Consider the following 144,179-nt stretch of genomic DNA (forward strand, 5'->3'; position numbering starts at 1 on the left):
TAGATGCCATGGTGTAGATGAGTACAATATGTGTGTAAATTGACAAATGTGACCCATCACATCGAAACAGACCACTTCGCGGCTAGCTTCATTGGCAGATAACAATGAAAGAAGATGAAAAATATGAAAAAAATAAAAAGAATTTTGAGCTTGTTTTGCCTCATAAAACATTTTTACTGTATCTGATTTCAACAAGTAAGGTGTCATTTTCAAGCCAAAAAGCAGCAGTTTATCCGAGTGTTTAAATCTCCATTTTCATTTCTGCCGCAAGGTGGTCCGTTTCGATGTGATGGGTCACAAATGTTCACAGGACAGCTATTACACTTACCCACTACTGGCACTAAGCAGTTGTTATGCTTAATTACCCATACATGTATAATAATTAATATTGAATAAATAAGTAAAGATGAAGGATGGGTGCAACATGAAACCACTAAATTGTTCTACAAAACATGTTCATTTATTGCAGGTGTTTTTTTTGTTTGAATGGTTTTGTTACATGATCAAACCAAAATATCAATGAAGCCATATACAACTAGCTTTGATATAAAATTGGATCGGTTGAGCCCATATTTATTGGTCGAGCTATGAGTTTTAAAACATTGGATGAGACGTAGTCGAGTCCAATATTTTACAACTCATAGCGAGACCAATAAATATTGGGCGTAAAGCATCAATTTTATCATTATTATGTTTTGGATCCAATATTATCACAACTTGGATCCATCAAAACATAATAATGGTACAAACGGGGAGGAGGGATCAGTTTTGTAACAAAACCGGAAGTGTTTTAAAATTACATCAATGTTTAAAAGGTGGTAGACATTTTTTGAAGCAAAAAAAGTAAAGGAATCTAAATATAAACACAGATTTGGTGTAAAACCAGGGACCTTGTTTTTGTTTTTGGGAACTCAAGCCTTATTTTTTGAATCAGTAACCAACTGGAAATATTACTCTGTGGCTAAAAATGCCACTTTAGTCACAATGTGCCTTTTTAATCAATAAGTTTTTAAAAAAAGGCTGTTGTTAGGGTATTCAAAAACATACTCAACACTGTTTTACTCCCTCCTCCCCTCCCTTCCCACACTAGTTTTCTTCATAGGGCTTCATCAATCTTTATGTTGGTTCCCTTACACAGACACCCAATTTTTGAATAAGTGAAATGGGTGAAAAGGGTGAAAGACAATGAACATGAATGAAGCAAGCAACAGTCTTTGGAAGCAGCAAATGTAAGCTTTTATTAAATGTGGTTTATTAATGATTGAAATTGTTATTTTACAAATAAATTATTGAAATTGCATAATTTTTTGATATACAAGTGAGAATGAAATATAATATGATGTGCAGCCCCATGGCAGGTAAGACCAGTATACTTCAATCCATTCCAAATAGGTAGGCCTCATATCAATATCCCTAATATTTAGTTTTGTATAGAGACATTTCCCAATTTCTCCAGTAAAATCGACAAAAATAAACATATCGAGGGTTGAGAGCCAGAAAGCCTCAACTCACAATCACCTGCTCCCACAAAATGAGCATAAAGTCGCCAGGGCACTATAGAAGATACAGTCCATTAATCATGACAAAATTCAATAGAAAAAATGACATTGTAGAGAAAATATTGATTTTTGAAGACCAAAGCAAGAAGCCAACTTTATGCTCATTTTGTGAGAGCCAGTCAAATTGAGTTACGGCTTTCTGGTTCTGAACCCTCAATATGGCCTATTATATGTGACCCAACACAACTAAATGAGACTCTGATAAATATCTTCTAATACACCTGTACATTTTCAAGAAACTAAGCTATGTGCTGGATAAAAAAAAGGCATTAAGTTCACCTTTCAATGATATCATTACTACATTTATCAATTATGAATTTAAAAAGTTGTTGGGCAGTTGTCTTCATTGATCAAAATATAAGCAATACAAATCTCATTGTGTTTGGTCACATACATGTACCCAAAATGTTGAGCACATAAGACAATCAATGTGTACAAAAGCAGTTAAAGGCCCATTCAGTGATTTGCTCATCCGGACGATCATCAAAATCATCAAAATTCAGATTTTGGTACCTTTGTCATTGTCATAGATGTGCTAACATAACCTGCGAGTGGTTCAGCTGAAAGCCGTGTATTTAAGACAAAATAAGACATTTTACACGAATCTGTAATTTAGATACTGACAGTGTCTAAATTAGCTACATGTATTTGAATGGGGCTTCAACTTTGTCAGTACTGCTGTTTTCTTCATTTTTTGCCAAATTTTTCATTTCAAACATACCATATGACAATTTGAATGATTTATCCTTTACTTTTAAGCAATTTATAAACAATTTCAATTTTTTTACACTTGCGCTGGGATCACTGAATGGGTCTTTAACTGTAATCCTGCAAACTGGTAACTAAAATATTTCACTGTTGCCCCCTATTTGGTGCTCATCAAAGTATAAAATGGGCTATTCCATTTAAATCCGCACTACCCCTGTGGAATATCTAGCTAAAGTCTTCTACAGAGGGTGTAACAGCTTTTGATAGACAATTGGGGACATGTGTAACCATTTGAAATACTCACTCCCATTGTGAAAGATATAGGCAAAGACATAATACAGGGGGAGTATGGGTTTCAAAATGATTAACTCTGACCAATTACATTTGAAAAACATAATCCCCCTGTGGAAGATATTTCCAAAATCTTCCACAACCCCTGTGGAAGATATTTCCAAAATCTTCCACAAGGGTATATGTAGTGTGGATTTTAAATGGAATAACCCAATAGTCTTTGAAAACCAAATGCAGCATATAACTCCCAATTCCAGAAAATTGGGGAATAAATATACCTAATAATTTGCATTCACTTTTTTAATAGAGGGTGGAACATTTTGAGAATTTTGAGATTTCTATACATGCAGACTGTGCAAAAGTCTGATTTTAATGTCAATCAAATTTATACCTGAAAAGACTACTTAAAAATTTAAATTGTAAAAACCAATAATACATTAAAATCAAGGCAACATACATAAAGGTATTGTCATTTTCTTAGGTTAAAGCCTTAGCCTACTTTGCAGTCTATATTATTTTGTAGGAAAACATTGAATATCTTTCAATGCTGGACGTGACTACCATTTTTGAAAATCTCCAGTTAGGATTTCATAGTAGCCAACATGCCAAATTTGTCTTTATAAACGTTTCAATTGGTCAAATGATATAGTTCCACAATTTTCTGGTAGCGGGAGTAGATGACTCTCTATTGTAGAGTTCATGAGTGAATTTGTGAAATGCAATGTTTAATAACACAAATAAAGCAATTAAAAGGGCATTTCGTGATCCACAGCATCATCCTCCCACATTTCTCAAGTTGAGATTTTTATACCACTGGAAACCTCTGGCTACATAATGTTTATGTACCAAAATTTTCTTGCAGATTAATTCATTTAGCAAACATATTGTGATATTTGAATTATGTTCTGGTATACCAGAACAAAATTACAACACACATAATGGTGCATAATGGTGCTTATCATCACCATCCTCCATCCTTCCTACCTCCTCTTCATCTCCAACATCCCCCTCCAGGGCGACTGAAATTAAAAACCTGCTATCCAATCCCCGTAATCTATCCATCATGATCAATTCATTGAACTATCAGAAATTGATTGATTCAAACTGTTTTATCAGATGACAGGGTTATCAGTGCTTGTCTATTGTCGTCGCAAGACGTGGTGGCAAAAAAAATGATAACGAAAAAGGAAAACTTGTGTTGTTGTATGCGTATAGCGATCCGTCATACATCGTGTAAACACACACTTATTTTGGTGAGCCATTGCACCCTTCAATATTTTGGCGTAGCTTGCTCACTCTCTCTCTCTCCTTTCTCCACTTCTTCTCATCATTCATATTAAAAAAAGAAAAGATCTTTTACTCAACACCTGAGGGCAGTAATCCATAGAGAGCAATACATACGTACACTTCTTGATACGCTTCTGATAACAGCAGCCTCGTCTGTCAAGTGTATGATACACAGTTAGTAGTGAGACCTCATCTTCAGGTAGAATGGTGCATTGTTTTTACAGCCGTCGTTACATGAAGTAAGATATTTCAATGTTACATCTAAAACAGCATTGTTTCAACATGAGTTAAGCATTTGATTCAAAAATATCATATTTTTTACAATGTGTGTTTCCAAACAATATATTTTTAAAGACAAAGAATTCCATCTTATCTAAGACAGTTTATTGTTTATTTATTCATTGATTTATTTATTTATGTAATAAAACTTTTTTTTTTAAAGCGCTGTGATTTATAGTGCGCTACGCACAGGCACAATGCCTAAACTTTGATCCACAAGCCTCAGCATACTTTAACTCATTGAAAAAATAACTAAATGTAAACTTTCCAATGTGTAAGTTGCGTAAAGAGCAAACTGTTTCCATGGCGATCAACTAAAATATCTCCAACTCCTCAGGCGGAACAATTTCTTTCTTTCCACAGCCATCACCGCAAAGTGAAAAATGTCACATCCACAAATGCATATCATTTTCAGGATTGAAAAGGTTTTCTTGTTTCTAAAAAGCCACTTGATTATGTTAAAAACATAAACATTTTAAATCAATCTCTTTTCATAAGCAAATATGCTTATTCACAGCTTTCAAAGATTCTTCTTGATGTGGCACAAATTATGCCAATGTGCACTAAAATGGTCTTTCCACATTTCAAAATCATTATAAACAAAACATTTTTTCACAAAAACTACACATTTTAACAATGCACTTGGATCACCTATTTTCTGCTGTTGCTTTCTGTTGTAAGTGTTCTTTCACATGCTTTGCTATCTTCACTTTCTTCCTCGTCCTTCTCGTCTTCCCTTCCTCCGTCTTTTTCCTCATCTGACTAGGATCCACCTTCTTCTTCTTCTTCTTTTTCACCGAGAGAGGATTAGGTCCTTTTTGTTTTCTTCTCCGTCTCTTCTTCTGTTCCTCTTCGCCAAACACAGATTTCTTGATCTGTTTGAGAGTGTCTGTCTGGTGACCGCCGGTGACAGCGTGTGTTGCTACTTCTTCGCCTTCATGTTGACTGAACGCTGATGGTTTCTCCAGGACGATGGCGTTGAAGTTGATGTACACAAGTGGTGTGCCTGGTATTTTGTGCACCTCCCTGCTTAAATCTGGATCCTGTACACATCAATGAGAAAATATGGAAGCCAAAAAAAATGTAAAACATTATTTGTACTGTTTGGGTAAACTTGGCTGATTTGTAGGAAATGGGCAATTCAAGTTGAAATCCATACACCCCCTGTGGAAGAAATGGCCTTAATCTTCCACACAGGGAGTGTGAATTGTAAATGGAGTCACCCATTCAGTGTCATCTGCTCCAAAATGGGATATTTCAGTTGAAATCCATACACTCCTAATGGGAGACATGACCTTAATCTTCCACACATTGAGTGTGAATTTCAAATGGAGTTACCTAAATGGGTGAGAATTTCAAATTGGGTTACCTAAATGGGTGATTCCATTTGAAGTCTACACCCCTTGTGTAGAAGATTAAGAACATGACTTCCATAGGGTGTGTGGATTTCAACTGGACTACCCAATGTGCTGGATTTGGGGTAAATAATGAGCTGTGAGGAATCCTTCAACATTCATCCAACATTATGTATCGTTGAAATAAATATTGCATACACTTGTACTTGTAGAAATTAGCGATTTTGATTTAACATCACCAAAACATACACGTGTGCACACAAAAGAAGAGATTTTATTGTTATTCTGCCTAAAGGGAAAATTTCATTCGTGGCTCTCAGGGCATTGTATTGTAAATCAATTCATCTAAGTGAATAATAGTACACTGAAATATATTTTTGTTCCATTTTTGTCAGAAATATGTGATTTTTATGTTACATCAAAATGTAAGGTCTTACATATCATTAAGATCTATTGAAATCATAGATGTAGAAAATAGTATCACATTAAAATGGTATGATTTTAAAGCAAATCTTTGCAACAAATACTGACAAACTGAAAATAACAAATAAAATTGATTGCTTAACACCAAGTGCACTAGAAAATCAGGAATCATTAAAATTGAAGTTTTGGGAGAACAACAATCTTGCAGCAAATCTTCTTTTTTACTCTCATGCTCTCTGCTTCAAGATTAATATTATCCAGAAATTACAGTAGAGAATCATTCACTTTGCTTTTAGTGTTGAAGTTAATTTTCATCCACTATTCATGTCAAACTAAAAGGGTTGAGTCGTGAAAAGAGAAGTCATAATACGTAGATAGTAAGCATTGTGAGTATTAAGAATATATTGCAACAAAGGCTGAGCCCTTAGCTCTAGGCCATGTAGTCCTATTCTGCGAGCAAGCTTTAATCGTCCATCTTAATAGACACATATATGCAGTGGGGATATTATATTGCGTATCAGTTGGCAAATGTCACTAGCAATGTGACTGAGCTACTTCAGCGCAGCAAAGAACCGATCCCCTCGTGTTTGATTTTCACACTACCTTAGCGCCGACAGCAATGTTTGCTAAATTGTTAAAACTTTACCGGGGATTCGCCTGGCATCACACAGTGCCGCCACGGGCTCCAAGTCATGAGAAATTTAGTTGCGCGGGGACGCTGAATGGAGGAGGCATTCTTCTGAGGTAGGCCTACGCTCGCTACCCCTAGGCCGTGAATTAGCCGACCGAGGGATGCGCGTCAAGGCAGATAGTCTATAGGGGACGCTTTATTCCTTATGGCAATCAAAAAGTTAACCCATAAACTCACTTGTTAAAATAGATCTTGCATATGATATATTGGATAACAACTCCAGCATGAGAGCAAAGTCTTGAATTAGATACTATTTGATAATACTTTCATCACCGGTAGGCATATTGCATTTTAATGGTCAATGTTTTAAATTATCAATGTCCAAAAGTGTGTGATATTTAAGCTTAGTGTGATACTGTTTACTTAAGTCACACTTCTGGAGGCAAGTTTTTCAGTTGGTTAAGTCTCCGTATATTACTTGGAGGGCTTTCTTTTATCTCCTTGACTGCTGCGAGCTGTTTAATGTTAGCATTGTGCACGCTACAGTGAGAGTATATAGACAGTAAGGGCATAGCTATTAGCTTCAAAGTATGATTTCATAAGTGTGTATAGATATATACATTTAATAAAATTTCCTATAGGCAGTTTGTACAGTTGCTATTTTGCCATGCCTCTCTCCTTCACCAGACATGTCCTGGAGTTATCTAACATGTCTTTTGAAGAAACCCACAATGTTAATTGGACATTTGACCATGCCTTCTAGACGGCATGACATATATATCGCCCAACTACACAGCAATTAAGAAAGCCAAAGGGAATATTGACACAAAAATTACAACTGTCCACTGTAAATGGGTTGTAATGTCAGCAAATGTGACTTCTGGAAATGGGTAGCAACTTTTGAAATATCACATTTCTGTTGATTAAATCAATTTGGAATTATATTGTCTACCAGAAATTGTTCCTGTTTGTATTTAGTACTTTTGTTGTTGTTATTGTTATAGTGTTTGTTGTTAATATTTCTGCTGTTGCTATTGTTGTTGTTTATCATTCTGTTGCTATTATTGGGTTCAACCTAATTCAGCGCTCCAGGCATGTAAGTAAATCACTTTTGGGGGGCTCTTATTAAAACGATGAAATGAGAGTCAACATTTCAAAAAATACGCAAAAAATACAATGTATATGATGTAAAAGGTATCACAATTCTGAGCCATAAGCAGAAGGTTTAGTAATCCTATTTAGACATTTCACAGAAATTTAGTAGTACATGTGCATCGAAAACGGGATACTTGGACAGTTGTCCCTTGACACAATCAGAGAGCGCTTATAGGGGAGGGGCACTAATAACTAGTGGCTTGTTTTTTCATCTTCTTCAAATTGGCAAATTGAACATAATCATTCACATTGTACTTAACTTCCAGAGAGAGAGGGGCCAGGGAGAGATGGCTAAAAGTCCACATCACTATGATATCATGGATATCAAACTCGATAATCAAAATTTCAAAATTCTTCTGAAACTCAAAATACTTAATTCTTAATTTTTTCTAAACAATGATTGAAATTGCTAGAAAGACAGGAGTGAAAGAGAAATGCAGATGATATGAGAGCGAGAAAGGTAGAGTGTGTACACTCACAAGAAATAGAGAGCATGGGGGATACAGAACAAACTGACAGCGATATATTTATCAGTCCGCATTACTCCAAGATGTATCAAACTAGACGGGAATGTAGCTGTAAAGTGTTAAGGGGCTTACCCCATTTAACCAACACCGATACACTACACACTGCGGGTTAAGTCACACCGCAGACAGGTTCAATCCTTTGAAGCATTTTGACTCCTTTGGACATGATGAAGGATCACTGGGTGCAATTCATATGCTGAATTTGGATCTGGACTGTTCTGGATTGATCTGGATTTGTTCCTAAGAATTGCTTTCACATGGTTAAAATGTTGTGGCTTGTTTTGAAATCAATCTAGTATCATACATTTGCAACATAGAATCAAAATGATTATTGATAATAATCGTATGGTATTGCATATCGTATGAATTCCAATATCTCTCTTTCCCTCCTCTCCCACTCTCTTCTCTCTTTTTTCCTCTCTCCCTCCTTTTTCCTTTTTTTTTTTTTTTTTTCCTTGCACTAGGGGGTGGGGGCCCAAATAGGGGGTGTAAGGATTCCAACTGGAATAGCCCATTGTTATTGAAGTCCTTCATGCAGTATCTACAGAGGCAGCGCCACAGGGGGGCACGGGGGAAAATGCCCCCAGTCACCCCTCTTCCCCCCCCAGTAAAAACCCAAAATTACAAAAACCTCCACTTTTTTCGGCAATTTTGCGCAAAATTTTGCAACCCCCTGAAATTAATTTTGCTCCCCCATCCCCCTCCTGGAAAAAATTGCTGGTGCCGCCACTGAGTGACCTACAGTGATATCCATTATAAAGTGGACCTTGGTTGATCTATCAGAATCTGGATCAAAATCTGTTATGTGAACAGACCTATCATTGATCATCATGATCGCTGTAGTTGTGTTCACACAGGCTTGAGGACTGAGCTATTGTAATCCCAGGTACCCCTTCAAGCACAGCTCTGTAACATGTGTCATATCGTTGGAAAAATAGTCAATGTTTCCAAATATGAAAACAGTCTTATTTGTTTTCTCTATTGTTGACAATTTATTTTTCATTTAGTGAAATAGCAAAAAACCAGTTTTTGAACTGGTCAGCTGGTGAATCAAAATATAACAGAAAATGAGTGAAATCTATAAAAACAACTATTTTAACCTTATCCCACCATTTTGCCTTTAAAAAATAAAACAAAAATGAAGCTCTTTATTGTCACATCAATAGAGCATTTTCAAAACCTATTCACTGTTTTTCATGATTTGAAATTGCAATGAAAACCCACCAAAAATTAAAGCATCAATTAAAAAAATAGCCATAAGTACAAAGGTCAATACACAATACTTTTTATGAAATTCTGGAAGGAAAAAATGAGTCCTTTCAATTGATGAATCCCTCTTACTTACGGTTGGTAAGTAACTCTGGTTGGTACGAACTCTGGAAATATGGTAACTTTTGGGCCTCTTCACTACTCAATTATTGATCTAAAGTACCTAAAAGCATACATATTAAGAATAGAAAAACTTTGGTGAATCCAACTGTGATGTCAGATTTATATACAAATGCTCAGTTTTTGAAAAATTCATAAAAAAGCATGATTTGACCAAATTGTTTGGACCAACATAATAAAAAACCAATCTCCTAATTAATAACTCATTATCTAGCCCTAACCCTAACCCTTAAATCTAACCCTATTCTCAAACTCTTCATATGACATTTTTTTCCAGTTGTGCCAATCTTTGAAATCATATTTGACACGAATTAGTCAATGACATACATGGCAAATATTATTGCAAAATCTCAAATTTATGCAAAATTGTGCTATTCCAGTTGAAATCCATACACCCCAAATGAAAGACACAACCTCAATCTCACACACAGCATACACAGGGAGTGTAGATTTCAAATGGAATCATCCATTCAATTAACCCCTATTTGAAATTCACACTCCCCGTGTGAAAGGGCAAGGTGTGTATTCCATAGGGTGTATGGATTTCAACTGGAATAGCAGACTCATCCTGCTAAACTGCTCTACTCAAAAAACAAAATGTACACCAAGTGTGCACACATTTCTAATTTTTACACAAATTTGTCCAAGGTGAAGTTTGGTCTAAGATGGCCTAAAATAATTAGACACACGACAAATTTTTGGATGAATTTTGTCCTGATATTTTCATTCAGAGGAAAACTTTACTCTCTGCCCCATTCTGGTACTTGCTTTTATAAAGTTTCATCCAATGAGGAATCAAACAAATGAACGTCACATCAAAAAACAAACAAAATTGTGGCTAGAACCCTGTAAGGTTATTGCCTTTTCTTCTGATACATTTGTGGGAATTGTGAGGAATCCCACTCCTCAACAATACTCACTCAACAAACATAGGGTGAAAAAAAAAGCAAGAAAGAAAAGAAAAAACACCACGCACTATTGATCAAAAAACTGCTTTCTCCAACATAAGCGATGGAGGAGAGTGCCAATGATTATGAATAATCAATTAGTATGGACAAGCCTATCAATCAGTTATAAATTAATCATATTGCAATTTGTCTTGGAGAGAGTGAGCTAGTCCAGGGACTTGCTCTGTAATATCCCATCATGCATTGCAGCAGGTAACATAAACCTGAATGGGCTATTCCAGATGAAATCCATAACCCCTCTATGGAAGACATGACCTTAATCTTCCATACAAGGAGTGTGAATTTCAAATAGGGTAGGCCTAGGGTTACCTGAATGGGTCAGTCCCTGGGGTCAATCCATTTGAAATCTACACCCACTGTGTGAGAGATTAAAGTTAGTCATATTTTCCATAGAGGGAGTATAGTTTTCAACTGCAATAGCCAAATGTGCAAGAAATAGATCCATATGCATCTATCTTCAGTAGATAGCACTGACATGAATTAATTATATTTTCATCAAAGTTTAGCCTCAATAAGGCTAATGATGACACTCTCTTAGTTTGGCCTTTAGCCTGTATAGGTTTCAGATTTAGTTTTTTGCTGACTTTGTCCTCAAATTTTTAGCCAAGAAGAAACAATATCAACCTATATTTTCATTAGTACAGGTGAAAATTGGTCTCAAAAGTTATATAAAATTCAAACATTCCCAAATCTACACTGATAAATCAGCAAAAGAAAAAAAAAGGTTCTTGTTTGTTTATAATTTGTATCTTCCAAATATATTGTTCTTTCAAATTACATCTCAAACTTGTGTGAATATTGTATAAAATAATACACAAACATATAACAGCTTTCACACTTTTCTTCCCTATAAATACTTAATTCAATTAACCAACAAAAATATTGTTTGAATACCAAATTGTCAGAATATGATATAGGGGCCCTAGCATTGTGGGATAGCATCAAACCTTCCTCTGGACCTAGTCCCTCATCGTCATCATCGTTCTCCACGGTAGCCGGGGTACTTCGTACCAAGCAACACATCATTGGAAGCAGGGCATGCAAAGCCTCCAGGCTTTGAGCACTACTGGATTCCTCATGTTGTTACAGGCTTACTCCAGTGTGGGCTTCACCATCAATCAATATATCCAAAATTTACACCATCAGTTTCTTCATTCACTATATATTTTTGCCATTATTTTTTGAAAGGAAAAGATGCATTTTTTTCGTACTCCATATTTGATGATTATTGATAGCAACAATTTGTTTAGATGAAACTGAGATTTTTCACAAGAAACAGTTCTAGCGGTTATAGTCCCCATTTCTAGCCACTATATCAAATGTTTTTTGTCACATTTTAAAAGTTCTACTAACTGGCATGTGTTTTCCTGCAAGTTACTTGATAATAATTTACATGATATTTATATGATGGTAAGAGCAAGAAATTTGATTTTGAACATTTTTTATAAATGTTGCAGTCTTCTTTTGTAGCCAATATAAAGCTATTGCATCATTTAATTTTTTTAAAGAGCTGTGCAATTTGAGATATTTCGCTACTCTATTCTTCATTACAACAGATTGTAACCACATAATATACCAGTTAAAATCCACGCATCCAACTATCGTCAATAGATAGCAATAAGTACATGGTTATCTTCAGTACATATCAACACATGTAGCTATCTTCAGTAGATAGTATTAACATGCATGCACTTATCTTCGGTATCTTATATAGTGCATGTATATGCTGCTATCTTCAGTAAATAGTAATAAACATGCAGTTATCTTCAGTACACAGGAACAAGCACATGTAGCTATCTTTCATAGATATCAATATATTAAAATGCATACACTTATTTTCAGTAGATAGCAATAAACATTTGACCATCTTCAGTAGATAGCAATAGACAAGCCATGTATTTCTGTTATATTATCTTCAGTATATTGTAATAATCATGTAGCTTTTTTCAGTAGATATCAATAAGCATGCATGCAGCTATCTTCAATAGATTAAACTTGTATGCAACTAGTATATAGAAAGCAATACAAATTCATGAAACAATCATCTTTAGAAAAATAAAACATCATCATTTGCAGCAATCTTAATCAAACAGCAATACACAATCCTCTGTAGATAGCAATATACATATTTGCACCATTTTTATACAAATATAGTGATAATAATTCTGAAAGTTATACGCTTTAGGCGTCTTTGGATAGCAGCATTAGCATCTTCATTAGATAGCTTTAATACATTAGACCAGCCTAGATTTACATGTCAATGACATTTATCTTCAGTAGATAGCACAAGACTCAATTCTGCAACCTGTTATAGCATCTCCTCTACCACACAAAATTTTTACAAGTCTCTAATAAATATCAATATATTTATGAATTTAATAACCAAAAGGTCGTTAACAATGCCCGCCAAATTCTGAATAGCCAACCCATCTTTACCAAACAATATCAATTTCCATCATTGCTGGTGAAATTTTCCAGGTCATAAGTTTTGCATCCTTTACTCATTACAATTATGAAACATAATTATCATTTGAAATAAAACAGGTTAATTTACCACCGTAGATAGTGTCTGGTTTATGAAAGAACCCTGCTTCCTACTCCTTTCCTTTTCCATAATGCTTTCTAAAATTATCTACAAAATTAAGAATACCTTTCTAGACTTGCAAATAGTATCATTAACACTGTCAATTATAATTAAAAACAATTTAAACATGGTGGTGTTGTGTGCTTGAGATATTACAATTTCTGTTGGGATGACGTACAATGCAAAAACAGTGTTTAGAAATCAGGGACAGACTGGTGTTAAATGTTTAGCATTTGAACATTCATATGAATATGTGTTTAGATACTTAGGATCTAAACATTAAAGGTGTTTAAATGTTAAACATTGAACTTTCTACACACCAATCGGTCCCCGATTTCTAAACACTGATTTTGCACTGTACACATTTTCAATATATTGATACCATGGATACAGGCACCAACAAAGTTTATTCCTATATAAGGTATTCCTAACATGCATTTTCTGTTTCATTTTAAAATTGTATGTCAGGTTTAACCCTTCACACAGACTACTGGAGGACAAAAAGGAGGATAACTTGCATAACTTATGTAACAAAAGGAGGAAAAAAAGGAGGATAACTTGCATAACTCATACCAAAAAGGCGGAGAAAATGGAGGATAACTTGCACAACTCATAACAAAAGGAGGATAAGTTGAATAACTCATATAACAAAAGGAGGACAACTGGCATAACTCATATAACAAAAGGAGGACAAAAAGGAGGATAACTTGCATAACTCATATAACAAAAGGAGGATAACTTGAATAACTCATATAACAAAAGGAGGATAACTTTCATAACTCAAAACAAAAGGAGGACAAAGGAGGATAACTTGCATAACTCATATAACAAAAGGAGGACAACTTCATAACTCATATAACAAAAGGCCAAAAAGAGGCAAAACTTTGACATTGACACTCTGGGAGGTGCGAGAGAGCTTTGTAACAGATGCCACCTAACCGCCCTGATGTGTCAAAAATTAACTTATTCCTTATTCACACACAAAAATTTTCTCTCACTCTCTAAAAAAAGAGAATGAACAAAAAACCTGCCTCACTTAAAATCCAAATCAGCTGCACACCATCTACATACAAACTATATCCAACCCACAAAGCCTTAAAAACACCTACAAACATGACAATGTCAAACTCCCCATAAAATATGGAGGGTGTTTTTATCCTCCGTGATGCCTCCATATGCATGGAGCGGTAGTACAACATGCCAGACCATGCAGGACATGACCAACCTCCCATAACTTGCAGTGTGCCAGCTCCCACCAGTAACATGTCCATGCTTGCTAGCTCCAGGCACTGGTCTAAGTAAAAGAAACTTTCTTGAAAATTTCATGCCTTGAATCATAAATGATGCAACCAACCAAAAAAATGAGTCTCAAGTTGTACCAAGTTTTACCCAATTTCATTACATTATAACAATTCATTAACCACACTTTGTTGTCAATTCTATTCAAATTCGGCACATGATGGGTTGGGGGAATTCTCAAGATATTTTTCTGTTCCACCGAACAAAAGAATAATTTGTGCACGATCACATTGTCACATTTGTAACTAACTTAAATTAACGCACATGTTCTTTTCATTCATTTATTCAGCGAATAGTTCCAACTGTGTTCCACTATGATTAATATGCATTGCACGCCATTAGATAAGTAATTGTTAATGATCCACAAAAACACTAGTAATTTACTAAACATCCTCACATACATCATCATTAGCGCTACCGCTACCACACAAGATGCTCACATGATGACATCACAGGTACGACGTGATGAAACTAGCGACAAATGTCCACACTGGTCATCATCATGGCCATCAACGATATTGATGGCTTAAGGGTTCAGTGACTGCCTGGCCGTAAATGGCCCGCGGCAAGCCGCTGTGATGACCAACCGTACTAACGATTGTATGATGACCATGTCCTTCTAAGGCTCCTTCATCATTCATTCATCGTCTTTTCGTGCTTTCCTGTATCAATGAAGAGCCGTGTCAGTAATCTGTTGATGTATTCCATTATATTGTCATCCTCTACACAGACACGGTGGCTTTAAGGAAATTGGGGCATGAATGCACAAGGTTTTGCCAAGTGAGACATTGCTATCTGGTACAGAAAATAAATTGCAATTAAAGGGCCAGATGATATACATATGTGACACACACAGAAACAGAAAGTACTGGTCTTTGCTTCAGCTGATACTTTTGTTATGCAAATTTGGACAAAAGTCTTATGTCAATTTTACTGTAAAGAACCTAAATTCTATATAAAAAATAACTTTCTGACAGGTTCTGATTAAAATGTTAGAATCAATTTGCCACAAAGTTTATTTCAAAGAAAATATATGGACACATTGTGGGATAGGCTTTTATGACAGGAGTTCATAATAATTAGCTCTGACTTCAGGACAAAGTACCTAAGAATCAGTGGCATACATGTCTCATTCTTAGGTACTTTGTCCTGAAGAAGTCATACATATAGCTACTCCTGACGAAAGCTTAACAGCTAAACTTGTCCGATGGCAAACCCGCTAAAACTGACTAATAGGTATATGGACACTGCGACACAAAGACAAACATATACAAATTCTAGTTATAATTCATTTTTAAGTTCTCCAATAAGAAAGTGGTTTACAGCATTGGGTGCCTTGAGCCAAGTTGCACATATAGACATCACATTCATGTCCTGAATCACACCCACCTTTCACTCACATTGTATGCCTATTAATAGAGTTGCTATACCTTTGGTCAAGTACCCATTTTGACAACTTTGACATATTTATAAAGACATAACCTCTAAATTCTTATCTTTCTGATAATACCAAACCTAATCCAAACCCTAAAATCAACCCTAATCCTAAAATAATCCTCAAAGCAGTAACCATGTCAGCTGTACACAGCCACTCAATGCTATGCTATGAACTACTCTACTATAGCATTAACAAAACAAACTGCCCCATAAAATGACAAGCCCAAAGCCATATCATGTTTTATTCACAGTATACCTGACCATAACTGACTCCTTATATTTTGCAAGCCCCAGTTCTCTAGGCATGTTACGTTGTATTTTGTTGAACTAACATGTAAAAAGGCATTACAGGTGCCTTAAGCCAAAGTAGCACATGGACATCACATTCATATCCTGCATCGCACCCTTTATTCGCACTATACAACTAGTAATAGAGTTAGCGTACTCAAGTGAACAGCCCTTTTGACAACTTTTTTTCTTCTTCATATTCCAGGAAAATAAAGATATTTTAATAAAATGGTTATGTTCATCTTGGAGAAAAACTGTCATGGGATTCAAATGTCTCGGTCTTAGTTGTTATGTTATGTAGGTCTTGAGCTTTTTATGATTAAATTGTGGTTAAAAAAACACCAAATTGAGTTTTTCATTTTTAACTGTTAAAGGTACGTGACCAGAACTCAAAACTTAAAAGAGGAAGCTCCGCCAGAGCAGTTCTTCTGGGGTGAACTAAAGCTTCAGGGAGTGAAATGTCCTTGATAATGTTATGTAAACATTGCCTAACAAATGACCCTAGTGTGGTATAAACATAGGCATTAGCTAAGTCACTTGTCAATTGTCACTGATTAATTTGATAACCAGGCAGGTTTGGTTCACCCCTTAAGAACTGCTCTAGATATGAATGTTTGTGTGATAGGCTTCAATGTGAGGTAGAAAACACAATCTGTTACAATCAGGTCACAATCTGGTCATGTACCTTTCTTCAATATCTTAAGAACTGCCAGATCTGTTGATTTGAATGTTTGAATTTTCATGGTTTTGATCGATGTAAAATGACATTATCTAGCATCCATAATATAGTTACAGCATCGAAATATCGTTATATGTGACGTGGGCATTACAAGATTTATTACCGTACCCATTCCTTCATCCAGGAAAGAGATTTATTTGAAAAAATGTGTTTAAAATAAAATAAAGCTACGTTATCCTCATGATCATCATGTTTACCATGTCCCTACATAGTATTTTGGTCTACTATATTTACATAAATTTATCACATCATGCATTTAAACAAACATTATCCAAACTGAAAATGTGTTTTTTCTAATGAAAAACAAAATGTTGTGATACAGCGAAGCTTTTTGGATATTGGCGCAAATTACACTACTGTAAAATAATAATAATGATCGGGGATTGATGTTTGACCATTTGGTATGCATATCTGTATCTTAACACATAATTTGCTATTGATAGGAGTAATTTGTATTTATGTGTGTTTTGCTGGGATGAAAAACATCATCACATACGTATTGCATCATTCCTTAGATTCCTGAAACTGTTGACTGATATATTATGTCCAAAACTCTTTATCTTTACAAAGGCAATCCATCAAAAAACAGTAGTAAAAAACATCAGCACTCTTTAACGTAACATACATTAAATAAAATTTGCAATTTCAATATTGTTATTGTTTCAATATCTCACATTAATATATTCACAAACCTAAACTATATCAGTTTTAATTTCTGCCGTTGAATCTCAGTCCCTAAAAGTAAAATAAATAATGTGTGCTTCGCTTAACAATGTTACCTGACTGATGTGATTGCTCAGTTAATGTCTCCAAACTTTAATAGATTTAAAAGGTTACACCCCTCATACCATCAAGTGCCTTCATTCGCTTCAAAGATACACACATCCTATTCCACACACAAAAAAAGTCAGATTTCTCTTAACTCAATTTAAAGTCACTTCCACATCCACAGGGGTAAATCCAATTTTGTGACTCTTTCTATCTCTTTCATCCCCCCTTCTCCCTTTCCTTGCCCGCAAACCACACCGTATAGACTGCCGACAGGCATCTACGGGACGTAAGGAAAACAGCCTCGCGACAAAACTCCGCATGGATAATTAATGCGTGTTGTCAGCGTGTGTGATGGAGCGGTTGTGCACTAGGTGTGAGGTTTGACAGCACGCACTGATCCTACAGTGTACTTGTCTCACTCTCGACTCGCCAAACAAAATGTGACGATTAAAATTGCAAAACAACGCAGTAAAAAAAACTCCAGTCAAGCTGTCTTCGCTGGTGTAATACAAGAAAATAAACATCCTCCGCATACTTTGACGGGAAAAAAAAGTTAAATGAAAGTCAATCCAGCAGGTGAGACACAGCGTTTATGGATTAACTATCTTCTTAGCAAATAAATGACATAAATATGTCAATATATTTTGCTACGCCACCGGCAACTGTCTTGAAGAATAAAGTCTGTATATATTTTACTTAAAATATCACTTTTCCCCTGCACAAACACAACCTCAAGTTAAGTATAACCACAAAATATTTTTGTAAATTCATTTTCTATTCAATTCTATTACCCTGTTGGTAAATTTACAAGCTGGCAAAATGGTTGCTGCTCAAAAACATGGATTGTCAGATATTGGACTATTCCAGTTGAAATCCACACTACCCCTGTGGAAGATTTTGGAAATATCTTCCACAGGAGGAGTATGTTTTTCAAATGTAATTGGTCAGGGCTAATCATTTTAAAACCCATACTCCCCCTGTATTATTGTTTTACCTATATCTTCTACAAATGGAGTGAGTATTTCAAATGGAAGTTACCGAAATGTCTATTCTTTTTGAAACTAATACTGTGGAAGACTTTAGCTAAATCTTCCACAGGGGTAGAGTGGATTTTAAATGGAACAACCCATATTTGGGTATGAAATTGGCAAAACGGTCCACATTTCATGACAATATTTGCTCAAAACATGGTATTTGGTGCAGATGGAAGTCCATATTTAGTTATGTTATGTTATGTAAATAGAAGTCCTTGTCCTTATTTGGTGTATTATGTAAATGAAAGTTCATATTTAGTGTATTATGTAAATTGTGGATTATTGAAAACAAGATTTCATTTCCAATGAATAATTATTATACACCACAAAATATGCAAAACATACTCAAAGAAATAACATCATTAATCTGTTACTGGTAAATTATTTGAATGAAAATGAGGAGATACGCACAAGGTTTACTTTATGAGCTCTTTTATGTGGTTTTAAGATTTGCTACTGGCAAGAGTTCCAATTTCTTAACTCAAATATAATGAAACAAAGAAGGCAGTGAACACAGATTTATAATACATGTACAGAAAGCAAACAGAAACAAAAACAACCAGAAACCATGGAAATAGAAAGACAGAGAAAGAATCACTCAGACAGACAAATAGAAAAAGAGGTTCATTCACATCGGGTTACATCACATCGGGTTACATCTTTTTCTTGAAAAGATTCTTGTAAAAGATCACTGTATCCAAATCAAAGCTGATTCTCTTAAATTTTTAAAGCTTTAACAGCAGATACTTTACAAGAATCACATGATTCTGATATACACATTTCCTGATATTTTAGATTCAAGATTAAGGTTTGTGCGGTCAAATTTATCACTAAATAGATCCAAAGTAAGGCAAATATGTAGAAAGACAGCAGCTTAACTTGAGATTGAGACACAGAACACTCAATAACAAACCAAAATTCTTGTCTTGTCTTCTCACAGTGTTATTGAACTTGTGAAAGTGACACATTCCTGACATCAAGACCGTCCAGTGGCATCCACCTATTGTTTTATCATCTCTTTGTCCTGCACAAACTGACGCCAAAATAAATGAATAGGAAATAAAATGCATAAAATTCATGAATTGTTGATTTCACCAACCGAAATTGACAAGTTGAAATCGGATACTGGATACAACAACCAGTTTATATCGAGCAAGGCTTCTCGAGCTCCACAAAACATTTTTTAGCGTTCCATTATTTACTTTGCTATCTTCAGTAGATAATAAACCATGATCATGATGATGGGTAATTACGAAAGGGGAAGAGGTGCAGGTGATGTTCTATAATGATCATGTCCCATGCAATTGTCCTGGTCACACAAAAATCTGACTTTGCAACTGCTCCCTAACTACTCATGTATAAAAAAACAGCAAATTGGGTTTCTTTTTTTCCCTACTACTAGTTATACCGTTTTACTGAATTTCTATTGCAAGTTGGGGGAGAAAAACGTGAAACGATTCACACTCTGAATGCGTACGTACCTGTATATGTGTGTGTATATGTGTAAGCATGAGCGAGCACTTTGCCTCGAGTCTGTCCCCTGGAGCCTTCGAGTCCTGACAGGCAAACTCACAGTTGCCCTGGGCCTATTTTCACACCTCCCCTTATAGTACGCTCCTTCCGAGCTCCTCCGTAGGCTGCCTGGCGTGGACAGTACCCTCAGGGCTGCTACAAACCGATGAGACGGATGTAACAGCTAACATAGAAAGCATACAGGGTGGATCTGAAACTGGTAAAGCAGCTCGTTCTATACTTGTAGATATGAGGAATAAACTTGTCCCTAGCCCCAGAGTGTGTTAAGATGGTTTCAGGGCATCATTTCAGATTCACACATTATGTAAAATGGTTTAGTCATATCAATTGGATGCATGAAACTCTTTCAGAAAATTACACTTTTTTATTTTCCATAGATTGCAAATGTATGCATCCACGGAACTGGTTAATGAAACAAATACTGATCTTCAGACATCAAAATTAAAATAACATACATGAATGCATACAAATATAACAAAATATCTTCAAATGGTGCTTATGAATTTTTCAATTGTAACAATTTTCCTTACCTAACATTGTGTGTCTTGTTTTTGTTGCTATTTGAATACAATTATTACAACATTATATACTTCGGCTATTTATTTACTACAGGGTTGTGCGTTTTTGCTTGTTGATTTGTCAACAACAAACAAACTGCTTTTTTTGCTGAGTAAATAGTAAAGAGAGCAAACAGAGGGACACATGTGTTTAATTTGTTAAGATATTTACTTGTTCTGTGTCTTATTTGTTCTTTCCAGTGCTCTTTCACAGTATTTAATCAGATTTGATTACATCTTTATGGTCGTGGGTGCAACATAATTATAGTCATATAGTCTTTGGATAGGGACTCTTGACATTGTTTTGTAGTGTCATGGGGAACAAGCTTAAGAGTCAATGATGAACAAGTTAAACAATCAAAAGGCGGTTGTAGTTTTCCTGTATCATAATAAAATCCAACATCAGGGAGTCATAGTCTGTATATAAAACTCTCTCACCATGCTTACACTCGCATAACAAATAGTAAATCATATTTTGACACTGAGGAGCAACTTTAGAACCGTGGTAGCCACCCAAGCCATAATCCTAACCTAACCTTAATCTTGTGATTCTACTCCTAACCCTAAATTTTAACCTTACTACACCCCTGCCCAATTTTGTGCCTATTTTTGCATTTTGCTCAAAAATTATAGCGCATTGGTGACAAGTAAGATATGTATATTATAGGGGCAAGGACTACAACTACTGCACTGAAAATTCAGCAACTCAAGGCAGTAGTTATTGATTTATTGATCAAATATTGGTTTTCCCTCACTCCACAACTGTTGTCTGTGCTGAAATAAAATTTCCAGTGCAGAAGTTGTAGTCCTTGCCCTTATAATATACATATCTTACTTGTCACCAATGCGCTATAATTTTTGAGAAAAATGCAAAAATATGCACAAAATTGGGCAGGGGTGTAGTACCCCTTAATGCTAACCTTAAAACCTAACCATGATTCTTACCCTGATACCTAAACCTAGGTTAGGTTTCTATAGGTATCCTCATCCTAACCCTAATCTTTTGCTAACATGTCAGCATCTAGTCTTACAATGCTTCCGATAGCAAATCATATTTTATTTTTAGCCACCCTGAATAACTACCCACATTTTTGCGCTAGCAACATGTACATACAGTGACCATAATACCTCTAGCATACAAACAGTTTCATCGTATCACTGCATGATATTTTTCGTATCAGCCAATTGAACCACGCACACATTTTTCAAATCACCACTTTGTAAACACCACATCCACCTCATTGGTCCACAGAAGATTAATATTTGTTCAATTTTCTCCCTCTAGTAGTTTCAACTACCAGTTCTTCCTCCACCACTTCCAACCGTTATATAATTCCATCATGTTGAAATTGTACTGTAATAGCATAAATAGCATGCCTCTAAGCGAGTATATGCTTGCTTAGCAAAATTGTTTAACAAGTTATGACTTGTTACTCCCAAGCTCCCTTGATACGTACTTGTGAGCCTGTAAAGTTACGTTCCCGTATCGTACGCACCCTATATGTCATGATTTGTTACAAAATTTTACTGGGATTTAAAATTTACTTCATGGCACTTTTTTATTTCTATAATGTTGACTTTACACTGTGCATCTAATTCTTCTAGCTACAGTGATGACAAGGTATTGTTGTAATGTAGAGTTGTTTAAAGCCTGTATGATTGAAATTCAAAATGCCAAAAGCGGTGCGATCGCGTTGTGTTTTCACCTGCACACCTCAGGTAATTGTCAAAACAAGGCAAGTTGAAAACTACGATGAGCCCGACAGTAATATGTATATTGCATTTGTATGAAAAACAGCCCAGCAGTCACTGAGAAAATACCATATCGCCAGCCAACCCGACAAAATCAAATTGCTCTCTCCGCTGATTCTGTTACTTTCTTGCGCAATTAGCCAATCAATAGCAATTTCGAAGCCTCGATGCGAGGGACTTCTCCGCGCTCCCAGAAGGACAATTCAGGACAAGCAACACACCTGACTTCCTTGCTAATTCTCCCCCTAAGGCGGGCAGGCGCCCTCTCTTGGGGAAACAACACAGCGTATAATACATATATCCGAGCTACTGATTGTACGTATCTGGAATGATTGCCATATGGGGAGCATTTATAACCCTGTCACTACCTATGGTTTCCAGCTGCTGAATTTGGAATGAAAGAAGTGGATTTTGCATAAAACAGATACGCGACTAAACCAATATTGTCGCCATGGCAACTTACACATCGCATTTTACATGCTCCAGTCATCTTGAATAGATGAGGTTCAAACTTTGACAAGATTTTTGGAGAAACAAGAATTATGCGGTGCTTAGAGAGATTTCTTCCCCCTCCTAGCTCTTCCCCTCGGGTTAAATGATGGTTAGTGTCAATTGCGCGAGGTGAGAGGATCATGTGTGTTACATGCCAAGTAGTGAAGCTATGCAGATGACGTGAAATAAAGAAAAGGCCAATCCACATAAAGTGACATCCAAATAACTTGAGGGAATTTAAGCTTGAAATCTGTTGAAAGTTATTTTATGGTTATGAATAATCATAACATGGGTAAAAATAAACAACTTACTGATGTAAATTTACTGAAATTTTACGGAAACCTAATTTTGTAGTATCACCCTTCTTAGTATTTGTTCATCTGTTTCCTGTTTTTTCTATTGAAATATTTCCTTTATTTGGTTTGGTATTGGGTTAGTTGCAAGTATGTTTGTCTGTATGTTTGATTTATTCTCTCGCAGGGACGGTCCTCAAACTTGGTTGGATTCCCTCGTTCATACAGGGGTGCAGAAAGTGACCCTATACGGGACTAAAAATAGTGAAAATGGCCTGTATGGTCTATGGAACTCGAAGATGAATAACACCATGGTCACTACAGGTCAAATTATCAGCCTCTAAGACCTATTTTGATTGGTCACAAAGAGGGCTATATCAAGTATTGAGCCAATCAGAGATTTGGTAAGAATAGTCTGTAGGGCTGGGATTAAAAGTTTCTAAGATATCTACAAGCTCTCTTTTGATTGGTTATTCACATGATCATATCATGTAATTAACCAATCAGGGGCTCTGTAAGAAAGGCAGTAGTGTCAATTTAAAATCCACACTACCCCTGTGAAAGATTTAGTTATAAGTCTTCCACAGAGGGAGTATTAATTTTGAATAGAATAGACAAATGGGCAACTTCCATTTGAAATAACCACAACAGTTGTGGACGATATGGGTAAAGGCATGATACAGGTGGAGTATAGGTTTCAAAATGATTAACTCAGACCAATTACATTTGAAAAAACATACTCCCCTTGTGGAAGATATTTCCAAAATCTTCCACAGGGGTAGTGTGGATTTCAACTGAAATAGCCCAATTACATAGCCTTTTCAGGTAAATAAATGAATTAAGGACAAACACAGAGTTTGCATGATGCGCCATACTCTTCACCGAGCTGCAAAAATGGACTTTTTCAAGTTAACCTGACAGCTTTGGTTCATAATAATTGAAGCAAGGAAACTTTTACTTCAATGCTATGTTCGCCTTACTGCAAATCTTTTAATCAAACCTGTTGTTTATTTCCTGTAACCACATGCCAGCCAATTAAATGAACATGCAATATATTATTGAATGTCTTCAAAGTATTCTGTGACCCTTAAATTGATTATACCTTATAAAAAAAAGCACTTCAATTGTTCCTTTATCCTTCTCCATTTCACTCTTATTGGAATTAAAATTAACTTCCTTTGTTTCAATGCACATAAGAACAAAACTCCAAAGTGGCAAAAATTTAATTACAAACTTGTTAGTGCCTCTAAGAGTCAATGAACAATTAACATACATGTGGCTGCACTTCTAAAGCGAGCAGTACCGTATAAAGTTTACCAGCCACCGCAACTTTGCACGGTATATTACACACGTTGAGTAGCCTTGTGTGGAGCTAAACCGATTATTGTCAATTTGCAACTCCGTGATCGGCCATTTCTTGTCGTTTCTGCCGGACTTAATTTGCAAACCAGGATTTGCCAGATGCACAGAAGGTAAAGCTGATTCTGGGGTTGAATACTTGCAAAGAATAGAATCTTAATTCATAATAACTTACTTGTGGAATATAAGGATGAGAATGTGCTTATAAAATTGGGCAGGTCAAGACAAGTTTTTATTTTTTAAGTTTAAGGTTCTTTGAACCCAGCAAAATGTGGGAAAGATGATATTTTATTTATCCCTTCAGATAAGTTTTCATCCCCAAAGAGATCTTGTTAGGTATCGCTTTTGACACTGGTATCTGAACGGGTGACATTACATTTAAGGTATGGTTTAAAAAGAAGGGGGAAAGGGATATTGGCAGCAGTTTGAGGGAAGGGTCTTTGAATACCATTATCACGTATCTCAAGTGTTATCTTAGCCTCATTTTTAATACCTTTGTGACCTCATATTCAGTTTGATCATCATCATCTTCATCATTTCAGTTTTTTAATTAGTATTTTGAATATAAATATTTTGTACCATGAGATGAAGAAACAAAGACAGCGGAATTAGACGAATGGAACATTCAGCGGTTTTGGGTTCCAGTGTGAGATGATTATTTCCCCAATCCTGTAATTGTGATAGCAAAATGTATGTTTAAGACACACCCAGTTGGAAAAACCTATGCAGAGGACCATGGCATCTTAAGATATACTATAGGTTCCCTAGAGGCTAGCCATAAACTTGGATCTTTGGTTGATAATCAGACTGAAGCAGAAAAGGCATAATAACATTATTTGAACAGGAAAGACCTTTCAACCAGGGACACCAAACATGGAAAGAAATATTGTCTTCTCTGTAGACTTTAGCAGGAGCTTAAGTTGGTACCTCCTTTAAATTAAAACCTGGCTTGCTGCTACTTCATGGCGCGAGCACGAATGACTCCTAAAACATGAACAGGTCTTTTAAAGGACTTCATACCCCAAAGGACAGACCATCTCAAAGGTTAGATGAGGTGAGGTGGGTTTTAGTGAGGTTCTTTCTTAGACTTTTGGCAAATTTCTTCATGCTTTGCAAGAATCTTTCGATTCTATCAAAAAATCTTTCAATATATTTTTAGCATCCAAGTTAGCGCAGTTGATAGAGCATCATACTCCAGTGCATGAGATCCTGAGTTCCAGCCCCATGAGCACATGGAAAATGTTGTTGTGAAAATAAATGTGCTAGTTTGAACAAGGAACTAGCTGCTGGATTGTCTTGATTTACCCATGTTTTGGGCCACAATGGTCAGCAAAGATCTGTAAAGTGTGGGGACACAGTGACACAGCAGTACTGGCTCTACCTGGGAATCGGTGAGTTTCGAGTTTGAGCCCCAGCTGTGCCATCGTGTTGTGCACTTGGACAATGTGCTTTCCCTCACTTGCCTCTCTCTACCCAGGGGTGAAATGGGGAGCTGTTATGAATATTGTCCATTGAGCGCTGCCCAAAGGTATGAGCACGCCTTTGGGCATTGTAGGGTAGCTGACATATTCTAACGACAGCAGAATAAAATGTGAGTGCTTTGATACATGTACACATGAAAGGTACTGTATAAATGCCAACATTTATTTAAAGTGTACAGAAGCCTAAACTAAAAAGAAATCCATAACATTTCAAATGAAAGGGCTATTGCATCTGATTCCATGAAAGAACCGATTCACCAATTCTACCAAACTATCATCCTCTTCATAGCTCTTACATGACACCAGGTCACACCCATCCTGAGCACCACTGTACCAATACTTCACCCACCATACTGTTACAAACGTGCAGTCACTCATCAAGAAAGTGTTCAATGGATGGTTACGTTGTTTCAAATCGAATCACAGGTTGAATTAGCCAGCCAGCGTGCAGGCTACAGAACCAGGTTGCCTGGCTGGCCAAATTAAATGACCGAGTCACTGAACTAGATGAACACATAAAAAGTAAAAAAAAAAGTACAGAGGAACTGTCAATTACGTATTCACGATGCGTTAGAAAGAATATGTAGCAATTTAGAGTGTGGAAATCAGGGTAAATGGGTCTTTTGTCTTGTGTTTTGATTGCTATTCTAGCAGAAAGAGTTATTTCTTGAGCGCAGTGAGAAAGTGTCTTTATTGCTGCTGCTGCAAGGATACAGATTATTCTAATCAAAACTGTAGTTCCGAAGATATGCTTCACATAATATATTGGTTTTGAGAAAAGTACAATTTTCCAAAATACAAAATTAGAGGACATATGTATTGATTTGCATACAACTTTAGAGGTCCTAGAGTAGTCTCACAATTTAATTTAATTTCTAGACCTATTTACATTATATATTGGAATAAAGAAGTTTTTTTCTTCTTGAAACCCATTTTAAACCAAACAGTTGATGACATCAGTTCTTGTACAGGGTGAGTCAAAAAAACTGCAATAGAGCAAAGAATCGATATTTATGTAAGAACCAAGTCGAACTTTCCCAATATTGAAAGATTCTATAAATGCCACACTCAATGGCCACCTTCGGTGAAAATATGAAGTTAATCGCGACCACCGTTTAATTTTTATGAGTCCTTTTGCTGCGATACTCAATTTCGTTATTTGTCCACGAGACACCATGTATTTTGAATGAGAGCACACAGTTCACGTTAAAGGCACCAGGTATGAAACTGACTTTAACTTAAATAGGGTTGATTTTTGCGTTATTTTAATTTGTTTTTTCTGTTCAAACAAACTTTCTAACATTACTTTAAGTCCTTCAAACCTCACTCCAGCTTTTTTAATCCCAATATGTCCAACTTAGTGGATATTTTGTAATTCACTCCACTTCAATTTATGCGCATTTCATTTTGACATTTGAAAACCCGCCTACAAATTTGTTTTTGATAGAGAGTAAACATCTTTAAAGTAAAGGTAAAATGAAAATAACAACAAATAATGTTTCTTTTCCTTATACAAGACCAAGGGCAATAACACTTTGGGTGTTCCATTTTATTTCAATGCCAATAAGGTTAAGAAAATGACAGTTGTTCCAAGACTACCTACCTTACACAGAGTGGGCTGACATTCAAATTTTAGATGTCTCTTGGACAAACATTAAAATTGGGTAGCGCAATAGAATGTGTCATAAAAACAAAACGGTAAATGCAAATTCCTTAATTTTTTCACACAAGGTCACTGATGAATATATCATATATAAAATGTTTTAAAACCTAAAAGTTTCAACTCGGTTCTTAAATAAAAATGGATTCTTTTCTCTATTGCACTTTTTTTTACTCACCCTGTATCATAGTGGTTTGGTTTATATTATCAGCAGTAAACAGGAAAATAAATAACCCAACATATAAAACCGATTGCAAAATCTATGAATGATACCACCTGAATACCACAGAAATGGATATCCTTCCAAATTCGGAAGCCAAATCAGCACTCGCTGATTGGATGTGGCACATATATACAGTATGGTGATAAAAAACCATGTCTATTATTACCCAATTTCTTGCACTATATCACCTTTTTTTGGGAGAGATATATTGAAAATGTATCAATACATTCCTGAACAAAAAGAATCAAATCCTTTTAATTTGTATTCTAGTGACGAAAATCTTGACTCACAAATCCACACAAATGTAGTAGGTATTGAAGAAACTGACATATAAATCTACATTGTAGTCGATCGAAGATACAACTGATACTTTCTTCTCAATACGATGTTTGGTGTACGTACAATAAATTGATTGATCACACCCAAGTCGGCGGTGAATGAGAACTAAGATGAAGTCGTCATGGCGTTGACCTTTAGCTTCTAAACAGGAAATGAAGGAGTTACATCTTGCCGCGACCTAATAGTACATGACAGTCTGACCCAGAATAAAGATATACTGTGCGAAACTAATAATTTAGAATGCAGTTCAAGAAAACGCACACTTTTTACTTTTCAGTTACAGAAAAGAATTCACATAAGTGCATAAAATTGTAGTTTCAATCGCTGAAATTATACTGGCAAAGTTGCTTCACAATTATTTCTTGAAATTATATCTACCAGCAATAACAATTACACCATTTTTGCCCGCCCAATTCTGTAATGTTCAATTTGGTTAAAGTATTTTTATTCTGACATGTGACCAAGTTTTTCCATGTAATTTCATTTATTTGTGCTCTTTGTAGTGCCAATTACAACAATAATTCTCTTGAATATATGCAAGCACAAATAAAGGCTGGCCCTGTAATTATATTGCATACTTGAATATGACATAATTGTTCACTCTCAGATGAAAACAACAATTGAATGTCTGCCATCATAAAATAATAAATGATTTTTGTGTGGAAGTCCCAGGATGAAAGCTCCATATTTTCAACTGCAAGACATCTGATTTAATTCCAGGATGCTACTTCTGCTCAACAGGAGTCCACACCATGAAATACAGTTGGCATGGTATGGTAGCAGACGACATCATGACACAAGAGAACTAAATACAGTAAGCTACATGTAGCAATACGAAGTGATGGAGATGTGCGGACAGCAGTTCGAAAATAGGGGTCTTTTGGTGAGAGCCTAGACACCGAAAAAGGGGTTCTTTCAAGGCCCCAAAAAGGGGTCTTTAAGTGAGACTGGGGAAAATCTTACCAGAAAAGGGGGTCATTCAGTGAGACAGGGAACAATTTTGGGTCAAAATATAAAAGTTGATACAAAATTTTTTGAAAACTTTTTGAAAATTTTTGCAAAATTCAAATATTTTTGAAAAATTTCAAAATAATGAAAAACGGGGGTCAATGTGCAGAGATGCCAGTCAGTTTCACTCAAAAAACCTGAAAAGCGTGTGTATGCAGGCCAAAAAGCCCCCAAACAGGCTGAAAATAAATAAAAATGCAGGAATTTGAACTCACAAAAAACCTGGATTCAGGTTAAAACCTGAAAACTGGCATCTCTGAATGTGGCTGCACATCCCTGTCACCCATTTTTAGTGAGTGTCCCCCCCGGACCCTACTGTCCAAACTTTTCATTCCACTTTGTTTTCAACAATAATAATCATTCACTCAATTCTACCACCACTTTACTTTCTTCATTTTATTACAAAAACACCGATTTATATGGATTAAGTGCGAAACAATTGGAGCGTTCGATTGAAACAATAACTGGCTTAACAAAACCACTAAATTCATGACTGAGCTCTAAAGTGGACGGTGTGAAGGATTATTAGCTTCACTTTAATTATTTTTTACTGGTGGTGGTCACTCTGACCTTGTTGTCATGCTTGTTTGAAAAAGTTAATGATTTTCTTGGCTTATCTGTGTAGCTGGAAAGGCAATAATTTGTCTTACTGGCCGGAATAAAGTGAATATTATTGCTTGTGGTCAGTGATATTAAAACTGGCCGAGCAGGGGATCCCTCCGTTTGGTCAGTTGTTTTTATTAACTTACTGGTCAAGGTGTCCTGTCTTTGTCAATTAAGAGTGTTTTACTGGTCAGGAATCCTAGTTTACTGGTTGGTTTGTCCTAATCTCGGTTAAAATCAGGTCTTTAAAGCACACCAATAGTGGTCACTTCTGGGTTCTGACAATTTTCCATGTGCCAGGTCTTCAAGACTTGCAAAAATGTATTTTTTAATCCTCTATATAATATCAATTTAGTGGAATATTTGATTGTTGGTTCAAAAAAGAAAAGGAATTTGCCAGAATTTTGGTTCCAAATAACACTTAACCCCCCCCTTATCAGTTCTTTTTACGTCTTTTTACTTTCATACACCGTTATCTCCAAATTAGTTCACCAACATCCTGTTTTATTCCAAATAAGTTAATAAAGACCCCACCTGGCTCAAAATTATTTATTTAAGACCCCCCATTAGATCCATATAAGTTCCAAATCTTCTACTTCAGCAAATAATTCTGAAAGTGATCCGTCACACTTTTACTTTCACTTCTGATGCTAAAGATGCTTTCAAAATTAGCAACGTTCTAGTTCCCTAAAAGAATAATAATTAATATTCATAAATTTTTATTTCTGCATCATAACAGAGTGTAGACAAAATGTAACAAACTGTCTGTTTTTTTCTATAACAATATTCATTTAGCAATTATGCAAATTTGGAGCATCTAACCTAGATATTTCAAACAAAAAAACAAATGGAAGATAGCATCTGATTTCTCTCATTCATATCATTTCCATCGTACAACAAAGGAAAAGGGTCAAAGGTTCAACAGCTTATTTATTATTTAATTGTACCAAAAAACAATATACAATAGCATGTTAACAAGAGGATGCTTTCATTAGTTAATCAAAGTTTACGTCCACAGTTGCTTTTTTTGATATGCACAAAGACCAATTTTTATTTAGTATTTCTCTTCACATGCGTGCATCACCATTTGATAATAGCTATTAGAACTTATATAGCATATTTCCAACATGACAGATCACCGCACAGAGAACATATGACAGCTAATTATTGTATTATTTACAGTTTCTTTTTTTCCCCTTCTTCATGGTCATCAAATGACCTCTATTTGCTACAGCACAATTGTCAAATGGTGCCATTACTCCGCTACATATGCAAACATGTTCCGGCAGCTAGCAAAAAAACAAAATTCAATTACGCACAATACATTGGGCATGTTACCACACAGCATCGCAGCATCTATTTAGAAATGCACTCAAAATTATCTCCTCACAATTCCAGCGACAATTGCTCCCAATAGATTCAATACAACGGAAATGGAAAAAAGCCTCGGCAAACCGCCTAATTTTCCACGACCAACCGTCATTGCCCTTTCCTTCTTTGCCTCCGCTATTATTCTTACAAATATCTGTGTCAAATGGAAGGGAAAATGCTACCGCAGCTCGATCGTTGGCTGTGAAACGAGTCGTGTATTTACAATTCCTGCATGCGTGCAACCAACGCCAAATTATCAAAGTAATACTGTTTGGGGTGTGCGTGTTTTGATTGACATTTCTGTACGACAGTGCAACTGACCCTAAATTGGATTTTAAACAAATTGCTGATTTAACTTGGCTTCTTCTAATTGCTAAATACAAAGCACACCGTCAAACCATCTCTACTACCCACACAAGTGTGCGGCCAATTTTAGCATCATGCCAAAAACAAACAAATATTCTTTTTTTTTCTATTCATCATAAGGCCATCAAAATAAATTTTATGGTTCTCGTTCTTACCCAAAATCGTTTTCTGGAGTTAATTCATAGTTTTTTCTTTTTCAATTTTCAACTAAAACTTTTGATTTAAAGCTCCAGTCAGTAATTAATTACGATGATAAAAATTAATTAATCAACATGGATCACTAAAAAGTCTTAGTAGTAGGTAGTATTCTAGCTCTCAAAACTTTCAAATAAATAAAAAGAACCTCATCGCTTTCAAAGAATTCATCAAAAATGCATTACAACTGCTAGCAATGCCAATTTTGCATTAAACAAACTCATGAAAATCCTGTTGACATGAACCAAAATATTAATTTTATGCGGCCTTAACTCAATGCACTGAATGAACTTCTGATTGACATCGCAACCAATTTATCTCATCCTCAAAAGTGCAATGAACCCTAACTAATTAATTGCCGGCCGCATCCAACAAGAACTGCCTGCCATGCTTCTCCTCGTCAAATCATCTTACTCCATCAAGCAAAGATGTACACAAAAAACCTCAAGAAAATAGTCAACATCAAATCTTTTTTTTTTTGAAAGTGAAAGGACTTCTTGACCCACTTGACCTCGTGAAAAAGTACAATGGAAAATAATTAATCACCGATTAATATGTCATTAACCCTAGACTGAGATCACCAGACATGGACTAAAATATGAGGATTTGTCTGCCCTCAAAAAGGATCATTTAATCACTAACTACCAGTAATATTTCTATTATTTATTATTATTATTATTATTTATTCTATTATATATTCTAATATATATATATATATATATACCAGCTGATATACCATTAATAATTCCCTAATTTCTACATAAATGCTATAATTGATTATGACCTGAGTAAACTACCCATAGCCACAACCTCTCCTGCAAAATGCCCATGCATCACCTGTTTCGGCTCCCAAATTCTCGTTTGTGGTCCATTTTGACCAATTCCACCTCTAATTCCTCTATTTCCACCTCTGGACATTCGCCGTAAATTAAAGTCAGACCAAATTCTATTTGTTCCATATCTTCTGCCCATATTGTATTATAAATCCTTGTCAATTTGTAATGACCTTAACGAGTTGCTGATTTATAAATTCTATAACTTCTATAACTTTAAAGCGCAAAAAGAATATATTTTTGATCCTGTCCGAGTAACTGCAGACAAATACTGATGATTTAAACATGGCAAACCAAACGTCACAATTACCCACTTGAACAGAGAAAGCCCATTGGCTGAACGGGGAAAAACGATTGGCATTGTAAACAACACCATAGCAACGCAAGGACCAACCATTCTCTACTGGGGTAAAATTGGATCTATTTAGACAGGTTAAATGAAACCTTATTTAAAATATCATAAAACGACTGGAGATTGCTCTTTTCCTCCTTGAAAGAAAGCTCTGGATTTATGCAAAGTTAATAGTTATTGATTTTATGATTACCCAAATTGTTTCTAAATTTACTCCATTTTGATTTGTATATTGCCAATCAAAATAATCCATTTTTGAGTTTCCCTTTGGTCTTTTGAATATTCCCTTTATTACTACATTATAGAATCCAATTGCTTCATGAAATACTGCTAATCATGAGTACCGTATTTCATCAAATAGTCGCCCCCCCCTCAAATAAACGCCCCCGCACCACTTTTTTCAACCAAGGTGTTTCAAAAACGCCGATATTTCCATGCTATCTTGTGTAGTAAGCTTACCAAGTTGCACACATGGTCGATAATAGCGTCACTTTTTGGTGAAAATCTGGATTGGAAACCCAGAAGTGAACCAGAAGTCAGTGTTTCTAGTTCATAGTTCGTCATTTTAGCGTGAGTTTTAAGTTTACCTAATGATTTTAATTGGAATTATCGTTCTAAAATTGACCTTGTATAAACGCCCCCGTTTGGAAAATGTAACGCCCCCAGAGGCGTTTATTTGACGAAATACGGTACGCACAACTTTGCAGCATAGACACCACACAAACTTTGTCTGTCCATGACTAATCACGTCCAGCTCCTTATAGAATAAGCAATACAATCAACAGTACATCCATGTGTCCACACATATGTCATACCCGTATATATATTTTCACACCAGGACTTAATTAAAAAAAATATCACCCGTAATAATATAAAATAAATACCATACATTGTATATCCAAATTATATCAAATGCACCAGTTACACTTCACATGGAATCATCATTGTCCAGGTCCATCCCTTTTTAAAGGGATTTTTATTAACTTTGTAATGATATGACATTCCTTACAAAAGAACTTTTGCTCAAAACAAACAAAGGCAAATATATATATATATATTAAATTTTGAATCAAAAGTTTCCAACATTAAGATCACATACAACACCAACAAAACCCGCTTTGAAGTAAAAATAAACTCTAAGCCGCTCTTTTCAATTGAATGATCGGTGTGCAGTCACCCAGTTAACCATATCAAATGAGCCACAAATATCTTTTGCTTTTTCTTTTTCATGGTAAACTGCTTTTATAAATTAGAGTTAAACTAGAAGCTAATGAGTCCATGTCAAATGCAAATGACAGGGCCTGGTATATTATTATAATCCTATTAAAATTCATATTTGAAAATCATCATCCACATGCTTCACCCCAGCATGATGAGACAATGCAATTCAATAAGGCCAAATAAAGTTGGTTGTGTCACTCTTTTGGTAGACAAAAAGATGACAAAATTGAAAGTTTACACTTATGAATGATCTCAACACAAAATTAAGACCTACCTCAAATTTTTGGTTACAACTTTGACCCCCGCCCAGAGACCGGCAACCCAAGCCCAGGACCATAGTCTGTATAATCATATGGTCTATGATGTGCAGCATGACACTCTAGGACTAGAGTACAACAAGAATACTACTATTTTAATATGTCCAGTAAACATTGAAGTTATATATTTAAATGTAACACTTAAAATTAATGAAAAAAGCGTTAGAATAAAAAAATAATTCAAAATTCATAATTAACCAATTTTCCCACCTGTTAAATATGATGCAGTTAATTAACCGGTTAATTTACTGGTAGGATTGAGGTTAATTAACCAACTAAGAACGCTGAAGGAATCTCATTGCCGGGGACATCTAGCATGTTCAATGTAAGGCCACTAAATTTATTTTGAGAAGCTCTCTTCTGTGAAGATCGTCTGAAGGAGCTTAATCTTTTGAGCCTTGAGCAGCGTCATATGTTTAAAGCTAACTTTTAGTTTTTCAAAGGCATTTATAACTTGACTGCCCTCATGTCTCTGGCAGGATTATCTTCCATTCATCTGATTCTTACAATTTAAGATCCTCCGACAGTCTATCGATTATTCCAAATAAGTGCCGAACAAAGCTTTTAGAAAAGTTTTTCAATGGTATATGCAATTCTGGAATGATATGCCAATTGTTTTTAGAAACTTCACAAATCCTCTGCATGTTAAAAACCAGAGCTTTTAAACCACTATTACGATCAAACATATTTCATCATTGATTCATTTTGGCATCTTTCCAACTGTGCAATACCGTATTTCGTCAAATAGTCGCCCCCCCCTCAAATAAATGCCCCCACCACTTTTTTCAGTCAAGATGTTTAAAAAATGCCGATATTTCCATGCTATCTTGTGTAGTAAGTAAGCTTACCAAGTTGCCCACATGGTCGATAATAGTGTCAATAATTGGCGAAAATCTGGATTGGAAACCCGGAAGTGAACCAGAAGTAAGTGTTTCTATTTCATAGTTCGTCATTTTAGTGTGAGTTTTAAGTTTACCTAATGATTTTAACAGGAATTATCGTTCTAAAATTGACCTTGAATAAATGCCCCCCCCATTGGGAAAATGTCACGCCCCTGGGGCGTTTATTTGACTAAATACGGTACATTGTTTTGACTCCCTAGCTTGAGATTTTTATCTTTTTAAAAATCTTTTATCTATGTTCATATATGTATAAATATATAATTTATAATGCCTGTAAATAATTATCTTATCTTGTTTACTGTAAATCTGTAACTTAATTGTGTATTTATTTTCATAATTTTATACTTTTTGTTTAGACGTGTGTTTGAGGGACCCAGGCTTGTTGGTTTTTTTTACCTGTTCAGGGGTTTCCCTTTTGCACTACATGTCGGTTTTTGATGTGATTTGCGCAATAAAGGAAATAAACTAAACTATATTTCCAGTAAATAACCATTTGCCAGCCCTGCTTAACCAGCCCTGCTGAACACATGTGATGTGATCACGCTAAATGAGTCCGATGTCGATCAAAATCAAAAATCAGTTTTTAATTTCATTGCATGAGACATTCTCTTTATTGCTTTATATTGCTGAAAACCCCATCATAATTAAACGTATGGTTCTGAAAAATTTTCTTGGAGGGTTTAACACCCCCAAGACCACACTGGCTTTCTCAGCCTACATAAAGTAACCTTTTATTCATCTTTACCTGTGTAGCCACAAAGTAATGGTTCTCGTTCTTCTCTCCAACCAGACTCATGAAACACTTTGATGCACTGACGGGGTTTGGTCGATGACCACATTTGCGCACCAAGAATCTCTTCAGGATTAGAGAGGCACCGTACAATTCACTTCCAAGAGATTCCGTCTCAGCTATGGCACATTTGGTAGTCAGAAGCTGCATGTTTAAAACATAGAGAGAAAAGAAAAGAGAGGCAAAAAACACTTTTTACTAAGTTGTGACTTTCTTATTTGCTATCTACTGATCAGAGTTGTAACGAGTCACATCATTTCATGGTCGAGTCGAGTCATTTCTTGCAATATCTCGAGTCGAGTCGAGTCAAATGACTCGAGTCACTGTACAATCTCTATGGGGAAAATTTGAAAATCCGAGTCGAGTCATTTCATTTTTGAAAAGTCGAGTCTCGAGTCATGACTCGTTACAAGTCTGCTACTGATGTAGTTGTAATGCATGCATTTGCTATCTACTGAAGATTGTGAGATTGTATGTATGTACATTTCCTACCTACTGAAGGGACACATTGCATATACTTGCTATCTGCTGAAGATAATCCATACACTCAGGGCTCGATTTAGAGGGGTTTTACATGCACAGATGCATGTAACATTGCTTCTGTGCACATGTAAAATTTTGCCTGTGCATGCTTGCATACACTTGCTTCAGTCTGAAGATAGTAAATACTGAATACATATTAAGGGATCTGGAATGAGCGAAGAATACGAAGAATGTCTTTCTTATATCAAATAATTTTCATTTTTTGAAATTCACGATATAATACAAAATTATTAAAATTTGATATTTTTCACATTTTTGATATATAACAGTCCTCAAAGTAAATTTTATAAATCTAATGATATATTCTTAAAGTGTATGTAGCTGGGAGGAAAAGCCGACGATCAATTGAAAATTTTGACCTTTCATATTGAAGGTATGGATTTTTTCCCAAAAAGACATAATTTTTTGTGTGTTTTGGGGAAAAATCCATATCTTCAATACTGAAAGGTCAAAATTTTCAATTGATCGTCGGCTTTTCATCCCACCTACATACACTTTAAGTATAAATCATCAGATTTATAAAGTTTTACTTTAGTACTGTTAAATATCAAAAATATAAATTTTAATGATTTGCCATAAAATGTGTATTACATTGGGAATTTCAAAAATCAAAATTATTTGATATCAGAAGGACATTCTTCGTATTCAGAATGCAATTCGATATGTCTGATGTGCTCTAATGTCCCACAATAAATACTGTCCAAACATTCATACCCCATTAAGAACGACGTAAGCGGCATTTTGGGTGAAATTGAGTTATTAATGTATTATGAGAATATAGGGATATGTAAATATTTTACAAGTCTTGGATTCAATAAGTTAATTATAATTACAAAGTAAAACATCAAAAACAATCAACAAATTGAAACACAAATATGCATATCCTGTAAAATCACTGGAAGGTCACTTATGTTATTGCACTGACACAATAATTTGCTACTTACACAAGAGTGACATTGCATATAAGCATACAGTAAGCCAAATAATTAAGGTACCAGTTCTGTTCACCCCTGTATATCCTAAATAAAGACACATATGTCAAAATTAAAACAAGCAGTCAATACTTGTACTCATTAGCTCTGATTTAAGACCTTATTTGTTGATATTGGTTGAGAATTAAAGAAACGGTGATCTAAAAACCTAATGAAGAAACGAAATCAAAAGTTGCACTTCTGTGTTCTAATCAATGAAAGCATGACGCTAGTTTAAACGTGCTAATCAATGGAAGCGCGTCGCTAGTTCTCTTGTTCACGAACGCTTTGTGTACAAATCAATAGGGCATTTAATGCAGCAAACTGCAACTTTTACATTGGTATCTTCCTTGGGATCGCTGTATCTTTATTTCTAAAAGATGCGGCTATTGGCTGCAGGTTTCAATTATGACACACCTGCCTTTGTTTAGGATATACAGGAGGTGAACATAACTGGTACCTTAATTTTTTGGCTTACTGTATAATATTGGTTAGTAACTGATGATAGTCATAGTAGATACACTTGTTATTTGTTGTTACTAATATTACATGTATTACTGTCTACTGAAGATAGCAACATTGTTTATGACTATCTTTTCTACTGAAGATAGTCATAATGCAGACAATTGGCATAGTCATAATGATAACACATAAACACTTGCTATCTACTGAAGATAGGACTGTTAAGCAATGCAGCAATGCCTTCTAATTTACTGAATATACCAATATCATCAAGGTATAACAATATTGTAACATCACAAGGTTTTGAATTAAATCAAATACTGGAACGTACATTGTTTGCAACTTGCTATGTTGCGTCTGAAACCATCAGACTTCATCAGGCAACTGACCCGCTGGGCTGGTCGTGTGACACTTTGAGACGGCTAGGGATCGTCTTGATGGCCCGGTCCCATGCGTGAGAGAGGTTGTGTCTCAGTCCCCCTTTCTTATTAAGTGACGGCTGCTCTACTCTTTCCCAGATGGCTTCCTTGATGCCTCTCCTATGCCACTGTTCCTCCTTATCGAGAATCACTGCGTCCTCGGTGTCAATATTATGACCAGTGTCTTTAAGGTGAAGGTACAAAGTGTCACATGACCAGCCCAGCGGGTCAGTTGCCTGATGAAGTCTGATGGTTTCAGTCGCAACGTAGCAAGTTGCAAAAAATGTAAGTTCCCGTATTTGATTTAATTCAAAACCTTGTGATTCTAACGACTGGATGACTGAGAATATTCACAATATTGTAACATCTGCTATCTTGTCTACTGAAGATAGTCATACTGCATACACTTACCATCTACCAAAGATAATAATATTGCATACATTTGCTGTCTATTGAAGATAATAAGATTGCATATTATTTACTTTCTACTAAAGATAGTAATAATATTATTGCATATATTTGCTGTCTATTGAAGATAATAACATTGCATATTATTTACTTTCTACTAAAGATAGCACTAAAATCAATACAACATTGCATATTATATTTACTATCTACTGAAGATAGCACTATAATCAACATAACATTGCATATTATGTTTACTATCTACTGAAGATAGCACTATAATCAATCGGTATAACATTGCATATTATATTTACTATCTACTGAAGATAGCATTATAATCAATAACAGGAATGGATTTTTTCACCTTTCCTCTGTGAATAAGCTAAAATGGAAGGATGAAAAGCAAACAAAAGCGTACACACTGCTTTCTGGTACAGCTATTCCTCCTCAAATTGCATGGAAAGGCTTTTCATCTACCTAATTTCCCAATATTAATAAAATTATGATTTTGTAAATTAATTGGACAATATTAAAAACAAACTCTGACAGCATAACACTAGGGAACCTCCATACAATATTTACACACAATCATTCAAATAGACAGAGTTCATTGATAGCAGAGGGGGGAAATGTTACAGCTAGTGTACAGATGTGCTAGCATATTACCACATACACTGACACCGTAAAAACACTTAAAGTCAATCTTGGCTGGCCGGTCTGAGGGAACATAGGAAGCACTCATGGTATCCCATAATGCATTTGTCCATTGAAATATAAGGGAGAATGCATGTGTACTGCCATGTTGTACGTTGCATGCCATGAGAGGGTAAATCCTCACTTTTTTCACAAATTTAAGTTTATGGAACTACAAGATTTTGGGAGTACTTTTAAAGCCTAATATATAAAAATGTGCATTTTGTTTGGGTAACACAGGAAATCAAATAATGTTGAACCTAATTATCATGGTTGAAAAAAGTGGTAAATTTGAATGCTCCTTCCCAGGAAATGTTGGTGTTTGGATGGAAATTCTGTTTTCCAAAATTCTGCTTTCCAACATGAAGAAATATGTAAAAAATTATGGAGAATATCGGCATCTTTATAGGAAATGGTCTTTTCTTCCCAAGAAGTCTATCTTTTCTAGGTTTATGTTATTAGCATCAAACTGGAATTTCTTATAAAAATCATCTTGAAGAACGCATGCCAAAACAATGGCAACTCTACATCAAGATTTTACATTTTTTACCAAAATTTAGCGCTCAAAGTACACAGAAAATGGGCATTTAAAGTCAATTAATCTCTGATTTTGGTATCAAGATTTCCTTGACTTGTGTACAAATTGATGCGCAATCTAATAAATTGAAAAACACATGCAACATCAATATTTCAATTGATCAGATTACACATTTTATTTTTATTACACATATTAATAAAATTATGATTTTGTAAATTAATTGGACAATATTAAAAACAAACTCTGACAGCATAACACTAGGGAACCTCCATACAATATTTACACACAATCATTCAAATAGACAGAGTTCATTGATAGCAGAGGGGGAAATGTTACAGCTAGTGTACAGATGTGCTAGCATATTACCACATACACTGACACCGTAAAAACACTTAAAGTCAATCTTGGCTGGCCGGTCTGAGGGAACATAGGAAGCACTCATGGTATCCCATAATGCATTTGTCCATTGAAATATAAGGGAGAATGCATGTGTACTGCCATGTTGTACGTTGCATGCCATGAGAGGGTAAATCCTCACTTTTTTCACAAATTTAAGTTTATGGAACTACAAGATTTTGGGAGTACTTTTAAAGCCTAATATATAAAAATGTGCATTTTGTTTGGGTAACACAGGAAATCAAATAATGTTGAACCTAATTATCATGGTTGAAAAAAGTGGTAAATTTGAATGCTCCTTCCCAGGAAATGTTGGTGTTTGGATGGAAATTCTGTTTTCCAAAATTCTGCTTTCCAACATGAAGAAATATGTAAAAAATTATGGAGAATATCGGCATCTTTATAGGAAATGGTCTTTTCTTCCCAAGAAGTCTATCTTTTCTAGGTTTATGTTATTAGCATCAAACTGGAATTTCTTATAAAAAATCATCTTGAAGAACGCATGCCAAAACAATGGCAACTCTACATCAAGATTTTACATTTTTTACCAAAATTTAGCGCTCAAAGTACACAGAAAATGGGCATTTAAAGTCAATTAATCTCTGATTTTGGTATCAAGATTTCCTTGACTTGTGTACAAATTGATGCGCAATCTAATAAATTGAAAAACACATGCAACATCAATATTTTAATTGATCAGATTACACATTTTTCAGCATTGCATTATGGGAAGACACAACTGCATCCCTCTTGAAGATGGCCAAAAGAATGAAGCAATTTGTGATAATTCCATTATGGGACCTATCCATTACACCATGACCAATACAGGCCAAGTATGCCTAGTGTAGCGAACAAACCAATCAATGCCCACCATTGGGGAAATAAGTTGATACACATACTGTACATACCCAAAATGTTGACTTTGCAATTCGACGCCGATAAAGCAAGCACAAGCTTTAAAACCAAGATTACACTTGAAATAATCCGTGATATTGACGCAAAATCTATACCGCAAGTAGCTTTACTAATAAAAAAAAAGACATTTCATGACTGCTTGCTTGCTTAAATCATATAAATCCAAAGCAAATTAAAGAGTTTGCAAAGAACATTTATAGATATGTATACACACACAAAAATCATTGTTGATAAAACTTTATTTTCTCTCAATGAAATCCACACCAGTTTTGCTCGATGACAACTCATTTATTTCTGTGTACAGGAGCTCACACGCCGGGGCCGTGGACGAAACATTAACACGCAGCATCGGGTTACCCACAGGAGGGAGCAGAAAGAAAACAAGAGCGAAAACTAAAACCCATTTTGCAAATTAAGAGCGTCGACAATGACCACTGTCAACAAGAGAGGTATGGATTACAATTCAGCTCATTGCGGTGATTAGGCATACCACATGTTGCAATTTGGGAGCTGTGCATACACACATGACAATGTGCAATGTTATACAGCCGGCCGGCCCCACGACACCTTTCACTCGGCAAATTTGAATAGTAGTATTTTGAAAATTTATTTTTTGTGGGCTAAGCATATAAAAATTGAAGAATGTTTTATAGCAACACAAAAACCCTCAAAGACAATTTGATTTTGAAACCATTTTTCGATGTCTTAAAAAAAAGTACTTTTCAGTACTGATATTCAAGATTAAAGGTTGTCATCTAGTTCTCTTGTCAAGATTAAAGGTTATTGTCTAGTTCTGTTGCCTTTTCTCTTGCTTTCCCTTCAATTTTATATTGCTTTTTCTTGTGCTGTTCTTTTTTGTTTTTGCTTTGTTTTTTTATTTTTTTTGTTTCTTTCACTTTGTTCAATTTTTCTCTATTTCTTTTCATTTTCTCACACCTCCCCAGTGGCGTAACTACGGGGCAAGGGGCGCTACCACTAGGAGGGCGCCAAATCGGCCTCACTTATAAAAAATATGCCGATGCCATTCCCACACCCCCGCCTCTAAGATATTCTCGGGTGGGGAGTAGGGGCGCAAATTTAGTTTCTTGCCAGGCGCTACCAACCCTAGTTATGCCAAAGCACCTCCCCCCTTTTTTTCTTTTTTTTTCTGTCTTCCTGTCTCTGTATTTCTTGATCTATGCTCCTTTTTTTTTTCTTCCCTTCTTTTGTTTCTTCTTTTGTTTTCAGTATAGCTCTTCCTGACTTCCTTTTGTTTAATAAATGGGTATTAGCTGAATTTTAGATTTTAGAGTTAAGCAAGTAAATATATAGCAGATGAAATAAAAAAAATAAACAAAACAAAACAAAACAAACGAAAACAAAAGAAAACATTAAACCACATTTCTCAAAATAATTTAAGGAAGCAGTAATAAAATATCATTTTGTTTTCTTCTTGTAAGTACAGATTCAAGGAAATTTACTGACTTTCTGCATTTTTTCTGGGTTCTGTGACCCTTTTTTGCATCATAAACACAGAATTTTTGATCCAGTTAACAGAAAATGCTAAATCTTATAAGCATTTCTTCAATACAAATAACACGTAACTGATAGTCTTATCTCCAAAGTGTATACATCACAAGAAGGTCATACATGTACTACCTGTACAAGAAACATGTTAGACTGGTCTCAAAAACATGATTTCACATGTCTTGTTGATGTATGCTACATTTGACTCACAACAAAACTCTGGGGGGATCTCTAGTAACCAACACCTAGTTACGACATTGGTATCTCCATGTATTAACTCGCACCAAATTACTACCACAAATTACCACTAACAACTCCATTGTTTAGATGACAAAACTGTAACACCGATGCTGCATCCTCGTCATTGTCCTCTGCGTAATTCAGAAGCCGGTGTTATATAAAAGCCGGCGTAATACAGGTGATAAACGAGTGGATCTCCCAAGACAAACGTAACCTAATCCCTCCTTGTTACGAAGAGAGGTAGGTTCACACGGGAGCCAAAATCTCAAGAATTAAAGATTTTACTCCTGAATCCAAAAATAAAATTGCACTATTAATATCCAAATAAAATAAGTTCAAACACAAGCAAATTTGAAAATAATAAAATAATAAAATGTCTTCTAACACAAATTGTGTAAGTTCAATTTTCTGGGCATCCAATTAAGATTTTCTACAAATTCTTTCAAAATTTATGGAAAATCACAAAAAATGTATATTTTATCCAAACATGCAATTTATAACATAACACTTGCTGGTGAAACAAAAGCCTGTTAAGAAGTTTTTATAGCTTCATATTAAACACACTATAAATAGCTAGATATATGTTGTGTGTCTGATACATCTGTACATTAATAGAACATTGCCGGGAACATTGCATTATTTATTATTAGCCTTCTGCCCTGTCTGTAAGCTGTGTCAAATTCAGCCAAAACTAATTTCATTCATTTCATTCACAAGTTTCATGTGCACCAATATTTAGCACTTAGAATTTGGATTTTATAGTATTGTAATAAAAAATCCTCCCCTTGCAATTTCAGGGAAAAAAACCAGAATTTTTCTGAAATGAGTAAATTGTACTTGGTGTCAGAATAAAGTTACATTCAGATTACACCTGATATGTAAAAGCCAACACACCTAGCTCACCTCATCAACTATTTTTACATAAGACTAATACACTTCTGAGGCTGTAGGTTATAGCCAAAATATAAAGGTAACATATTTATTCAAAATTGTGGTGAAAGCTTGTTTAAACTGTTTAATAAGTAATCACTGGACATAAAATCTAACAATATTGTTACTTTCTCAGGGTTCTTTCTTGCTGAATAGAACTGAGTTCGATCATGGGTGCAAACTCGGTGTTAATCTGCAATCTGAACTTGGGTTATTGCTATAACTCCTAAATGGTAAAATCTTGAGTTGTTGTGCTTATGTGGATGCCATCTACTCTTATCATTATATAAGTGGATGGAAGAAAGCAGCACATCCCCATCTTCCGAAACAATGCTTCACAGAGCCTGTAATTTATTTTAAAAGCAAAATGTTGTTCCATTTCTTTTTTCTGTTTTTCCACACACATTCATTTAATTTAATGAAATTTCACACAAAAATACCAGTAGCATAAAATTAAAAACATGTTCAATTTTTGGAATTCACATGCTTATATTTAAATATTTCTACGATTAAGTGAAAATAAAGATGCGTTAAAATTAAGTTTGTTTCTGCAGATCAGCTCCATATCTGGACTAAGCCCATATCAAAAGTGATGGGCTGACAAAAATCATTTTCTAAATGTGTGTTATCAATACTTTAAATTAAAGACGTAAACCGATCTGTAAAAAAATATTGTTACCATGGCGAAATGCAAATGTAAGATGATAGTGCAAACACCAACATTGGACTATTCCAGTCGAAATCCACACACCCCCTGTGGAAGACATGACTTTAATCTCCTACACAGGGAGTGTGACTTTCAAATGGGAACACCTGAATGGGTGACTCCATTTGAAATCTACACTCCCTGTTTGGATGATTTAAGTCATGGCTTCCACATGGGGTGTATGTATTTTAACAGTAATGGCCCAATTACTAAGCAGGTTGAAACCAAAGGTTGGTCTTACCACTTAACAAATTGAAAGATACGACTTTGATTCTTAAATTGTTTCCAGCCGAGAATTTACAGGCTGGTATGAAAGTTGATCTCACTTAAGTCCCAAATGATGATAAGTAAATTTGGTGCTCGGCAACAATTTGTAGGAGAGAAACTATATATATTCAACTTATAAGAATGATGGCAGTGTGCAAATTAAGAAACAACATTTAGGTAGTCCTACAGACTGCAATGTACTTAGTCCCTGGAATTAGGTAGTTTACCAGGATTTTTTAGAAGTCAGCTGATGTGTAGATATGGTGCCAAATTCAACACCTAAAATTGCTCCTTATAGTGTGTCATATTTCCTATGATACTTTGAGTAATCATGACAAATGTATAATTATAAGGACACTAAGTTAATTAAATTAATTACAATATACCTCTTTAAGGGATCAGATAGCAATGTTTGCAGAGTATTTTTTGTGTGACATTAGAGCACATCAGACACTTCAAATTGCATTCTGAATAAAAGGAATGTCTTTCTCATATCTGAGTGCCATCTGTGTGACGGTGCCATCTATGAGCATACACAGAAATTAAAGATATCACATATATGTATACCAACCTGGACTTCTCCTCCCAGATATTTGGGCATCTGATCTTTGATGTCAGTCTTGTATCTGAGTGCCATCTGTGTGAAGGTGCCATCTATGAGTATCTGATGAGGATCGCGGAAATGGAAGATGTTCCTGTAGAAGTTGAGATACCTTCTGGCATGCTTGTAACGTTTAATCTTCATGATGTATCCTTTTTAATGCAACGTATCTGAAAATTGATGGAATAAAGATCAAGAATTAAAATTTGAAAAGAATTATGGACATGATGGTTCTGTTTCATTAATCTATCTGACATCTACGATTAGCAGGGTTGTAGCTAGAAAATTTGTAGTGCCGGGTGGTATTAGGGGTAATTTTTTTGACATTTTTATTGAAAATTGCCTAAATTTGGCCAAATTCTATGTGATTTTGCAATTTTTGACACTTGAGTGCTGAGTGCTAGAGCTTGAAATGTTTATCAGTGGTGGGCTCTAAATCTGAGTGCTGGGCTCTGTCGCCCGCCACCGCCCACCGTAGTTACATCCCTGATGATTAGGATTTGGATTAGGGTTAGGACATGAATCCACAAATAGATTCTCTAACAGAAGATTTTTCTGAATCAAACTTGATCGTCGTGAATTTACAGACTACACAGCAGATAATTCCATTAGAAATCCCCCTATAGAAGACATAATTTTAATCTTCCACACAGGGAGTGTGAATTTCAAATGCAGTTACCTGAATCATGGGCGACTCCATTTGAAATCTAAACCCTGTGTGGCAGATTTGCACATAATTTTGAATAACTGAACATTGAAGGCCTCCCCTGAAAAACGTTACCGGTACTTATTTTCAACAGAATAAGTCACACGTTTGGAATGATGCATTATTTTATGCATCTGTTGACTGCAAAATACACAATTCCAAGGTTGGATCAGTAAAACAAATAAAGAGACGCAGTGAAGCCGAAACAAAAGACACTATCACCAACAGTTAGTGTCTCTCAATTTCCCAAAGTTTCCTCTTCAACTCACATCCATACCAACACACACCTTAATATAAATTAACAAATGCAACACTATCATTGAAAAACTAATAATGCAAGCTCTTAAATTACAAATTGATAATAAGTTGAAAAGAAAATAGGCAGGGAAAATAATTGTAAATTGCAAAGTAGCTCGAAAAGACGCACAAAACTATAGCAAAGTAGAGAACCCCAATTTGATTAGTATTGATAACAACTAGCTGACAATAAGTTCCTCATCTACAAATATGCCCAAGGCCTAATGGCAACGACTAAATCACCACGGCAAAATCCAGTTTGCCGTGCATTTTTCTGAATCACTCAGACCCCGGCGTTTATTGCAGAGTAATTGTTTTCTACCGTATAAAAGGGCCAAAACAATGTGATTTAGTGTATCTATTCATTGATTTTATACATGGATTCCACGCAGCTGACAAGTTATATCTCTAGGCTATGCTCCTCCCTGCTTAGCTAATAAGCAAGTGGCTCCGTAACTACTAATTCATCGGTCCAACTGTATCGTTTATATGTGGTACAATTATTCCCTTCTTCATTTTCTTTCTCCCAGTTTTAAATACAGGGTTTTTTTTTGTATTTCTTTTATCACCATACAATCTTGTTATGTAGAATGCACATTTATGAGGGAACAGAAACGGTGGCTTATTGGTCCACATAATCCAGTTTTTCCTTTTGTCGTATATTGTACGATCAGCAGAATCTAATAAACGATTTATCCCAAGATATTATCATTGCCGTTCACCATGATGTATCATAATAGATTTGGGTTTATTTATAAATTGGATACAGTATGCGATCATTTGCAGCTATTAACACATTCAGGGTTTGCTTGAATCTTCTTTTTTATTTACAGTTTATATAATTTATAGTGCTAAACTGAGCTTTATATAACTTATAATAGTACTAAACTTAGCTGTATGTAACATATAGTGCTAAACTAAGCTTTATATCACTTACAGTGTTAAATATTGCTTTGTTGAAAAGAGAAGTTGAAGTTTTCTTTCGTATAACAGGCGTAATGATTTGTACACGCACACAATACTGGTTTATATTTATTTTTTCAAATATGCTGCAATTTATTTGGGCTACCTAAAGACTTAGCAGCATTTTTGTTTCAAGTGAGAAGCTTGAACCTTTTTTTTTCCTTATTAAAAGTCAGACTACTGTAGGCCCAAAGCTGAGGGCCCTCAAGAGCTGACCTTGCTGACATTATATCATGAAACAAATTTGTAAAAGAGCGGTAATGAATGATAATAGTAACTTTGCACCATCTGTTTTACGGTCATTGCAAGTGAAATCATCACGGTTTGTATTTGGGCCTCTGTATTTTTCCTCAGGAGCTCATGTACCCTCAGAAAATTACCTCAGCCCAAAACAAACCCATCCAATATCATGTAATGACCTCAAAATAGATAGCACATAGGATATTGTCTAAATAGTTGAAACGCTTTTCTGTTAAGGGAGTACTACACCCCTGGCCAATTTTGTTCCTATTTTTGCATTTTTCTCAAAAATTATAGTGCATTGGTGCATGGTGACAAGTAAGATATGTATTTTATAGGGGCAAGGACTACAACTACTGAACTGAAAATTCAGCAATTCAAGGCAAATAGTGGCTTTCCCTCATTTTTGACTGTAACTCCAGTACTCCACAACTGTTGTCTGTGTTGAAATAAAATTTCCAGTGCAGTAGTTGTAGTCCTTGCCCCTATAATATGCATGTCTTACTTGTCACCAATGCACTATAATTTTTGAGAAAAATGCACAAAATTGGGCACAAAATTGGGCAGGGGTGTAGTACCCCCTTAAAGGCCTAATGATGTTATATGGGATTTAAAAAAATTGAATACCTTTTGCTCATTAAAAAGTCCACTGCACAGTTAGAATTTCGATGCAAATCTGTGACTCTATTTCTCACAAAGTGTAAACAGATTCACTCTAACCAAAATATATAAATTTGTAAACAATTTCTGGAAATTGGTACAAACTGTGCACATTCGTTTTTTAATTTATTTTTAAATTTGGCCAAAAAATCAGGTTTTATGTATAGCAAAGGTCCACTTTTTTGGTGAAAATAGGTCTAGTGATTGGTCCACTTTTTTTTTATTCTGAGGCCCCTCCCTACCGACACCAAACTTGAATACCCACCTCACCCAGATGAAATTCTAATCCTGCTTTCCCTCCCCCTAGATGAAACTCTAACCCTGCACTTAACACACCACACTCTATAAAAATGACAACTACATGGACTTTCTCTAAAATACATTCTAGAAAACCCTCCCCTGAGGAGAATATGTGCTTCAAATTTAAACTTGAATCGACCCTACTGGTCAAGACTGTGTTTAACCACAACAAGACACATAATTTAACATCTAGATTTCAAAGTCATTCGTCTCAACTTTTAAAAAATGGTTGGAGGGTAAAAACTACAACACTCCAGAAAGACTACAATGTATAATACCTGCTAGTCATAAACATCGAATGCAAACAATGTTCTTGAACCGAGAGGTTGAAGAGGGTGAATACGCACGGCACTGCCGCAGGAATTGCTCCGCTCTGAGGCAAATATCTTGTGCACAAGCACCGTCTAGCTGCTGCGAGGCAGGCAATCCTATACTTTGGAAAGAATACACCGACCAAGCTAAACTCAAATTAGATGTAGCAGCAGCAAAAAAGAAACAAGTCAAAAGGATTCAGTCTTGCATGTAGGTTAGCGAGGCAGAAATAAATGATTGTTTCTATCTTTATCCAAACTTCTTAAACAATTCCTTCTCCTGGACTTTAAAGACGACGGAGGATGATTTCAACCATTGCCTAATTGACAAGACTAGAGTTTTATGATAGATTCGGATGCAAGCAAGCAACCAGCTACTAAGCATCAAGTAAAAATACATTTCTTTTGACAGTTAAATGCAGTTTTAACATCTGTGATTAATCCTGGTGATTAATACAAAACAAATGAATCAACATTTTGTTGACAACTTGACCAGTATTTTGTAAACCTATTGTATCCAAGTTTGATCAAATTGCAAATGTATGTGATATGAATTACCTAATCACACAAAATGAGGATACTGTGGCACACCGACATCGCCTGGCTAATAATTACTTGGTACAGCAGAGATACTAAAATGAATACACATGAATGTGCTATGCACGATGTTGATATTCAGTCGAAAATCTTGGGGAACCGTGGTAGAAAATTATGAATATCACCCGTAAATGATTTCGTATAAAGAAGCCAGATGTGGTTCCTTGCACTTGAATATACATGTTGAACAGATATGATAGTCGTTAGCTAGCGTCTTGAGAAAGAAGCTTGCGTCTTGAACTCAAAAACTGACAATAATTCTGATTTTATATGTGCAGACTTATATAGTGCACTGCAGTGTATAGGTCAATCGTGGAGGTAGTCTAAAAGCAGTGACCTATGCAGGGCTGTCAACTCTCACACATTGGGTCACTTTCTCACGGTCTTACGCCAAGGTAGTATAATCTCACGCCTAGGTAGTGGACCACATTCACACAAAATGCAAAAACAAATTGGCACTTTTAATTTAAGGCTAAAATGGCCAAATATGAGGTCAATTTGGTCAGAAACCCACATACAGGCATCAAAATTTGGGGATGATTGTATGGACCATCACCCTTAACAAAATTTCACAGGATTTATGCCGATTCGTGCCTATGTTTTTCTCTCAATACACACATAATAGTACCCAGAAATGATAGAGTAAATGATATCAAAATAAAGTTTAACGATGTCCAACAAGTTAAACTCAATTTAACCTGGCTGAGAAAATATTAATCGATCCCATGTTTTGTTCTCGGGGTCAGAGGTCAATTGTTATGGCAGCGTGTTTGTTTACTTGACCGGACCATTGGGTATCGTCGCCTTTCGCGGGCTTGGGTGTGTTTCGTTGGTATTTTTCACTGTTGATTGGAAATCGGACATGACAACATCTAAATAATTTTCTTTGCGATCTGGATCCGCCAGTGATTGAGTGATATTCGGTAAGCTTAACTGCTTCCGTATCCAACCATCAATAGTCAACTCATTTTGAACTGCAATTGTTGTACACGTACACGACAGAACAGTTTTGCGGTATAGATTATTGAACTGAAGGTGAAGCTGATAAAATATCAAACATGGGTCGGAATCTAAGAAATCGAATAGACGACCAAGCTCTAATTTGCGTCAAGTACATCGGGCGGCGGATAATAATATGGACAGAAATGCAGATCGCCAAACTAGATCACAGGCGCAAGCCATCAGGCGTCTGATGACGACTGATAATAATGATAATAACAACGGCATGAACGGGGAGAATGGTGGTTCTGTTTCAAGTTCCCAAGTTCAGAACCGTGGTCGAGGACGTGGTAGAGGGCGGGGAAGGGGCCGTGGTGGTCGTGGAAGTGCATCTAATGCTCCAGCTGCTCTAGGGGCCCCACCGCCAGAAGTCATTGCAGAACTTGAACACCAAGAACAAAATAATGAACAAGTGCAACCAAGACCAATGGGCCATGAACATGTACAACTCCATGAACATGTACAGGGACAGGTAGATGATGTACAACAGGTGCAACAACCAGCAGTGCATCGTGTGGTAGAGGGTCAACCGCCAGTAGTAGTTGGTCAACAACAAGATGCGCAGCAGTGGCAGTACCAAAACCAGGCCCAGGGAATGAATAACAGAGTGGTGAGAATGCCTGGACCAAGAGGTGTAGCCGATCGGCTGTTAGAAGGTACATATGAAAATAATAGTAGTGTGATAAATGTAAATAATGCGTTGCCATTGCCAGTGATGATTAATGATGTTAGTATGAATACATGTACAGTACCAATGAGTATGAATAACAGGATGAATTTAAATAGTGCATGTACAGTTTCAATGGGTATGTCGTCAAACAATACCACAAATAGCATGAATAGTAATGCATTGAATATGATTGGGAATGGGAGATTGGATGATCAGGTCATAAATACAATGAGTAGCGGTACTGGGGTTGGTGCAACGAGCAATAATGCATCTAATATGCTTCAGATGAATTCTATTGGGAATCGTAATACAATGAATTCAAATGTCATGGAATTGGGTTCAGGGACCGGTCATATTAGAAATGTAAGTGGTGCAAGCTCAATCAATACGGGTGGAATCGGTAGTGCAGGGGTCATGAATATTCCGAGTACTACATGTATCATGTCAAGTCAAGCTGCCCCAAGTGCAAATATGCACGGGCAAAATAATAATACGAGTGTCTTCACAGGTTCAGTAGACCATATTCCTTGTACTCCTGTATTATCACCATATGTGACTATGAATGATATTAGCCAACATCAATTAGGTTTTTCCCTCTGGTATCAGTGTGCAGTCCGTTGGGCATATCTGTACCTCAGAATATTAAAACAAAATTGTCAATGGGGATTATGTAGATTTAGCGAAACTAATAGAAAAAATAAGTGACCCCAGCAAGCAATTTGAGGATGAACGGGGCATGGCACTGTCAGTCAACCAAAATGGGCAGATTATTTGGAAAAGCAATAAGGTAAAGAAGGTCATAACAAGTATACACTCGTGGACGGCTGTGTTTTTGGTATACAGCGCAGTGTTTTTGGAAGCGCACCCTAGACGGGTTCAGGAAATGCTAAAATACATGGATACGGTTAGAACTGCGGCATCCAGGTTTGGCGGCTTTGGGTGGCGATCGTATGATCAACACTTTCGCATGCGACAGCAAATGCAACCTACACGCTCATGGGCTATTATTGATGGGGAGCTTTGGGCATTATATGTTACATCACCAAGCTTCACTAGCCAGAGTTTAGAGAATAAGGGTTTCAGAGTTCGAGGGAAGCAAAGAGGGGGTTTCGCAGTCATTTCGATTCAGAGGACCATCTCGAGTCGGTTGGTCAGGAGGATTGTCAGGAAAACAAAAAATGCCCACAGACAAAGTGTGCTTTGACTTCAACAAGTTCGCTTGTGCTCGACCAGAATGCGTCTACAGCCACAGGTGCTCTGGCTGCAAAGAGTTCGGTCATGGGCTTTTCAATTGCAAAAAAGCAAAAAAGTAGTCAAAGTATGAAAGGTTGTAGCAAATCGCACAATGATATATGCTTATGTTGCAAATATCCTTCACCAATTAAGCTTGAAGCTTTAATGCCATATTTGAAATTATATCCCGATAGAAAAGCAGCATCAGTGTTGGGTGAGGGTTTTCAATTTGGATTTAAATTAGGCTTTAAAGGGCAGAGGTACTTGAAAGATGCTCCTAACTTAAAGTCGGTAGACTTGGAACCAGAAAAAGCTATGGAAAAGTTAATGAAAGAAGTTAGATTGAAACGTCTTGCAGGTCCTTTTTCAAGTTTGCCCATTTCTAATTTAATGGTATCTCCAATCGGCTTGGTGCCCAAATCTGAACCCGGGAAAGTAAGGTTAATTCACCATTTGTCGTACCCGGAAGGTAAATCAATAAATGACGGGATTGACCCAGATGTGTGTGTAGTAAAATATGCAAATTTTGATGTGGCTGTTCAGTTGGTGTTAAGTACGGGGAAGGGCGCCCTCATGGCTAAGGCTGATATTGAATCTGCTTTTCGGTTGTTGCCTGTGCATCCTGAAGATTTTCAGTTGCTAGGGATGAAATTAAATAACCAGTTTTTGTGGACAAGGCTTTGCCTATGGGCGCCTCATGTTCACCGGCCTTTTTTCAAACATTTTCCACATTCATTGAATGGGTGGTCAAGAAGGAATCGGGGGCAGATAAGGTCAGCCATTATGCAGATGACTTCATATTGGTTGGTTCGAATGACGTGGCAAGCAGGTCGTCATGCCAACGCCTTGTAAGTGTTTTCAAAGGTATGCGGAAAATTAGGCGTCCCCTTAGCAAAGGAAAAATCAGTAGGTCCGTCCTCAAAATTGACTTATTTGGGCTTAGAGATTGATGCAATAAAGCAAATTGTTTCGATACCTGAAGGTAAATTGTCAGACATTAAGAAAAAAGTACAGAATGCGCTAAAGATGACACAGATTTCTCTTCGAGAGTTGCAATCTGTAATAGGTTCGTTGTCATTTGTATGCAAGGCAGTTGCACCCGGTAGAGCCTTTTTACGGCGTCTAATTGACATCACATGTGGCATTAAAAGACCATGGTGCAAGTTGAGGTTAACTGCTGGTGCAAAGAGGATTTAGAGATGTGGTTGCTCTTTTGGAACATTTCAATGGAACAACGATTATCCCGAACAAGCTTGGTTTATAGAAAGTGACTTACAATTATTTACAGACGCAAGCGGGGAGATCGGGTTTGGTGGATATTTTAGAGGCAAATGGTTTCAGGGCAGGTGGCCAAATGAAAAAATCAAAAAACGTTCTATAGCCTGGCTTGAGTTTTTCCCAATATTAGTGTCGGTAGTGTTATGGGGAGAGCAGCTTATTGGGAAGAGGATTATTGTAAGATCAGATAATATGCCAGTAGTCAAGATCATTAACAAACAGTCATCAAAGTGTCCTCAGATTATGAAACTGGTCAGATTTTTCGTACTCCAGTGTCTAAAACTCAATTTAGCCTTTTACGCAAGGCATATACCGGCAAGGTTAATGATATTGCTGACGCTATATCTCGGTTTCAGATGTGCCGTTTCAGAACAGTAGCGCCGCAGGCAGAGTCGGTGGGCACACCAGTGCCAGACTTCCTTTGGACGCTCTAGTGAGTGAATCTCAGCGTCTCTTACGTGCTTCATTGGCTCCAGGAACATGGATAGTGTATAAAAGGAATATAGAAAAATTTATAGATTTTAGAAATTGTTTTCAGTTAGGGTCAGAGTGGCCAGTAAGTCAGGACCAAATAGTATCTTACATATCGTTTTATCAATGGAGAAGTGTGCCCCATCATCTATTAATTCATGTATATCGCCATTGCATTCGTGCACAAGATTAATGGGTGGTCTGATCCAACAGCTTCTTTCCTCATTAAAAAATTGAAGGAGGGGTGTAGAAGGTCCAATCCTAGGATAGATTGCAGACTGCCAATTAGCCCGACTATGTTAAAAAACATTATCGAGAAACTGACATCAACATGTAAATCGGAGTATGAGATAAAATTGTTCAAAGCTGCTTATTTATTAGCATATTTTGGTTTTTTAAGGGTAGGGGAATTTACATGTGCAAGCACGAATGGGGATACAACACGTATGATAGCAGCTGATGATGTTGCAATCAGAGGGTCAGATATGTTTGTCAAGATAAGAATGTCAAAAACTGATCAGAGGGGGGCTTCAATACAGCTCAAAATTGAAAGTTCATCACACAGAAATTTGTGTCCTGTAAGAGCAATGTTAGAATATTTGGAAGTAAAATCAAATGGCAGTGGTCCATTGTTCACTCATTTCAGTGGAAAACCTTTGACATCATTCCAGTTCACGCACATGTTGAAAGAGGGCGTGAAGTTATTAGGCCTCTCCCCTTCCTCCTTTAGTTCACATAGTTTTAGGATCGGGCAGCCACGGCAGCATCCATGAGTGGGTTTTCAGAGAGTATGATCAAAACAATGGGGCGATGGAAATCGTCAGCATTTCAACTCTACATAAGGCACAGCAGCGCATGATAAATTTTAACTAATATGATTGAGGAATTTGTTACAGGTCCAACGCTTGTGATTTTCCAAGTGCCCACTTGGACATAATGATGAGTGACAAACTTATGTCAATGATATATTGTATTTAATGACAATTATTAACAAATAAATTTATGTTAATTTCAGAAAAGTAGGTGTAAAAGACGGTCATCATCTGAGATGGCAGGCTAAGAGTATGAGTTTGGTAATACAAAGTACATTGTAAATGTATACATGTTTAACTGGTAAAAATTTATATTTGGAATCTTTAGGTTCAGAGGAGAAAAGTATTCAACGCCACCTTTGGTCATCACCAGCTAGGCTGTTGGTCATCGCTAGCAGAGGCAGATTGAATAATTCTTTGTTTTCCTTAGTTTGGTATAGATGTTAATAATCAAGTGGTGTACCCACAGAAAACACGAATAGCTGCTTGCCGCTTTTGTTCTGTTTTGTCCTCTGCAGGCTCTATGCGTCACGTGGGTCATAGGCGATAGTATAGTGTTTCGGGCCGGTCAAAAGAATACGCAACTGCATGGCGGTGGACAGGTTAATTGGTTCGGCAAACCTGGGTCCAGATGCGAGGGACTAGTTGGTAAAGTGTTGTTCCAAATGAAAAGAAGGCCATTCCCTACAACTTTGATTGTCCACGCCGGCACCAATGATATATTGTCTACCCCAACATGGCAAATACGAGAGCGAGTGCTACAGAACTTACAAGGTTTAAGAGAAGTGCTACCAAATACCAGGATAATTTGGTCGGATATTTTGGTTAGGTTGGCTTACGAAGAAATAGTAAAGGGGCTGGAAAGAAATGTCAGAGAGAAACATCAACAAGTATGCACATGGGGTTATTAAGAAAGAATTGGGAGGAAACGCTTATATTGTAGTGCATTCCGGGAATTTTACTTCCTCTAGGCGTAATGAGCATGGCAGACCCATCTATATGTATGATTGTGTACACCCATCAGATTTTGGGCTCCTTGTTTTCAAGCAAACACTTTCGAATGCCCTAGTTCACTTCAATAATTCACCCCAGTCGATAGTTTATCCTCCAGGTGCACTAGGGGAGGATTATTAAGTACTTACATGTACATGTACATGTAATTTGACAACAAGGTGAACTAACAAGTTTTAGGGGGGGAGGGGGGAGGGTTACGCAAGTTCCTTATAAATACAAGTAACTTGTGTGGGGTTTTGATTTATCTCTGATTTATTGATAATGATATATATGCACATATTATAAAATGTAACATTAATAATTAACAACTTATCCATTGTAACTTCAGGTCCCACGCCTGTTGAGTCTTGGGCTACGTCGTCTGGGAGCAGTTGACCTGTATTCACCCTTGTATAGTACCTTTATTTATTGTTAATGTTCCAGCCATGATTTTGTGTGTTAATGATCAAACAGGGTTTTGGGTCCAACGCCTGGAATTTAAGCTCTGGGTGATGGCCACCTGCGGCAAGTTTTTGATCACGTGTTGTCGTATGGAAAAATTTATTGCGGCATGGCGTTGCGATAAAGTGGATAGTCGGTGCCCACTGGCATCTCAAAATTTCCGATCTAATCTAAATTCTCTTTGCGACTCTGGCCATTGTGCCGCTAGGGTTTTGGGTTGGGGCAATCACTCAATTTTGAGAATATCTTTTATAACACGGCTGAGTTCATAGGTACGGGTGAGGGTCTGATCAAAGTGAAATAAATTGGTTGTCGTGTTTGATTACCAACATGCAAGCAAACTGTTGCGTCCTGGTGCTTTTTAAGTTCTCTGTCCAAGGGTAATAAACAGGTGTTATATTTTTAATATAAAAAAGCAAAAGTTATGACATTGGGCATTTAAACAACATATAGCACATATGGGTTAGAAAACTATAAAAAAACTTTGGCAACATATTCCTCATTTTACTGCATCGGGTCAAAAAATGTAATTCCTTATACACTGTATAATATACAGTTTGCTTTATAATAAGTCAATGGCATTCATGTAACATTAATAACCTACTGCTTTTTAAATTATGTAACCATGCCACAACACTTGATAAGTATGACACTCATGAATCTACAAAAATTTTAGCCCTATTTTCACACAAATGACACCTCACACGATACAGAAAAGGAATTCGCCGTTACATCATCCACTAAATTGTGTTAAACTGCCTCTTCATCTATGCAGCTACATTTTCATACAACATGCAACTATATATCATCCAAATCTGTGTCATTTGCCCTTATTTCACATACATTTGTACCAAAAAATACCCCCAAATTGGGTCAATCATCAGAAATATTTAATTATCATAACATAATTTACAATTATCTTGTATGCTGAATGACACCAAAACCCTTGAACATTAAACCTGAATTCTACTCATAAAAAATATCACTGAAAGAAAAAGATACATATATAACCAACAAGCCAATTGATTGAAAAGACTTTGGCGAAAATGCTAGCGGCTACAAAACATTTTTTTATTATAAAATTGCATTGAGAATTTGTTTTTGTAGCCATCGGTGGCTGTTTTCTTCGAGCTATGCCTGACTGCCAGACTTTTATTTGCCTACACGCACACAATACTGGTTTATATTTATTTTTTCAAATATGCTGCAATTTATTTGGGCTACCTAAAGACTTAGCAGCATTTTTGTTTCAAGTGAGAAGCTTGAACCTTTTTTCTTCCGTACAAAAAGTCAGACTACTGTAGGCCCAAAGCTGAGGGCCCCCAAGAGCTGACCTTGCTGACATTATATCATGAAACAAATTTGTAAAAGAGCGGTAATGAATGATAATAGTAACTTTGCACCATCTGTTTTACGGTCATTGCGTGAAATCATCACGGTTTGTATTTGGGCCTCTGTATTTTTCCTCAGGAGCTCATGTACCCTCAGAAAATTACCTCAGCCCAAAACAAACCCATCCAATATCATGTAATGACCTCAAAATAGATAGCACATAGGATATTGTCTAAATAGTTGAAACGCTTTTCTGTTAAGGGAGTACTACACCCCTGGCCAATTTTGTTCCTATTTTTGCATTTTTCTCAAAAATTATAGTGCATTGGTGCATGGTGACAAGTAAGATATGTATTTTATAGGGGCAAGGACTACAACTACTGAACTGAAAATTCAGCAATTCAAGGCAAATAGTGGCTTTCCCTCATTTTTGACTGTAACTCCAGTACTCCACAACTGTTGTCTGTGTTGAAATAAAATTTCCAGTGCAGTAGTTGTAGTCCTTGCCCCTATAATATGCATGTCTTACTTGTCACCAATGCACTATAATTTTTGAGAAAAATGCACAAAATTGGGCACAAAATTGGGCAGGGGTGTAGTACCCCCTTAAAGGCCTAATGATGTTATATGGGATTTAAAAAAATTGAATACCTTTTGCTCATTAAAAAGTCCACAGCACAGTTAGAATTTCGATGCAAATCTGTGACTCTATTTCTCACAAAGTGTAAACAGATTCACTCTAACCAAAATATATAAATTTGTAAACAATTTCTGGAAATTGGTACAAACTGTGCACATTCGTTTTTTAATTTATTTTTAAATTTGGCCAAAAAATCAGGTTTTATGTATAGCAAAGGTCCACTTTTTTGGTGAAAATAGGTCTAGTGATTGGTCCACTTTTTTTTTATTCTGAGGCCCCTCCCTACCGACACCAAACTTGAATACCCACCTCACCCAGATGAAATTCTAATCCTGCTTTCCCTCCCCCTAGATGAAACTCTAACCCTGCACTTAACACACCACACTCTATAAAAATGACAACTACATGGACTTTCTCTAAAAATACATTCTAGAAAACCCTCCCCCTGAGGAGAATATGTGCTTCAAATTTAAACTTGAATCGACCCTACTGGTCAAGACTGTGTTTAACCACAACAAGACACATAATTTAACATCTAGATTTCAAAGTCATTCGTCTCAACTTAAAAAAAATGGTTGGAGGGTAAAAACTACAACACTCCAGAAAGACTACAATGTATAATACCTGCTAGTCATAAACATCGAATGCAAACAATGTTCTTGAACCGAGAGGTTGAAGAGGGTGAATACGCACGGCACTGCCGCAGGAATTGCTCCGCTCTGAGGCAAATATCTTGTGCACAAGCACCGTCTAGCTGCTGCGAGGCAGGCAATCCTATACTTTGGAAAGAATACACCGACCAAGCTAAACTCAAATTAGATGTAGCAGCAGCAAAAAAGAAACAAGTCAAAAGGATTCAGTCTTGCATGTAGGTTAGCGAGGCAGAAATAAATGATTGTTTCTATCTTTATCCAAACTTCTTAAACAATTCCTTCTCCTGGACTTTAAAGACGACGGAGGATGATTTCAACCATTGCCTAATTGACAAGACTAGAGTTTTATGATAGATTCGGATGCAAGCAAGCAACCAGCTACTAAGCATCAAGTAAAAATACATTTCTTTTGACAGTTAAATGCAGTTTTAACATCTGTGATTAATCCTGGTGATTAATACAAAACAAATGAATCAACATTTTGTTGACAACTTGACCAGTATTTTGTAAACCTATTGTATCCAAGTTTGATCAAATTGCAAATGTATGTGATATGAATTACCTAATCACACAAAATGAGGATACTGTGGCACACCGACATCGCCTGGCTAATAATTACTTGGTACAGCAGAGATACTAAAATGAATACACATGAATGTGCTATGCACGATGTTGATATTCAGTCGAAAATCTTGGGGAACCGTGGTAGAAAATTATGAATATCACCCGTAAATGATTTCGTATTAAGAAGCCAGATGTGGTTCCTTGCACTTGAATATACATGTTGAACAGATATGATAGTCGTTAGCTAGCGTCTTGAGAAAGAAGCTTGCGTCTTGAACTCAAAAACTGACAATAATTCTGATTTTATATGTGCAGACTTATATAGTGCACTGCAGTGTATAGGTCAATCGTGGAGGTAGTCTAAAAGCAGTGACCTATGCAGGGCTGTCAACTCTCACACATTGGGTCACTTTCTCACGGTCTTACGCCAAGGTAGTATAATATCACGCCTAGGTAGTGGACCACATTCACACAAAATGCAAAAACAAATTGGCACTTTTAATTTAAGGCTAAAATGGCCAAATATGAGGTCAATTTGGTCAGAAACCCACATACAGGCATCAAAATTTGGGGGATGATTGTATGGACCATCACCCTTAACAAAATTTCACAGGATTTATGCCGATTCGTGCCTATGTTTTTCTCTCAATACACACATAATAGTACCCAGAAATGATAGAGTAAATGATATCAAAATAAACAGGTGTTATATTTTTAATATAAAAAAGCAAAAGTTATGACATTGGGCATTTAAACAACATATAGCACATATGGGTTAGAAAACTATAAAAAAACTTTGGCAACATATTCCTCATTTTACTGCATCGGGTCAAAAAATGTAATTCCTTATACACTGTATAATATACAGTTTGCTTTATAATAAGTCAATGGCATACATGTAATATTAATAACCTACTGCTTTTTAAATTATGTAACCATGCCACAACACTTGATAAGTATGACACTCATGAATCTACAAAAATTTTAGCCCTATTTTCACACAAATGACACCTCACACGATACAGAAAAGGAATTCGCCGTTACATCATCCACTAAATTGTGTTAAACTGCCTCTTCATCTATGCAGCTACAATTTCATACAACATGCAACTATATATCATCCAAATCTGTGTCATTTGCCCTTATTTCACATACATTTGTGACCAAAAAATACCCCAAATTGGGTCAATCATCAGAAATATTTAATTATCATAACATAATTTACAATTATCTTGTATGCTGAATGACACCAAAACCCTTGAACATTAAACCTGAATTTGACTCATAAAAAATATCACTGAAAGAAAAAGATACATATAACCAACGAGTCAATTGATTGAAAAGACTTTGGCGAAAATGCTAGCGGCTACAAAACATTTTTTTATTATAAAATTGCATTGAGAATTTGTTTTTGTAGCCATCGGTGGCTGTTTTCTTCGAGCTATGCCTGACTGCCAGACTTTTATTTGCCTATGGCCGGCAGGCATAAGGACATGTGTGTTGGATATTCACTGTTTGCGAAGATGATAACTCCATTTGAGCCTCCCCAACCCAATCAGGTAAACTGACTATTATTTAATTGACTCGAGAAAATAAAATTACGCACTCTTCTAGCGGCGAAGAATATTACACCTCAAAGGCATAAAACAGGTGTAGTGTGCTACTGAGGTGTCGCTTCAAGAATTGGCCTGGGTCCCTCTAGCGCTATAAGGTGACATGCCGCGAGTCTGGATGGCCAGGAGGCTTGTACGGTCTTGATGTCAAAATATTGCGACAATCGGACAATAGGAATTGAGCAAACGTGGAAACCTATAGTCATGGAATCTTGTACTTAATAACAGATATATGTCAAGCTAAAGATATGGTTTATTATATTCTAGTGAATTTATTTTCTAATAAAAAAAGAAATTGTTATGATTGTGACACTTTTTGGTGTAAGATTGAATGAAATCAATATAGATTCAAATACTGCATTTTTTGTGTAGTTTGAAGTTGTGTTTGTTATCGGTAAGCTTCCTAGTTTTACATAAACTTGTTCGCTTTATATCATAGTGGTATTTATTTTCAACATATATATTTCTTTTAGTTTGTTTGTCTGTTTATTAAGTTTTTATTTGACTACCACAGGAGTTCCACATATCATTATTTAATTCTAAAAGCTTGACAAGCCCATTAAAAGGGCATTCAGAACTTTGTTAACATAAACTAATGTACACCTTTGTCAGTTACCAGCTATGATTTTAGATTTTCATTTAAATATGTTTGATTTGTTTTGTTTAATTAAATGCTTAAAATAAAAAGATAAAACAGAATAAATTTTCGCAATCCAGCAATAAAAAGCCCCAAAGCATTTTTTGTGTGTTTGTTAAAGTAACAAATCTTTGAGTGTGTACAACTTATACAATAAGTCAGTTGAAGAATAAAGTCAATTTTGGTCAAGGCACTCAAAATTTGACAATCATACATATTGTTTTTATGTCAGCAGAGAGCACTGGTTAGAACAAATGTCATTTCATGAGACACACCAGTAGAGCATGTTTGTTTGTTCGTTTGTCTGTCTGTCTGTCTGGGTTTGTTTTGCAACTCACAGGGGACTTCCCCAATCTTATTCCAATACAATACACAAGCCTAATATAGACGAATCCAATTTCACACATTCCTACACCTCAATGGCAGCCATTAGCTGGGTCCCCGTCGACTCTATCTCACCTAAAATGTGAAATGATGCGGCCTTGGAGGGTATTTTAAACTGCATTCTATCACCCGTGTTACACGAGACAAAAGAATGATGACAGTTTACAACACAAAAGAATCTAACATCGAATTTTAAGCGGGTTTAATCCACCCAATTGGGCACTCACAACACCTGTTTGGTGCATGCGGGGACCCAAGAATCAGCCCTCGAATTAACCCACAGCACCCATGGCATTTTGCCGTGGGTGCCCATCCCCACCGCCGTAATGCCCTCAAAATATGTCCTTTACGTACCCAAGGCAGTCACTTGCCGTGCCCTCTAATGAAGTTGCCGTCGGTGCCCCAGCCCTGCCCCTTCATTATAAAATCATCTATCTATGTTTGTGTGTGTTTTCTTCACTTTTGAGAAATTGCCTTGGTGCCCTTTTCAAATTTTCAACAGTTGCCATGATGCCCTCTTGAAATATTACAAACTGCTGTGCTGCCTTGCCTTTTCAGTGAAAATCCAAGGCAATTTTCAACTTGCCCTAAAAAAGTTGCCGTGCCCTTTAAGATTCTTAATTCGAGGGCTGCCAAGAATGGCCGACCAAATCCTGACCATGACTTGGCTCGTTGGATTCGTCTATACAGAGACATCACAAATTTGGGACCATGGATTGACAGTACACTTTCTCTACAATTTCCAGTTTCCGTTTTATCATTTTGTATCAAACATTCTGTTTGTTTCATTCTTGTTTGCTTTGTTTATCCTGAACCTGAAATGTTTACAATATAAATAGGAATATATTTTTACAATAGAAATAACAAAAGGATGTTTTTGGTGGTTAAGTAGCACACAAACCATCATCCACTAGAGCATGGGAAGATCCAGAAGTGTGGAATGCAGCCCCCCCCCCCTGCTTCGAACTTAGTCAAAATAAGCTTGAGATATTTGAAACTTTCAAAACTTGCATTCTTATAATGAAATAAATTTACTAATATTTAATTACACAATTCTTCCGACAAATACTTTCGAAACATATTTTTGCTGATTATTTTCTCTTTTTATTTAAATTGGGGAAAAATTTCTTTGAGACAAATGCGCACGGAAAACGAACTCACACGGCAGCTCTGAGACATGCTTTTTTGGGGTCTAAGCGTGCCAGGTACTCTGCAAATATGGCACCCTTTAATTTTCCTGAAGCTATCTTGTTACTGGGTCAAATCACCATCACAGGAATGATTTCTTGACAAATGTTTGTGATCTGCAATTGTTTGCCAAACGTTTGGCTGTGTACACACAATATTTTCACTAATATAAAGTATTAATAATTTATTACACTTAATTCTTGCGACAAATACTTTCAAAGCATATTTTTGCTGATTATTTTCCTCTTTTTATTTAAATTGGGGGGAAATTTCTTTGAGACAATTGCGCACCGCAAAACGAACACATGCGGCAGCTCCGAGACACGCTTTTTGGAGTCTCAGAGTACCAGGTACTCTGCAAATATGGCACCCTTTAATTTTCCTGAAGCTATCTTGTTACTGGGTCAAATCACACCGATACCACAGGAATGATTTCTTGACAAATGTTTGTGATCTGCAATTGTTTGCCAAACGTTTGGCTGTGTACACGGAGGACGCACTAATATAAAGTATTAATAATTTATTACACTTAATTCTTCCGACAAATACTTTCGAAACATATTTTTGCTGATTATTTTCTCTTTTTTATTTAAATTGGGGGGAAATTTCTTTGAGACAAATGTGCACCGCAAAACGAACACATGCGGCAGCTCCGAGACACGCTTTTTGGGGTCTACACGCACCAGGTACTCTGCAAATATGGCACCCTTTAATTTTCCTGAAGCTATCTTGTTACTGGGTCAAATCACACCGATACCACGGGAATGATTTCTTGACAAATGTTTGTGATCTGCAATTGTTTGCCAAACGTTTGGCTGTGTACACACAATATTTTCACTAATATAAAGTATTAATAATTTATTACACTTAATTCTTCCGACAAATACTTTCGAAACATATTTTTGCTGATTATTTTCTCTTTTTATTTAAATTGGGGAAAAATTTCTTTGAGACAAATGTGCACCGCAAAACGAACACACACAGCAGCTCCGAGATATGCCTTTTTGGGGTCTACGCGTACCAGGTACTCTGCAAAATATGGCACCCTTTAATTTTCCTGAAGCTATCTTGTTACTGGGTCAAATCACACCGATACCACGGGAATGATTTCTTTTGGATGTGACCTTCTCACTTAATCTGTGTCTATTGAGTACCCACGTAATGTATATCTCGCCCTCATTGATTGGTCCAGTATATCTATACCTGTAGATGGATCACATTGGGTATTCCACAGAAATTTTGCAACAACCGAAGGGCCAGCGTATGTAGTCCTACATTTCGGTGTGCATTTTTCTGGTGCGCCAAATTTGTTTTTTTCTTTTTAGCCACATCAGAAAAACATTAGGCGGGTGAAAGAAAATAATTAAATATCCAAGCTAACGCTAAATAAGGCCCCTCCACCTAATGAAACAACAAACCTATGCCCTTCCCACAAGTTTGTCTGAGTTACACAAAAACAGAAATAAAGAATAGGAGAATCCACTAATCTGACCCAAGTTTGGTTGCAATACGATTTAAACTGTTCATATGCCGGGGGGCACTCAAATATAATGATGTAAGCATGCGTGACCAAAAAAATGTGTGAAAAGGGGTGTTTTTTCTTGGTTGAGCACATTACGCGCGTGACGATGATTTTCATGAAAAAGGTGTTTTAAAATCGTTTGTAATGCATTTAGGGTGCCATTTTAATCCGCTTTTCAAATCTGCTGTGACTCCGATTCCGAAAAAGTTTCAAATTCCCTGCCAGAATTCCCCGTTCGTAGAAATGTTTACAGTATACTCCAAACCTTGAGTGAATACTGAATAACGTTGCATCTGTACATGTAAATTAGGGCCTACACTGTACATGTACATGCATGCGTATTGCCAAAATATTGGTATTTTATATTCTCACAAAACTACTTTACGAGAATCCAATCAGATTCATGTAACAAGCTACGAATCTGAAGGCCTCATCACTGCTCATGGTCAGGGGCGTAAATCCATTTTTGAAAGTGGGGGGGACACAATGAAAATTATTAGTCATTGATACTTCTGCGCGACAGCGCTGCACGCCGCACCCGCGCGATGTAGGGGGTGTGAGGGGGGATGTGCCCCCCTGAGAAGTAAGAAACTTTTGCAAACTGAAGACCTAATTGAAGCCATTTGGTGGACCATTTTAGCACTATTATTGTGTAAAATTTTAGCTTGAAACAGCTGAAAAACTGAAATGACGGCCTAACTTGTGGACAAGTCTTCACTAAAACAGAATCAAGAGCGACCACTTGTTTATGTATACGCGAGGGGGGTGTCTGAGGGGGATGTTCCCCCTCCAAGTAAGAAACTTTTGCAAAATGAAGACCTAATTGAAGCCATTTGGTGGACCATTTTGGCACTATTATTGTGTAAAATTTTAACTTGAAACAGCTGAAAAACTGTGAAATGACAGCCTAACTTGTGGACAAGTCTTCACTAAAACAGGAGCGAAAGCGATCACGTGTTTATGTATACGCAGGGGGGTGTCTGAGGGGGGATGTTCCCCCTGAGAAGTAAGAAACTTTTGCAAAATGAAGACCTAATTGAAGCCATTTGGTGGACCATTTTGGCACTCAATCAATCAATTCTGGACTTCCCACCTCTTGTTTCAGGTGCACCGCTTTATGCGTGAATGTCACTGGTAACTCCACAGACGAAAACACCACACTGTCACAATAGAATATAAAACACTCAAAGCAAGCCAAGCTATATGTATTATGTACATGCTCAGGTACTAGATTATGGTGTGAGTTCAAAATAGCATTTGAGCTGATGTTGAGAAGTTATGAGTTTTAAATGTAATGCATGCATGTAGGTGATGCACAAATATATTAGGTACTGGCAATAGCAGGTATTTAACACTGGCTTAGACCTTGCAACTAGCACAAATACATAAGGTGGCTAAAATACAAATTGTGCCACTTCAGATACAAAATACAATTAATCAAAAAATATACAATGAAAAATAGCTGCAACAGCATTATTAAATACAAATCCGCAAAGTCGGCTAATGCGAGAAGTGCCGAACATGTCAATTAATTAAGCATGGACTGTAGCTATTTTGTTTCTACAGTCCATGATTATATAAAAACAAGAGGGATGCGGACACACAAATGAGGCCAAGAAACTATTAAAAATGTAGTTTCAGACCACAACAACAGGCTATGTTGTAGAAATCTATTATTGTGTAAAATTTTAACTTGAAACAGCTGAAAAACTCAATGACAGCCTAACTTGTGGACAAGTCTTCACTAAAACAGGAGCGAAAGCGATCACTTGTTTATGTATACGCAGGAAAATACGTTGGAAAATTTTGCAAAATGAAGGTCCAATTGAAGTCATTTGGTGCATAATTTTTACACTGTTATCATAAAAACAAACAAAAAAGGGACCGAACTCAATTTGCAAAATTTTACTTCAGATTTGAGATTCGGAATTATTACTAAAGCATGCATGGATTGATGTTGAAATCAGCATTGAGTCCGTCTTAAAACTGACTTTGGTGATAAAATGTGACGGGCCCTGCATATCGACGGGCCCGCTAGTACAGGCTTTTGGGCCGTGGTCCCGCCTTCAAGCAATTTGCCCAAAATAATCACAGGCCTATAATATATTATACTTACGATCGACCCGGCTGTGCAGATTTTTAGGTATGCATGGGCAGTGATGGGCCTACTCAATTACGTGCAATTTAACATTTTTTCTTCTCTTTTTCTCCTTTTCTCTTCTCTTTTCTCCCTTTCTCTTCTCTTTTTCCTTTTTCTCCCTTTCTCTTCTCTCCTTTCCCTTTTTTTTTGGGGGTGGGGACCAAAATGTGGGGGACATTTGATATTGTGTCCCCCCCACTTTGAAAAGTGAGGGGGACGTGTCCCCCTGTCCCCCACCCGATTTACGCCCTTGCTCATGGTACACTCTGAATTTGTCGTGTCATTAAAGTGGTAGGCCTATATGACATGGTATCCAGGAGGGGTAGACATGTTAGCCCAAAATCCATCAAAACTTGAATAGTGGGTCAAATTTAGACAAAAACTTGTTTAGGGGGTCAAAATTTGACAAAAAAACTTGTTTTGGGGTCAAAATTAGACAAAAACTTGTTTAGGGGTCAAATTTTGGGGAAACCATGCTAAAAACTTGCTTAGGGGGTCATTTTGCTCACAGAGGAAAACTTGTTTAGGGGGTGTCAGAAAAAATTTGGTCACACATGGTGCACACTGTCATATTTTAGTGCCCCCGGGTTCATATGAGACCAAATTTTAACCAAAAGTCTTAAAAATTATATTTTACAAGTTGACCTCAAATGACCTTTGACCTCAGTATATGACCTTGAATACAATAGATGCGAGTTTCCATAGTGCAGCTATGACCCAAATTTGGGTGCAATAGGATCTGAACTGTTCATGAGACCACATTTTCACGAGATACATGGGACAGAGCATCACGTAGGGACGGACGGAAGTACTGACATTGCAAAAACAGTATGCCTCACGGTGGAGGCATAAAAAAAATCAATTTAATGTGAGCTACGTTACCGGCTATACTTTGTACAAAATGGGGTGGTTTTACTAAAATCTATACATGTCAAAGTCCACGCAAGGTCATACAAAGCAAACGAAAGATCACTTCAGTGAAATGTAAAACCAATTTTCCCTTTCATATAAGCTATTTAAAAAGCGTAAATGAGTGTGTAACGTAGCTCACAGTAACGTAGTTCACATTTGATTTGCAAACGTTCGAACGTTATGTCTGTTAATTCCAATATAAATGGGGTTCGATCAGTGGTACCTTTCACATATTATTAGGAAGCATGTTACTATGGAATCCTGGTAATGTAGCTCACCAGTCTTAAGGGGGTACTACACCCCTGCCCAATGTTGTGCCTATTTTTGCATTTTTCTCAAAAACTATAGAGCATTGATGACAAGTACATGTATGTAAGATATGTATATTATAGGAGCAAGGACTACAACTACTGCACTGGAAATTTTATTTCGGCACAGACAGCAGTTGTGGAGTTACAGTCAAAAATGAGGGGAAACCAATATTTGATCAATAAACCAATAACTACTTGCCTTGAGTTGCTGAATTTTCAGTGCAGTAGTTGTAGTCCTTGCCCTATAATATACATATCTTACTTGTCACCAATGCGCTATAATTTTGAGAAAAATGCAAAATAGGCACAAAATTGGGCAGGGGTGTAGTACCCCTTAACGTCACACTTGTAATGTGCTCAACCAAGAAAAAACATCCCTTTTCACACATTTTTTTGGTCACGCATGCTCAATAAATAGGAAATCATATACCAATCAGTTCTGGTTCTGGTCAATCCTAGAACAGTGGGAACTTTCTTTTTTTTAATATCTTATATTGTATCAATTTTGTGTACTATACTGTATGAATGTTATGTTTTGTATTGACTGAGGACCTGCTTGGAAAGCAGTGCTGGTCACTGAAGTTGTTACCCTCAATAAAGAAAGAAAAAACTAAACCAGCAATCAAAGAACTTTATGAACAACTCCTTACTTCTTTTAAGAACTCCCCCATTTTACGACTCGTATGAACAACTCCCTACTACCTCTGCCTCCATCTCCCTGTCTCTTCCTCCACTTCTACCCTTCTCCCTCATTCCCTCACTCTCTTTCCATACATCTCTCTACTTCTGTTCTGTACACTGAAACCTGTAATTCATTGCTCAGATAGTATGTATTGTGTAGAGCATACCATTATTTCCATATATAATACAGGGTGTCCCAAAAGTAACTTAACATTGTGAATTGGCCGTAACTTGCGTTGTGTTTAATAGTGTTGTTACAAAATTGCACAGTATGTAGACAATTCTTTTAGCAATGTTATGATACCAAACATGCCTATGTGGTCATGACCCTTTGGTATGAAATTAACGGATATCTACCGTACCGTGAAACCCACTTTTATAAACGCAAAATAAGTCTCGTCATTTGAGACGTGATAACACGATATAACGTGTTATCGTTTTCAAATCTTTTTTGTTTAATTTTGCTATGTTTGTTTGATTTTTTGTTTGTTTTCAATGCGTAATCTTCATTTTCTGGATTTTGGAAACTGCTAAAGATCTTTTCTGAGGATTCGATGAACAGTTGTACGCGGTACGTTGTTCTCCATTGAAAGTCGACGTACTGATCGTCTTGGGCTTTTCGCCACCACTCTTCATATGACATCAATGTTTGTAGCCGATCTTCCTGCCCGGGGGGGGTCACACCCATTGTGGCCTGTACACCATCCGCGATAATGAAAACGCGTAAAAGGGTTTTTTTAGTGGGTAGGCACGATCCGCTGCGTATCGCGTTTAGGGTGTCAAAAACATGAAAAATTGGAAAAAGGGTAGCAAAATTGCAATTTCTAAATACGCTGAAATGAAATTTAGGGTATGAAATTTGATGTTAGGAATGAAATCCCTGTTTAGGGTGTCGTTTTAGCCAAGGGTTAAATCCTTGTTTAGGGTGCTTTTCAAAAGTTGATTATCGCGGATGGTGTACAGGCCACAATGGGAGTGACCCCCCCGGGTCTTCCTGTTCTTCCACGTCCTGCCCGAGGTAGATTATGAACAGATCCAGTTGATAGGAATTCCTGCACTAGTTGCTGGATTGCATTTCGGCTGGGTGCATAATTTACATTAAAATGTTCCCTAACTTTGCTTGAGTGAGTTTGTCCGACTTTGTCTCAGCAAAGAATCTGAATCCGTTGATCTAAAAGAAATTCATCTTCACTTCAACTGTTTTAAAGTTAAGTTTAATATTGTCAATACATCCTAATTATATAATCTAAAACAGCAGTCACGCTTACGCTAGGCCATGTTATCCATGAATGTTCATACCTAAATGTAGCGTGTGCAGTGAGTGCCGGGAGTGAGTGAACCAACTCTATTGTTGAGGGAAGCACATCATTCATGTGCTTGACCAAAGAACAAACCCACAAAAGCTTGCTTTTGTGGGTTTGATACTACATATGCACAGTCGCACAGAAAGGTCAAGGAGTCACCAATAATGCTGTTTTTGGTATCAGAATAATTCTAAAAGATCAATCTATGTGAATATGTTCTCCATTTTGGTATGAAGTAGGAAATATTTGAGATATGGCAAATTCACAATGTTAAGTTACTTTTGGGACACGCTGTACATCTCACTGGCATTCTCACCTCAGCTACTATATGTAAATTAGTATTCAAGTTCAACACATTTTCCATTCTAAATTGAGGGCAGCATTTATTAACTATCGCATAGAGGGCAGTATGCAACCACTAAATACTACCATCTGCAATACCAGCAGTTGTTGGATGTCATCTAAGCTGAATTTGCTACATCTGGAATCTGGAATGAGCGTTTTGAGCGTTTCGACAGTATTTTTTGTGGGACATTAGAGCACATCAGACATATCGAATTACATTCTGAATATGAAGAATGTCTTTTTGATATCAAATTATTTTCATTTTTTGAAATTCACGATATAATACAAATTTTATGACAAATTTTAAAAATTTGATATTTTTCACATTTTTCATATATAACAGTCCTCAAAGTAAATTTTATCAATCTAATGATATATTCTTAAAGTGTATGTAGCTGGGAAGAAAAGCCGATGATCAATTGAAAATTTTGACCTTTTATATTGAAGATATGGATTTTTTCCCAAAAGACCTAATTTTTTTTGGTGTTTTGGAAAAAAATCCATATCTTCAATACGAAGGTCAAAATTTTCAATTCGCTAATCAGCAATAAAGGCGCCGCCAGCCAGTTTGCGATATAATAGATGTATCATGGGAAAAGGTCGACATCCAAGTCCGCGCAATACAAATATTACCATGCTATTACATAGGAATAAAGGTGTTACACGCGAATCGATACTCAATAATACTTAATAATGTGATTTGAAATGTGCACAATTAATTTTTTCTCTATCGATTTGCGTATAATACCGTTATATTGACAAAATAAAAAATATTGTCACGTGTTCCTATGTAATAGCATGGTAATATTCAGATATGCCGGACTTGATGTCGACCTTTTCCCATGATACATCACGATTTTTTTTCCCATGATACATCGTAAACTGGCGCGCTATTGCGAATAGCGAGAATTGATCGTCGGCTTTTCATCCCACCTACATACACTTTAAGTATAAATCATCAGATTTATAAAGTTTACTTGAACGGTTAAATATCAAAATATCAATTTTAATCATTTGCCAGAAAATGTGTATTACATTGCGAATTTCAAAAAATCAAAATTATTTGATATCAGAAGGACATTCTTTGTATTCAGAATGCAATTCGATATGTCTGATATGCTCTAATGTCCCACAATAAATACTGTCCAAACATTCATACCCCATCCCAGCCATTTTTGTGCCTATTTTTGCATTTTTCTCAAAAATTATAGCACATTGGTGACAAGTAAGATATGTATATTATAGGGCAAGGACTACAACTTCTGCACTGAAAAATTCAGCAACTCAAGGCAAGTAGTTATTGATTTATTGATCAAATATTGGTTTTCCCTCATTTTTGACTGTCATTTATTTTTTCAGCTTTGTGGAGTGTCCCTGGACCTAGACCTAAATGCTAGGATCATTCATGGTTGATTAAGAAAAAAAATTGTAGGCCTATGTGTTTTGAATAAATTTGTACTCATGTCATACTCTATTAATGATTTCAAAATGCATACAAATTCAATGCATTTTGAAATCATTCGAAAATTTGGGGGTGGGACAACTCAAAGCAAGTAGTTATTGATTTATTGATCAAATATTGGTTTTCCCTCATTTTTGACTGTAACTCCACAACTGTGATCTGTGCTGAAATAAAATATCCAGTGCAGTAGTTGTAGTCCTTGCCCCTATAATATACATATCTTACTTGTCCCCAATGCGCTATAATTTTGGAAAAAAATGCAAAAATAGGCACAAAATTGTGCAGGGGTGTAGTACCCCCTTAATATTGCATGATTGATTAAAAAAAATTCACATATTTTCCATGTAGTTCGGATGATTTTCTATGGTACACCGAGTTCAAATTTCACCAAAAGTTGCCATCTTGTCCAGTCACTTCCGTGTTATGTGTTAAGAATGTTGTTATTTTGCGATCCAATTTAGTATTTGGATTGCAGTTTAGAATGTGTACTTTAGGATTTTACCTTGCTAGATTTATATTTGAAAGATAAAGTCATAGAAAAAGTGCAGTAGTGTGAGCTCCAAAAACCCGCATTTTCATGTATGTTCTCAGACCTGATATTGACGTCCCAATATGTTGGAAAATATCAGTCTGAGCAACCTTGGACTAATATGCAGCCAATCAGATTATCGGCTTGTTGTTATGAATGTCAGATGATAGTACAAATATTCAGTCCCAGAATTCAGGGTTGTAGCCAGCCCAATTTTAGTGCCGGGTAATTTCAAAATGGCGAAGCGTAGCGAGCGCAGCGAGTGGAGCTCTCGCCCCTACCGGCCGGGGGTCCAGGGGCCCGCTTAAGGGCCCCTGGTGGGGTCAAGGGGCAAAGCCCCTTGTGGGGGTCGAGGGTTTCCAGGGCCAAAATCCAGGTATCTGGGGCATGTTATATAGCATGTTTTGTGTGTTTTTGATAAGTGGAATTGTGAATAAATTCATTAATAAAGATGAAACGTACAAGAATAAATTGTGTCAAGTAGTGATTTGTAAATTGTCATGCAGTACTTACTTGTTTTGATGTTCATTGTTGTCTCAACTTGTCTGGTTTTTAAAGAAGTCTCACTTTGTACCTTCTGGGATTTCCCCGATTTCCAAACACGTCATTGTGAATAAATTATGATAAATAGTTGGTTTGGCCCAGGTGCGTTCGGGGAGTCACTGAATAGTATCGCGGTACAGGTAATTTTAAGCTTACCTAGACGAGTTTTTTGATAAAATTTCTGAATTTTATTCATTCGGGGAATGGAATTTGTGCCGGGCGGGAATGCTACAATTGACCCTAAGTGCCGGGCAGAGATTGTGAGACCTGGGCGGCCCCGCCCGGAGCCGCCCGGCGTGGCTACAACCCTGCCCAGAATAAAATATTAATTTACTGACATGATCATGTTCTGGGTCTGAACTGTTTCCATTTGAAATCTTGATGGCAAACTGGACAAAAGAAGCACATGTCTCACTTCACAGCTTTTGAATCACTTTGTGGACCATCCTTCTGCTACTTTAGTGTTTGGAGTGACAACCAGAACAGTTTTGACAGGTCTTTTGCCCGGCCCCCAACTCAACATAAAAGTTGGTAACCATGAGAGTCCCTTTGCAATGATTTTTCATCAAATGTACCCCCTTTTTGCAAAAATGAGGCAAAATTTTGTCAAAAACAACCCCTTTTTTGTGGTTTTCAATGACTAGAATTTCAAAAATCCCTTTTCAATGACACTACTATGAATATTGAAATAAAATTACCCAATTTCCCCAAGTACCCAAATATCCAAATTTCACAGACAGTGCCAGTTGTAGTAACTACAAATTTCGAACATTTGAGGACTTGTTCTCAGGTTGTAGCAATACAAGTTCCATAGGGTGTCTTCAGTGTTAATTGTTTTCATTATAAATTAGACCTGTTATCGATACAGTTTTTTCAAGTCGATATCGGAAGCATTTGAAGCAAATTATGCGACATATTGAAACAGTAAGATTGATATATTGACACATTTTCAAGATGCAATTTACGTTTCTTTGAATGTTTATTATACAACAGAATAGGCCCCCTACATAACAAAATGACCGTGCAAAGTCTTTTGGGGAATCTTCTGTAGAATTTGAGACAACATGATTGCTCAGCTTGGAATTGGGAGACAGTAATTTGCAACATCTTGCTACAGAGTCATGTTAAACATCAAGCGTGTGGATCGGATTCCAAATGAAACCATCTACAACCTGACCAACACCACTCCACTGGTTGCCAGAGTCAAGATTCATCAATTTGCAACATCTTGCTACAGGCCCAAGCGTGTGGATCGGATTCCAAATGAAACCATCTACAACCTGACCAACACCACTCCACTGGTTGCCAGAGTCAAGATTCATCAACTCAAATTTCTCGGCCATATACTGCGTCTTGAAGATGGCGAGCCTGTGAAAGAATATGTGCTTTATATTCCACCACATGGGAAGAGGAAACCGGGACGGCCACACACACTGTACTTACAGTATGTCCAGCACCTCCTGGGAGATACTGAAGGGATGCTGCAGCCAAACAAAATTGTTTCGCTTGCCCAAGATCGCATTAGTTGGAGAAAGCCGACTGATGATGATGAATTTGGGATAATCTAAGTGTAAAAGGATCGCACCCACCATCAGGGTAAGTTGGTGTGGCAGAACACACCGCGGTATCCGTCAAAGGAATCCTGGTCAGGCTTATAAAAACAATAAACAATGAATATTATTATTTGTTAACAAGTTTTATTAAATGTTCTTACTCTACAAAATGCATCTTAATCTACTACATGAATAACAGTTTATGTCACAAATGGCTTACCATACCTGGCTGAAAGGAATGATTTGATTTTAAAATGCACAGCTGTTTAATTAAACAATTAGTAACAGTGTGTTTTTATCTGCTGTTATGACGCAAATGGCCTGCCATACTTTATTATGACGCAAATGGCCTGCCATACTTTATGTTGTTTTAACACATTACATCATTTTACACAAGGTTTCACAATTTACATTACAAAGAATACTTTTTATATGGTTCATCAAAGCATCCTACACAATGACAAGTAATACATGGTACCTTTTTTTAGGATTCATCAAAGCACCTGACACATGTAAATACATTATAAACAAAGGTCACTGCACTATTAACTTCATGCACAAACTATTTCAAATGCCAAACCTTACAATTGATTTTTACCTCACTCCTGAATCCAATTTGTCCATTACAACTGTACACTATTTCTTTCTACTGGTATCACCTGAGCACCTTTTTACCTTGAACTTGCCAATTCTCTAACTATTTTAATCTCACACAATCCTGAACAATACACGACTCTAACATTGTACACAAATGTTAACTCGCAATTTAAGCGCCTCAAACCTTCGCGTCCCTAAACTCTCACAAAAGCTCTCTCACAACTCGCCTAATCTGCAACTCCTAAATGCATAAACCACAAAAGCGCAATTGCCAACATTAATATTACATTTACAATTATTTCACAAAAATGACATTATGAATGCACACTGCCAGCATTATTTTTGAAACCATATTACGCCTACACACTGAACACATGTTTAGCGAATGTCCTCATGGAAATCTATGTTGCGCACAATCTTCGGGAGTTGATGCTGGGAGCCACATCAACACATTCTGCACCACTGCGCAGATTTCCACTTGAAAGACAATCTTTTTATATAAAAACAAGCTTTTTATACAATGACACATTATGACCACCACAGACTTCAAAGTGCACGAGGAGTCTGCATGGGCTTAAATAGAAGCCAGTGAAACTTCCGGTATAGCAGTAATACGCCGTAGCCACCCGTCAGTGTTACTAGTATCTCTACTTTGGGTTTCTTCTGTTCTCTACGTGTCTTTAATGAAATACAACATGTTTACTCATCAACACACATTTTTGAGTTGGTACACAAATCCCGTGTAATTTTATCCAATACTCAACTTGACAGATTTCAACACAAGTACAAGGTTTCAACAATGGCTGCATCATTTATCACATAATGTAAAATGATCTATTTTTGTCACACAATAACCATCAATTTCAATGCTAATTTTGTCCACAATGGCTTGCCAAACTCAAGTTATAAATACACAATTGATAAAAACAGCTTACTATACATTTCACAAATTGAGCATTTTACATAAACCAAGGACTTTCATTCACAAAATGCACACAGAAATACAATTGGATATTAAGGGGTGCTTTACTGGGCTTAAAGGTAACTACCGGCTAGTGAAAGCAAGAAGACCTGAAGTTGACAATTTTAGTATACTTTCCAACTAATTAAAGCAAGAGAGACCCAGAAGCACAAGAGTCTCCACCACAACCATTTAAGGTAAGGGAAGGCCTAAAATATGACACCATCACATATCCAATATATAACACTGATAGATTATGCAAATCTTGAATCAAATGGTGCACTACATACTTTAATATATACACAGAGCATTTAGCCAAACCTGAAATATGATTACGCAATTAGCATGCACAAATCTGGTAAATTATGCAACTACATGTTATTTAAAGTCACACATTATTTCAACCTGGCCTACCTTTTCGCAAAAGTGCACAATATCTGAACCATGCTCACAATCACAATTATGATGCTTTTGGCGCACCATACTTTTGCTACAAAATGTCAATCAACATGATAAAATAGCTTAAAATCTCTATTTACACAAAGGTCAACTTTCCGTACACAAAATGTCATGTCAATTTGCAATCATCTGTGCTGCTTGTTTTACAAAACATAATATTTTAACCCAATTTAATTTCCACAAGGTTTTGTCCCAATCCCTGTCAAACAATGACCTGAACTTGAACTCTGACCCAATTTCAGATATTTTGACTCATCAAAACAATGTTCAAAACAAATACAAACCAAAACATTGCTCAAAACACATCCCAATTTGGCAAACATTTATTTCACTCATCCCCCCACAAGAAGCACAAATTGTTTGTTTACATTTAAATATGCATATCAAAATCATAAACTCACATTATAAATATACACACAATGTCCAATGTCCCATGTCGATTGCTTGTCTGCCGTTGTCGCGAGTGCACTTTCGAAGAAATTAATAAATCCGACATTTTGCTGGCCAGCTTTTTAATTGCGAAATGTCCATTGCAGAAATACATGCGCTGGAAGAAAATGGCGTCTTCGCTAAATCACGTCGTTAAAATACCATGTCCATTGCGTGTGTCATGAGCTGCCAAAACTCCATTGAAGACATAACTCCAATCCAGGCGATAATATCCACTGAAATAATGCGAATCTTTCCCCATTTCTCAGCATATTACGAAGTAAAATGTTGTCGCAATTACAACTCGTCAACTGGGTAATTTGTATCGTGATTCGCTGCTGTCAATTTTGCTCGGTCTTTTACACACGAAAATATTGTCACGGTAATCTCCATCTCTTCCAAACTCTCGTCTTACTCCTCCAGAAAAACATACAAAAGTAATATTATCTGTCCATTTGTCGAAATATTGTCTTCTCTCGTCGCTTTCTACTCGCCTATCCATCACGTAACACGGTCTGCACACAGTCGTCGTCAGTCTCTCCTGAATCAGTCTTGGTCTGCCTAAATCAGTCTCTCGTCTTGGTCTGAGAAGTTTCTCCAATCGCCCACATGAAAACACACGCCAAAGTTGGATCAGCTGACCTCCGTCCAATCAGCGTCCGCGATTTCCAAATCCTCACAAAGGGCGAAGCCGCTTCCTGACTGATGGTACTCACACGCGCCGAACACAATGGAGAACTTTACAATAACAACTTAAGTGTGGTACAAAAAATACCTTGATGTGGCCGCAAAACATGTGATTATTTGGCTTGCAAAATAGTGGAAAAACAAGCTATTTATAGGGGGGAAATCCCGTTACATAAGCATGTGTGCCATATCGTTTGTGTATCGATACTACCATTGAGCATGTTGAGTCATTTGAGTGTACCAATATGTCGGAAGTCTATGAATTTTCCAACTATACTTTCGACAATCGATAAAAGGCCTATCATAAATGTTGCAAAATATTAATATTGACAATAATTAACAACCTGTTTGACCTCTCCATATACATGTATATTCATACATTGTACATTGCTTACCTGTGTTTTCATATCATATTTTGTGGTGAAAAATGATTACAAATAAACTGAGCTCAAAAAGAAACTTATAATTTTTTACAACTTGTGAATCACAAGGTCATATCTTAAAACACTGTCAATCAAAATGAACCAAAATTACACACAGGATTACCTTAATACTCTACTCAAAACACATGTCAGTAACCAAGCAGTTGTCCAACTGACACAACAGCAAAATGCACTGTCATGGGACAGCTTCCTGGACTTCCTTCACTTTCACAGCCCAACATTTGGCACCCAGGACAAAAAATCTGTGAGAATGCACACAAGATCCTTGCACAGATGATAAAAGCGGTGCTGCTTTCTGCTTTTCATACACTTTTTTCATGAAACAGGGCTGGGCTGTGAATGTGGTCCAGGAAGCTGTCCCATGTCAGTGCATTTTGCTGTTGTGTCAGTAGAGTATTGAAATAAATCTGTGTGTAATTTTGGTTCAATTTGATGGACAGGATTTCAAGATATGACCTTGTGAAAAATTATAAGTTTCTTTTTGAGCTCAGTTCATGTACACAGGCGAGCCAGTGGATTCAAACCCAGCCTCATCAAACTAAGCCACTCTGCACCAGCCACTATTTTTAATGTGCACCCTTGGATTATGCCCCCTCAGTTGAGATGTTTTTAGACATTTGTGATGCCACCAGAATCTGGACGTCGATACCAATTGGTCCTGTCCGGAATTTCTTTAGATGTAGATGAGATGTATGTGGTTATGTGTTTAATTTGCATTCACATACACACTTAGCCGTCGGTACGAAGAAATCGTTGCTCCAAAAATGATTGCAAATTACACATTTGTAATCATTTTTCACCACAAAATATGATATGAAAACACCTGGATGAGCAATGTTTGAATACATGGAGAGGTCAAACAGGTTGTTAATTATTGTCAGTATTAATATTTTATTTTATTTTTTATTATTTGCAAAAAGTTTCATTATTTACCAGAAACGTGAAAAAATGGCTTTCAAACATAAAATCAGCAAAGTTTGAACTTGGTAAAACAGTTGTAAAAACCTTGAAAAATGAGTCTGCAATGATGTTGTTCACCTGGGTTGTTCACCGTGAGTCCCGGGCGTGCAGTTGACTAGTTCACTACAACAAGCATGACACTTGACAGGCAATGCTGGAAGCCGAAAAATATGAATATATATGCTAATGCCTGACCCCTAGTTAAGGTCATAATTTCATTCATAAAAATATGCTGGGTGACATTCCGACCACTCTGAACTACCAAGACCATGTGTGATGTGATCGGGTTCATGAATATTTAATGAGCACAGAGTAGCGCGATACTGCCTCATATGGTAAAAAAGATAACGGGAATCACCAACATTCCAATGCTATGCACTTTGCATGCTTAGTGGTGCCTGGTGTGCTAACCGGCTCCTTTATTTATAACTTTGTACACCGTGCGCCCTAGTGTAGAATAGAAATAATGAGTAATGAATAATGAAAAAAAGCCGCATGTGATTTCAAAAAGTTCTGGATGCAAATCTACTACTTTAATTCCCATGGCCTAAACAGGGGTTGTACATGTACTAGGTATGCTAGGTGAATTCAAATTTGCCATCAAACTGACATCATTTTATATATCAAATTAAAGCCCTTGAGTAAAGAAAGCCAAAACTGAAAACCTTTTTGTCATAGCACTTTCCGTAGCAAAGTTACATCTTGTCAAAGATTGACTTTCATCAAAAAGATTCTGCTAGCAAAATTCCCCAAAACAGCATTTCGGTGGTGTTTCTAGATCTTAGTCTCATGATGACAGCAGCTTTTTTTAATGGAAATGCTATCAAAATCCCTCTAAAATTCCATGTGCGATTGTCTTATCAGCATAAAAAATCATATATTTGGGTCAAGTGAAGTATCGAAAACATATTTATGTAGGTTTCATAACTAATTCAATAAGCAAAAGTTACAAAACACTCTGTGGTCAGTGTGCTTCCCATGACAATTTTTTACGGTATTTCAGCATTAAAAAAGCATAGAAAGAAAGGGGTGTAGAACCCCCTGAACCCCCTGTTAGTTTTTTATAATTTATTTCAGCTTTTCCCAAAAATTCCAAAATAAAGGGGGGTATAGAACCCCCTCAAATCAACTTTAAATTTTTCTTCCGCTTTTTTCTATTTTATTTTTTTTCCAGTTTTTTTTTATTTTTTATAATGTATTTCAGCATTTTCCAAAAATGTCAAAATAAAACGGGGTGTAGAACCCCTAAATCGACTTTTAAAATTTTGGCCGATTTTTTGGCTATTTGGGCGACATTTCACGGCTAATACCCGCGACTTGGGCTAAAAAGTTTTGGCAACCCTGAGCCTGTCCAATCTGCTCTTTTAAATTTCTATGTATTCTGTTTAACTTTGGGCCCCGCCGGTCTCTTTAGTAGGGAAGCATCGATCAGCCTCTGTTTCCCGATTACCGATTACCGATTATGTTGCTAAGTGATCGGCCGATTCAGAACCAGAACCAGATTAGTACAATTACGTGCATGACTTCCGAATTCGGAGGCATGCATGCCACTGTGTTGGTTACTTCGGCCTTTCGGTAGACTGATTTAGTATTGTTCTTGTGATACGAACACATCAATTCATACTTGCATCAGCGATGACCATTTATACCCATAATTCAATCTCATTAATTTATTTATTTTTCACATTTCTGTTCAAATAATTTTATTTACTAATTCGGTACCCTCAAACGTAAATAAAATATTTTCTATACCGCCCTCCCCCGTATTTGCCCCTCCCCTTTTAACTAAAAGGAACATAACAAATATTAAGAATAGGGGAACACCGTTCTTCCAGGAGACAATGGACATCTCCATGTTCCCTATCTCAGGGAACACCGTTCTTCGAGGAGACAATGGACAGTGCAAGAACCTATCGTGAAAAATTTGTGTTAACTAAGTTACGTAACCTCCACCTTTTGAACACACCAACACGATACTACCCGACCACGACCTACGACACGATTAGCATGATTAGTATCACAACTAGACAGGCAAGGCCTATATCATACTTACTATAATAGATCACCGCCAATCACGACAACTCGAACACAACTTACTTATTATGGCTACGTAGTCCTGCTGTTGCTTTTTTCTTTCTAGCCAGAATAATCCGAATCTGCAATTGACTTCCAACAAGCTAAATTTGGGCTGAAACCCACCTTTTAACAATTTTTAACAAAAATTAAATCTATCCGTGATGTGCACTGCACTGGTCTCTAGGAAAACAGTCAATGACTGGCCAACGCCCTAAGCGCCTACCTTCGTATAACCCGCCTAACTCTTACGTAACATTCACCAATGTTATGCAAATAGGGTTCCTGGCTCATAACAGAAAATTCATATATTTAATACTGCTGTCGTTTCTTTTTCTTCAAAACACCCCTACCCTCCCAATGGTACAGCCCTAATTTCCATTCATGGCAAAACGTCGAGGCCACGTGGGCGTGCTGGTTTCCGGGGTCTTTTGCGCGTAAGGCATTCTCAATTAAATTGGAGCGATCGCCACGCACAGTACTATGACAGGAGCACCAAAGTTGGTTGGGGTTTCCCCAGGTCTGGGCCCAAGGTCACGTCAGCAAAACAGCGACCAAAACAGCAACAAACCAACACAAGCGTGAGAACTGGCTCGCGCATTGTGATGTGCATGTAATTCACCCGAATTCACATTTGTTTTGTTAAATAACTTAAATTTTATGGACCAAGAGTAAGGAATTATATCCGTCTGTACAACGTAAGTTGATTTGTGAGCTTGAAAGCTTAAAAAGCAGGCTGGTGCAGCTGCTGGTGTGATCGGTAGCAATAATCGGTAATGTTTACTTTTTTGCCGGTCCCGATTCAGAACCAGTTAGGCAAATATCGGCCCCGATTCAGAACTGCCGATCATGATCGGTGCGTCTCTACTCTCTAGGCGACTTTGACTGACTAGCAAATAGCATGTGTTAACTAGTCTAAGGTTTGCCTACTCAGTACATGTACACCGTACCCACTAGTCAGATGATTGAATACCAATCAAGTATCAAGTCGCTAGTCCAATCAAGCATTTTAAAATGACAAGTGCCGCGGGATGCCGTTCTTTTCAGCCAGCAAGTATATATCATGCTATGATTGCTATCATTACATTGACTGTATAGTGATAGTGTAGGTAACCCAGGCAAACCTTAGTTAACACATTTGCTAGTCAGTCAAATTCGCCGACAATGTCAATGCATTTTTACATCGAAATTTAAAACAAGTGCCCGAAGAAAGAAACCTACATAAATATGTTTTCTATACTTCACTTGACCCAAATATATGATTTTTTATGGTGATAAGTCACCCGCACATGGAATTTTAGAGGATTTGGATAGCATTTCCATTAAAAAAAGCTGCTATCATAATGAGACTAAGATCTAGAAACACCAACCGAAATGCCGTTTTGGGGAATTTTGCTAGCTGAAACTTTTTGATGAAAGTCAATCTTTGACAAGATGTAACTTTGCTACGGAAAGTGCTATGAAAAAATGGTTTTCAGTTTTGGCTTTGTTTACTCAAGGGCTTTAATTTGATATATAAAATGATGCAGTTTGATGGCAAATTTGAATTCACCTGGGATACCTAGATAGTGCATGGTGATGGATAAGCTTACCATCCAAATTTGTAGATTTCATTTTGAGAGAAAATGCAACAAATTACAAAAACCATGAGCAAAATACTTACCGATACAATTTACCTTCTGAATATTTCTTTCAATATGACAATGTAGCGACAATGACAAGACGAAATAGTAAGAAATAGTTTATTTACATTTTACACATGACGTTCATGGGCGCCGCCATTTGCAATTAATGCCAAGTAATTATTAAATTATAAAGTCCTACATCAAACTAATATTTACATTTATATTTGCCTTTAAAATAATAATATATTGCTTTTTTATATTAAAATTAGATAATATATGCCTAAACACATTCTAAAAATGTATTTTTTCACATAAAATATTGATTGGATATTGACAGAGGGTAAATTAATTGATTTAAGGATGGGCAAATCGATATTCTTCGACAAGCAGAGGGCGCTCAACTCATCAACCGTGTCAATAGGGACCCGACACAAACATTGTTTTTAGTTTATTGAGGTGAAAAACATAAAAAGATAAGTCAACATAAAATTAAGTAAGTAAAATGCCGGGGTAAAATGACTTCTGAGAAAGGAAAAAACGGCCCAAAAGTCTTTGTTTTTGGCAAATTATAGAGTATTTTGTTTATGTAAAACGGTGCTTTAGTTGCGGGACATTGCACATTTAAGGTTGAACCTGTTGAACACCAAGGAATGTACTTTGAAAATAGATGCATTATAGTGAAAAAAGTATTTCACTTTCATTTTTAACTTTCAGCTCGGAGATGGATTATTTCTTTCATGCAGATGGGCCCATTATACAGGTGTCAGAGATTGGCAATAAAAGAAACTGGATGCTGGTATAATAATTCATAGCCTATAACCCTTGAGCTATCATTGAAGTCATAAACTCGGGTACCAGGATTTACGGTTTTGTCCCGGGTTTTGTCAAGAGAGACATGCATACCCACATTTTGTGCCATTGTCAAGACTAGAGCAACACCGAATTTCAAAATAATCAAATTTATAATGTTTATGTACTCTACGCGGGGGTTGGGGAGCTTTGGGGGTACTATATGAATCAGTGGCGTAGATTTGTTTTTGACAATGGTGGTGGCATTGGAAAAATTTTCATGAAGTGAATCCAGCAATCCAGCGCCTTTTGACAACAAAATAAGTTTATGATACAAATACGCGTGAAACTTTTTGCCATATTGAAACTAAACTGGCCTGAAATCAGTGGAATAAATTCACGCGAAGCAGTGAAGCGCGCAAAAAAAAAGACACTTTTTAGGTTAAAATGGCCAAGTGTGAGGTTAATTTGGTCAGCAACCCATAGGCTTATAAAGGCGTCAACATTGGGGGATGTCCATATGGACCATCCTTATCGAAATACTTGTGGTGGTTTTATCCCCTGGTGCATGTGTCAGATCTTTGGAACTGTAGTCGGGGTTCTAGAATTCTGTGTGTGATATTTATTCCTGCACAAACTTTGAACTGCATTTACCCAATCAAATAAATATAGGGCCTATAGCAAATGTTTATGACAATTAACATTGCTTTTAAAAGAGCATTTCGTAATCCACAGCATCATCCCCCCCCCCCCCCTCAACTTTTCTCAAAAAAGTTGAGATTTTTATACCTCTGGCTACAGGGACCGTTCACAAACACTTGTTAGGGGGCCTGATGCAAAAAGGGGGCCTGAAAATGTTTGACCCTCCTAAGGGGGCCCTGAAAAAAATGACAACAAATTTTCCTGCTTTTCTATGGGGACCCATAATTTTCATGTCAAAAAGGGGGGCCCCTGAAATTTTCGAGATCTGTAAAGGGGGGCCCAAAAATGTTCATGATGAAATTTTTTTGCATCAGGCCCTCCCCCTTACAAGGGTTTGTGAACGGTCCCTAATGCTTATGTGCGTACAAAATATTTCTTGCAGATTAATTAATTTAGCAAAAATATCGTGAAATTTGAATTACGTTCTGGGGAAATACACATAGGCCTAATCAATATCATGCATCCTCGCAAACGCAAAATCGGAATCAACTGAAATTTTTGGAATAAGCTTTGTTTGTGTATATCTACTGAAAAATGTCATAAAAAGAGGATGATAGGATCACGAAATAGGGGCCTATTCCTTTAAATAGCAAAAATTGATTAGGCCTAATTACTAGTATTACGGCATTCTTTTCTTCTTCTTCTTCTTCTTCTTTCCCCCCCCCCCTTGTTTTTTACGGGGTAGTGCCCATTTTTGTGAGTAAAATAATTAGCTGGTGCCTGGTGGGCATTTATGGCCATTGGGCAAATTTATTTGATTGCTCGGGGACCGTTCACAAACACTTGTTAGGGGGAAATGAAAAAAAAAAATTCATCTCGAAAAATTTTCGGGGCCCCCCTTTACAGACCTCATAAATTTCAGGGTCCCCCTTTTTGACATGAAAATTATGGGTCAACCCCATAGAAAAGCATATAAATTCAATTTTTCCAGGAAAATGTGTGGTCATTTTTTTCAGGGCCCCCCTTAGGAGGGTAAAAAATTATCAGCCCCCCCCCCTTTTTTTTGCATCAGCCCCCTCCCCCACTAACAAGTGTTTGTGAACGGTCCCTCAGTCCCTCAGATCAGGGAGAAGTGCCACTGCACTTCCCTGCTCAGAGTCAGATTGCCCTGTGAAGGCAATATCAGTTACCGCCCGCCACTAAATTGGTCTCTTTTATCAGCAAAATGGCTACCGCGAACACATTGGATACTCCGGTCGCAAAAGTGCAAATAGATGGCTTGGTAAGTGCGAGGAAGGGGTAAAATTTATATAGACAGTATACTTTATTAGTTTGTTAATTCACGGGGTATCAGCGATGTCTTTTAGTTGAGCATTTAGGGGCCAAAAGGCCGTCGTACGCGCCATATGTTACAATTATTAAGGAAGTGTAAGTATTCCGAATTCGGAAGGATATTCAACAATGTTGTGATGTTCAATGAAAACGAAAGTAAATCATTGTTAAAAAAAAATCAAAACACAGATGCTGGAGCAGATCGTAGTCCCAGGTCAACAGTTTTAGGGTCACTCATATTGTGTGTGTGTGTTTTCTTCACTTTTGAGAAATTGCCTTCTTGGACTTGGTCTTGGACTGGTTCAAAAATGAAAATGGTTGGTCATGCTCAGTCATTCACCTTAGTTCACCACGTAAAACTTGTATGGCTCAAAATTTGGACCGCTCGCCATTAAGTTTACTGCTTTCTTTGTTTTGAAAGTTGTTGACGTTTTAACGATACCCGATTCCCGGTCGATTATTTTAGCTGTGTCACGTCACATGCTAGTCTTGCCAGCAAGACTTCAGTCTTTATCATAAACATAATGACATCTACGGACCTGAAGTCTTGCAGCGGTACATAGGGATGCACTGTACGTTTAAGAAAAACAAACTTCAAGCATCAAGAAATATACCTTGTATTTGTCAGTTTTACCCTCAGAGATGCTGTTAGACTATGCCATAGTCGATTTTTGATAAATAAAAATGTTATTAATCATGATGAACGCATTCAGTTGAACTCGAAATTATACTGATATTTAGTAGGCCTACATCAAAATACTAGTATAAAATGGTTATGAAAAAGTTTAGGCTATATAATTATATTTGTGACAGTAAAAGTAAAGTATAGGCCCTACGTAGGGTTATATTATTGAATGCAACATATCATAATGGCATAATTATAATGACACTTCAATACTGAACAATTCTAATTTTAGAATCTGCCAGTTTATTATCCGAAAAACCGACTATGGACTTTCACTTTTAAGCAGAACTTTACCCCGGACTCACACACTGTCAATCATACTTGTTTATCAATAAAATCTAACCACAAGACTAAGCATGGTGGTACAATACGCGCTAGATGCATACGTTCATCCACCAGCACAAAAGCGCCGCGTTCCCTAGATAGTTGTGTACCATGTATAGTTATAATGGTACCAGTACGCGTCGGGAGGATTTAAACAATAACGAGATCTGGGCGACCAATCACAAGCCAGATTCATTTTTAAAGATGCATTACATCATCACCAATTTTAGTTAGGCCAGAAATTGGCCTAACTCTCAAGGCAAAGTCAGTAGTCCACTTGGGAAGCTAAGAAACAGAGGCGTGACGGTGACTGAAAAGATCAGTTGTGAAAATCTATCAATTGTGCACTCATTAATTAAATCAGAGTTTTAAGCTTAAATGTAATAGCCAGAGTAGTGCACAATTGGCAAGTGGACTACGGAGAAGTCTAAGATGCTGTAGACCCTCTCTAGTCTACACAGTGTAGAAACATCACAAGTAGAATGCTGCTCAATATGATAAATCCAAATCATGAAAATAAAGCAATTTTGCAGAGCAATATTTTGACCACTTTTGCACTAAGTAAATTACTCCATGAAGATTGCAGGTTTTGCCAACTCAGGGGATGTTGAACCATAGATTTTAAATACCGGGATAGAGTATTCGCGGCACAGCTTTGATCTAGCTTTGCAACGCTCGTAAAACTTACGTAACAAACTCAGCAGGCAGAGCTCCTAGAAATCCGATATCGCTTGCCTCGCTGGGCCTCAATTTTCCCAGCATGCATAGCGATGTAAACAAAACACGTCCGCTAGACCGCCATCTTAAACAGCTGTTCGCTCGTTCGTACCAAGAAAATTAAGAAATCTAAATCCAAATTATCATTATTTCGGAATTATTGTGAAATGGATGTTGAGCCTGAAGGTTATGAGAAGTTTATGGAGTTTGAAGACGTCGATCTCAATTCCCGATTTAGTAAAATTATCAGTGTGTGCGACGTGATACTGATAGTAATGATTGATACTCGATCGAATTCAAGCTTTTTACACACATCGAAACTGCATGAACGGTGTTGTTTTGTCATGTTTTTTTGTTCAAGTATGTTCAAATTTTGGATCATTGCCCACGTTTTTACGTAGATTTGTTATTTCTATACTTCACGTTTTTATTATTTCGCGTTTAGAGATGATTGAATGATAATATATTGTCCGATTGCTAAGCTTTAAATTGCCAGTATCCTATCGGTATAGGCCTACTGTGTTTAGTGTGTTTGTTGTCAGACATGTATAAATGCACTCAAAACAAGCTTGAATATTATGGGATCGAGTCAGAGGTTCTAGACCCAATTCACTTGAAAATCTGATTAAAAAAATGGACAAGTCGTGTCATTGAAATATCATGCTTAATATTTGGTCATTTTTACATTGATTAATTCTTTAATTTGCTTGAAATGTGTGTGTCGGGAGGGGGATTCGTCCTGAATTGTATAAAAGTAGCTGAAAAGAATAAAAATGGGTCATTTTTGGCAAAAGTGGGGACCCCGATTGACACCCAGGGTCGGTTGGTCTAGCATCTTTGTTTTTTCGTTTCTTTGCGGGAGATAAATAAATTTCGGAGCTCCGTATAAGCGGAGTATTTCTATCAGACATATTTTCTAAATAATTTCAACCAGAATTGCATTAGTAAAATACAAATAACCGGCTGATGACTTTCTTTAATAATTTGCTACTTCTGACTGGGCCGGTTTTTATATTTCTCATCCGGTGGATCAGAAGATGCAGCATCCCTTCCTTCCAAAGAAAATGATAGCCTCCTTAAATTAGGCATGACTGTTTAAATCAACAAATAATGAAAATGTTGAAGAACTTGCCTGTTCAATAACTCACGGAATCAGTTTTGCCGTGTCTATATCTGTATATCTTTGGCAATATTTAAGCCACCCCCCCCCCCTCTTTGGAATCTGCCGTGAATCAGTAGTCCATGATCCAGAAAATACTGTAAAACTCTCCTTGTTGGCTCCCATAACCATGATAACTCGTCATCTTTTTTCTGTCCACGTCCCATGATGTGCCGAGTTTTATACCAAACACTACATGCACGACCATGTCATGTCAACAAACAACTGCACGAAAAGCCCCGGCGAAAAGCATATTCTGCTGGTGGTGTAAATGCATTTTCACGCCAACATATTCACAATTTCACAGTCAAAATGTATTTAGAATTGGTGTTTGTACACAAAATATGAACCGAAATAAAGATATTGAGGTTAAAAACTTCAATAATAATGTATGTAACGAACGTATACAAGCTTTGTGAGTGTGTGAATCAAACAAAGCAAGATTGCTTGTTTGTTTACCTATTTCCACGTGTGTGAGGTTCGCAGTGTATTATACCATGTTCCGATGAACCGATTTTGATGAAATTTTCTAGAAACCATCCAGAAGTATCTATGATTGAGGTCACATAATACAATTTGCGATCAACCAATCGGATAAATTCTTTTTAGCCTATTGATTTTGGGGTCAATGTACATGTTTGTCCTATGTAGCATTGCGTGTGTGACCTTTGCGGAAGTACTATAGTGCCGAGGCATAAATGAAACGTGAGCGCTGATTGGCTTAATGTTTTTCAGAGCATGCTGACCTCGCTCGCTGTAGGGGATATGTTTGGAGGCCAATCTGTCATCGGAGTAGCATGTAGCGTTGCAATGCTTGCTCCCAGATTTACTGGCGGCACGTTTGAAGTTCCGAAGAAAACTCTATCCCGGTATTTAAAATCTATGGTTGAACCCACCCAAAAGTTGAGATCAATGTAGATCAATTATCTCAACTTTGGTATGGTAGTATAGTATAATGGGATTAAAATCATCCATGTACGCCCAAACTCTGGTACAATGGGGATTAAAATCATCCATGCAGGCCAAAACTGTCCTTGAGAGTTCCTCGTCTACATCCTTGGAGCCCAAAATGAGCCCACATATTGTGATGTTTTTTATTTGTGGTACAGATATGAATTCGCTGGAATAGTGTGATGTCATAATACAGCCTGTATGCCTACTTTGGTTCAAGAACATGTTCCCAATCATGCAGGGTTCCTATTGACTTTGTGTTGATCAAAAGAAGTTTGCATCCACCTAAATGGCATTATCTCGAAAACTAGACAGTTTTAGAGCTAAAAACTTGACCAGTTCTAGTAATTAGTAAAATAAATCATAATATCCTGCTTTCATGTCTTAAAAATGTGAAGTTTGTTAGAAATTATCATATTCTTTTTACCAACTGGTTGGTTTCCAAAAATCCAATTGGTCATACTGTGTGAATATGGTAAACAGGGGTCGTCCTTGAGAGGTGCTTGAACCAAAACACTTCAAATTGTATGCATGGCTGTCTTTATCTAAGGTGATGATGTCATCACTATTCCAGCGAATAGAGTGTCCTATAACTCAGTATGCTGAGTTATAGTTACTAGAACTAGTCACATGCATGACGCTGGTGGGTACCAACCAAACTTCAGAAAAAAAAACACCTCGATCGCCGATAACGATGTGATATGGGACTTACATAGGATTACACAGAGAGATATTTTGCCAAAATTTGACCATTTCTATTTAGCTTGGCCCTACTTTGTCTGCGTTATATGAAAAAGGACAGTCTTAAGTAAGTAAATGTACAACGCTTTTGATGTTTTGAAGTTTTGGGAGACTGGGAGGGATCAGAACAAAAAAATGATGGAGCCTATTCTTGACTGTGTAATATTCCTTCAACCAGTTGCCGTGCGGTAACAGTCTTATACGATGGACAGATAGTATCAGTTTGTGAATGAGGACATCGTATAAGTCCCTTGTACTACATTCACCTGTATTCACCTGTCACCTGTATTCACCTGTCTTCTCGGGCTCTCAATTAAACCAAAAGGCTTATAATGCCCAACTTAGTTCAATCAAACTCCACTGCATGGGATATTTAGCTACTTACAAACTTAATAGACAAACTTGTTGTACTTAGCTCTGAATATCATGACATGATCATGCTCGTGCCGTGGTCATAATGGTGGCGAGATCAGCACATATGATGATTTACGCATTTGTATTTGTTTGTGTGTGAAACTTAGTGAAAACAACTCACCAAAGGCAAATGTTTCTCATCCTTTCAAAACTCCAAATACAATAGGAAATTATTTTAAGGGGGTACTACACCCCTGCCCAATTTTGTGCCTATTATTGCATTTTCTCAAAATTATAGCGCATTGGTGACAAGTAAGATATGTATATTATAGGGGCAAGGACTACAACTACTGCACTGGAAATTTTATTTCAGCACAGACAACAGTTGTGGAGTTACAGTCAAAAATGAGGGAAACCAATATTTGATCAATAAATCAATAACTACTTGCCCTGAGTTCCTGAATTTTCAGTGTAGTAGTTGTAGTCCTTGCCCCATATACATATCTTACCTGTCACCAATGTGCTATAATTTTTGATAAAAATGCAAAAATAGGCACAAATTTGGCCAGGGGTGTAGTACCCCCTTAAAGATGAAATTTTCCGATTATATGTAAAGTTTTCCACAAAAAAAGAACATTAAGCAATAAGCATTTTTTGGTGGACCGCATAGCGGGACCACCCTAGGCCCTAGTGTATGTTACTAGCTTACTTACTAGCTTACTAGCCATGCTAGCTTACTTACTAACTGATGGGCATATCTCGAAATGCCACATACATTTCATTTGCTCTGTACTGTGAAGCAGGCTTCCCGTTAAGGCTTAAAAAATGTGCGTCCATATGGACGCAAGTTTGCTGACAAGGTTGCAAAAACTTGCATCCAGACAAATGTTTATGCGTCCATCTGAAATTCATGATCAATCATACCGGGAAACGCTGTGGCCAGTGTCCGAAATAAGGAAAATATGGAGGTTGTCCCGAGGACAACTAAAGCATAAATTCTGCTTGTCCTCAAAACATTTTGGTGGTCCCCAAAATGTGTCATATTTAAGAGGTAAAATATAGTGGTTGTCCAGAGGATATGTACATATCTCAATATGGTTGTCCCCAGTGATTTTTGGTCAAGAGGACAAGAGGATAAGTGCTTATTTCGAACACTGGCTGTGGCATGCCATGATCAGAACGGCCGGCAATCCCTTGTTGCTACACGTACCCCCGCGGATCTACACCTCATCAAACATCGATCGTTCAAATAAAATAAAGATGCATTTTCCATGATATTCCATCTCCAGTCGCTATAATAAATTTTCTCATTTCTGTGTCAGTTTTGGTCCAAAACGTGGTCAGAAACATATGCAAAAACATGCACAAACTCTGCCAATTTTTAACACATTTTCGTAGTTTCGCACATCTTAGATTAACGTGTGGTTGATGCTAAAACTTCTAAATCACATGCTGCCACAATAAATAAATAAAAAGTTATCATTTTGATTTTGTCTTTAAAATTGCTTTCATTCATCGTAACAATAATATTAATAAAGGAAAGGTAGATTATTGATGAGAAAATAAACTTAAAATATTAAATTCTGAATATTGTCAGGTTGTAATAAATAATTCAATAAACATTAACCGCACATCGTCAGTCCGACACACCAGTAAACAAAGCAAATTTCATCAAGTGGGGATTTCCCCATCAAACCCACGCTACGGAAAGCATGCAAAAGTGCAAGATTTCCTGACGTTGCATTTACAAATATTGCAGAATTTACTTCAATTCTTAGCAGGTTGGTTACATTTTGGGGCTTTTATTATTTTAGAAATATAAAAGAATGGAAATTTCTTAATTTTATCATCAATTAATGATTAAATTTCGAAGTTTTGTCTGCGTCCACATGCATGTGAGATGGACGCAAAATACGACCGGCCATCTGAAACTTGGCGTCCAAATTGGTAAAATGCGCGTCTGGACGCAATTACGCACACTAACGGGAAGCCTGCTGTGAAGGTTATTGGGAGTTGATAATTTTCAATGTTGATGAAAACAAAACATTTCTACACACTAGAGAGCTTTTCTATCAACAACTGATAAATTGGCATAATATTTTAGACTGAAATAGTTAAAATTGTATACAGTCTCTTTATCATTGTTATGACTTCTTGAGTACCATCGAAAGTTGTGGTTGTTTTTTGTGTAAGGGGGTGCATAAATATTAACCCTTTAAATGAAGAAAGAAAGAGAGAGTAGGCCTATAGTCAGTAAATAAATAAAACATAAATAATTCAATTAATTGAAAGTTGTTGAAATGGAGCATAGCATATACCAGGGGTCCGCAAATAGCGGAGCGCGCGCCATGGCTTCCGCTTCCCTAGTGGCGCGCGGCACCGTTTAGATTTTAAAATATCTCCAATATTCTATATTTCAACAATAAACAATGCAATTCCCATGTTATCCTTGTAAAGACAGACTAAAATAGTACAAAATGTTGCACCAAATGGCGTCATTTGCACCTCAAATTTCAAAAAATCTATAGCTTCAGAGGGTGGGACATCCCCTCTGACCCCAGACCAGGGGTAGCACTAGGTTTTAAAACACCCCCTGAAAGTATTAAAAATATGCGCTCAAATCCTAAAATGAGGGGTTCTCTAATCTGACAAGTATTGAATGTACCGTTTTATCAGTATCAGATTTTGGCTATAATGATGTGTTACCGGCACCATAGTATAAATAGTTTAAAGGTCAGGCAAAAAATGTGATCTCGCGCTTTTCATGCCACGATTCTCGCTATTAACCAACTATCTTGCTTTTAAGAAAGTTCCCAAGCAGTGTACTTTAATAAAAGGGTTGCTTTATGCCATAAAAGTTCACCGAATTCTATAAAATGCAGTTCAACACCATTGCAAGCACATGGAAGCCATGCTTCACTCGATAAAAAATGACATTTCATTGCAAATGAGTTCAAGTTTTAGGCCAAATATCATGATATTTACTGAATTCCTGGAGTATTTTGACTACAAAACATAATCCAAGGGCAAATTTTTGTCATTTTTTTCTTCTACAGCCGATATCATTGCATCATATTTCACTGATGGCATATATCTCTACACACCACCCGTGAAGCATTTCTTTCCAATCCCTAGAATTAGAAATTACCAACTCATGTACGTGTCATCATTCAGTACTGCAATAACTCATCAGCAGTGATTCTAGACAATATTGCAATCTGTGTAATTTCGCCGGCGGTGTGTGTTTTATTTCTATTTTTAAATTATGTTACAATGCTACGGCGACTTGACTTCAACATATATGTTACATTGCATTTTATGTTACATAATTTCTGGACGGACCGTAAATATTGGAGATCGAAGCTTTTATTTTTCTTTCACATGTTTTCATTTTTCTGCGCACATGAAAACCACTGAACTGGTATGCAAAAATGAATATATGCGCTCAAAAATATGCGCTGTACGCGCAGAAACGCAGATTAGCGCGACCCCTGCCCCAGACAAACAAGTACTGCCTCTGACTCCCCCCCCCCCCCACCCCCGGCGACTTCACAGCTATTGAGTGGCGCTTTGCAGTTTTCTTTTATTTCATGTGGCGCTTCAACAAATCTATTTGAGGAAGCCTGGCGTAGACCCTACTTACTTTTTTCCAACTCAAATTTATCGAGTGAAAAATATTCCGAATATTCTAACAAGAAAACTATGTCCAGAAAAATGAATGCAAGCCCTATAATTTGTAATTTTAATGTCTTATTTTGTTGCAATTCATTTTCATTGTAACTTTAGGTCGTGTTGAAGATCATCAAGCATTGCGAAGAGGAAGGTGGTAGTACTTCAATAGGTTCAGGAGAATTAGTGCAAGGTGTATTACTGGGTCTAGTACAGGATGACACGCTGGAGATCACCAATTGTTTTCCATTCCCTAAACACACAGATGAGGAGGACTTTGATGATGGTAAGATCTTTAAGGGGGTACTACACCCATCACATTTTTTTATGGGTTTTTGCATTTTGTGAAGAAATGAGAAAAAAAATTGGTCAAAGTGGTATGCAAAATGAAGGGCAAATCTTCTCGTTCTATTGGTGGTATTGATAATAATGTAGCTTACATGCTTTTAATTGTACAAGCCAAAGAGAGGTACATGATGACCCCATCACAATTTTGATCATATTTGCAATTTCAGAACTGCTGACGTGAATCTACTTTACACACTTATTTATCAGCAATGGCAGACCCTAATAGTACCAAAATATTTTTTATTTTGGAAATGCATTAATTATGCACAGCTTTGAAAACACAAATATGCATCAATTTCATGTTATCAATGAAATTAAACTTATTTTCCCCTTCCAGTTGACAATGATATGCAAAATTTGTGTTCACAAGGCAGCACATTTGTTTCAGGTTTGATACGGTTGAAATTAAAGAACAGTCAAAACAGTCAATTTTCAGTATTAGGTGAATTTTTGCTCAGTTTTCTGAGAAAATAGCAAAGCTTACAAAACACGATAATAATGTGAATCGGTATGTTCACAATGGTAAAACCTCAATATTAAACTGTTGGACACACCCTAAAACTTCATGTGTAGTAACGGTTTAAATCACTTACCTGTAGCGGTGTGTATTCCTTCCACTTTGAGAAAAAGATGAAAAATCTGTGTGAAACTTGGAACTGATAAACTCACTTCTCGCTTCGAAGATAAGCCGACGAAAGCGACGCCATATTTTTATAATTGGTTTTGACCTTTGACTAAGGTTGCGCGATACTCGATACATGATTCTCTGATACCGATGCGCGCATTTACCGTACTTTTACAGACATGACAGAATAGGCCTAAAGAATTATTTAATGGAACGAATTAAAAAAAATATTAGAAAATTGAAAACAAATATTCTAATCTCTCATTCTCTATTAGCGACTTCAGGTAGCGAATAAATTGTGTGGTAGGTCTAGACTATCTCCAACTCTAGTGTGAGCTAGTGTGATGCAGAATCCCGGGTGCAGAATTCACTGCTTTTATTGGAGTATAAATGATCCAGATCCAGATCTCGCAGCCCAGGCCCACCGCTAGGCCTAGGCCTACATTTAACAGTGTTTTGAATAATCCAATGGATTGTCTATGGGATATGCACTCAGCAGCACATCATGGCGGGTATTGGCGGGGCATGTAGGCCTACACGATAAAACATTTCAGGGTGTGTTTGTTATGTTATATTTATTACAATTAGGTAAAAATCCCGATTTTGAAAAATGTTACGGTGCTTTAAATAACAATTGTTTTCCTAATGAAGGCCTACGTATAGGCCTACATGTAACGTCACAAAACACTTTTCAGCTACCTACCGTATCATTCACATTTAGAAGTGTAGGCCTACCCCGGTATAGAAACTAGTTTACGCTGAGGGATGATTTCATACAATTTTTAACAAAAAGGATTTTTCACACATCTGAGTTTTGGTGACCTTGAGCATTGTAAAGTGGCAATGTTCGATCCCAATCAAAGTAATTGCAAATCTTTTACAAAATATTTTCAGTACAAAAAACGCGGTTTAAAATATGTTACGAAAGCTTTGAAACTAGCCAACTGTAGGCCTATTGGTTTTGTTTACAATCAACACACAAATTGTGTTAATAATGTTTTAAACTTAAATTGTCAACAGAAAGAGTCAGCTGATCATCAGGTTTTATGTCTTCTTTTAACAAGAGTGGAAACAAAGGAACCAGAAGAATGTGCAAAGTTATTGACTTCGGCTAGCATCTTAAAATTAAACTCTGAGTCAAAAATAAGCTTTGTTTCATTAATTAAAAAGAAAGTTGTAAAGTTGTTGTATCTTGTTAGTAAAGTGAAGTTTGCTACTGTTTTTATTATTACCTGTGTTATGATTCAAATCCCACAAAGAGTAAGCAAGTTCGTTATTAAATGTGGTAGGCCTCAGTACCCCCCTCCCCTCCCCCATCACCACGACCGACTGCATTTAAGATCGGATTCGTGTAGGGGAGTGTAGATCTCGGGCCGCCGTATCAAAAAAAAAAAAAAAAAAGAGAGAGAAGGGGAAGAAAGGAGAAAAAGAGAAGAGAAAATGGAGGAAAGGAGGAGAAAACTAATTGCACGTAATTGAGTAGGCCGATGTCTAAATAATCGCACAGTCGGGACGATTGGAAGTAGGTCGTATATAGGCCTGCGATTATTTTCGGTATTGCTTGAAGGCGGGTCCTCGTCCTAAAAGCATGTGAAAATTACTGCGGGTCCGCCGATATGCAGGGCCCCTCACATTTTGCCACCAAAGTCAGTATTAAGACGGACTCCATACCGACTTCATCGATTTATGCATGCTTTAGTAAATTGCCAATCTCAAGTTTTGCAAATTGAGTTCGGGCCCTTTTTTCTGTTTAAAGCAATTGATTCAAATAGTAGTGTAAAAACAATGCACCGAATGGCTTCAATTCGACCTTCATCTTGCAAATTTTTCAAACTTCTCAGGGGGAACATCCCCCTCAGACTAACCCTTGCGTAGTGGATAAACATATGATCATTTTCGCTCTTCTTCCAACATTTGCAAATTTAAGCCCTATGTTAACACAATTTGCGGTATAGGCTTCAGGGAAAACTTGTCCAAGGAAGGTTTCATGGACCATCATTTAACAAATTCGCGGCTTTTTCAAACTAAAGTTTTACACACTAGTACCAAAATGGTCCACCAAAACACTTCAATTTTCTTCATTTTACACTCCCCTCGTGTAATCGATATACAAGTGGCCATTTTCGCTTCTTCTTTCGCCGATTTATGTTTAAAACAATTTATAGGCCACGACAATAGGGAAACTTGTCCAAGAAAGACTTCATGAACCGCACATTTCACAAATATTCGGCCGCCAAACTAAAATTTTACGCCGTGAGTAATAGCGCCAAAATTGTCCACCAAATCGCTTCAATTAGATCTTCATTTTGCACCAGTTTCTTATTTCTGAGGGGGGAACATCCTCCTCAGACAACCTCCTCGTCATGCAAAGCGCGCTCCATGCCATTTTTTTTAAATTTTATTTTATTTTTTCTAAAAATTCGGCCGCCACCCCTGACTGCTCTAGATTGACAATCAACAAAAGCTGGTATCGCCCATCCCTATGGAGAGTGACATCCGCTGACATCCGCTGACATCACAGACCAGGCGGTGATGGAACGATATCGCCAATTTTGAGGTCGCCATTAGATTTAACACATAATCATGAAATCGTCACAAAGAATTCTAAATTTGTTATGTGGTGTCAAAGCAAAATTATCTTACTTTAAAACCGTCGGGTAATGCGACAAAGTACCCCACTGCAAGTATGATAATTTTCTATTTGTAATTGCTAACCGTGTAGTTTGGTTTGAATGGGGCTGTCAGTGTATCTTCGCCAGCCTCGTGACGTCACGTGTTGCGCTTCCTACGCCGCCTGTCACAGACGTAAAAAGTGGATCGCTAAAAAATAAGCGTCCTTACCAACCAGTCAACTTTAAGACAAATGGGTGAAAAGACACACTTTTACAAAGTTTTTTCATAATTATTTTTATTTCACATGATCCGTGCATATATCGCCTAGCTATAAATGAAAAAATATTTTTTTAGACCAATCAAACCAATATATGGGTGTAGTACGGCCTTAAGTGAATGTTTTTGTACTATTTTTGGAAGGGTCTAAATTATGTTAAACGAATCTTGTTTCTCGAACAGCTAAAATAGCTCACATTTGGGTTGCTTTTTGTCTGCAATTTGTGAGACTTTCAGAGAATAAATGTCTATGTTTTGTCAGTTAATTAATTTTTTGTAGATCAAGTGAATTCTTTTTGGACCGATATCACACATCATTATGGACAAGTTTGTTCTACTTCAACAAAATGGGGGATGAAACCAATTTGTGAGACTTTCAGAGAATAAATGTCTATGTTTTGTCAGTTAATTAATTTATTGTAGATCAAGTGAATTCTTTTTGGACCGATATCACACATCATTATGGACAAATTTGTTCTACTTCAACAAAATGGGGGATGAAACCAAGCCACAGTTGCTGGGAATTATCCCGTTTTGCTAGTTGCACACCCAGCTGCCAATGTGCATATGGCCACATGCCAGTAATAGCAAAAAAAATAGAGGGCTCAGTGCAACACTGCCGAATCTCCATTTTGGCCAATTGGAGAAAATTTGATCATGGGCCTTTGTAGGCCTTTGTATATGTTTCACTGGCCTGTGGTCATATTGGGGTTTGGACATTTATAGTCTTTTCTTGTCACTGGAAAGTTCCATCATTTTTGGAAAACTCTGTCACCAAAATCTCATTTTCAAAATTGAAGATGAAGTATTGCACTAAGCCCTCAATATAATATGTTATGGGGCGTGTCATGTGTACAGGTCTACTGTTTAGCGGGAAATTTGGCAATTTTCATGCATTTTACGGTTAATTTCAGAGCCGCAAATTTAAAAGCCAGCAAAAATATTTTGTACACAGAGGCTTCAAAGTGTTTATGTTTGTTATCATGAATATAAGAAACTGTAAAACTGCTGCGAATGGTTCAAATTATGAAGAATTGAGACAGCAAAAATATCACGGTTTACAGTATCAGACTATCAGTACTTCAGTAGAGGATAATTTTATTACCTTTTCACCTTAGAAATTTGAAGAGTAGACTTATGAAATTATTTAGGAAAACAAACAACAATTTTTTACCTTCACAAACCTTAAAGGTGAACCTCATTGAAAATAAAGTTATATATCAATGGAAAGCTTATGATATCAGGATATTAAAAATAATTTTTTCAGATTTTTTTGATGGCCAATAAAGCTGAAAAATTAAAAAATGAATGAATTTTTGGTCTTTTTAAGGCGCCCAAAAAGCACCCAAATCAGGGTTCGCAGTCACGTGATCCGACTCGGAAACATGTAAACAAGACTTGCTTCCTGTACTTTGCAAGCTGCCCGGCAAGTCTGATTTTCACAATAAAGCTTGAAATGAGAAGAATCTTCAAGTTGCTGATTCCTTCTATATATATTAGAAATAATAGAATTATTGTCAACACGAAAATGTTCCGTAAATTTTTGACAAAATCAGTCATAACTGGCTGGGTATAACTGGGTAATTGAGTTTGAATTTCGCGCTGGGATCAATTCCATGCGCAAATGATTGCTGCTACCGTATACCGTTCATGTCATGGACTGAATAAACATGATCGAATAACAAATTAAATAACTTGTTTGTGACATTCCTTATTCTTGATTCATTTAAAATATCTGATTTTTAAAAATATCGTCTTGTAGTAGGCCTAATCAAAAAATTAATTAAAAAAACCGCTGATTTCATCAAATCCAGCCCATAAAGGTTTTCATATTTAGCGCATTGCGCTAATACATTCTCCCGGTACATTCTTTCCACACAATCACGATTGAAAGAAACAGATACTTTATTATAAAATAAATACAATTTAGGCTTAGTAGACCGTTATTTGATGGAATTCTGAAATCTGAATAAAATTAAAATATTGTCACTTGTGTCACGATTCTTTTAATGATACTACCATCAGTGTACTGAAAAAGTGAAACATTCATGTTTTATGGATTACCGAACACGATGCGTAAATTGCTGCTTTTATGCTGAAGAAATTACAGGCAGCCGCTACCGATCAAGGTGGGCAAACACAGCGACTCGCCTGGTCTCTCCGGTAGCACAAGTTCAAGTTGCGCCGTGTTTCAGCAGATTTGATCAATCGTTCCTTATATTTGGAACATCTACAGGAATAAATGTTGCTGATGAAGTAGCAATAAGTTGGAAATATCAGAATGTGAATATCAAATTCATTTTGTCTCCAAGTACAGTACGTACAGTCGCGGATACGGAACAATCGGCGACTGCGTGAGTTCACCCCGCCCCGGATGTCTCTACGGGTTCGCCTATCATACATGACCGGTTGTAAAGTTAAGAAATAATTAAACAATCCCGTACATGTACTTTATTCTATTCCTTCATTTTCTCATTGTGATAAGTTCATCTCAACTTGGTGTGACGATCTGAACTGGTAGCACTAGCAGTTATTTTTGCAATCTGTTTTCATTCCGGTTCTTGGTAATCTTACGCTCTTCGTGCTTTACTGTAATATTCCCTGCATATCGTGGATGGCTTGGCCTATCCCAAATCACCCCGCCAGCACTTTTCCCATTTTTAATCCACACACTTTATTCAGGAACTTCATTCTTGATTTGATCATGATGTTTCCTTCATGTTATTCTTATTTTATTGAAGATATTTTTCATGTAAAGTAAGTTGGCAATGACTGAGTTCGTGCATTGGCCCGATACATGCCACAGTAATGCATGGACATTGTGTTTACAATCAAACCCGGAAGTAACTGTGTGTCCCCGTGTTGACGTCATCATCGAAAGCGCCCAATTTGAACGATTTCGTTTTGTAATTTAGGGGTGCCAATATCCAATCTTTGCATGGAGATTATATCTATCCTGGTGCGTTAGGCAAATAAAAATATTCTTTTTTGCTTCCTGGCATCATAAGCTTTCCATTGATATATAACTTTATTTTCAATGAGGTTCACATTTAAGGGAAGGGGTATGAACGTTTGGACAGTATTTATTGTGGGACATTCGAGCACATCAGACATATCGAATTGCATTCTGAATACGAAGAATGTCCTTCTGATATCAAATAATTTGGATTTTTTGAAATTAAATGTAATACACATTTTATGGCAAATCATTAAAATTGATATTTTTGATATTTAACAGTACTTGAAGTAAACTTTATAAATCTGATGATTTATACTTAAAGTGTATGTAGGTGGGATGAAAAGCCGACGATCAATTGAAAATTTTGACCTTTCGTATTGAAGGTATGGATTTTTTTTTACAAAACAAAAAAAAAAAGGTCTTTTTGGGAAAAAAATCCATATCTTCAATATAAAAGGTCAAAATTTTCAATTGATCGTCGGCTTTTCCTCCCAGCTACATACACTTTAAGAATATATCATTAGATTTATAAAATTTATTCGAGGGCTGTTATATATCAAAATTTGAAAAATATCAAATTTTAATAATTTGTCATAAAATTTGTATTATATCGTGAATTTCAAAAATGAAAATTATTTGATATCAGAAAGATATGCTTCGTATTCAGAATGCAATTCGATACGTCTGAGGTGCTCTCATGTCCCACAAAAAATACTGTCAAAACGCCATAAACGCTCATTCTAGATGAGTATAAGTATAGCGATGGTTTTTGCCTGTGACTTTCAACCTACTTTTCATGTTATTAAACTTTATCATCGTTGTTATGTTGTTGTTTTCAGTTCAATACCAGATGGAGATGATGCGTAATTTACGTCACGTGAACATTGATCATTTACACGTCGGCTGGTACCAGTCCACACAGTATGGACAGTTCCTCAACAAAGCTCTGTTAGATTCACAATTCAACTACCAACATTCTATAGAAGAATCTGTTGTACTCATTTATGGTAAGCTTCTGACCTACCAGTAGTATTTGGTAAACAATATTTTTGATGATTAAAGAGTTTAACTTCAACACTACAATATTTTTAAAATATTTTTGGTTTCGTTTGGTACATATTCAGTGAAATAAACCAGAAGTGGGCCTGGCCATGTCTTCATATCATCAAACGGCATTAGTTGAAAAAATTTGGTGCCATTCAAGAGTGCGATTGATTACAGTGGTATCATGTGCAGGCTTCCTGTTAAGAGTTAAAAAATGTTTGCCAACTAGGTTGCAAAATCATTCCAACCATTCTTTAAACATGCATTTTCTGAAGATATAGTATTTTAACCAAATATCCAAAAACTTGCAAAAGATGAGCATTTTGTTTATTGACAATGATCACAAAATTATAAATGTTTTTATAGTTTGCCTGACAAGTTTCTTCAAAATGAAATTACAGATCCATTGAAGACCAGTAAATCCACATTGAGTATCAAGGCCTACAGGCTCACACAACAAGCTATGGAAGCTTATAAAGACTATGAATTTACACCAGAAGGGTAAGTTTACTGCAGTATTATTGGGCAAAAAGTCTCTTACAGGCCTCAAATTTTAATTTTGGGGGGGCACCCATGTTCGCTGGGCAAAGACAAAGAAGGGCACCAAGGCCAACAAGTGATGAAGAATGCCTTGGAAGTTGACAAAGATCTTGGGCACCAAGGCCAAAACTGTAAAAGGGCAAGCAATGGCCTTGGTGGCCTCCCTGAAATTTTGAGCCCTGGTCTCTTTTATACATCACATGGAGGGGTACGCTTTACAATACAAACCTTCCTGCAGGAGCACCGAGCCAGGGCGGCAAAATTTCCAAATCATCCAGCCAACAGGCTCAAAATGTGTGACCGTACAGCACGAATGAGCCGTAAATTCCCAAAATTGTATTCCGAGTTACAGTGTAAAATGTTCATGAAGATCGTATTCATCGGTATCTCTAGCTGGCGCGACATCTATCTCATTTTGATAGTCAAACACCATCAATAATCCTATTGTTGAAGAGGATAATAAGCTTCTACCTTAAGACCGACATACACAAGGCAATTTTCCAAGCAATTGCCTGTTGCACACACCTTGCAACAAGATTGCTCCGTGTATTTTGGATTTGCAAGGAATTAATCCCCGAGCATCAGGCAAATTAATCCCGAGCAACAGGCAAAAAAAAGTAGAGACATGCTCTATTTTCAAGATTGTTGCATGCAATCTAACCTCCTCCAGCCAATCAGCTGAGTGAACACCGGCTGGTCACTGCATTCATTATGGGAACGTGTAGGGACCAGCTTGATTCACCATCCACAACATGATAATGTGTGCACATGCTACATTATAATACACTTGTAGGCCTATGTTGTTGTTGTTGTTGGTGTTTAGCCCTTTTGATCTTAATTTTCCTTAGCCTTTTCTTTATGGAAAATTGTATAGATATACAGGAGAGGATGGCAATCTTTTGCTTTCAGGACAACACATGAGCCATTTTGATATGATTACGTTAACCACTATTTATGTTTTGAGTATATCCCCAAACCTATAACCACGCTCAAGGAATTGCGAGACCCCACATTGCTTCGTGTATTTTGATCAATTGCTCAGCTTCATGGTCAGTGAGCACATAACTCACCCACTAAGTAATGGGCCTTGCAATTGAAATTGCCTCATGTATGTCCTTCTTTAGATGGCAATAGAATTTTTAATAGCTCTGGTCTTTGTTTGCTTTGGCTAAATCCTGTTCAAGTGGTGGGTTACCTGGCATTGTATTATGTATAGGTATGTATAACCAACAATTAACAATGAGAGAACTTTCTTGAACCTCGTTAACTTGGGGACGATTTGATATGACCTTCAATTATGACTGTTTGATATTTATTGCCAGCAATGTGGAAAAAGAGACACATGTAGAAACAAAAAAAGCTACAATTTTGTTGAAGGAGCAAAGTTCAACAAACCATAACCCCACTTCTGGATATCGTTTGAAGTCAAATAATATACCATTTTAATTTTTATATTTTCTAAACACAAAATAAAACAAATTTGACCGGGGGAGGAATTTACGCTGTGTACGGTCACATATTGTTTACCGTTCTAGCTAACTAGGATGGTTGATTGCTGAAACAATTTTTTTTTCTCACTAGGGCGTTCCGAGTTTCTAAGAAGTGTGGGCTACAATGTTTAATTGTTGAACCTGATATTTTTTGCCAGGGTGTTCCAGACTCTAAATAATGTGGGCTAGAAATTATCAGGGACTGTCTTTTGGAATTTGCAGGAGAGCATTAAATAGCTCTTCTAGAGCCTTCAAGAAGAGCTGTTTAGAACATTTACAATAAAATGTAAGGAGAGAATGGTCAACTAAGGAGAGCAAAAATCACTCTCCTATATCAGATTTAAGGAGAGCAGTAGAGAGTGATTGCTCTTGCTCTCCTCAAAAGGCAGTTCCTGAATTGTTGAACCCGATTGTTTTCTGCAAGGGCATTCGAGATCTTAAAGTGTGGGGATGGTAGGGACTCTTTTCATTAACTTGTTTGAATGATATTGATATTGCAATATATAAATGCAATACAATGTTAAACGAAAATTGCAATTTTAATGCTAAAATGGGCCAAAGTTAGAACTATTGTGGCAATAACAACATTTTGTCAATTTTATTCCTTGTACAATTTTGTCTGGGTATTTATAGCCTTTTTGTCCAGTATTTCGAGCCAGGGGATACTTGCCCTTATGCCTGTGCCTCCCATTATAAACTTCTTAAAATTTGTTCATGCTGTTTCTGTTATCTACGATTATTCAATTGTTACTTTGTATGATGTGTGTTTTCACTTTTTCTTTTGCAGCTTACGTAAATCTGGTTTAAGTTACGAGAACATGTTTGAAGAAATTCCCATAGTGATCCGCAACTCGTATCTTGTCAATGCTCTTGTGTGTGAAATAGAAGAACTGTCACCTCCCACAGGCGATAATTCCCTCAGTTTATCAACAGGGTAAGTGTAGTAGGATCTTATTTTCTGTATCCTGCAGGCCCCATATCACAAAGCCTTAATATTAATCTTATGATTGATTTACCACTTGTAAACCCCTTCTAAATTGTAAGATCGATCGTAAGACTTTGACACAGGCCCCTGGTGTTGGTTCACAACATGTAATTTAATGTTACATGTATAATACTAAGTTGTGTGTGTTATATCCTGACTCTGCTGACTGTGCTGATTTCCAATCTAGATGAGGATGCATGCTATAGGGATATTCCAGTTGAAATCCATACCTTAATTTCCCACACAAGAGGTGTAGATTTCAAATGGAAGTTTCCTATTCAGGTAACCCTATTTGAAATTCAGACTCCCTGTGTGGGAAATTAAGGTCACCTCTTACATAGCGGCTGTGTGGATTTCAACTGTATTCCATTGTCCCTATGAATGGGGTAGATTCTGGACTTCAGACATGCTAATACGGAGTGGATACGGTGAGGCACTAATAACCGCATTAGTCCGGTTACAAACTGTTGTTTGATCAGATAAGATAGTTTTGCCAGTTAAAGTGTTTTTCCTCAGTGATTATTATTCTATCTAGGTAGTACAAAATAAGATTATGAGGGGTGTAGAATTGCCACCCCCTGGGCAATTCAAGGTTTCCAAGGTCAAAATTGCCCATGGTCAATAATTTTACACCCTAGGAATCTGATCTTGTACCACCCATAGAACAATAATCCACAAATAAAAATACTTTAACTAAAACCACCTACCTCGGTCTGTCGCCTGACTGCATTGCATCCATGTGCTCCTCTTACTGTAAACACCATAACCTGCAAATGATTTACGTTAAGGTAGGGAGGGTTTCACAAATCAAACACAAACGTCTATATTTGGAACTTGGAACAACAAAGAAGCTGATGTCCAGCATTTAACATTTCCAGCTCTTTTGGAACAGCGATTTCCTTTTTTTTTTTTTCCCGGAAAGTCCGATTACTAGAATACCCATGTGTCAACATTGTGTCAGATGTCTCACCTGATTCACTAGGTGGTCTCTCGACACTGCATTGGGCTGTTCTGGCTCAAATCCATACACTCAAATGGAAGACATGAACCACACAGAGAGTGTTAATTTCAAATGGGCCGGGGTTACCTGAATCGGTGACTTCTTTGGAAATCAACACCCTGTGTGGAAGATTAATGTCATATCTTCCATAGGTGGTGTATGGATTTCAACTGGAATAGTCCATTTTGAGTTGGGGTGCCCATTTAGTTAATTTTAAAAAAAGAAAAAAAAATCAGAAAAAAATTACGAAAAAATTACAGTTTGTTATCCTGTATATGCAAACTAATAACTAATGTATATTTCTTCATCTATCACATATTATAGATGCATTGGTTTTCCATGCATTTATAATATGTGATAGATGAAGAGGTAAACACAAGTTAATGGTTTGCATATTAAGGATAACAAACTGTAATTTTTTCATAATTTTTATCCATTTTTTTTCCAAATTATCTGTGAATAATCCTAGCCCTTCAGAATAGGTCCAGTGGTTCTTCAAAGTTGCAGAATACTTCTAAAAAAATGTTAAAAAAAAAAAAAAAAATTGTTTTTGAATTTTTTTACCGACATCCAATAATCGGTTGAGCCCTAGATGTGATTATACCGGTATCAATCATATACTTTATGTACTATGATTTACGACAAAAAAAATGACAACATTGTTGGAAATTTGTGAGTTTTGACAGTAATACTTTGAAATTTTAAGTTGTGTTTTTTTTGTGAAAAAGGATGTAAATTTTTATAGAAAACTGTTCCAAAATAAGGCTCAGATTGCACAAGAGAGCATCTAAACCCTGAGAGCTGGACCCTGGCTGTTAGGACTTTGTGCTTCGCGCTCGTGATGTCCGCTACGCGCACATGGCCTATTTGAGTATTTTCACAGAAAATTTCCAGCACTTGTCATTAAGTTGTTTGGGGTTACCTGAATCGGTGACTTCTTTGGAAATCAACACCCTGTGTGGAAGATTAATGTCATATCTTCCATAGGTGGTGTATGGATTTCAACTGGAATAGTCCATTTTGAGTTGGGGTGCCCATTTAGAGCCATGATCCACTGGTTGGGATCCCCTTAAATGTAGAAACAATTGTTACTTTTTAAATCAAGAAGTCATTTTATTAGTTCTACAAAGATATATGATGTTTTGAAATTGAAATAGTTAGCTTTTAAATTTTAAATTGTAAAACATTTGAAAAGAAAACATCATGAAAAAAAATTTTGTAAATGTTTGCCTGAATTCTTCCACTTTGCAGAAACATGTTGGAGAAGAATCTTGAATTGTTAATGGACTACGTAGACGACTTATCGCAAGAAACCAACAAATACATCAACTACCAGAGGAATGTGGGCAAAGTACAGATGGCTAAGCAACAATATATCTATAAAAGAGTAAGTTGTAGACATAAGGCAAAAAAAACAACAAGTTTGTTTCCTGTAGCGCACGCATTTTAATTTTTGACAGCTTTTTTGCGCATTTAAAAAAAAAAAAAATTCACTTTTGAAAAAAAAAAACAGACAAAATTTCAAAAAATAATATAAAACACTACTGGAGTAAACATTTACACATCACACAACAAACGAGCTTAGTGAAAACTACTGGAGAAAGCATCACACATTTTTGTAATACTTTTTTAATCTGCAGGTTGTAAGGGGATCATTAATATTCTTGAATATGAAGAAATATGATTTTTTTTTGTGTGTCGGAGAGACCCACTGTAAATTTCTATTCCAATTAGCAGCAAAAAAGGTGTTTTTTTTTCATTTGAAGACATTGATTACAAAAAAAAAAGTTGCATTTGACTTTTTTGACCTGCTACAGGAAACAAACATTTTTTTTGGCCTAAGAAAGGGTATTATGTATGCTGTGTAGACTTGTCTCTTTTGACCAAACTTCCCATCATATGAAGAAGAAACACTGCAGTTATTTATAGTGTGCTACACACAGGCATAAACCCAAAGGCTAGAGTAAATATTGTACCGTCCAAAAACGATTGTCAAGATGAAAGTCTTACAAAATAGCATTTCCTGAAAGATGTAAAAGTTTGTAGAAATTGACGTACAAACTTGGCGTAGATCGGGGATGGGGGTATGAGAGCCGTAACCCTCTCCTATTATGGGTCGTTGTCAAGTTCCTACGGGAAGATCATTTTAAACAAACAAACCAACAAACCTCATTTTACCGGAGTTGGTTAACCCTTGTGGTACAAGACATACACAGCAACAAATGTCAAATTGAGCTAAGAAGTGCACACCCATACATACCACTGACTAATTACCAAGACAATAAGCAATCAGTTCCATGCCCACTGCCCAGGGGAAAATTATTAAAGTTGGCGTGATAATTTCACGAGAATAAACAGGGACAGCGCTTGGGATCAAATTCGCAGCAATGGTATATATCGCACAGACTCGCTTTTTCATGTTATTTCAGTTTTTTAGATAATGATAATTACAAACTAAATCTGTCTGTATCTCTAACATGCGCCTAACTTATTCTTACATCAATAGCAACAAGAGAATACGGCCAGAACACAACGAGGCGAGGAACCGCTACCAGACGAAGACACAACCAAGATGTTCAAGATGCCCACTATGCCGCTCAGGCTGGACAGTCTTCTCCTGGCCGGTCAGATGAAGAATTTCTGCACAGAGATCAACCGCTTTGCGTCACAGAGCTTTGGTAAATTGTTCATGGCCGATGCATTGAAGGTCAAAGAAGAAGACTCATGATCATGTGATCAAACTTAGTAGTTTGGTTTGTAGGTTTTTTAGGAACACTAAACTCGGAGTAGGAGATTCTATGATTCTTTGTTCAGAAGTTGTATAGCAATCCCAAAACATAACAATGAACGGAACTGTGGTTATGCAATAGGATCATGTGTCAAGCTGCACATAATATTGCATTGCTTGCATTAGTATTTATGACCTTTAGTTTTACAATTCAGGTGTGGACGCATTGTGCATAGGATTTTGTAAGTTATTACCCTGCCGTTGATCAAGTGGACTTTGAATTTATAGACTTGCACAGTCGTACTACATCAATTGTGATGTGTGCATGATGACCGCATCAACATTGATTCACATGCATCTTTTAACTAAAGGTTGTAAATATTATGTGCATGATAAATCTGTTCATAGAATATTTTCATGGAATCTTCTATTCTGAGATCACATGCACAGGTGATCACATCCAATGTGTTTCAAAGTGCCATTTTGTTTATATTACGACTGGGTTGATGAGAGTACAGCCTGTCTCAAAAAAAATTGTGCAAGTGAAAAGCGCCCTCTTTGGTAATTAGGAAATACCGTTGTGACATAATGCTTACATCAACGTCACGGGCGCAGTCTTAGCTCTCAAATGCCGTTTGTTCTGTTCAATTTGCTTGTTCCAATTTCGAGATATGTTTATTTAACAACGAAAGGGTAGAATCACAATTGTGCCACTTTTACTAGGAAGAGAGCTGCACATGTAAATCAATGATAGCTGATGTTGATGCGTCTAATGCACTCCCCTTTCAGGGCGAATGCATTAGACGCATCAACATCAGCACGCGTGCATTTTTTGTGTAATATCTCTCTCAACAAGTAATACGCGTTCATTAACCTATATCATGTATAAGTCAATATTTGTTTGTCTTTTAACATGTCTTAAGTGACTAAGAGAACAGTATTTACCATGATAAAATCATTGACATGCACTGGCAGAACAGCAAAATGTGAAATCCATTTTTAAAGCAGAATGTGAAATATTTATTTATCTTTTAATCTCTTTTAAGTGGAAAAGTGAATCATCATTCCTGCATCATGATAAAACAGTAAAAACAGTCAAAAATTGATGCATTCTTTTGATTTCACGAAGGAACTCGTGATAAACTTGATGCTATACCACTGTTGCATGTAAAGCCCTCTTCCCTAGTAAAAGTGGCACAATTGTGATTTTACCCTTTTGTCTTTAACTAAACATATCTCGAGATTAAAACAAGCAAATTGAACAGAACAAACGGCATGTGAGAGCTAAGACTACACCCGTGACGTTGATGTAAGCATTATTTCACAACGGTATTTTCTAATTGCCAGAGAGGGCGCTTTTTACTTGCACAATTTTTTTTGAGACAGGCTGTATATGTGACACAATCTGGTCCATGGGGGCCAAAGGAGGCAAATTTATAGGAAATTTATTCAATTTGAAATTGAGATAAAGGCAAAAATTGGACAAAACACAATAGAATACATAAGAAAATATGCATCACAAAATGTCAGAACCAAGTATGCTAGACCTTTGGTGTTTTCAGTATATGATAGCTCAATATTTGTATAAGGTAATAATTATAGTAACTCAGTTTTCAAAAATCCTCCTTTGGCCCCATGGACAAGATCATGTCACATATATAAGCAAAATTCATAGTTATGTGGTTATACATGCCACAAAAAAAGGAAAAGCCCTTATCAATGTGACTTTAACAAGCGAGACTGATTTCAAAAAGGACTTATTTATTTATGTTCCATTGGGAAAGGCATATATTGTATGCTGTGAATTTTGATAATATTATCTACCAAGTTCTGAAAGAGATGACAATTTTAAACGTTTCCGGTACCGTTCTTAGGTTACCTTATCCATGTTCACGCCTGAATCCCTTGGGATTCATTTGGATCAGATAGCGTAAGGTATTATCTGCTGAGCCATGATAAAAAGACAAAAGTTACAGTTTTGTTGAAATTGACTTTTCACTTTCAATGGATTCAGGTAGTATGTCTACGGGTAGAATATCTAAAGTACTGTAAAGCTATTTAATTTCGCTAGTACTTAATTTCGCTAATTGCCAATGACCACCATTTTTGTAGGTATTTAATTTCGCTAATCCAGCAATTTATGTGTACAATTCAATGTAAAACTGTTCAATTTGCGGGTATTTAATTTCGCGAATTAAGGCTTCTAGCGAAATTAGCGAAATTAAATCCCTAGCGAAATTAAGTGGTTTTACAGTACCTCAGATTTCAAAACTGGTTTGCATATTCTTGTTGAATGCTGAGCAGAGAGGACGTGCCCATAATAATCTCAAATACTCTGTCTGCCACATGACAATATGGTACAGCAGTAGAGTAGATTTGCAGAGAAACTATCAAACTTAATACATAAGAGAGAAGCTGCTCTCATCACATATGAAAATTAAACACTATGAAGCAGGTCGTGAACGCCGTGCATTCTCTAAATTCAGTACATTCAGTAAAACCGTTGGGGGTTTGATAATGAACCCCACAAAACTAACCGAGTGTATGGAAAATGCCATAAGCCGTGCATTCACTAAATTCAGTACATTTCCGTTGTCAACCGTGTATGACCCAAAATTGAATGGGATTATTTTGAAATTTTTAAAACGCTTAAAATATCACGAACAAATAGGCCTATGTTAATAAATAATATTAATACAAGCTATAACTGTTGGGGTTTGATAATGAACCCCACAAAACTAACCGAGTGTATGGAAAATGCCACAAGGCTGAGCGGTTTTGCCGGCTCTCTCCGACCATCATGCCACTCGCCGCCTGCGATGAAGTGAAACTTATCATAATAACACCCAAGATATCATCATGATAAAAAAACAAGACAGTTCGCTGAGAAAATAAAGCAGGTGGGATTAATTTGCATTGGTTAAACTAAGGACCGTCGATGAATCGAAAAAATCGGCTATCCAATAATATCAATATCGCCGATATCACTTTCGGAAGAAAATCGATATATCGGAGTTGCCGATAATGAAAAAAAATCCAAAAATCGGGCGTAAGCAGTGTGTTAACTGCCGCAATTATGTCAGTACAGACGTGTTTTGAAATGTAAATACTTCTAGAATCAATAAGTGTTATTTTACCTCACCACTATTAAAAGTTTCTAATACATTTCCATATGCCTAATTCAAATTTTAGAAGCTCAGTGACTTGAATTTTCAGGTCACTAAAATTGGGAGGAAAATCGATTTATCGATTATTATCGATAATGAGTGACCGATATATCGATTTTTTAAAATCCTAACATCGACGGTCCTTAGGTTAAACCATGCTTCAGCTGTCACTGTTTCATGTGCTCAGTTGTATATATTTGAACTGGTTGCTGATGTGGAAGTACCCCCTCTATTGACACTGTCATCGGATTTCATCAGACGTGGGATTTCATTAGTGCTTGTTTTGTTACCGTTTTGTTTTCTCTCTTTATGCTTCACTTTATTTAAAAAGTCAATGCTCATTCAAAAGCTTGTTAAAATATATATTTCAGTATAAATGAAATAGAATTGTCACAAAAAAATTGTATTGATATAAAATCATGTAAATGACCCATCTCAATGTATGGATACATATTGAGAAATAAAATGACATGGTACTAACCTATGAACTACAACCCATTTGATTTGTCAAAGTCTTTTTGAGTTTGTAATTAAACGGACCAAATTGTGTGTCATTGATATTGATTAAGCTGCTTCCTTCACCAATTCCTTGGTCCTCTTGTTCTGCAATTAGGTGTATATTACCCATAATATGGTCAGTAGTAGCAAGGGTTTCCAGGTAGAGACAATTTACCACATGCAAAGTAGATAGAGAAGCGACACTCTCTGCAAACTGTCTATACCGTGCTATACCGCAGCTGAAGACAGGCAATTCGCAAGCGTCGTCGCCGGCCAAGTCTTACTACGATCGTGTAATGAGAAGATACCATAGAGTCCTACATAGAGATCTGAGGAAGAGACGGTCCGAATTGACCTAGTGACCTGTAATTTATCGGAGAATCACATTTTTAGAGTATAAGTCCGCCCACCGCTGTCAATCATTCTAATGAACAAATAAACAAGCTCTGGCAATGACGTAATCCTAATTATAAATGAGAGAATCACATTGTACATGTACTGTCTGCTGTATCATATGTCTTCCAACAAGTGCCGGAGTGTCGCGGGCCTGGTCCACCTTTCATGTCCAATCAAGAATAGAGAATTATTTGAAACCATTCCAATGATAACTGGTAGGCCCCTGTAACAAAAATGGTAATAGCGCCCTCTGTTGGGGAATAAGGAAATTAGGGAAATATAAGGAGAGTTATGTTTTCCCTTTAGAAATCTGGGATATATGGTCGGAAATCATTCACGATAGTTTGTTCCATAAGTTTTGTGTGTACAATTTGGTTAACTTCAGTGTTCTATTGCAAGAATCATACTTTTGAAAAAGCAGAAATAGGAAAAACATGTACATCCAGTTTTGAAATAATAATATTTAACATCCAGTTTTGATATATAAATTAGATGGCATACCTCAGGATTCTCATAATAAATTGTTGAAGTTTACCAAATTTTTCATCTGAAACCAATGGGGACATTTCTGCCGTGGTCATGGGTGATTGCTGTCAGAAAAATCTGAAAATATCCATCGTGCATATGTAACATCACCAGAGCTCCCAGGTTGCCAGTCAAAATATAGTCACAGCACCCTCTATTGGTAGGTTCTCATTGCAGACAAAGAAAAATAAAACAGGTTGCTTGGCATCATTGGTTCTCATTCATTACTGTTACCGTAGCCATGTTATGTGTCATTCTATTCATTTGATCATGGTAACATTATTGAATCAGTCTGTCTGGTTAGGATTTTTATTACATTTTTTTATTTAAAATTTTTTTTTTTAAATAAAATTAGAAAACCCTTTTAAATTCATATTCTTTGTAGTTAATTTTGGTCAGGGTCTAGATTTCAATAAAAGGCTGTGCAATAATTATGAGTCCTGGGAGATGGTTAAATTATGGGGGGGGCAAGCAATTTTTTTCATAATATCAGCCTGTTTTTCTTCAAATCCACAGGCTTTTTTTATGTTTGTTTTTCCAAGCTCTCCTGGTTTCTTCAAACACCAGGTTTAAACACATTAATGTTTTTTTTCGGAAAATTCTTTTTTTTGGGGGGCCTAATCTTATGTGACTAACCCGTCGACGTTGAAGAATATAATTTAGAAAACAAGTGATCTGTAATAATTGATAAGCATGTAATTTGCAAACACCAGAGTATGTTAATATGTATTTTCAACAGCAGTGTTAACGAAGCATTTCAGACTGGTTTAATATCAATAATATTGATTTGACCCCGGTATGGATTACAGCATATTTGCATGCGCAACTCTTAAATAAGGTGACACTGGTGTATTCTTTGAATTTTGTGGTGGATAAATATAAAATTTCTTTTCGAAATGTACATGTACAATCATGATAGAAACTACTCTAATAGTGCTGGTCAAGCAAAAGGAAAAATCCGTCTCTAGGTTGGTGGGTTATTGATTTTTGAGATATAGCCAAACATAAATGATGCACCTAACTACATGAGTCCGAAGGGTCATTAGTCCAAAGAGGGTTCAACTTGGGGCATTTTTGGTTAGGGATAAGGCTAGGGTTGAAGAGGAAGCCCTGCCAGAGCAGTTCTCCTGGGGTGAACCAAACTTGCCTTGTTTTCACATTAATCAGTGACAAGGTTATCTCTGAATTTGACAGGTGCTAATTTATGCAATAACATCAATACAGAGATAACCTTGTCACTGATTAATTTTGATAACCAGGCAGGTTTGGTTCACCCTGGAAGAACTGCTCTGGTTTGGGCTTCCTCTTTAAGGTTAGCATTAGAGTTAGGGTTAGGGTCAGAGTGTGGATTAGAATCAGGGTTATCTTTAGGGTTAGGTTATGTTTAGGGTTAGGATTATTGCTTGGGTTTAGATTAGGCGGGCTAGGGTGAAGTTTAGAGTTAGGGTAAGGATCGGGGGTTTATAACTAAGTTATTGGGTTTTTAGACTAATGACGCTTCTTTCCATGGATGAAATATAAGGAAAGCTAGATGCTTGTGTACCTGTTATTAAAGGTGGGTGTTGGTTTCTGTCTTACACAGGCATGAGAATTTTCAGTTTTAAAACTGAATTTAGGTGTTTTTTTAAGTCAAAATTTCCACAACTATGGAAAAAGTGCAGTCTCATGCCTGCATACATTGAGGCCTACAATTAAAACAATAAATCTGTTTTCAAATTTTGAGTTGTATTGCTCCAGTGGTTTTTGTATGAGAAGCAAAAACGTGTAAAACATTTGCCCCATAGGAAAGTACATACCACTTTCTTTTTTTTTTGTTCACATGGCTAACAAAGTATATCTTGGGCATGAAATTTACTGGATAATGAAAAAGGGCTTTCTTCTATTATCAAAATGCCAGTTTTCATGAGGAAAAGTGTGTGCGGGTGAGGCTGTTGAACTGGTCATACCTGTTTAAAGTACAACCAATGAACTGGTCTGTATCACCTTAATTACCTTTTTTTTTCTTTTTTTGAAATTGTAGTTTTTATAGCAAGCCAGGTGTCTTGTGTTGTACAAGGTTATGACGTATTAATTCAGTTCCATATCAGGTGGTAGCAATTGGCAATTACAATGTATAAGAATTTTTTCGAGCACAAATATTAAAGGTTGTCAAACCATAGATAATCTATGGTCAAACCCTTTTTTTTTTTGGACATGGAGGAGGAACAATGTGTTGGTGTGTGCATGTGTAAATCATCCCAATGTGGACCACAATGTGGATCCCATCATATCGTCTTTCTTGGAATTCCCAAAATTACATGAATCTTATTGAATGTCCATGTGCTGAATTCTAGAGAAACCTTTCAAAATGTGTATTCTGTTAAGTTTTCCATTATGTGCAATTTGAATGTATAGTTGCATTCAATGTTGGATGACCCAGTTTATGAGGAACATAAATGGCATGTATTTTTGACTCTTTGGTCCCTTGTTGCCATGCTTTACAAATGTATATTTCGTGTGGGTGTGTGTGCCCATAATTATGTCCCTTCAAAGGGTTATGTTGCTCATGACAATGTGGGTCATGGACGTAGTTTGCAATTGGTTATCATTGCCACGCAGGAGTAGCAGTGAATAGGGGCCTCAAATATGGGTATCAACAGCCTCTCACTAAAGTGCCAAAAAGGGTTTCAAATTTGTTGTATATCTTGAAGAAATCCCTATAAGGGTAGCAAAACTGTCTCAGGAGTGTAATTCCCGCAGGGATACAAGTTTTCAGGCAGTTGCCCGATTTCCTACTTTTTGTTACTCCAAATTTCGACTTTTATTTTTTATTTTCAGCCCATTTTGAGGCTTCATAGCTAAAATTCGCAAACTTTTTCAGGCTTCTCCTGCAAAGTAACTTCAGACCACTGGTATCCCTGTAATTTGTTTTCATTTATCATCTTTAGGTCCCACATAGGTGTCATTTTCAAAATGTTTAGTCCCTTTTAGGATCACTGTCAGCACTTCCTTGGGACCCAACCTTTGTTTGCTAACCATTGAGGTATACGACATCTCATTGTTGAGGACAAGCTGTGATTGGAAACCACAGAATTGAGAATACCATTGTTTGACTAAAGCATACCCTCATAACCAAAGCGCCTAAGTCATTATTACATGTGTCTCATTTGCAATTTTGATTTTCTGAGTAATAAACCCATAATTAATCAAATTTCTAGCCGCTATCTTCATTAACTTGTGGAATAGATCTCTTTTGATGTATTCCACAAGTTAATGAAGAATGCGGCTGGAAATTTGATTAATTATTGGTTTATTACTCAGAAAAATCAAAATTGCAAATGAGAAACATGTAATAATGACTTAGGCACTTTGGTTATGAGGGTGACGAAACAAGTTAGGATCCACAAGTTCCCCCTGATACTTTTTGAAATAAATCAATTTTTTAAAATATGAAATGTATGTGCAGCCTGATTTGTTTTACACAGGTAAATTAATTGATAGCGTCAAACATTGCATTCAGTCACAATGGTTCATTATGACCAGGCCTGTGCATGCCTTTGTTAAGAAAACCATGCTATGGATTTGGGTGCAACTTTAAAAACAGTCTCTTTTTTACATATTAAACCATTGTGACTGAACACAATGTGTGACAATGTAAATTGACCCACGTGTGTGAAACAAATAAGCCTGCACATAACCTTTTCACATTTTGTAAAATATATTTTGAAAAGCTTTGGGGGGAACTTTGAAGTTGTGGACTTTTAACTTCGTTCAGTGGCGTAGCCAGCACTTTTTCACAGGGGGGCAAGACAAATTTTAAGGGGGCACCTTTTGGCGACAAAATCAGTTGATGTTACAAATGCGCGTGAAAATTTTTTGCATATTGAAGCTAAACTGGTGAAATATGGTACAGAAAGTGAATAAATTCACGCTAAGCCTGCAAAAATTGGCACTTTTTAGGTTAAAATAGCAAAATATAATGTAAATTTGGCCAGAAACACAAAAAAGTCTTTAAATGTCGGGGCGGTCACCATCCCACAGGGGGGGGGCAAGACTTTTCACAGGGGGGAAGCTGTGTCCCCCTTGGCTACGCCACTGACTTCGTTCATGAGTTATTCTGTTTGAAATCCATACTACCCCTATGGCAGATTTTGGAAATATCTTCCACAGGGGGAGTATGAATTTCAAATGGAATACTCTCCATGTGGAAGATATTTCCAAAATCTTCCCCAGGGGTAGTGTGGATTTTAAATGGAAATAGCCCAATATTAGCCCAAATGATATGGGGAAAGAAGGAAAGAAAGAAATCAAACATTGACTCAAACAGTTAATCTACTAATAATAATTTAATAAATACCATATGCTACAAAAATGCAAGTGTTTTACGTGGTTTTTATCATTACAGCTCATGTGATCTCAAAATTCATTAAAGAATATAATCATATACCACAACATTCATAAATTAACACATTACCAGCATGTTAACATTACAACAAATCAAAAAACTATATATTATCAGTTATTATATACATAATAAATAATGTGCAGGTATAATACAGATGTCACAAAGACATTATGTGCATTATAATAACCATTACATTGAAAAGTTCACATCTACGGATAGATAAATAACTACGATTTTATCATGATTGTCCAAGGTAACGGCATTCTCGTACTATTGGCGCGAAATCGCGTTTCTAGTACATGCACCAAAAAGAAATCAAGTATTAAAATCATGTTGATAAAGCATTAACTATCTTTAAAAATTGAAAATACCTACAAATGCTTTTTTGTGATTTTAATACTAGATTTTGAAATTTATTAGATAAAAAGCACCAGTAGAAAATCTCACTCACTCATCTCTATATATACATCAACACAGATATAAAAGCTAATATCTAGTAATCCCAATTAAGAGCTGAAAGCACACGTTAGCGGTAAAGCTCAAACGGATAACCGGCTTTGTGGAAGTAAAAACTCGGTTCCGCGAGCCCCGATCGAACTACAATCTACACATGACAAATGGAATGTATGACTCGCACGTATTATGTGATGTATGCGTTAAACACAAACACATGATTTGGTGTGGATGTATAGTGGGTTTCTTTTTATAGGTAGAACATGTGGCTTTTGATGACATGATATACTCTGTCCTGTTTAATGTCTGTAAATTCACTCCAACAGTGCTGCAGTTTTGGTCTTGCTTTCATTATGCATCTACGTGTATGGTATGGATGCATGTGCTCGATTTCAAAAGTCAACATGGCATTTTTTGTTCGAGCGTTGTATGACAACATTTCTTATTTGCACTTGGAGATGTATATGTTACCTCAAAACTCATTTTGCAGTTTATAAGTTTCCTCCAGACTAATTGCTAGATAGAGTATACATTGTAGCAAATCTTGACGATACAACATGTTCTGCCTTAAAATCATACCAATATACATCAAGCAAACATAATTTAAAACATTACAAATTGAAAATATTTCAGTGACATTCTTTTAAAAAGAAACTTTTAAATAGCTGCATACGCTACACCATTAAATACTACATTATTAACTACTCTCAACTATTTTTGTTTTAAATCAAAAACATTGATTTCTCTAAACTACTATAAATTGCAGGTAACCGGCCTTAATGACTAGAGTAATTTTTTTACTTAGTCGATCCAGTTTTGTGCATCAATCAAATTATCCCATGCATATTAGTTGTATTCTTTCCATCAACCATTAAATGTAACTTCATGATCATGTCAAGAATGTTTGTAGGAACTAGGTATACTCTTAGGTCGGTCTTCAGCACACATCAACTATTGATTAATTATGTGTAATTGTCTTACGCTATGGAATGGAGTAAGACAGTAAAAATGCTGCCGTCAGTCCTTCCGTGTGAAATTATCATATTAATTTATAGGTTTTTTTGAGCACTTTTCTTAGAAAGTAACACTTGCTTGAGAACAAGCGTAATCATCAGTACTTCCCAGATCAGGTGGAACTGTCCAGAAAATAACGCTATGCCTATGGAAATTTTTGTTTAGATGTTGCCATGAAAGTGCATGGTACCAATCAGTGAGATCATGGTCCAGAGGTCGCTTTATTCTCTATAGAAGAGAATAATATCAGACCTTCCTCCAGTTTTCAAAATTAGTATTTCTATTAAAACCATTCAGGAGGAAAGATAATAATTTGATAATAAATTGATTTTTTTTTCATCTTGATAAATGCTGAAAACCCATAAGTATACCTTTCTTCCCAATTTCAGAAACAAGTTATATCTGATACAATCTCACTAGAGAACAATCAAGCTGATATAAAATACACAAGGATCTATACAACCAGGCACTGAATCACAATGAACTTTGACCTCAATATATTCTTACAACAGCTTATCATTCATTTAAAAAACTTTCTCACATAACAGGTATAATACTGCTGATATATAGATATAACACAACATATGGCTATAAATAGCTACACAGTTAGAACCATACAAACACTCTTATACTCTGGCCATTTCAGAACATGATAAAAAGTACAATATTCTTAACTATAGTTGGAACAAGTTAGAGACAGTTTAGAGACATTTTTATCTAGATTTTCATAGTTATTCGAGGATTTTTTTCCGAGGTTTTGTATTTTTTGTGTGCAAGAAACAAATTGAACAGTTGTGACTGGATTGTAAAGTGATTTCGGTGAATGTGGGAATGTTATAAGCCATAACACTTGAATTAAGCTTAAGCTACTCGGGTGGATAAGACAATGATATCAAAATGGTAGCAGAATAAAGCATGAAAGATGAATTATGGAACAAGAAAGAGGAAGGATTTGTACTCCACAAGGAAGCATGGGATGATGATGATGATGAAAGAGGTCATCAAAGGTAGAAGGGTATTAAAAACATGTTAGTTTACCAATCACCTATATAAGAAAGAAAGAAAACGCATCTATGAAAGCATTTTGTGCACCTTTGGTTAGTAATATTGGTTATATAAGACCAACTATTCTAATATGCATACTAATTACCAATGTCAAATGATAATTAATTAACCATTATGACATGGTATGTGTTCTATGATCCGTGTTAGTTTACCACCACCAATTTGGCCAAATAAGCTGCTATTAAAAAATACTTAATTCCTAAATCTTCTAAAATTAAACTTCTACTAATTATTTGTTTTAATTCTTTGGTTTGTTTCATCAATACAATATGATTTATACTAGCTACTTTGCTGGTCAACTTTATGCTGTTCTGGTAATGATATTTTAAAATATTAATTGATTAAAAATAACTAATCTTTAAAATCTAAGTAATTTGCTGAATTCAAAATAATTATTACAAGTAATAATAATGCTAATTGACTAAACTTAGGATAAGCTGTGTGATTGTTAGTCACATTATTCAGTTTAATGAATAGTGACTACAATAATTAGTACTAGTTATGCTGTGTTAGTTTACCTTCACCATTTTTGTTAGTCTACCCCAGAAACTAATGTGCTTTGTTAGTCAAACCCACCACCAATTTCTAACTATTAGTAGCTTGTACGTAAAAGCTTCGATATTCCAGAGAGTGGGATGTCTTACGCCAACACTAACAATTTGTGAACACAGGCGACTGATTTTTAATATATTCACTTATGTTCACGTAGAAGTTGGCCGAAAAATTCTCATTATCCCAATCTCTAGATATTAGTTGCCTTTCACAACTTGTTTAGTCTACAAACTAATACATTTGTTAGTTAAACCCATCACCAATAATTTGCATAACTCCTGTCTATTAATAACTGCAGAGTTAGTATAAGCTGTGATGTTAGTCACCTATTGCCATTTTAATCTACAATGAAACTAAAAATGGTTCTTTGTTAGTAAAACCCTCCACCATTGTTAGTCAAAGCCATCCCCTTTATTAGTTAGTAACCTTCACCATTAGAGCAGAGTTAGTAAAATTTGTGCTATTGGTTGCCCTTTACCACTGCAATTAGTACAAGCTGTTCAAAGTCTGTTGCTTTCCCATGACCTCATTCATTTGGTATAAGCTGTGAAATTTGAATTTGGTACAAGCCTTTGTTATAGACAGATAGTTAATGTCTTTTATACCAAAAGTTCACATTCGTGCCATGTGAAAATTTGAAGAGCATTCATTCGACTCGCCTATTGAGCTCTGTGGTCAGTTCTCATTTGTAAGAGAAAAGGTGAGAAAGATGCAAAAGTCATCGAGATGGGTAATCAGCTGACACTATGGGCACTCATATCCCAGTTTTTCATGACACAGTTCCTTAACTCCAATAGGTTTGTACACTCATAGAATGACCTTTGACTGACTAGATATGAAAACTCATACTCTGCAATATGAGGTCAACTTTTACGGCATGGTTGGATGGAGGTTATTGAATTATGTCATTGGGGGATGAGACTAATTTTGGCTTGTAGTGTGAGAGGCTGTTGCCTATTGCAGCTGGCCTGACCAAGAGGCCACTCACAAAGAAGTGGTGTGATTACATCAAATAGGACTTCCCCGGCCTTAATGTTGCTCTGTGTTAGTGAGTTAAAATGCAATTAAAAGATTGTGCAATGTTTAAAAATGAAGTGAGAACTACCAAAAGTGTAAAATCATGGCAAACATGATAAAAATGGAAGCTACTATGGATGTTAGTGGAAAAATGCTAAACTATAAACTTTCTGTCAAAGCTAGCAGTATGTTTTTCAAAAATTACTTTTTGCATAAATATGAACTATAATAATACACCTACGTTATCACTAGAAGACTACAATATGGACGGAGGAAAAATACAGTTAAAGATATACATTAAAGAAATTAATACCCTAGCTACGTCATGATGATTTTATGTTAGTAGATGAGTAGAAAGTGCATGATGAAAGATGTGGGTGATAATTACTAAATATATGTTAACCTTTTGTATAAACAGCCAGATATTTGTGACTTTCTCATATCAGATGAAGATGATGATTTCCTGTTGCCATGGAGATTCTCCATGATGATCACATGACTTGTCACATGATTGAATGTTCATACAAAAGGTTATCCTACTTAACAGCTAGTTAATGAGCTTGTGACTTGCACATTATAACTACTATAACTAGCTGGTGCATGGATAGAAACAGGTTAGTAAAGTCAATAACTGGTCACTGTTTAGCAGTAGCTAGTTAGTAACTAGCTACTTAGTTAACTAGTTAGTGCATGAGAGATGAACAAGGGTTAAAAGGGGTGTGGAAGGTGGGATAAAAATAGATTAGCGGACCTAGTAACTTATTAGAGTAACTAGTTAAGTAACTAGTTACAAAGTTAACTAGGTTTTAATCAATGCATGAATGAGAGGTGATGAAAAGGGGTTAAAATGTTAGTCAGTTACAAGTAACTTATTATCGTGTAACGTAGTAAATCACTAGTTTACTAAGTTATCTTGTAAAAGTGCAATATGAAAGAGGAAAAAGGGGGTGGGTGAAGGGATTAGTAAAATTGGTTAACTAGTCACTGAGTAGCTGGCTAATGGCTAGCTGCCCTGTGCAGTAACTAGCATTGATGGATTAGTGGATAATGAATAATAATGACTACTGAGTAATGACTAATGAATAGTAAATACTACATCTAGTGCAATTCAAAAATGATAAAAGTAATTTTACAATTGAAATCTATCATTGAAGGTGATAACGGGGTTACTACACTCAAGTGCTGATAACTATATAATAACTTTGACGCTTCATTTTAACAAATGATATACTAGATACCTTGCGTGCTAGAGATCAGTTTAGTATACAAATGATTACTGGTTGTTCACTGTCTGATATTATATTCAGTGATATTATACTTTCAATTATTAGCATTGTATACCAATATAGCAAGTGCAATTATTACGATACAGCATTTATTATATAGGTTGAGGTAAGGGTTAGTCAGGTGAGCATTAGTCATGATGAATTAGTTAGTCGATTATAAGTTTGATAATATACTACTGTCGATGAAATGGTTTAAATAGTCAATGTGTTTGCCAACTTGCAAATCATTGATAATTTAAAGAGTTGTTAGTAGATGTGCTGTATGATGATGATGATGATGATTTGGGGTGGAGGATGTGCTGGGGTACTGTTACCATAGTTACATGGTCTTTATATAATGCTACTTTTGATGAGTTGTTAATTATCAGAGTTTTCTCCAATTATGATAACTTTAAGATAAAAGTTACATATTATTGACATCTGAAGATATTTGTTAGTAGGTGCAAAATGATTATATTATGGTTGTTAGGAATTGCCACTATAAAATCCCGGCCAGTATTTGGATTATAACTACTGTTGATGAATGGTTAAAATAGATAATGATTTTGACAGAATTTGACTGCAAATCATTAACATTTTAATTAGTGTTAGTAGATGAATTTTGATTTGGATATACTACTGCTGGTGATATTAGCTGATTCTTAGAAATTGCGTCTATAAAATCCAGTATTTTGGATAAAACTACTGTTGATGAATGGTTAAAATAGATAATGATTTAAACAGAATTTGGCTGCAAATCATCAACATTTTAATTAGTGTTAGTAGATGAATTTTGATTTTGATTTGGATATACTCGGTAAACTACTGTTGATGAATGATTAAAATAGATAATGATTTAAACAGAATATGACTGCAAATCATCAACATTTCAATTAGTGTTAGTAGATGAATTTGGATTTGGATATACTTAGTAAACTACTGTTGATGAATGGTTAAAATAGATAATGATTTAAACAGATTTTGACTGCAAATCATCAACATTTTAATTAGTGTTAGTAGATGAATTTGGACTTTGATATAACTAATCATGAATTATTAAAATATTTATTGATTTTGACAGAATTTGACTGCAAATCATCAACATTTCAATTAGTGTTAGTAGATGAATTTGGATTTGGATATACTTAGTAAACTACTGTTGATGAATGGTTAAAATAGATAATAATTTAAACAGATTTTGACTGCAAATCATCAACATTTTAATTAGTGTTAGTAGATGAATTTGGACTTTGATATAACTAATCATGAATTATTAAAATATTTATTGATTTTGACAGAATTTGACTGCAAATCATCAATATTTTAATTATTTTGCATTAGTAGATGAATTTGGTTATAAACTACATTTGAACGATTAAAATAGATGATGATTTTAACCGAATCATCATCTGCAAATCATCAATACTTTAATAAGTGTTAGTAGATGAATTTGGATAAACTGAATAAACTACTTTTGATGAATGATTAAAATAGATAATGATTTAAACAGATTTTGACTGCAAATCATCAACATTTTAATAAATTAGTGTTAGTAGATGAATTTGGATTTGATGATTTAGCTACTGTTGATGAATGATTAAAATAGATCATGATTTAAACAGAATTTGACTGCAAATCATCAACATTTTAATAAATTAGTGTTAGTAGATGAATTTGGATTTGATGATTTAGCTACTGTTGATGAATGAATAAAATAGATCATGATTTAAACAGAATTTGACTGCAAATCATCAACATTTTTAGTTAGTGTTAGTAGATGAATTTGGATTTGATGATTTAACTACTGTTGATGAATGATTAAAATAGATCATGATTTAAACAGATTTTGACTGCAAATCATCAACATTTTAATTAGTGTTAGTAGATGAATTTGGACTTTGATATAACTAATCATGAATTATTAAAATATTTATTGATTTTGACAGAATTTGATTGCAAATCATCAATATTTTAATTATTTTGCATTAGTAGATGAATTTGGTTATAAACTACATTTGAACGATTAAAATAGATGATGATTTTAACCGAATCATCATCTGCAAATCATCAATAGGGCCTACTTTAATAAGTGTTAGTAGATGAATTTGGATAAACTGAATAAACTACTTTTGATGAATGATTAAAATAGATAATGATTTAAACAGATTTTGACTGCAAATCATCAACATTTTTAGTTAGTGTTAGATGAATTTGGATATACTAAGTAAAATACTTTTGATGAAAGATTAAAATAGATGATTTAAACAGAATTTGACTGCAAAAGCATCATTTTAATAAATTAGTGTTAGTAGATGAATTTGGATTTGATGATTTAGCTACTGTTGATGAATGAATAAAATAGATCATGATTTAAACAGAATTTGACTGCAAATCATCAACATTTTTAGTTAGTGTTAGTAGATGAATTTGGATATACTAAGTAAAATACTTTTGATGAAAGATTAAAATAGATGATTTAAACAGAATTTAACTGCAAATCATCAACATTTTAATAAATTAGTGTTAGTAGATGAATTTGGATTTATGATTTAACTACTGTTGATGAATGATTAAAATAGATCATGATTTAAACAGAATTTGACTGCAAATCATCAACATTTTAATTAGTGTTAGTAGATGAATTTGGATTTGATGATTTATCTACTGTTGATGAATGATTAAAATAGATCATGATTTAAACAGAATTTGACTGCAAATCATCAACATTTTAATTAGTGTTAGTAGATGAATTTGGATTTGATGATTTATCTACTGTTGATGAATGATTAAAAAGAGATCATGATTTAAACAGATTTTGACTGCAAATCATCAACATTTTAATTAGTGTTAGTAGATGAATTTGGATTTGACGATTTAACTACTGTTGATAAATGATTAAAATAGATCATGATTTAAACAGATTTTGACTGCAAATCATCAACATTTTGTAGTGTTAGTAGATGAATTTGGATTTGATGATTTAACTACTGTTGATGAATGATTAAAATAGATCATGATTTAAACAGAATTTGACTGCAAATCATCAACATTTTAATTAGTGTTACTAGATGAATTTGGATTTGATGATTTAACTACTGTTGTCGCTGTTGATGAATGATTAAAATAGATCATGATTTAAACAGAATTTGACTGCAAATCATCGACATTTTCAGTGTTAGTAGATGAATTTGGATATACCGTACTAAGTAAACTACTGTTGATGAATGATCAAAATAGATAATGATTTAAACAGAATTAAACTGCAAATCATCAACATTTCAATTTGTGTTAGTAGATGAATCTTTTGATTAGTAATGATACAATGTGCAATGAATTTCAAGAGATTGAGTGTTAGTTGCATGAAGCTGCTGTTCAGCAGTTGTTTCAGAGTAAATCTATACTTCTAACTGAAACAATATTGCACGGTCAATGTTAGTAATTAGTGCTCATTAATTATGCATGATGGTTAATTAATACTTATATGAGTTGATACACCTTAGTAAAGAAATTTTAAGTATTTTAAGATTCACACTTAATCTAGTACTAGCAGTAATAATGAGTTTGTGCAAATTACATGTAGAAACTTAGGTAAGATTTGACTGTAGTACTTGTAAGCCATAAAAGTTCTCTTTTAGTAGAGTTAGTGGCTAAAGTTATGATAGATATTTGTTTTATAACATGCAAAGATATGAAGTGGCTTAGAGTTATGATGGAAAATAGGTGGATTATATGATATAGTATTAGTAGGAATTTATAGGTATACATGAGTATGTTTCTTTACGTATCCAAGGTTTGGTGTAGCCCTAACACACATACCAAAAATTATATTTGTTCAATTTGTTTCTTGCACTTTTACAGAGGTCACAACAATTAACATCCAACAATTAACATCACAATTGATTAATAAGTTATAAAAATGTCTTAAATCTACAAATTTTTGATTGCAACTTTCCCGGCCAATTCGCACATGATCCGAGTTCATTTTATAGAACATTATCAATAAATAACACCTTTTTGAGGTAGGTAAACCTTAATACCTTAAGTGTACTACAATATCATTTAAAATAAATAATTAAAACACTACCAATTATGATGGACACAAAAACAAAAAACAAGTATGGGTCATACCAGTATGTTTGATAATGTCATCAAAATTGATAAAGGTATGAACTAAACCTGTTTTGTTTTTAAACATAAACCTTTTATAACACTCTTCTATATCAGTATTTTGTTCTACTACATATGTTCTACTACAAACTATATTCTTCATTATCTACTTCATCGACAGGCAGCGTTAGCAGGCTTTTTGAGTAAACCTAGTTAATAAAATTACTAACCAGGTTATACTTGGTTAAGGCATGCAGCATAATAGAGGTTCACTTTGATGGCTGTGTAATACAATTGAGTGCAAGATTGAACTTAACAACTTCAGCAGAGCTGTAATATTTAAACAGTGAATGCTTTAGTAGCGTTAAAAGAAGTTTTGAACTGAACAACTTCAGCAGCAGTAGCAAATGCTGCATTGAAGGTGTCTGCCTATTTAAGTAAATATGGAGTTCACAAGACAAGTTTTGAACATCTCAAAACTTGATGAATACAATAATGAAAGAAAGATATTTTTTCCATTCTCGAATAGTGTTTTTTTATCATTTTTCTTTTATCGAAGTGATTAAATTAACCACACTAAATGCTTTTTAAGAATATTGATGATTATAAATTTCTCTTGTGCAAGAAGAAAGAATGCCATCAGCTATTCTACAATATTTTATTTTTGATGTTAAAATTGTAAGTATTAATTTTAAACACTGTCACAAAGAAAAGAGAAAATTAGTAACATATGTAGGTTTTAAATTTAGACACACTGTCACAAAGAAAATTGGAAATTAGTATATATTATTTTAAGTATAATAATTCTTATAAATATTGTGTTATGAAGAAATTTGTGCAGTTGAATATACCGATTGCTATACCTGAAGCATTACAAATGCATTGTAAAATATTTTAAAGAATGTCCAGGACAAAAGCATGGTGAGTATATATAATTTTTTTGCAGAAATACCAAAATAATGAGCAAGTGTTTTTCATGTCAATTATAGCTTCATTCATTCACTCTTAACTATAATGATAAATGGTTATCATTTAGCTATAATTATTTAGCCAATCAGGACTCAATGCACATACAGTCATCACATTTCATAACTGAATACAATGCTTATTAACATTTTATTGTATTAATGCAATGCTTAAAATATATTCCAATAGTCCTTTGAATTGTATTTACTTTGTATAAATACATTTTATTTGCATTTTGTTTGATACAAAATGCTGTTATCATGAAATGCAAATGTCGTTATCTTGAAAGATAGTATTGAGTTAAACAAACAATGACTGATATTATGTGAATTGACATGGTAAATACCAGTTGCAATGCTGAGTGCTGTCAACAGTACATGGTTGGTCATTCAGTGCGGAAATACACTTAGGTCCTGATGAGACCAAGGGTGCTGAATTTTGATCAAAACTGATATTCAACCGTCATCAGAATGGATTCTCTATGAAGTACTACAATAGCTTGGATAACTAACTTGATTATATTATAATTTCAAGTTTACTTAACAGCATTTTTACATTATACCTATGAGTTGTTTAAGCCATGTAAGCTTTTCAAGTATGAAAATGCCGAAAGTTTTGGAATCTGAACGAAATAATGGAATACGTTTTTACACATTGCATTAATATTTTCAACACCATAACAATATCACTTTTCATCCATATAAGTTATACCACCATATAGTAGAACCTACTACTGAAAACTTATGTTTTATAAACATGATCTATAGACTACTGTTGAGATGATTGCTGGACACATGCGGGGTAACATACTCACGCTTAAAGCGCTGTTCCCCTAAAACAAATAATAACACTATTATACAAAGTATTGCTGACAAGATTGGTTGGTTGGTTACCATGGTTTTAAACATGATTTTTTCTGCTAGATTTTTTTTTCATTTTCTTGTTTTTAATTCCTTATTTTTATAGTCTTATTTTACCACGACAGGTAGCAAATGGAGTTTATGAATAGAAATGCTGCTGCACCTCTTCAAGCATGTTTGTCTTTTTGTTTGCATGTTTTCATTCGACAAGAAATTCAACAAGACTGGCAAATCAGTTCGAGTTCCACCCAGCTACAAGGTCTGGTCAAGTGACCACTCCGCAGAGCAAATTACAATGCACATCTCCAACTGTAACTTTTTTTCATTTTTTTTTTTTTTTTTTCATTTGCTACTTGTCCTGGTTGAAATAAATTCACCAATTTCTAATATTTCTATAATTTGTAAGTTATAGCACTATCCTGGAATTGATGCAAAATTTGTGAAGTAAGATTTTTATTTTCTCAGTTTATAAACTATTAATAATTATGCAAGACATTGTGCTAGACGATAAGAAAGAGAATAATGCAAGCGATTTATACCAAAATTAACATGATGAATGGTATATAGGCCTATGGTAAGTTATACCCTCCCCAAAACTCAAATGAAAAATTGTCTCGCTTTTATAATTAAGAAATATTTTTCCCCGATTCCCTAAATGAATCTCTACACTGTTTTAAGACTGCTTTTTGTCCCCCAATTTTGTACTGTTGTATTATGTATTAATTATACATGTCGCTATTCTACTTTTGTTTTAAGTACGGTTTAAATCCCCTCATGTTCTTACAGTGTTTATGTCTTTCTTTCTTTTTCTTTTTTTATATATGGCAAGATCACAAGCATTTAATAATACTACGACTACATTTTAATAGAATAAGCTAGAGATACTACATAATATATTGCACAACCAATGTATCGCTACATTTTAGTGCTCTAATATGTAACTTATGGTTGAGTTGTGACAGAACAGTCAGGCAAGAAATAAACCATTATTCATGGTTTATTCTTACATTATTATTATAGATTTATATACAAATCGAGTTGTGAGCAAATGATGTGAAGCATTCTGCCAAAGTAAAATTATACTTTCAAAGTTTCCACAATTTTTTGAGTTGTGTGAAAGAACAAAAACCATATGAAACTATTTTCGAATTAATATACTCAAAAGTATTATTCCTTAGAGTTTCAACGGATGAGTTGTGTACACATGGTAAAAGAAGCAAAAATTAAAACACGCACAAATTATTCGCTCACAATTTTTAAATTATTACTCAATTTTACATTACTTGAGTTGTAAAAAATCGGTAATAGTAATTTGAATGACAAATTTTCACCAGGAAAAAAGTAAATGTGTATGAATATATTATGTAAATATGGAAACAATTTGTTAACTGTAATTAAAACAGTTGGGATATATATACATATGATTATTAATCAACCAATTTACACTTTTATACGGTTTTAAAGATAATTACAAAACAGGAGTTGTTTTAAAGAACATTTTTATCAAGTGGTACTAAAATATTTAGTACATTGATTGAAAACGAGCTATTTTCGGTACCAGCTGCAACAATTTAATGAAAAAAGTACATGATACAAATAAAGCAGCAGTATAAAATATTATAGCTAATATTAATTCAATCTCGTATGATTTTTTGTATGTTCACTATCATTGTGATCATTGGAAAAATGTTTAATTTTTAATTTAGTACTTCAGCATTAGTTAGGAAAAAGAGGAAATTGGATTTCCTTAATGTATATTTTATACCTTTTCTATTTTAGAAAATGATGTTCTAAACTCATTCCCAAGCGATTATGATAATTGGCAATTAGTTCATGTGCAAAATTACTTTATTTTTTTTATATAAATATTTCTATATTAATTTGCCATTTGTATAAATTTGAATATGATAGTCAATGTTCTAGTCGCGATATTTTGTAAGCAAGTACATCAGCATAGAGAGCAGCATTTTAAAACAAGCTTCTTTAGTTCAGCACATAAATACAAAATGATAGAAATAAATTATGCACCAGTCACGAGTTTAAATCGCGCTTGGTGCATAATAACAACGTATTATATGCATGAGATGGTATAATTATACGAGTTTGATTAACATACTCCATCTTTCTCACCAATTCTTTCAACTGGTGTGTTAATTTTCTCACGTATCTTGAGGCAATTTATAGTAATATTATAATTCTCATGTTTATTACTAAAAAGCTCCTTTGAGTTGTATGGTAATACAAGAACGGACAAAGAAGGCGTGTGCATACTCTTTTTTTTTATCACAATGTTCTGATATCAAAATGCTTGCGGATGATAGTATCATTTTAGCAACATTGATGCGGTTGCTAAGGTTGATTCTTTGTTTTCAATATCTCAAATATCAGTCGTATATATAACAAAAGCGCAAAATTTTTGCAATGTAGCAGGGTTTTTTCCTTCTGTATGAAACAGCTGGTGCAAAGATGGGTACTATTTCATGATAATACATTACATGACATTCATCAATTGGTTCTCAGCATTATATCATTAATTTTAGAAAAGATAATTAAAATACGTTGTTATGCATGTTATAACATCTTGTATATGATTCCCATAAATATACTGCTTCGTTGAAAGTTAACGCATGCGCATTGCTACTTGTCAAACAAAGAATTGTGCGAGGTCTGTTGTTTTTTCACGAGACTTTGCCTAGGGCGCCGGCTCAAACCCTCGCCAGTTTTTAACAAAAAAAATTAAAGGGTCCTGGGCATATGGTAGGCGTGGCATGTTCAACGAACAAAAAACACAAAGCACGAAATATGTTGTATTTGAAGACTTGATCTTCTTGTATTTTAAGAATTTGTCGTATGCTTGAGATTTTTGTTCGTCGTCCATGTATATCCATCCTATACCATGGTTACTTAAAGGCTTAGAGATGATATCTGGAAGAACCAACAAGACGGCTCACAGAATGTCTTTATAAAGATAGGGTCATGTTTTCAAGATAAGCTGATACTTTGAAATTTCAGCAATGATACGAATATATTTTCTAATGATCTTGACATTATCATCACTATTTTTGGTATTACATACACCAGAGAAGATGCATCTTCTCTGCATGATGTTGAATTGAAAAAAGTTGTTTAAATACTAATATCTTAATTAAACTATGAGCAACTTATGCTGATACTTCCAAATAAGCATCTTATAAAACCCATCAAATTTGTTTTGTTGTTTCCTTATCCACTGCCAAAGCATTTAAAGAGAACGAAAAAGCAATTGGTTGAGAGAACAAAGCACTGGTATTTTAACTCTACCAAAGATTGGTGAGACTGCCACAGGTCCCACGTTTGCACAATAATTATTTCATTAATCAATTTCATCCGTAACGTCTGTACGATTTCGTGATGACAGATGCACAAAAAAACGAAAGTGTTTTGTATTATCAATATACTCTGCAATGCGCATGCATCATCGCTCTAACTCATTTTCATAATTAAACCGCAAAATGGCGACCGTGAGATTCGTTTTTTGTTATCGACACACGACTGATGCTTTTAATATATGCACACGGGCCATTTAAATTACACGGTTTTCCCCCGGGCTTTGTTTGTTCTCCACACAACGTTTTTTATTTAAAAATTTAAATGTGTATATATATTATTTTAGCAGTTTTTGTTGAAAACGTCATCCTTTTACTCTCGCAACGCACAGTTATTAAAATGAGAATGACACTTGTTTCGCGTTACGTGCAAAGGATGCCATTATGTTTTGACATGTATAAATCGGAATGTCATTAAAACCGGGTTGATGTTTGAAGTCGACAAATGCAATAATATCATTATTTTAGTAAACACACACTCAATTCAGGTTTGGATTGGAGACAGCTTAAACAACTGATAAGGGCTTAGTTTTTCATCATAAAAATATAACATTAAGAAGATGCTCATTCGAAAAGAAACCAATACAGATATTCAAAAATATATATACATACATACCGAACATATCAAGTGATTTTGCAGAAAAATATATACATACATACATTAACACTTGAACAAAAACGGCCAGTACCCAGGTTGATGTTTTTTGGCTTGATGTGAAGGAAGAAATCTTACGTTTGCATGTAATCGGCGACGTAACTCTTAAGCTGCTTGGGTAGAAGGATGACATCCAGACATCTTCGAGTTCGTAACCGTTTTGCAATCAAAACACGACAGCGATCTTGAAGACACGAGTAGCTTCTTTTCCGCACCCCAATTCTCATCTCAGTTCTTGCAGCTGTTGATGCAACCATTGGATACAAGTCTTCTTTGACATGATTAAGTCCTGTGAAAGCTTCTCCAAGACTAACACCATCTTTGTAATAAGTTAGAGTACCTTTGATGCCATCGAACATGATACCTATCTTTGTAGATTCGTTCTCCTTGAACGGTTTTGTGTATTTTCTTGACTTGCCATCGTGCCAAAGAAGTCCTCGATGAGATAACCCCCATCCTTGGTCATCTTCTCCGATGATGTTGACAAAAGCATCTATATGAAGTCTGGCTTTCTTGGTAGCAACACCAAGCATCATACTAGTGCCAAAAACTCGGCTAGGTATGACAATTTCCCAATAATATCTTGCTCCGTTTTGTAAAACTTTGTTACCACGGACAGCAGCCGTTCCATTCGACCAATTTGGATGAAATTGAGCAGTTCTTTTCTTTTCTCCAGATAGTTTAACTTCGTGTGATTTTTCACGTACGTTCCAAGTCCAATCATCGTCACAGCTATCCAACAAGGGGATTTCTGTGCTGAGCATTACAGGATTTTTAGTGCAAGGTGTTTTTTCATCACTCCTCCTCGACGCCACATCATCATCCGCATCAGCTAACGTCGTTCCCCTGTATTACTGTGCATCGCCTCCCTCCCTCCCACCAGCCCCATCGGGCTCCTTCACCTCCACCGACCACTGTGTCCTTTACTCGTCAAATTCTCCAGTCTTGAATGAAATCCCTCCACTCAAGATGCCTCCTTTTATATCGTTTTTGGAAATAATCACAACAGATGCCTCTTTTTGTGCGGAGAAACATGGCGAGAGACGTTATTATAATCAGGCATATTTTATACCGGCATATGCAAAATTTGCACAGCCGGTCGCGTGCGGGTCTTGCTACCGATCTATATATCGTTTAATCTCATTGGCTGAGTGGTAATATAGTCGCGTGCCGGTATTAATTATTCATGAGCACAGAAAGGGCTTCTGATTGTTATCAAACAAAATATTCCTGTACGATCAATTATGAGTGTTATTTGTTCAGATATGAGGCTTGAGTGGATAATAATTTTCCGAGCTAGAGACCACTGTCCGTAATATCCAAAGTACTTAATTTAAAAGCCCTGCATGCTGCAATCTTTGTTCCGATCCGTTCGAGGATTGATGGAATTGAACTGCATCTGTGATTGGTCAAATCTACTCTTAGATACAACAATGTGTTAAAGATAGAGATGGGTTTTATACATGCTTTGTCTCTCCATGTCAAATATTTGACAAACATAATCCTTTGTTTAACACATCTTTTAAAGAATCATTGCACTGAATGGAGTTAATTAAGACAACAGATGCCCTTATGAATTAAGCACCCAAGATTTATTTTTATGTTTTTTGTGTTATACCTTTATTGCGTTGTACCCTAAATTCACTATCAGTTTCTTTGTCAAGATTTCTTATAATAACCACCTGTTTCGGTGTTTTGCACCTTAAAATTAATGATGTGGTATCATCATATGATACGATAATCATGTTTCTTTTTAATGTTTTCTAATATTAAATTAATTTTAATGTGTGTGCTGCATGGTGTGTGACAAACACCCCTCCCCACCCGCACATATATAACAGGGGTGAGGGTGTGGTGTGTTTCTCTGTATAAGTTTAAGAATGTATATGATTGAAAAAGGAAATAAACAAAAACAAATCAAGATTGTCGTATTAGAATTTCGGAGGTCATCCCGAGCATGGAGAAAATACGTTAAAATACGAAACCAAGGAGTTGAGATATAGCATGTATGGGTGTGTGTTTATGCGGGGTGGGGGTGTATGTCTGGGGTGTGGGTGTGTATATGCAGGTTTTGGGGTATGTGGCATGTGTATCATGATGGGGTGGGTGTATTTGTTTGTGGAGATGCATTTTTTCTGCATAATATCAGTGAAGTGGTATTGTACTTTATTATCTTGAAAATCATGAACACGCATGTCTTAGGGACCGTTCACAAACACTTATTAGGGGGGTCTGATGCAAAAAGGTGGGCCCTGAATTTTTTTGACCCTCCTAAGGGGGGGCTGAAAAAATGACCACAAATTTGCCTGGGAAAATTGAGTATATACGCTTTTCTATGGGGTTGACCCATAATTTTCATGTCAAAAACGGGGGCCCTGAAATTTTCGAGATATGTAAGTGTTTGTGAACGGTCCCTTAGATTCGTTTTGCGAATGAAAAAAAAACAAGTCTACATAAATAATATATCACATTATGATGCAATTATCCGTTTGGAGCTATCAGACAGTGTCTATTATATATTATTATTATTGTGGTTATCATATGAACTGTCTGCGACCTAAGAATTTCATTCATAAATTACTCGTTCTATGATAACATTCATATACAGTGAACTTTTGAGGCAGATAAAATACTGAAGATACAGGGCGTCTCAAAAGTTCAATTACCTGGCTGTAGCGCTCATGCAGTAACGTTTTCAAAAAGACTTTGCATGTTGTCTCGGAAGTTGTTTTGTTTTGTTTTGTGATTTGCAGATAAAAACTAAAGATTGCTTTTGTATTTTTTAGGGGGCTGGCATTTTCTTCGGAAGGGGGGGTCCCAAATATGTCGGTGACCGGAGTTAATTTTTTTATGCCCCCCCTATCGCGGGCAAAAAATTTTTACGACCCCCCCTATCGCGGGTCGAAAAATTTTATGACCCCCCCTTCCAACTACACAGACTCAAGAAAAATTATTCATTGCCGGAACTAAGGCGCGGAGCCCTTAATAATTCTATAACCCCCCCTATTTTGGGTGTTAAAATAATTATAACCCCCTCCTCCTATTTTTGGTCTGAAAATTCTATGACCCCCCCAGTATTTTTGGGACCCCCCCTTCCGAAGAAAATGCCAGCCCCTTAATGCCGATAAAAACTGAAAATACAGGGTGTCTCAGAAAGATTAGTACCGGTGCGTGCATGCAGTAAACATTTAACTAATGTATTGCATGTTATAGGCCTACTCGATACAGCATGGAAGTTCAATGTTGTTGTTTGTTAGCGAGTTTGTTTGTTTGTTTTAGTTAATGGATAAAGAAAAGATCTGCCAAATAAAATAAATACAAAGGTATCTTAATCATATTGTTATTAACTTTGGGACACCCTATATTTATTTGAAAACAAAATATATATATTATACTTGTATTTATTGTCTCTAACCTACAACAATACTTCAGATGAATACATCAGATGAAATTATTTTGCTGACATTTCAATTACTTCAGATATTATATCAAGAGAAAAATGTTAAGGTTTTGGGTGCATGCTTAATGATTTGTGTTGCTTTTTGTTTTTGATATTATTTTTATCATATTCAACAATAGAATTGTTGGACACCTTAGAAATTACATATTATTGTTTTCCAGAACAATAACTCAATAAATATGATATATATTTAAACATAACAATACCTCCCCATTTGTTTTGTAGCTTCATTAACTCCGAAGGGCTCTTGTGGTGCAAAAGTGCAACCAAAATTGCTTCAAGTATTTCCGCCGAGTTTCACGCTATATTGGAAAACTTATTGAGCATATATAAACTGATTCTTCGAGCTTTCTTCGTATTCATCTAGGCTTTTTAAACAATTAGTTCATAGTTTAATTTAAATCTGAACACTTATTTGGCTATTATTGCAGTTATTGTCTCTAACCTAATACTTCAGATGAATACATAAGATGAAATTATTTTGCTGACACTTCAATTACTTCAGATATTATATCAAGAGATTTTATATGATATTATATCAAGGTTTTGGGTGCATGCTTAATGATTTGTGTTGCTTTTTGTTTTTGATATTATTTTTATCATATTCAACAATAGAATTGTTGGACACCTTAGAAATTACATATTATTGTTTTCCAGAACAATAACTCAAGGGCTTATGTGGCGCAAAAGTGCAACCAAAATTGCTTCAAGTATTTCCGCCGAGTTTCACGCTATATTGGAAAACTCATTGAGCATATATAAATTAATTCTTCGAGCTTTCTTCGTATTCATCTAGGTTTTTAAACAATTAGTTCATAATTTAAACTTGTTTGGCTATTATTGCAAAAGTGCAATATGAATAAAGCTTTCGTGCATTGAACATATAGTATTATTTCCTGGAACAACGTATGTTGAAAAGAATTAATTAATCAACTTTCCTTTAATTGCAACCAACGTTAGGTTACGTAATCAAATTAGCGAACGCAATAAAATGCTGTCTACATTTAGCATTCAAAAATGCACTTGAACCTGAACAAAGAAAATATGAGGAAACTTGAATTTGTTATGGTGAAAGTTAATTCAAGCATATGATATTTAATTAAGTACTGCATTATACAACACTCGCTAATGTTTAGGGGTAAAGTTGATCAAATAAACACATTGAAATCTTGATGCACATTGAAGACAATTTATGACAAATATGAAATTAATATATATTTATTAATTTCTTCCAGCCAGGGAAAATAGGAAGCAAAATTTAGGAAATAACATGATAAAAATGCACAAAACAAGTGTAACCCCAGATTGAAAAATAGTGTTGCAAACATTTGATCGCGGTATACAGGGTGTCCCAGAAAAAATTACCGAGTGAATATAATTGAATGTAAGTCCAGAAGCGGACATCAGAATCAAACAATTTAAAATGTAGCGCATAGCCTATTTTATTGTGCATCACATACGAAAATTTTATTTGATTCAGTTGTCTGGTTGCGAAGAAATTAAGGATTACATAATGCGCGCATCAATGCAGTTCATTCCAAGTTTGATCACAGGGGCTTTTTTCATACTCGCTCACCGCTTCCTAAAGTTTGTGTAATCATGGTAATCCGAAGGTGTTATGTTATTCATGTTATTCACTGAAGATGAATAACAGTTTGTCCAAGTAAATTTTGATTTCTGTAATTGGAAGCTTTCCAACTTTAATTCTTTAGGTTGTGCAAATATGTTATATTTTAACTTTCCAAAGAACATTTGAGTCAAGAATGACAATGATCAAGTGCTTACAGTTTACGTGTGATTTTTGATACCATGCAACATTAATGTTGAAGTTTTGAAAGATTTAAACTTTGCACTACAATTTCTGCGAAATATTCCAAAAACTTTAATGTGTTTGAGAAATTCCTTAAGCCAGCTGGAATTTTGTTATGCAATAATTCTTTATGCAACATTTATATCAACATTAACGAAAAAAGATATTTACAAGTACCGAGCATCATCTTACATGCAAGCTTTCATTTTTAATATCGTGCATATTTTCAAATTTGAACAATTAGCCAGTCAATCACTATATAATAGTGCGCATTGTGTTGAATGATCTTTCTTTCAAACTTGGAATGAAGTGAATTGACGTATGCGTTATGTAATCGCTCATTTCTTCGCAATCAGTCAACCGATTCCAATTAAATTGACGTATAGGATGCAGAATAAGATGGGCTACACGCTGATGTTTAGAATTTTGGATTTTGATGTCTATTTCTCGACTTACGTCCAAATTCATTCACCCGGTAATTTTTTCTGGGACACCCTGTATAGCCAGGATGGAAATATATTTTGAGATATTTTGAAGATCTAATTAAAAAAGTATAGGTAAATCGTGACTCCAAATGACGAGGGAATCTAATCATTCTTGGCTTACGATAATAACATATCTTAATTCTCAGACGTGAACAACAAAGAAATGCGCATTTTGTCTTGTTTATTTATGTGATTTGGTTGGTAAGCGTTGTGCAATATATTTAGTGAAATTTAGATGCCTCTCCTCCCCTCTCCCTCTCCCCAGCTCCCCTCTCCCTCTCCCAACGGATGAGGGAATCTAATAATACTTGACGAACGGTAATAACATATCTTAAATTCATGTAATTCCTAAGACGTAAACAACAAAGAAATGCGCATTTTGACTTCTAGGGCGTCTTGTTTATTTATGTGATTTGGTTGGTAAGCGTTGTGCAATATATTTAGTGAAATTTAGATGCCTCTCCTCCCTCTCCCCAGCTCCCCTCTCCCTCTCCCAACGGATGAGGGAATCTAATAATACTTGGCGAACGGTAATAACATATCTTAATTCATGTAATTCCTAAGACGTATACCCCCCGCGTAAACAACAAAGAAATGCGCATTTTGACTTCTAGGGCGTCTTGTTTATTTATGTGATTTGGTTGGTACAAGCGTTGTGCAATATATTTAGTGAAATTTGGATGCCTGTCTTCCCCCTCTCCCTCTCCCCAGCTCCCTCTCCCTCTCCCAACGGATGAGGGAATCTAATAATACTTGGCGAACGATAATAACATATCTTAATTCTAAGACGTAAACAACAAAGAAATGCGCATTTTGACTTATGCTTGAGATTTTTGTTCGTCGTCCATGTATCCATCTGATTTGGTTGGTAAAAAGGCGTGCAAATATATTTATTGAAATTTAGATGCCTCTACTCCCCCCCCCCCTCTCCACAATGGCGTAGCCAGCACTTTTTAGAGAGTGGACAAAAGGGGGCAACCCAATCTTTAAGGGGGGAACTTTCACAAAAATGGTAAAAAAATGGGCTAAAAATAACCAAAAAGGCCTAAAGTCTTAAATATCAGGGCGCCCAGCTTCCCACAGGGGGGGGGGGGGGGGCTTCTCACAGGAGGCAACTGCCACCCTCCCCTGGCTACGTCACTGCCTCTCCCCCCTCTATGTATCTTTGCTGTGTTTGTTTTTGTATTTTCTAAATGTCTCTCACCCCCAGCTTTCTCTGTTTGTTTTCTCACACATGCGATCTCTCTTTCTTTCTCTTTCTCTCTCACTTTTTGCTCGCCATCTCGTCCATCTCAGGCGCGCGTCGCGTCAATTTGTATTAATTGACCGTGCGACAACCACTTACCCACAAATTACTCTTAACATTCTAATTGTAAAACGGAAAAACTTGAACTCAAAAGGGCTCTTGCACTTGTTGTGCCTCGTATACTCAGGCCAAAACCATTGTCTGGACGCAATCGAAGGTCTGATTACAGTTTGGCATTACACTTGTACCAGCAGTATTTAGCGAAATTGACTTTTTATATCTCGTATTAAAGTTCTTTGTGCAATGCTTTTTTTAGTTGGTTGGTTGAATTGCACTGGATGCTGGAGGACAAAGGCGTTTGACCACTGACTACAGGGCCCAGATGGCGTATATTTGTCCATCTAATAGTATAAGGTATATATATATGCTCCCTTGTTCAAATGCATCCAGAGTACCGTACTTTTGGGTTGAAAAAGTTATATAGACAACGATTGAACCAACTTGGGGAGAAACCACGTCTGCAATTATAAATAATACAGCAAATTACTGACTCCATTTTCTCTAAACTTTCTTCCTTGTTTATGTTTCATGATTTCAATACACGATATTTGCCATTAGACATACAGTCGCGATCGCTTTCAAATTGAAGATTTTTTTTCATTAAAATTTGACCCATTTTTACACCCGAACCCACATTTTTGGTCTAATTTAAATACAATTTTCACGAAAGTTTTAAATTCAGGCTCCAGTTAGGTCAAAATAGAAAATCTCAGTTGTCTTCTTTTTATTTATTTTTTTATAACTTTTTTATTTTCAGCATAAACACCTGCGACCCCCTAATGAAGTGCTCTCGACCCAAAAGACCTACCAGCTTTAGAAGCTTTATTAAGTAAAAATACAAAAACAGGAGTGATGGAAATAAGCCCGATATTATAATAATGAAGAGTTACTAATATATTTTGCCGGTAGCGAATCTTCATTAAGTGCTTTTACTTTACATCACACTGTGTTTTTTTTTTGGTCAAAAATCATTGCATTATTATTATATAAATTGCACTATCAGATCTATATTAGTGAAATAAAACCACACACAGTACGCTTTGCTGAATTTTCGCTTTGTTAGTATTTGCAATTTTGTTTTAATCCTTACATAATGCGATGTCAATGTAAAGTTGGCAAAACAGAGTTATAAAACGCGATTCATTAAAGGCTGCCTCGTGTAAAAAAGGCACACTAAGAAGTAAAATATAAAATAAAGTTATCAATAACAGTACAAGTAACAGCAGGCAGCATATGACGATTATCGCTCCTTTGAACGTCATTTGAATTTTTGAAAAACTGAATTCATTCAACTATTATAAATTTAATATTCGCATGACGGGGTAAAATGAAAACAGACCCAATAGGGGTGATTTGTATGCATCTATAGCAACCACGCCCTGGTGCCCCTAGACTTGTGACAGGTCCTTTTGATACATTCAACATTGTATATGAATGAAAATAAAATGTTTAGAGCCTTTGTTTGTTCAGGCTCTCTTCATTCGCTTCATCGAACCATTTTACAATGACTTTGAACATGATGGGCAGGAGCATTTTACAAGTGCATGCAACGAAACATTCAAAGTGTCATGCAAACTATACAATTTTAGTTCAACAAAACAAGTACACAAGTGCAAAACTAACACGCTTTCTTTCTTTTCTATTTTTTTAACAATTTTTTTTATTTCTTTTCGGGAGATTTTCCTTCAGTATTGTTTGTTGTTGTTGTTGATGTTTTTGTTTGGTTATTTGTTTGGTTCTTCTTTTTACTTAATATCCTTTCTGTGTCTGGGTTTGGTGGTTCATACCAACAAATTCACAATGTCATCCGGCAATGACATCCCTAATTAAATGCAATTTCAAGATGGCACAACTGTCACACCTTTTATCATTACTCTGGCAACCCATCAATCTGTTCTTGGTTATCATATTGCATATTTGCTGAGGATGAATGTCTGAAGCTTAAAAATGAAAATCCCATTTATTCAGGTAATACTCACATGTCTATACAAATAAAACGTTTTTACATTAATAAAAGTTCAACAATAATGCAAAGCAAAGCTGGTGAGAGCAATAATGTACATCGTGCAAAATACATAAGCAAAACAAACAAAGGTTAACAACTGCAATAGCTGCCCATAAATTTAATAATAAGGCATTCTAAATTTTTATAACATTTTGTGTTGTTTATTTGTAACAAGTTAAATGTCAATTAGATGACCGAAAATTCACCTGTTCTTAACACAATCCTTCATTAGAGACCCAAAATCAATATGAAATTGTTGCAATTTTAACAAAGACTTAGCAGCAATAGGATATATCAACAACTCTTCAGCTATTGTTCGTGTGCATATTTGATAGAGCTACTTCTTTGTTCGTGCTTCAGTCATCATTATCGGCTTACGTAGTCGATGGTATTTGTGTTTTTGTGGACAAATTGGTGGCACGCGCCAGCACACGATAATATGCAAATGAAACAAAGAGTATGGTAATTAAAAATGCGACAACTGTCGCGTGCCATGGATTATGGGGGCTGTTATGTGATTTGTTTTGTGAGGAAGGGACACCTCTATGTCCAAATCAATGTGAATGGACAATTGGTGGACATAATATAGCCTCAACTTCAGGCCTTGCTGAACTAAAAACCTTTGTTCGTCTAACTTCTATTGAACTTCAATCAATGTTTGAGGGAAAGGATTTTATTTCTTTGTGTATTCATCCATTTATTCATTCGTTCGTTCGTTCGTTCGTTCATTCATTCATTCATTCGAACCGCTAAAAACCCGCTGACTGAATGTTTTAAAAAACATTCAGGCATTCATTCATTCATTCATTATTTATTTATTAAAATTATCTTCCAGAGCAAAATGGCTAAACTAAAAAATATTTTACAATATTAAAACATTATTATCTTCTAAAAACATTCAAAAGACAAATTCTCAAAGTTACACGAAAATTGTACCAACATCTGATGATGCCTCAAGATGAAGATGAAGAGCTGAAGAATGAGGAAGGACGCAACACACGCGCAGCAGAACCCATGGGCAACAAAAGGGGGAAAAAGGAAAAGCAAGTTGTTTTGCTTCATTTGTTGTTGTGTACATGATGCAGTCATGTCTACAGTAGAATTCATCTCGACCTTTGCAGGACTTAACCCCATTAAAAGCTATTAAACCAAGATAACACTCATTGAAACAGCTCAACTGATTAAATCGGATCTTCTCTGGTTGTGCACAAGTGACCGTTTTCATGTGCGATATCGCATAAAGCTGGTATTCATAGCTTCAGTTGGGTAACCGATTATAAAGGAAACGAAAGGAAACAATGTTATGTGTGGCTTTGTTCACGAAATCAGACAATGTCGTGCTTTTTGTAAA

General features: G+C 36.0%; 3 protein-coding genes and 1 long non-coding RNA gene across 5 annotated transcripts; 2 read left to right on the forward strand and 2 right to left on the reverse strand.

Annotated features, from left to right (window-relative positions):
- Positions 1-4,365: 4,365 nt before the first annotated feature.
- LOC140148306 (rRNA-processing protein UTP23 homolog) lies at positions 4,366-83,673 on the reverse strand. Of its 2 annotated transcripts, none has more exons than XM_072170210.1 (4): positions 83,541-83,673; positions 45,934-46,133; positions 36,327-36,515; positions 4,366-5,167 (listed from the first exon to the last, which is right to left on the reverse strand). In XM_072170210.1, the coding sequence occupies exons 2-4, from the start codon at positions 46,105-46,107 to the stop codon at positions 4,772-4,774; spliced, it is 759 nt and encodes a 252-aa protein (XP_072026311.1). In that variant the 5' UTR covers positions 46,108-46,133; positions 83,541-83,673; the 3' UTR covers positions 4,366-4,771. The 2 variants fall into 2 exon arrangements, with proteins under 2 accessions (XP_072026311.1, XP_072026312.1); XM_072170211.1 differs by having other exon boundaries at positions 83,554-83,664.
- Positions 83,674-86,108: 2,435 nt separating this feature from the next.
- LOC140148307 (eukaryotic translation initiation factor 3 subunit H-A-like) lies at positions 86,109-110,007 on the forward strand. The gene is made up of 7 exons (XM_072170212.1): positions 86,109-86,215; positions 94,983-95,151; positions 102,526-102,693; positions 103,132-103,231; positions 105,548-105,694; positions 107,997-108,132; positions 109,252-110,007. Exons 1-7 carry the CDS (start codon positions 86,159-86,161, stop codon positions 109,471-109,473), a joined length of 999 nt encoding a protein of 332 aa, XP_072026313.1. The 5' UTR covers positions 86,109-86,158; the 3' UTR covers positions 109,474-110,007.
- Positions 110,008-111,726: 1,719 nt separating this feature from the next.
- On the forward strand, positions 111,727-113,134 carry LOC140148308 (uncharacterized). The gene is made up of 2 exons (XR_011858470.1): positions 111,727-112,392; positions 112,788-113,134. It is a non-coding gene; the product is annotated as an uncharacterized lncRNA (long non-coding RNA).
- Positions 113,135-129,158: 16,024 nt separating this feature from the next.
- LOC140148309 (SPRY domain-containing SOCS box protein 3-like) lies at positions 129,159-134,889 on the reverse strand. The gene has a single exon (XM_072170213.1). It carries the CDS (start codon positions 134,524-134,526, stop codon positions 133,837-133,839), a length of 690 nt encoding a protein of 229 aa, XP_072026314.1. The 5' UTR covers positions 134,527-134,889; the 3' UTR covers positions 129,159-133,836.
- Positions 134,890-144,179: the final 9,290 nt, after the last annotated feature.

Source organism: Amphiura filiformis, chromosome 3 (genome assembly GCF_039555335.1).
Source record: "Amphiura filiformis chromosome 3, Afil_fr2py, whole genome shotgun sequence".
Lineage (NCBI taxonomy): Eukaryota > Metazoa > Echinodermata > Ophiuroidea > Amphilepidida > Amphiuridae > Amphiura > Amphiura filiformis.

Bases quoted from the DNA above. Each gene is read 5' to 3' on its own strand.
- LOC140148306 (XM_072170210.1), bottom strand. From the start codon at position 46,107: ATGAAGATTAAACGTTACAAGCATGCCAGAAGGTATCTCAACTTCTAC. The intron at 36,516-45,933 runs GTTGGTATACAT...TTAAACATGCAG, and splicing joins ATCTGGGAGGAGAAGTCCAG to CTTCTGACTACCAAATGTGC. The intron at 5,168-36,326 runs GTAAAGATGAAT...TGATGTGTACAG, and splicing joins ATTACTTTGTGGCTACACAG to GATCCAGATTTAAGCAGGGA.
- LOC140148307 (XM_072170212.1), top strand. From the start codon at position 86,159: ATGGCTACCGCGAACACATTGGATACTCCGGTCGCAAAAGTGCAAATA. The intron at 105,695-107,996 runs GTAAGTGTAGTA...TCCACTTTGCAG, and splicing joins TCCCTCAGTTTATCAACAGG to AAACATGTTGGAGAAGAATC. The intron at 108,133-109,251 runs GTAAGTTGTAGA...TTACATCAATAG, and splicing joins AACAATATATCTATAAAAGA to CAACAAGAGAATACGGCCAG.
- LOC140148309 (XM_072170213.1), bottom strand. From the start codon at position 134,526: ATGCTCAGCACAGAAATCCCCTTGTTGGATAGCTGTGACGATGATTGG.